The 111,040-nt window shown below is 49.2% G+C and overlaps 2 long non-coding RNA genes across 3 annotated transcripts; one reads left to right on the top strand and one right to left on the bottom strand.

Annotated features, from left to right (window-relative positions):
• The first annotated feature begins 1,818 nt into the window (after positions 1-1,818).
• On the top strand, positions 1,819-24,252 carry LOC109455182 (uncharacterized). 2 transcript variants are annotated; one of them, XR_016021296.1, is made up of 3 exons: positions 1,819-3,494; positions 4,029-4,140; positions 23,944-24,252. It is a non-coding gene; the product is annotated as an uncharacterized LOC109455182 (long non-coding RNA). The 2 variants fall into 2 exon arrangements; XR_016021295.1 differs by lacking the exon at positions 23,944-24,252 and adding an exon at positions 5,162-5,825.
• On the bottom strand, positions 7,574-62,200 carry LOC109455175 (uncharacterized). Its single transcript, XR_016021294.1, has 5 exons — positions 62,082-62,200; positions 55,466-55,715; positions 54,719-54,778; positions 11,578-16,286; positions 7,574-8,351 (listed from the first exon to the last, which is right to left on the bottom strand). It is a non-coding gene; the product is annotated as an uncharacterized LOC109455175 (long non-coding RNA).
• Positions 62,201-111,040: the final 48,840 nt, after the last annotated feature.

Genomic DNA, 111,040 nt, shown 5'->3' with positions numbered 1-111,040 from the left:
AATCATGTCAGAGCCGAGAGGAGCTTTGAGGTGAAATCATTTTCCATGTGGGGAAACTGAGGCACAGAGCGAGTCCGGGACGTGCCCATGATCACCCAGCAGAGGTGGGATGAGGGTTCAGGCCTCCTGCCCTCTGGGTGGCATTGCTAGCAAGCTCACACCATCAGCGGGTGGGAATTTCTTAAGCTCTCTCTCTAAAGTGAACACACATAGAATCAGCATCTTCTTGGTCAGAAAAACGAGAGGCTGCAGCCCGTTTTGCCCTGCCACTTGCTGTAATCATAGTTATAACAACACAAACAAGTAAGAGGAAGAGGTTGGTACCTACCCTGTACCAGGCACCATTCTAGGCATATATAAATATGAACTAATTCATATTTCATAACAGCCTATAGCAAGGGCTTTTATCCCCATTTTATAGATGAGAAGAGAAATTAATGCCGGGAACTTGATAGCTGGTTGTCACCAGAGCCCTGCCCAGAGGATGATAACCCCCATTTTTATAGAGGGGGTTTGATTTGCCCAAGGCCATACAGTGAGGAGAACACCTGTGTCCTAGGCCGTACACCAGCGGGTTGAGGAGGCAAGCTGAAGAACAGGAAATGCGGGCCCTCTGAGGGTGCAGGCCAGGGAGGGGCCTCAGCCTGCGGAAATCCCCAGACTAGGCCCAGCCACAGCCCTCCAAGGACTGGAAGCTTCATGGAGGCGGAGAGAGACGGGGGAGAAACGAGGCACACCTGTGGCATCCACGTCCCCACCACCTCTTCCTGGATGTCCAGTGTGTTCTCCCTTGAGTGTATTCTTCACCAGAGTCCTTGGTCCTCTGCACCTGGCCCCTCCTGCAAACCTAGGGTTTAGCTGCTGTTTCAAGGTTCTGCTGCCATTTTGAGGGTTTAGCTGTTGTGGGTGCTGGAGAGGAAGAGAAGGGTCCCTGCCTCAAAGGTTCTAAAGATGGCTAACTCCTGAGTCAGGGGGGTGGGAGGCACGTGCTGAGTGATCCTGGGTAAGACACAGAGGCCCTAGTTGTCCTGGTTGTTGGACAAGGTGGTCCCTGAGATGTTTTCAGCTGGATAGTCTCTGTGTTTGGGATGCTAGAATGCCTGGGTGGCAAAGAGCCATTAATGTGTACCTTGTTCATCTCAGAGATAAAGAAAGACAGACAGAGACCCACACAGAGAGTAGGTACCACACAGGCAGAGACAGAGAACAAAGTAGGGGGGGAGAGAGAGAGAGAGAGAGAGAGAGAGAGGTACAGCCAGGGACAAAAGCGGAGTAAGCATAGAGGGCATACAGGTAGAGAAGAGACATGGGGGTAAGGGTGAGCTAAATCAGAGTGTGGGGTGGGCAGCACAAGGGAGCCCAGCCAGGCCAGCCTCTCCCTCTCCCTCACCTCGAACTCAGGGGCAGCTGGAAACAGCAGCTAAAGCAGCCCCCACCTGCCAGGCCTCTTCCCTGCCCACCATATCCAGTTTAGGCCGAGCAGGCCCCTAGATTTGGGAAAGGGGAACAGAGGGATAATGTCCGCTGTGAACCACCCCATTTTCCCCAAATCTGCCTGAGAAATCAGAATTCAGCAAATGTTCCCTGCTTGCTGCCCCCTTCCTGCCCATATCCTCTATCCTTAATGGACTTCCCACTGTCCCAAAGCCACATCCCACCTCTGGACCAATGCAACGATTGTTTTCACTGCCTAGAATGCCGTGAACCCCTGTTTCTCCTCACGTAAGATGCTATGATGGTTAATTTTATGTGTCCACTTGGCTGGGCCATAGTGCCAAACTATATGGTCAAACATTATTCTAAATGTTTCTGTCAGAGTGTTTTTGGATGAGAGTAACATTTAAATTGGTGGACTTTGAGTAAAGCAGATCGCTCTCCCTATTGTAGGAGGGCCTCATCCAATCAGTTGAAGGCCTGAACAGAACAAAAAGACCAGCCACGTCTGAGCAAGAGGAAATTCTGCAGCAAATGTTTTTCAGACTTGAACTTCAATATCAGTTGAAGTTCAAATTTCAGACTTGCCAGTTTTCATAATCATGTGAGCCAATTACTTGAAATAAATCTCTTTCTGTCTATATACTTTCTTTGGTTCTGTTTCTTTGGAGATCCCTGACTAATAGAGGAGCCCTTCAAAGGAAGTCTTCTTTGATCCTTAAGAAGAGTCCTCCTCTTTCTCTGGCGTATTGTCGTCCCTCCAGCTGCCTCAGTTACAAAGCATTTGTCACATTATATCTTATTGAATTGTAAGCCTGTCTCCTTTACTGGGGACTGAGTCCTGAATATTAGGGACTGGAGACAATTCACACAAATCCTCAGCCCAGCCCAGCACAAGGCCTAGCACAGAAGAGGTGTTGGCTGGCTCGCTGGTTGGCTGGACAGATGGATGGAAGGATGGATGAAGGAAGAAAGGAAGGAAGGAAGAATAGATGGATAAAGAGATGGGTGAATGGATGGAAGCATGGAGTGATGGGTAAATGGATGGATTTGTGAATGGATGGAAAGATGGAAGGATGGATGAATGGATAGGTGATGGATGGATGTGTGGGTGCATGGGTGAATAGGTGGATGGAGGATGGGTAGATAGATGGATAGATAGGGGGGTGGGTGTTTAGATGGAAGGATGGATGGATGATGATGAATAAGTGGATGGTAAATGGGTGGGTGGGTAGGTGGATAGATGAATGAGAAGCTCCCAGGTAGGTAAGAGAGTTATCTTTGCTCACAATTCACTTCCACCCCAGGCAAAAAGGCTCAGGGGCCCCAAAAGGGAACCTGCAGATTCCCAGGGACAGTGAGTGATCTCCTCTTAGTCAGCAGGAGCCCCATTCAAGCCGCTCCACAGAAGATCTGCAATGTGCCTGGTCCTGTGCTCGGCACAGGATAAGTATGGGGTTTGGCACGATCCTACCTTGGATTCAGTTCTGCTGTGTCCTAGCTACGTGCACTTGGACAAGTCACTTTTCCTCTCCGGGTCTCAGTGTCTTCTTCTGAAATGGGTATATTTAGAGATTATATCACCAAGTGGCTAAGTACATACGTTCTGGCGCAGACTATGCAGCTCTGTCATTTGTTAGGGTATGACCTTGGGCTGGTCGCTTCACCATCCTGGGCCTTAGTTTCCCCATACGTAAAATGGGGGTAATGCCAGCCCTTCTCCTACAGCATTGTTTTGAGGATTAAATGAGTGAACACACATTAAGCGTTTGGCGCAGTCATTGCTCATAAACGTTAGCCTAGTTAGGAAGAGAAAATGAAATCCTGCTGGGAAATGCTTGGCTGGATTCCAGGAGCACTGAAACCTTTCAATAAGTTATGTTACCCTCAATCTCCACATGACCCTGTTTTCCAGAAAGGGAAACTGAAGCTCTGAGAGGAAAGGTGACTTGGCCCAGATCAGGCAGCAAATAAGTGATGGAAGCCGTGATTCAAACACAGGCCTGGCCGACCCTGAGCACCAGCTCTGTCCAGGAAGGTGGCAAGCTGCAGGCCTTGAGGTATGAGTAAGATTTCAGCAGGGGATGTGACGGGGCTGGCTCAAGGGGCCTCTAGGCTGGAGGCCCTGCCAGGGAAGCATGACGCATAACTGGGAAATCACACCTCTCCGGGGCCTGACCAGAGAACCAGCGGGGGGCAGCAGGAGAGTGCCAGGAGTGAGTGAGGGTAGCCATCAGAGGCTTCGAGCCGGTGATGGGCTGGTTGGACACGGGGTCTGGAAGCCAGGCGCTGGCTGTGGTGGAGGTGGAGTGAATGGTCCCTGGAGAGGGGCAGGTGAGAGGTACCGGCCACCCTGCAGGGTAGCTGCATGTGGAGAGCGCTGGCTGAGGCGCGTTTCTCCATACATGCTAAGACCAAGCACAGTGCTAGAAACCACGCTATTGGAGGCAGGTTTTCCTCCCATTTCAGTCTCAAACGGATCATAAAATACCAGTGGACACAGCCATGGCAGGCTGACCGTGAACCAGGCACACAGCTTATGAAATTACCACGATCACCGTATGAGGCAGCTACTGTTACTGTCCCCTCTATAGGTGCAGAAACTGAGGCACAGAGAGTCCAGTGGACTTCCTAGGCCATTTAGTAACCCAGGTCTGACTGGCTTCTGCTCTGCTTCCTTGCCTCAGCTGACCCACCAGGTGGCAGGTAAGGCCCTTGGTTCCTGTACTGTGGGATGCTCAGAGGAGTGGGGAAGAGGGGTGGATAGCAAAGGATGGGAAGAACATTCTGGGTGAGGGTCCCAGTTGAGGAAGAAGCGAGAGGTGGGAGCAAGCAGGGGATGGTGCAGAGCACAGTGGAATCTTTTGGGGACCTGCAGTCAAGTGTTTGAGCCAGCTAGTGAACAACACTAACACCTGGGATGGCAACAGCTCCATTTCTCATCACAGCTGATGAAGTAAGAGCAGCGTTATGCCCATATCATGGGTGAGAGGTAGGTACCCTTGCCCATTTCATGGATGAGGAAACTGAGGCACAGGTCAGGGCCAGACTTGGGCCTGGAACTTGGGACTTTTGGAGTCAGAGTGGTGGGCAGTGCTGGTGGGAAGAGGGCACAGGATCTGAGAAGTGCTCCAAGTAACAGGACAAAGCTGGGAAACCTGATCACATGTTTACCAGCTTGGAGATTAAGGCCATGCTGTCGGGGGCTTACCAAGAGGCAGGCAGGTAGCAGCAGGCCTTGGGGAGCGAAGTGGAGCGGGTGGCCTGGGCTACAGTTTCCCAGGCCATGATGTCTGACAGTCACTAGGTTTACTTAACACATTTGCTCTGTGTCGACCCACTTTTTAAAACGTCTTCATAGCAGAAGGTAACCTAGACTATGCTATGGGTCCAGGTCTAAGCTCTTTGCACGTATCAACCCTTATAACAGCCCTCAGGCCAGACCAGGGTCCCAGTGCCATCCTTACACTGTACAAATAGGGAAACTGAGGCAAGGAGAACTGCCTGAGAGCATATGGTGAGGAAGAGGTGGAGCTGGAATTTGAACCTGGACCACGTGACCCCAGAGTCCCTGGGTTTAACCTGGCTGCTACCTGACACTACTGCTTAGGCCAGCATATTTAAAAAGGAAAAGCCATCTCACATCTGAGAAACGGCTGCTCTAAGCAGAAGGTACTAGAAAAACAAATATAATAAAGACAGAACACGATTTTATCATTTTCTTTAGATGCTGTTACCTGGGAGAATTCAGAGCCAGAGACCCGCTTTTGATTTGCTAACGGGATAGGACAGCAAGCGGTGGAGAGGCATCCAGCATACCTAGCCCTGTGCTGAGCCCTCTCAACTCAGTCAGGACTGAACAGAAATCCAAATCCGCAGAGTGCGGCCCCTTCAGTGCCACACCACACTGTCTGCAGTACCTCGGAGAAGCAACTTTCCCTGTGGGCCTGCCTGAGAGGCAGCGGGAATTGGCCACTTTTGACAGGTGAGGAAACTGAGGCTTACTGTGGGACAGTCAGCCCAGTCAGGACAGAGCAGAGCCAGGCTTTAGATGCCAATCTGTACGGCTCCTTGTTCCTGCGCTTTTCTCAGCACTCTCCCACCCCTTCAGGCAGACAGCGTCAAAGATCCATTTTCCTTTCAAGGCTAGAGAGCCTCAGGTGGCCTCTACTCATTACTTCATTCTCTCATCCATTCATCTGCCCAGGACTCCCCTTCCCTACTGTGGCTGGCACTCTCCAGTGCCAGGGACACAGCAACAGGTCATCTCCAAGAGAGCTGTCTGGTAGGGGGACAGACTCCAAACCCAACCATCTCCTGAGAGGGGACTCTGAGGAGGCCTGCGGAGGCAGGTAACGGGCTGGGTCAAGAAAGGCTTCCTGGGGAGGTGGAGTCTGAGCTGAGTGTGGAAGGAGGAGGAGGAGCCGGCTTGGTACCAAGAGGCCAAGCTTTGCAGAGCACAGAGAGAGAGCACAACTCACTCTTGGAACTTACAGCCTGCTATGACATAGGAAGGACATGTACAGGGCAAACCTACTAACCAGCAAGACCCAGTTAGTCCTCCAAGAGACTGGGTGGCCAGGAGTCCCAAGTCCCTTTCAGATTTGATGTTAAGCACCTGGGCCTGTGTTGGGTCTGCGGCAGGTACTCCCCCACCCGACCCTCCAAAAAAAGTCCAGTCACAGAGCGGCAGAGCCAGTAGGGCCTTCATGCATGTTGGTATATGAACAAGGGGGAGATGGAGGTCCAGAGTGGGCACTGGACTTACTCAAGGTCACACAGCAAGGTGTTGGCTGACATGAGCACATACCTCAGCCCTCTTGTACCACCTCAGACAGGTTGCCTATCACTCTGTCTCTCGACCGATTTACTGAGCGCCTGCTCAGGTCCATATGGACCTTGCAGACGCAGGGATGAACAATATGACAATGACAGTGGTAATGGCCAACCTTCCTGAGCGCCTACTGTGCTGAATACGCCAATGTATTACCACTCACAATATTTACAAAACCCTTAGATGGTGAATACTATCGCGATTCCCTTTTTACCTGGAAAGAGCCCAGAGAAGTAAAGTAACTGGCCCAAGTCCTCACAGCAGGTAAGTGGCAGAGCCAGGATCTGAGTGCAGGCTGTCTTGCTCTGGACCCCCCTGTGGCATTGTGAGCCTCTTCGTCCTCCTAAGTCACAGTGTGCTCTCGGAGACCACTGTACATCAGGACAGACACACCAATTCTCTAATTATGTGGAAGATGCCCCAACGGAGGAGACTGTGGCCCAGGTGGCAATGGCCAGCCCTCCCACCTGGAAATTGGTGTCATCTCCAGGCATTATGGCATTGTGTGCTCAGTTGTACCTTTTCCTTAGTAGCTCTTGGCCCTGAACTTTTAGGTATGTCTGAGGAGAGAAGAGACTGACACACCTGGCCAGGCTCAGCTGCCAGCCCCCGGGCCAGGAAGGGCCAGCTTCCAGCCACACCTGGCTCACAAAACTGATGCACGTACCCCTCCACGCCACCTTGCCTGGTGATGGCCCAGGGGTTGGCAAGCAGTGTTCTCAGCCTCCAGGGGTGCTCCGCTCACACCTGCCTCTACCAGCCTGTTGGAATGTAGAGCCCTGGCTGGGCCAGGAAGCCCAGGTGTGGTAGGTGAGGCCTAAGCAGGATGGGGAGCGGGGTCTCCAGTAGGAAGGTGGGGTGGCGTTGGAATAAGTGACTGCTGTGTTTGAATCCTGGTGCCGAACTTCCTAACTGGGAAATTCTGGGTGAGTCTCTGGACCTTTCAGAGCCTCTGTTTCCTAATCTGTGAAGTGGGGATGCTGCTGCCAACCCCACGGTTTGAGTTGTGAATATTGAAATGAGAGAATTTGAAAAACAACTATATGTCAATTATATCTCCATAAAGCAGGAAGTTAATTAAAAGTTGTAATAAGTAAATGAAAAGCAAAGCAACTAGTTAGTGCCAGGCACATGATAGTACCCACAAATAATGTTTCCATCTCTGTGTGAGCCTCGACTGCTTTCAACCTCATTCAGTATTCAGTCTTGATGAACAGGAAGGACAGCTTATAGGTTTGGGATGAGGGGGATTCTTTCTTTTTTTTTCTTAATTAAAGTTTATTGGGATGACAATTGTTAGTAAAGTTACATAGGTTTCAAGTGTACAGTTCTCTAATACATCATCTAGATATCATGTTGTGTGTTCATCACCCAGAGTCAGTTCCATCACCGTCTATTTGAACCCTTTTATCCTCATCTCCCACCCCCCTCCCTGGGTTGAGGAGAAGTCTGAGAATCAATCTAGCATCAATGGGAAAAGGTCCCAGCTAATGTTGTCTGTCATGGACCCAGGAGAGAACAGAGAGGTGTGTGTACCATGGATTGCCATTCTCTTTTTCCCGCTCTCTTCTGTCTTCCCCTCTCTTCCTCGTCAATCTTTTCTCTCTTCCTCCAGTTTCTATTGGCTCTACTTTCAAAACATATCTGGAAACTACTCACTTCTTGCCATATCCAGCCATCATACTCTTTCTTGCTTCCACCCTTGCCTGCCCTTTTAGCCTTTTTCTCACAGGGTCCAGAGGGACCCTGTTAAACCCTAAGTCAATCTTCATCTCTCCTCTGTTCAGCAGCCCCTCCATAGCCCCCACTCACTTGGGGTAAAAGCCAAAGTCCTCATAGTGACCCACAAAACGTTTACAGTCTCACCCCCACGACCTCTGAGACCTCATTTTCCACTCCCTTTCCTCTTCTCACTCTGCTCCACTCGCACTGGCTTCCTGGCTGTTCCAATCACAGGTCTCTGCCTCAGGACCTTTGCACTTGCTTCCCCAGCCTGGAATGTTCTTTCCCCAAATACTCACATGACTCTCTTTCATTTCTTTGGCCTCTTCTCAAACGTCCTTTTGTCTGTGTGGTCTTCCCCCTGGTTAAAATGGCAACAATTTCAACACCCTCTCAGTCCCTTTCCTGCTTTATTATTCTGTTTACTGCTTACCACTTCCTAATGTGCTGAGTATTTTGGTTTTTCGTATCATTTTTCCCCTCTAGTTCTGCCTCTGTGCTCAAACTCCATGCTCCAGACACCCCTGGGCCCTCGCATTTTCCCCTCTATCAGGAAAGCAACCCCTCCCACTCCACCTGGCTAATTCTTTTTCATCTTTCAGGTCTCTGCTTAGACATCTCCCATTTCTGGAACAGTCCAGCTAGTGAGCCTTCTAGGGCAGGCATTGTGTCCACGGTGCTGCCTGAGGCCTAGCCTGTAGTAGGCACTCCATAAATGCTGGGAACGGTTCATTCACACCTGGAAGCAAAAGAGCTCACGTCATGCTTTCTGATCCTAATCTGCTTTCCCTTTCCACACCCTTGCTGTAACTTGGGGAAAGGTGTCATTATTATTAACACTGAATGAATCCTATATAACCCGTTACAGTTCCTCTGTGAAGCACTTTGCGTTGTGATTCCCTATCTGCCCCATGGGACTAGCAGCTAAGAGTTTGCTATTCTGAGTGGCTCAGGGAGGTGAGGGGACATTCTCCAGGTCCTACATCTTGGCTTTTCTTGGCCAAGGAGACAGAGCAGGCATCGACCCTGGAGGCCGGGGAAGATCCTCATGGCACAACTGAAGTCCTGACAGTCAGTGGGGGTCCCCACAGATATAATAGCTAATATAGGGGATCAAGGGCTAAACCATGGGGTCTGCAGGGTTCCTCACAATCTGGAAATCTTAATTATTTGGAGGCAACTGGTAAGAGGACAGAGGAAGCTGGGCCCAGGGTAAGAAAAGGAAGATGGGAAATCTGGGTTAGTTCTGCCCACACCAGCACTCTCGTCCTGACCCTGCAGTTCTGCTCCGTAGACTCTGCATGGAATGTGCACACGCCAGATCCCATCAGAACATCTCCCCAGAACATTCCAGACCTTTCCCATGGTTGGAAGGGTGGATGCCAGGCAGGTCCTTTTCTACCTGGAAAATCTCCTCATCTTTCCTGCCCCAAACCTCTTTGAAATCATCTGTGGCCCATCTCACTTTGTCAGCGCCACAGGGGAATTTTCAAGATCATTAATGTTTCAAGCTTTAAAATTCAAAACCTGTTCAATTGTAAATGTTCCAAATACAGACAGAAATCTTCCCCTAATGCTTCACGTATTTTACAAACAAGACTGACATAGCTGAGCTTTCCTACTTAGGCCATACTGTCTCCCAAAGCACTAGCTATAAGCAGGGAGGGTCACGGACAGCGGCACCCATGCTGAGTGTCCCCAGCCTCTGTGCTCCTGTAGTTCTTACATTGACCTGCCCCTTCCGTGGCATTTTGTTTTCTAAGAATGGCCACATCTCCCATTGTGTGGGCTCATCTTATGACGTGACTTGGACACTCCTCTCTTTGAAAAGGAAGGTACACATTTTCTCTCCCCTTGAGTCTAGGTGGGCCTGGGACAAAGACAGAACGATGCTGTGTGACTTCCGGTGCTAGGTCATAAAGGTACTGCATCTTCCATCTAGTTCTTTTGAGACGATCACTCTTGGAATCCAGCCACCATGCTGTGAAGCAGCAGAAGGGATCTCTGGAGACCCACATAGAAACAATCCAAGGCCCCAGACACTTGAGCTGAAGGCTGAACAGGAGCTGGTCAGCAGAGAGGGAAAGAGTATCCCAACAGAAATAGCATGTGCAAACGCTCAGAAGCGAGAGCATGGCACATCCGGGCAGCGCCAAGAGGTAGAGGGTGGGTGGAACATATAGTGGAGACCCGGGGTGATGAAAAGGATGGCTGTGGCCAGGAGGCTGGCTGAGATGGAGGGATTAGGGAGCCATAGAAGTTTGTGGCCAGATGATCACAGTGTTTTAAAATGATCTACGTGGCTTCAGCTGGGTGGAGAATTCATTTGAGGGGCTGAGCTTGGCTGCAGGATGGGAGTGAGGAAATGTGTACCAGTGGGGGTCTAGATGAAGCTAGGGGCAGTGGGGGTGAAGTGAGAGAACTTTAGAGGTGGGCATGAGGGGTGGTAGCAGTCAGGGCTCAGGCTCATTTTATTAATTGTTAAAGCCAGTGTGGATGTTGGCCTGGGCGGAGGGGAGCTGGGGCGTGCACCAGTAGGTGTGCCAGCCTCTGACCCATATCAGTCTCTGACAGCAGGACAATGACTTGGGGTCAGAGATGTGGGCCATATAGAGTGTGAATCCCAGAGGCCTGCAGTGCAGGCTGTGGGACTCTGGGCTACTCACTATCCCTTCCTTAATTACAATCCAGGTAATAATAACAACGGTCACTACTGAGTGTCTCCTGCCTGCCAGTCTCTCACTAAATCTCGGTGGCCTTTGTATGACTATGCAGTATGTACCTATTTTACAGATGAGGAAAGTGAGACTCAGAGAAGTTAAGTGACAAGCCTAAGGCCATTCAGTTTGGAAGTGGCAGAGCCAGGATTAGAAACCATTATCTTTTCAGGGCTGTGGAATCCGCCATCCTCTGGGAAGGTGGATGAGCAAACAGGACTGGCATTTGTGGATCTGAGAGGAGCTTTTGGAGGGAGGATGCAGGCTCAGAGACATTTCACTGGAATGTCACAATGATTGGGTCTGAGCCAAAGTCCGGACAAACTGAATTCCCAAGAAGCAATGATCCCACTGCTAATAAAAGGTCTAAAAGCTGGGTTTACGCTGAGCTGTGAGAGGAGGCAGGGGCCCAGGTCAGAAGGGGGGCAAATCAGCGATGGTCTGGAGCCAGGAGGGACTCCTAGAAAAAATTCTGCCTGAAGACCTGCTGCCTCCTTGCTGACTCCTTGTGGAGTTGCAGCTTTCTGGAGGTTCCGAGCCTGATTTTGGCTGGGGTCTGGTCTTTAATGATTAAATTGTCCCTGGGGAGCTGGGGGGGAGTTGGCTCAGCAAGGCACAGATGGTCACTCCATCCTTGTGGGGGGCAAGGATTAGAGCTGCATGGATTACATCTCTGTCGTGGAATGTGTCTCCCCTGGGCGTGCTCCTCTGTCCCCTGGACTTGTCCTACCAACCTGGCTGCCTGGCAGGTCTCCTGGGGAGCGTTATAAAATCTGACACCCAGGCCCACACCAGAATCAACATTTTCAAAGCACTTCAGTTGATTCCAACATGTAGCTAACACTGAGAAACAGGTGGTAAAAGCACTACCTTGGAGTCACACAGGTGGGGTCAACTCCTGATTGCTTCCACACTGGGTGACCGTGGGCTTGTTGGGCAATCTCTCTGAGCCTCAGTCTCCTTCCACTGGGAATGACATTCTCGTCACTCTGCAAAAGGGATTAAATCATATAATTTGGGCAAATTGCCTAGTACTTAGAGCTCAAAACCAAAACAAAACAAAAAACAACAACAAAAAAAACCCCAGCAACTAAAACAGTCATGCTGACAGCAATATTCCTCTTGCCGAGTGGAAGGGAACACTTTTACTTGGTACTTAAAAGGAGCGTGTTGAAAAGGTGCTTCTGGAGCAGAGCTCAGAGGCTGAACCCACTTCAGTTGAAGTCTCCACGCAGTGTGACTTGCTTTATATTGTCCTCCTCCATGGAAGGCACTGAAACAAAGGCCGTTATTGTTGCAGTGGGCCGTTAATTCGATGTCTGTGTGGGAGAACAGGGGCTCCTGTGGTGTTTGGCCCACTGCTGTTTCCGCAGAGAGAGGTCATAACCATGACAGCTCATCAGAAGCTCCTCTGCCCCTGGGCGTGTGTTATGCAGGGGACCCTGCTCACTGCCCCACTTGTCGTGCGGGGCGGCCTACAGGGTCTCTGGTCCCGCTCCCCACACAAGAACACAGGACATGGTGAGGCCAAAAAGAAACACCCACGGAACCATAGGAAGGGGAGTCATACTAGTATATTCTCGCTGGTGGCACTATAGTCTCACTGGAGGCTGGATCCACACTGTCTGCAACCCGCCATCCTAACTGCAATCCACGCTTGCCAGCCCAGCCACCATCTTCTTGCTAGCCCCCATTTTTTTCCGCTAGCGTAGCCACAGCAGTTATATAGTGGCCAATGGCTCACTGGTTACAGCTGACGCCCAACTAGCCACAGCTGATGGCCATCCAATCACAGTTGATGGCCATTTACTACCTGAGCCAGCAGCTTTCTATGTGAGGCTGAGAGCCTGGAAACTGCTTTCTGGGGCTCTGTCCCCACAGCGTGTCTCTGCAGCACCCTCCCGGGGCCCCAGGATGGAGGTAGAGGAGGTGGGAGAGCAGGATGCTGTGCAAACACACACCATGTGTTAGGCCCTTTATGTAAACTTCATGAAACACGTGTGTATCTGGTGCTTACTAGTTGCTACATTGTGTTCTAAGCATGTTATATGCATTTTCTTATTTGATCCTTAAAATCACCCTATGATGTCAGCACTATTAGCCTCCATTTTACAGGTGGGGAAACTGAGGCACAGAGCCGTCAAGTAATTTGTCCAAACTCACACAGCTGGCAGGGTCATGATTTGAACCCAGGCCAGCTGGCTTCACCAAGCTCACGCTCAAGCACTCCACGGTGCTCTGTTTGTTATCAGTGTGTTACCAAACTTGCTCTTCAGGCCGCACGCTAAGGATGATTGCCAACACTCTATAGAGGAGGAAACTGAGGTTGTGGGGGCTGAAGACCCTAGCCACCCAGCTGGCAAGAGGCAGACCTGGAATTTGGCCTTGGTCTGTCAGGCTTTAAAACCTATCTTTGACTGTGTGTTCTGGGGTTGTGAGCGTTAGTCATTCCTTGATTCGCTTGTTTCTTCATTCATCTCCCTTCCTAATCAGCAGTTATTGAATATCTGCTGTGTGCCTGGCCTTGTTCTGAGTGCTGGGGAAGCAAAGAGGAGACAGGCCCTCTGACCCCTAGGCCCTTCCAGGTGGTGGGGCGGACAAACAAGCAGCCACGCCAGGGTTTGGAGAAGAGAGAGACTGTTTCTGTCTGCAGCAGTCTGTCAGGGCAACCCTGAGAAAGTGGTTTTCAGTTGGGTATCAGGGGATAAATAGCAGTCCACCGGAAGTGTGAACTAGGCAGAGAGAATGGCAAATACAAAGTTATGGCCGTGTGAAAGTGTGTGCTCTATTTGGGGACATCAAACAGTTTGGGGTCACAAAGATGGTAGCGTGCATAGGGGTGGATGTGATGGGGCGAAAGCTGCTCAGTCCTGTAGGTGAGAAATGAAGGGGCCTAAACAAAGAAGGACAGTGGCAGGAGCTGGAGAGGGAAGGGTGTTTAGGTTGGATGAAAGCAGGAAAGGAGGTTGATCCCTGAACTTCCTGAAATGGGCCCCATCCTTTTGTGGAGGGGGAGAAAAAGACTATGCAGGGGAGTGGGGCTTATCGCAGGGCTGGTAGGAATGAGGGCCTTGGGAGAGAGAATGGGCGTGAAAACATGCCGTTTCTGACCAGGGCCCTGGCCGGGGCTGTGAATCACCTCAGAAATCCCAGCTACAGGTGTCAAAGGCAGTGAACTCTACTGAGAGGGCTGCAGTAGAGAGAAATGGCCCTGGATTTGGAGTCCGTGGTGCTGCTCCATCAGTCCCTAGACAAGTGACCTTGGGCAAGTCACTTCTTTCTAAGCCTCAGCTTCCTCTAGTGTAAAATGGGGGCCCTAATATCCACATCTGTCAGCCTCACAACCAACCAATCCATTACCTGGCCCTGTCTTTTTTTCTTTTGGAAGTGCTTAGCTGGTCCCGTCCTCAGTATCACATTTGGCCCAGGCCCTCACTCCAGCTTACTCCTTCATCTCCTGACATTCACACTCTTACCTGTCTAGTGCATTGCTCACTGATGCCCCGCCCCCTTCCTGAGGGAGCCTTCAGGGACACATTTCTGACCCTGGTGCTCTCCTGCTCAACTGCCATGGCTCCCTATAGCTTCAAGGAAAACAGGTCCTGAGTACTCTGGGCATTTGTCAGGTTAGCCCATGCCTACCCTTCTGTCTCATCACCCACCCCTTGCTGGGCAGGAGCCTTGCGCTTTAGCCACAGAGCACACAGGCCCTTCTCCAAAGAGGCCACACTGTCGTCATGCCTCTGGGCTGAAATGCTTGTCCTCACTCTGTCTGGGAAAATTCCCACGACCCAGGTTAACATCTGTGGAGACGAGATGTATGCGGAGGGAACAGGGGAGCCTGGAGGGAGGGGAAAGGAGAAGTGATGGGATGTGACGAGCACCTTTGGCCACAAGCGGGGTTCTCATCCAAGTTGGTAGCCGGACCCCAGGGCTTAGGGGTGGGCAGCCAGCCATGAGGAAGAGGTGAAGTGACCGGGCAGGACCCAAAGTACAGTTTCCCAAGCTGCCAGGAGTCTGGAATGTACAGTCCCGTCCGCGTCTCGTCTGCGGTTGGGGAAATATTTAGCTGAAAACAAACACTCTCATTCCTGATTAAGGATGATGTCAAGGACCCTCTGACCCACATTGGAGGGCTTTGCCCTGAGGATGGAGCCTGGCCATATCCCTTCTACAGGAGGCCCACCTGGACCATGCTGTGTGATACCCTGTCAGTCGCTCCCCCTCTCTGTGCTACTGTGTCTGTTGCCTCCTAGTCAGGAGAGAGACAGGACCCTCCAGAGAGGTCTCTGCACACTAAGAACTTTTTCTTCAGGTTGTTTGGAGGCTGTTTTCAAGGTGCTAGAAACATCTGAAGAGGGAAATGCTCTGGAAGCAAACAGATCCCTCGGGTAGGCCTTGCCTCCTCTACGAGCTTCATTTGCTGACACTTCTCAATTGCCAATGGCCTAGAATGGCATTTTGCAGAAGTGGGCACTCCTGAGAACTCAGATGTACAGATTTGGGAGGAACCCAATCCAGGAATGCCTTTCCCTGACTCCTGTCTCTCTCCTGCCTACACACCTCCCAGGAGGGGATGCTCACTTCCTGTCCAAGAAACGCCTAATTCAGCTAGAACTGGCTTCCCTGTAATTCTCCCTCCCCTGCCACCATGTCTTGCCCTCCTCTGCCCCCAACACCCCTCTGTTCCTCACCCTGAAGACAGCAGTGCAGAGGCTGCTGTCTCCAGGTCAGAACCTGGCTCCCCGCTGCTGCCCTGCTCCTGGGTGAGTGGTCCCATCTCTCCTCCTCCTTCTTGGAGATCCTGATAGTCCCGCATCCTGTTGGGCAAGTTGGGGATGAGGGGAAGGTAAAGCAGAAAAGAAGCATGTTTAAGGGAGCAGCTTTGAGCCCAACATATGTGTGTTCTAATCGCAGCTGTGCCATTTTCTGGCTGTGTTGCTTTTGGCAGATGTCTCAAATTCTCTGAGCCTCAGTTTACTCACCTGTCAAGTGGGAACAATGAAAGCATCTAGCTCATGGGGCCATTGTGGGGATTAAAAGAGATAAGTGATGGGAGACCTTCCTGTGGCTATCCTGGCATATGGGGCTCTTCACCACCCCACCTCAACCTCCTCTATCAACCCTGCCTTTGCACTGGCACTCAGCCCAATGGGATGGCCCCTTCCTCCCATCATGCTGTGGTCTTCCCAGCACGTGCCTTTGTATGTGCTGTTTCCTCTGTCTGGTATGTTCTTCCTCTTCTTGGCCTGGCCAGCCCGCACTCTTCCTTAGAGGGCCCCACTCCAGAGCCTTCCTTTCCTCTGTCTCAGGCAGAAGGACTGGCCCCCTCCCTAGCTGCCCACAGTCTCCACCCTGCAGAGGTTTTGAGGCAGAATAACTGGGATCCAGGGCTTGATGGTAGTCCTATATCCAGATCTTGTCCTCTGAATGAGATGCTTTTGCTCCCTGAGCCTCATTTTGCCCCATCTGAGAAATGGGGACAAGAACCAAGTTCTTGTTCTGTGCTCTTTCACACCCTATATGACCCACAGAGGTGACTCTGGTGTGCAGGTACAGCTTCGCAATATGTGCATTTCCTGGGGAAAAGAAAAAACAAAAAACAATTAGGGCCTAACCCTTGGGGCTCAAGCAGTGGGGTTACGTAAGTTCCGAAACGTATTTTTCCCTGTTATTATGACAAACTCCTGGAGCCTTGAGTGAATGGGCCCTGGAACCAGTTCTTGCTTCTGTGCTTGTTGGGACATACACCAGAATGAATTTAATTACCATCTCAGGCCTCCTTCCAGGTGGGCCCTGCCAGGGCGCCTCCCTCTGGATTTCATTAAGTCTCCTGTCAACATCTCCTGCTCAGCGCTGCTGCTGGTGGAGCCACAAGAGAACCGGGTGCCTGCCCCAGCCCCTCATGCTAGGTTTTGTTTACCCTCTTCTTCCCACAGATTCCTCCTTAATAACCCTGGAGACAGGAGTCTCCCCGGCAGGGAGGTGGGAGACAGGATCTGAGTGGAGGCACTGAGGCAGCTCCCCTGGCGACGTGGGCAGTAGTCGGATGGCACCTGCTAGAAACAAGCTAGGTTTGTAAAGGAATAGAAGGAACATCAGTCAGCTCCAAGGGGTCCAAGTTAGTGGAGAAATCTAAGGTTCTGGAAGCCATGTGTTCACTGTTTTGTGTCATTAGGGATCCATGGAGGAGCTTCTGAACACAGATAGAGGCTGAGCCCTGATCGTGGTCTCAGACTGACTCCTCATCCCACTCATAGCCTGGTTGTCAACAGCCTCAAATATAAACTGAGCCCTGGTCCTGATGATAGCCTGGGCCCTGAGCTCTGGCTCTGGCTCCAAACTGAGCCCTGCTCCTGATTATAGCCCAAGGCCTGAATTTGTCCCCAAAGCCCTAGTTCTGCTTATAGACCTACCTCTGCTTTGGGCCGTAGACGGAGCCCTGACTCTAGTCATAGCCCAGGCTGTAACCCTGAAAACAGGCTGAGCCCTGATCCTGGTCATAACCTGGGCCTTCACTCTGGTCACAGATGGAACTGGGTTTCAGGCTGACACCTGATCTTGGTCACAGGCTGAGTCCTAGTTTGGGCCATAGACTTAGGCTTCATCCTGCTCTTAGATAGAGCCCTGGCGCTAACCACAGACAACTCCACAGTCCTGCTTCATGGAAGGAACTAAGGCCTGACACGACTGTATACTCAGAACTGTTCTTAGCCCTTCTCTGAGCCCAAACGTTAACCCAGATGAATTGTAACCCAAGTTCTAGACTGAGATCTCAGCTCTGACCCTGATCTCTAGATGACCTCCAACCAGAGACTCTGATCAGACTGAGCCCTGATCCTGCTTAAAGACTGAGCACTAATTTGATCCCTGGATGACCCATAGTCCTGGCTCCAGGCTGAGCCCTGACCTGGTTACAGACTGAGCCCTAACTCCAACCCCAGGCTTAGCCCCAATCCTAAATGCTGCCAAATCACACACCAGGTTCTCAGATTCTATTTTCTCAAAACTACCCCTTTCAAAGTATAAACCTGTCCCCTGAAAAGGAACAAAGACAGACCATTAGTACTCATTCCTGTCAAGATGTCCTTGAAGGAATGAATCAGGAAACTAGCCTTGAGAGGCAGGAGACAGAGGGAAGCAGAGATAATTGCTTCCAAGCAAGAAACTGAGCTGGGTCGGTGGTTCCCCTGAAGGAACAGGAAGAGGGAAAGAGAAAAGATGGTGTTGGGGGCAGGGGAGCACACTGTTCCAGACTTCCCTGTAATGATGGGGGTGGGAGCCTTTTACTGTGCCCTCCTGAGAGCCATTCATCCATTCATTTACTCAATAAACACGACAGAGCACCACCGCCAGCTTGCATCCATTCCACCATGCATTCAGTAGGCATATATTATGTGTGGGAGAGCCCTGCTGGGTGGGCTTCTCAGTGGGTGTCTCCAGGATTATAAACTACCCTCTCCCCTCTCTTAAATTACTACCTCGATTGTAGGTTCTGAGGGCATTGGGAGAGGAGTCTTAGAGTCAGGAAGAGGTGGCAAGTCACCTTCTCTCTTAGAGTCTCAGTTTCCCCTTCTACTAATGGGCATTTGTGCAGGGTGAAGGGAACGACAGTTAAGAATATACCAACGCAGTACTAGGCATAAAGTCAGAGCTTAATCAATGCTGCCCCTTCCTTGACTGCTAGTGTGGATGGGAGGAAGTCCTCACCATTGGTACATATAACAACACAAACTAATGGTGACAGAGATTGCCCCTTGGAAGGTCAATGGCTGCTGGCTGGAAGGCTGGGCCTCAGTTTCCCCATCTGTAAACAGTAGGGTTGGACTTGATAATCCTTCCATTCTAGCTACCCTTGGACGCCCCATAGCTGGATTTCAGGGTAAAAGGGGATGATGGAAAACCCCTGAACTTGGATGTCGTTTCAGCTGCACTGGATGTTAATCTGTTGCATGGCAGAATCCAGGACAGTTATAAAACCTGGCCAGCAAACTCTCCCCACCCCGAGGGACCCACAGGCAGTGTCTGGCCACAGCATAGCACACCAGCCGGGAAGTCCCCAAGATCACACTGGCCTTGACCCAGGTTCAGCAGATTTGGGTATGTCCTCAGGAAGTCAATTCTCCCCCATTGAGAAACTCTGGACCTCAGTTTCTCCACGCCTCACGTGGAGCAGTAGAAGGAGCATAGCCTTTGAGGGGCTGATGGGCTCAGTGTGACTATTGGTCTGTCCCTTATGAGCTGGGGGAGCTCGGCTAACTTAGTCTCTCTCAGCCTTAGTCTTCTCGCCTGGATAATGGGATGACAAGAGGTTGATTTTCGGACTGTGATTGAGAAGTGGAGGGGATGGAGACAGCTGGCTTAGGCAGCGCAGAGTATACAGCAGGCACACTATCATTGCAGGCCGGTGTTACCACTCCTGGGCTTGAGCTGGGATTTACACGCTGTGGTTCCTGGGGTGTGTCCATGGTGGCTGGAGACAGGGGGAGAAGGACCAAGCTGACTGGACTCAGGACCTTGAGTTGTTTTTATCCGATGGGCTGCTTTGTAAGAATTCACTTGGAGAAAAAAGGCTGAAGCTAAAAGATACTACCACAAGAAAGTTCAAGATCTCTGAGTTAGGGCTGAAACGCTGTGATTGACAAAGGACCTGCTGTGTGCAGGGCTCTGGGCAGGCTTTGGGGAGGGCAAAGTGAGGCTCTCCCGATTTTTGGACTGTGCCCATGATCCTTGCGGTGTATGAAAGGGCTGTGCAGAATGGGGGTGCTTTCAGTCCATGGCAGTGTTCATTTCCCCCGTGGTTTCCCACACAATGGTTCGCCAACAGCTGCCTCTTAAGAAGCTCCGCTGTGCCTCACAGCACGATAGGTGCTCTCCCTTCAGCAGAACGTGTGATGAGCAAACAAGAGGATAACCAGACAGGTGGGCACTGCTACTTCTCTCCACGTTTCACAGATGGGGAAACTGAGATACCGAGCTGTGCCACAACTTTCCGAAGGTCATGCAGACACTGAAAGGTAGCGCCGGGATTCACAGGCAGGGCTGGTGGTTTCAGAGCCCTGGGTTGGCCTCCAGCCCTCTCCACCCCGATGGTCAGAGTGAGGCTGGGTGGCCCCTGGGTGGTTATTTTTGCCCATTTGTTCCCCACCTCGTGTGTTGTTAGAGGCACTTGGAATGGAAGAAGTGCTTGTTTGTTCTGAGTACTTTTTCCTTGCAGGCATTTTGTTCTGTTTTGTGGCCAACTCCAATGTGCCTTTGTTAAGCCAAAGGGGAAAGAAATTTGTGGCCGGCGTGTGACCAAAAAAATGAGATGAGCAGATGTGAATAAGGGGGAAGGGAGACCAAGATGAGGTGGACGGAGTCGACGAGGCAGGGGAACTCAAGTTCGCTGAGCATTCGCTATGTGCCAGGCACTAAGCACCATGCTTTCAGGTGGGCATTACTATCCCCATTGCATGGATGAGGAAATTGAGGCAAAGTGGCTGGTTAGCTGTAGAGCCAATACCGGCAGCCAGGGGTGTGTCACTCCCTGTGCTCTTTGCAAGGCCAGTGAGTCCCTGTGGTCCTGGCACCATTTCCTCCAGCCCTCCTCAAGTGTTCCTCAGAGACCCTGCCCAGGAGCACAGCCTTCCCAGAAGGGCTCTCCAGGGCAGCATCTCAAGACTGAGATTAGCCTCACACAGGACCGCAGCACACAGCACAGGCTCCCAAGACCCTCCTGCACAGCGGCAGTTGGTGTGGTTGTCAGCAGTACTGGGACTGAGCCAGACAGACCTGAGTATGAGTCCTGGCTTCACCCCCACTCCCTGTCATGAATTTGATCATGTTCTTTATCCCTTCCGTTTCATATTCTGTGAAATGGGGACGAGAAACCTGTTGGGGAGACAGGAAGAACTAGGAAGAGGAAACTAGTAAAAATGAAAAGTGGACTAAGGGTCTGTCCCGCTTTCTGACTATCCCCTACAGACTCCAGGCATGAGACAGGACACTGGAAACAGAGGCTCCATCTGACAGACCCTCAGGGCCAGGTCTTGTGTTGGGTGTGGGGCCATAGGGATGGACGAGGTGGGCGCCCTGCCCTCAAGGAGCTCCCAGTCCAAAAGGGGAGGTGGGTTAACTCTATCCGGTCTAAGGGAAGAGGTGGACACTCCACCTAATCTAAGGGGGGAGGCAGACAGACCACTCATTCCAAGGGGAGATTCAGATGTTATCTAACCTGGGAGGGGGGAATAGACACCCAAGTCAGTCCAAGAAGGAGATGAACACTCCATCCATTCTAGGGAGAAGGACGCACTCTGTAGTGTTTCCATAGTGGCTCAGAGTACAAGGTGGGGACATGAAGACACATGCATCCTTGATCATTTAACAACTATTTAGAAAGCACTTTCCGTGTGCCTGGCCTCATGCCAGGTGCTGGATGAATGGGTGAGCTGACAGCCTTCGATGGTAGTTGGGCGTTATGGAAAGAGGCAGTGAGGGTGGAAGGCTAGGATCATTTTGGGGGTTCAGAATTCAAAGTGGGGTGTGAACCTCTGATACTTCCTCACAGGGCTGCAGATGTCAGCAAACCAGAGCCTCAGAATTTTCCCTTTCAGTCTTTTCTTCCCATGATGCTCCTCAGGATAGGACAGCATACAGTTAGTTATCTGCTGTGTAACATTGCACAATATCGCCCGTCTCTTTCGATTTAGGCACCAGACACTTGGAGGTTTGTCTCAATGATCTATTGATGCATCAAATACATCCCAAAACAGTGGCTTAAAATAGCAACCATTTTCTTAGCCCTGTCATCTGGTCTGGGTTAAGCTGGACACTTCTGCTGGTTTTATTGGGGCTCACTGAGGCAGCTGCACACACCTTGGGGTCACATAGTGGAAGATGGCACCCCTTAGGTCTGGGCTAGTGTCTGTTGGCTAAGCCACACGTCTCCAGCAGGCTAGCTCGGGCTTCTCCATCAGATGCAGCTTTCCAGAACAAACTCCAGTATGCAAGCACTTTCTAAACCTCTGCTTATTTCACATTTGCTGATGTCCCATTGGCTAAAGCAAATCACATGGCTAAGCCCAGAGTCAGTGTGGGAGGGGGCTACACAAGGGCAAAATACAGGGAGGTGTGATTCATGGGGAGCCATTACTGTGCCAGCCTGCCACCGCCTCCCCAGGCTTTCCTGCCTCTGCACCTATGTCCAAACTGTTCCTTTGCTTGCTATGCCCTGCTTGGCAAATTCCTACTTGGGTAAGTTAGGTGGCTTCTCTGTGCCTCAGTTTCCTCATCTGTAAAATAGGGCTAAGGAGAGTGACTTCATTCAAGAGTTATTTTGAGGATTAAATGAGTTAATACGTAAAAAGCTCTCAGAAGAGTGCCTGGCACAGAGTATGTCCTCAAGAAATGCCTGCCATTACTATCATTATAATAATTCTTAGTATGATTATTCCCACACTCATTCTTCAAAGCTCTGCTCACGGGGTCTCCTCCTCCCTGAAGCCTTCTTGGATTCTCCCCAGCCAAGCCTCACCCCCGGGCCTGGCCCTTTCCGGTCCGCCTTCCCCTTATGCATGGGATTCCTGAGGGAAGGGAGACCCACCCAGCACAGGGCCTCTGCGAAGACAGTCCCCAGTGACCCCATTTGACAGAGGTGGAAACTGAGGCTCTTAGAGATGAGGTGATTTGCCCAGGTCACAGGCTGGTAGGTGGGTGATCTGGGAGTTAAATCCAAGCGTGACTCTAGCATCTGTGTTTGCCCACCTCACTATCCAGCGCCCCACTCGGTGTCTACATGGGCCGATGTTGGGTACTTAAAGGGAAGCCTCTCAGTTTGAGGGAGGGAGGTCCGGATGCAGCTAAGGTGAGTGTGGAACCCAGAGGGGCCCCTGGCCTGCTGGTGTCGGCGCAGGCTGCCTAGAAGACATGAAATGAAATAAGGAGAAAGAAGTGCAGAGAGGCAGAGGCGATGTCCCCGAGGCCACAACCAGGTTGTGGCAGGTCACCCTGACCATGTCACCACAGCCTTTTCCATCCTGGCCACATCCCCGTGGGTCTCAGGGATGTGACTTTAGCCCCATCCACCGGGGCTACTTCCTGGGCTTCCAGGTACTAAGCAGCTCCCCCGTCCAGAGAATGGGACGGTGCAGCCCACCTTCCAGGCTTTCAGGCCAGTGCATGTGTCACTTAGACACATTTCCCTGGCTTCCGTGGGGTCAGTGTCTGCCTGGAGCCTCCAGGCTAAGGGAAGAAACCCCACAGGCCTGAAGGATAACACCTGCCTTAAGCCTCTGAGAGCTGGACAAAGGTAGGTTGTAAAGGAATTTACCTCCTCTGAAAGGTTGGGCACTGCCCCAGAGAACTAATGACTCCACGGAAACACGACCTGCCCACCTGCCCCTGTGTCAATAGCACCTTTCACTGGGACCCTGGAATGGTCACTGAGTGACTGGGCAAGTCACATCCCCTCCCTGAGTCTTGGAAACCCCACCTGTAAAATGAGAGTGAAAATCACCACCTCATGGGGTGTGAAAATCACTGCCCCGCTGCCTGTCATTCCACCATTATTGCACATTTAGTCTGGCACGTAATAAGTATTACCCTGGGCTAGAGAAGCTGGTCCCCCCGCCCCCCCCAGTTTTTAAAATTGTGGTAAAATACACATAACATAAAATTTGCCATTTTAACTGTTTTGTTTTGTTTTAAGCTTATAAGAGTTTATTTGAGCCAAACGGACTACAATTTCCGGGAAGCAAAGTTTCAGTGGAATGAGAAAACGCTCCCTATCTTTACTGTTTTTAAGTATACTGTTCAGTGGAACGAAACACATTCGTAATGTGCACCCATCACCACCATCCATACGCATAATCCTTTTCATCTTGTAAAATGGAAACTGGCCCTATTAAATACTAATTCCCCATTTCCTCCGCCCCCAGACCCTGGCAAACACCACTTACTTTCTGCTTTCCCTGGAGAAGCTTTTAACACTTCTAGAATCTCCTGGAGGAAGGAGGGGCTCACCCCCAATGATCAGTTAATACATGAGGTAGCAGCCATGACCTCAGTTAGCACTTAGTTACTGCATTTATGGGGGGCTAGCTAAGACCAGGGCAGACTGCTGGGACACACCAGCCCCAAGGAGTTACGTGCAATCCAGTTATCACCTAACCTTGCTTGTTTTTAAATTGTTCTTTGTTTTATTTTATATAAGTATGATTTATAGACAGTGAAATGTGCCCTGTATTCGTTTTCCAGGGCTGCCATAACGAGGACCACCAACCGGGTGACTGAAACAACAGAAATTTATTGTCTCACAGTTCCGGAGGCTGGAGTCCAAGATCAGGGTTCCAGCAGGGTTTCTTCTGAGGCCTCTCTGCTTGGCTTGCATAGCGGCCATCTTCTCCCTGTGTCCGCACATGCTCATTGCTCTGTGTGTGTGTCTGTGTCCTAATCTCTTATAAGGTCATCAGTCCTACTGGATTAGGGCCCATCCGTATGACCTCATTTTGATTCTCCCCCCGTCTTTATTTAGGTATAATTGACAAATAAAATTGTATAAACTTAAGGCGCACAATGTCATGATTTGATACATGTATATATTGTGTAATGATAACCACAATAAAGTTAGTTACCGCATCTATCACCTCACATAGATACCTTTTTATTTTTTTGTGGGGAGAACACTTAAGATCTACTCTCTTAGCAAATTTCAAGGCTCTAACTATAGTCATCATGCTGTATGGGAGATCCTCAGACTTATTCATCTCCTGTGGAAAGTTTGTATGTGTGATCAACATTTCCACATACTCTCCCCACCCCCCAGCCCCTGGCAACCGCTGTTCTCTCTGGTTCTACGAGTCCAACTTTTAAAAATTCCACATCTAAGTGAGATCATACAGTGTTTGTCTTTCTCTGTCTGACTTGTTACATTTAGCCTAATACTCTCAAGGTCCAAGCAGGTTGTCACAAACAGCAGGATTTCCTTCTTTTTTTTATGTCTGAATAATATTCCACATATTTATACCATATTTTCTTTATCCATCCTAAGCAGACACTTTGGTTGTTTCTACATCTTGGCTATTGTGAATAATGCTGCAGTGAACTTGTGGGTACAGTTGTCTTTTTAAGATAGTGATTTCATTTCCTTTGGATATATGTCCTGAAGCAGCATTGCTGAATCATATGGTAGTTCTATTTTTAATTTTTTGAGGAACCATCACAGTTTTCCACAGTGGCTGCACCAATTTACATTCCCACCGACGGTGCACACGGGTTCCCCTTTCTCCACATCCTTGCTGACATTTATTTCTTGTGTTTTTGATAAGAGCCATCCTAACAGGGGTAAGTTGGTATCTCATTATGGTTTTGATTTGCATTTCCCTGATGATTCGTGATGCTGAGCACCTTTCATGTACCTGTTGGCTGTCTGCATGTCTTCTTTGGAAGAATGTCTATTCAGGCTTCCCTTTAACTTAATCACCTCTTTTAAGGCCCTACCTCCAAATACCGTCACACTCTGAGGTACTGAGGGTTAGGACTGCGACATATGAACTTGGGGGAGGGACACAATTCAGCCCCTAACAGATCCCTTTTCAGTTTATACTCTGATGAGTTTTGACCAATGCGTATTCCCATGTAGTAAATGCCACCATCAAGATGCAAAACCTATTAGTATAAAATAATATTGATCGTCAACTATAATTTAAAACATATATTGTCACAGGATGTAAGGTACACTATAGGGAATATAGATAATGGTATTGTAATAGCTATATACAGTGTCAGATGGGTAGTAGACTTGGTGGGGTTATCCCGCTCTGAGGGGTGTAAATGTTTAATCACTATGCTGTTTTGTACACCTGAAACTAATAATAAAAAAAAAAAAAGAAAAATCCATGATCCCAAAGTCATTACCCTTGTGTTCCTCTGTAGACAGCTGCCACTTCCCACCCTCGTGCCACTATGGATTCCACTTTTTTTCTAGAGTTTAACATAAATGGGATCACATGCTGTGTACTATTTGGAGCCTGGCTTCTCCCCCTCAGCAGAATGATGCTGGGGTTCACCTATGTTGTGCACATCAGTAGTTTGTTCCTTTTTTATTCCTCAGTAGTTCCTTTGTATGGAGAGAACCCTGTTTGAGGGACATTTGGGTGGTTTCCAAACTGGAGTTCTTAAGAGTAAAGCTTCTTAAGCATTTGGGTCCAGGTCTTTGTGTGGCCACATATTTTCATTTCTCTTGGGTATCCCCACCTAGCAGCTGAATCACTGGATTGAATGGTAAGTGGATGTTTAACTTTGTAACTGTTCTCCTGCGTGACTCTACCACTTCACACTTCCACTAGCAGTGTTCGAGAGTTTCCGTTGCTTTGTCTCCTCATCAATATTTGATGTGTACAGTCTTTTTTATTAATACTTTAGTCCCAAAGGGTATGTACTGGTATTTCATTGTGGCTTAATTTGCATTTCCCTGATGGCTAGTGATGTTGAGCATCTTTCCGTTTGCTTACCAGCCATCATATATCTTTTGTTTTGTCCATTTTTAATTACGTTGTCATTTTTTTATGGTAGTAAGAGATACATAACATAAAATTTACTGTTGTAACCATTTTTAGGTATGTAGTTCAGTTTAGGCGGCATTCAGTACATTCACACTATTGTACAACCATCACCACCATCCACCTCCAGAACTTTGTATCCATTAAACACAACTCCCCATTTCTCTTCCCCCAGCTCCTGGCAACCACCGTTCTACATTCTGTCTCTATGATTTGACTACTTTAGGGACCTCATATAACTAGAATCACACAGTATTTGTCTTTTTGAGACTGGCTTATTTCATGTAGCATAATGTCCTCAAGGTTCATCCATGTTGCAGCATGTGTCAGAATTTCCTTTTCTTAAGGTTACTTAATATTCCATTGTATGAATATACCACATTTTGTTTATCCATTCATTTCTCAATGGACACATTTTAGCTATTGTGAATAATGCTGAGATGAATATGGCTGTACAAATATCTCTTAGAGTTTCTGCTTCAATAATTGGGTAGCCATTTCATTATTGAGTTGTTGAAATCATACTTTTGAATTAACATCATACTTATCAACTTTGGCCATCTGTTAACTGTTTAGGGTTTCAGCCGACATCTTACTTATCAGCTAACACTTTAGTTATTTGCCAAGCCTAACTTTTAGCCAAGATCTTAAAGAGGAGCTCACACCTTGGTAATCAGGCAACTCCCTGTTTTATTAAAACTAACATCTTTGTTTTCAGCTAAATACCTTCGTTTTCAGTTAACACTTTGATTATCAGCTACCATCTTCTTTTTCAGCGAACACTTGGGGACATTAATATCCTTACTAATGGACATTAATGGATAAGACTTGGCTGAACTGGGAAAGGAAAATGGGGGACTTAGTAAGGAAATGTGAAGACATTAAAGGCAGTACCTCTTTGTTGATGAGGGGGTCCCCAGGGTGTTCTTTCCTCATTTGAACTATAAATTGGGGAGGAGAATGAGCCCACCTTGTTCTCATGACTCCATTAGTGGGCACTGAGCCCCTCGCAGGCCTAGCCCCGTGTTCAGTGCGTACTTAATGACCCAGGTATAGGCACGCTCCCAGCCCCTGCTGCCCCCCCAGCTTTGCTGGGGGCAGGACAGGCAAGTGGAGCTCTGAGAACAGGGGCCTCCATGTTTCCTTCCAGCAAATGGGTCGCTCCAGGCCAAACCCGTGTGAAGTTACATCCCTGTAGTGAAAAAATAACTGAGGAATGAGCAGAGTTGATTTATGGGATGGGCTATGGGAAGGCCAGAGGGTGAGGCAGAAGTGGCAAAGATGCAGAAGGGAGAGAGGGGCCCAGGGCCCAGGAGCCAGCTCAGCCATGGGCCGGACATGGGGGCCGGTGATACGAGGCCCAGGGTCCATGGCACCAAATCCCTCATCCCTGCTCACAGAACTGTCTTCCTCTCCTATTCCTCCACAACTCCCTGTACCCCGTGATGCAATCATGCCCCCAAAGTGGCCCTGTCCCCTGCCATTAAAACCATGAGAGTTCACTGCTCTGTGCCTTTGCAGTCATACCCAAAATCTGGAATGCATTTTCCTTTTCTCCAGCAGAACTTCTGCAGCCTTAGTGCAAATATTCTCACCTCTGGGAACCCTTTCCCAAGGCCAAGTCCTTTTTGAGATTTTTTTTTTTTAATTTTATTTTTATTGGTAAGTGTCTTGATGGATCTGAAGCTATAGCTAGGATCTGACTCAGAGACTGGCTTTCCATTCAAGTTTTTTGAATGAATGAATGAATGAATGAATGAGTAAATGAATGAGCGAGTGGTGTATGGCTATATGTCTTCTCCAGGGAAAGCAGAAGCTCCAGTGGCTGTGAACTTTATTCTCATATCTTGCTGACATGCCATGTGTTACCCAGAAACCCCTGGAACCCAGTCCCCAGGACTCAAAGTGCAGGCCCGGGATCTGGGATCTGATCCCTGCTCAGGCTGCATCTGGGTCAGACTTGGGTGCCTCGCCCGAGCTGAGCAGGGCGTGCAGTGTCACACCTTGGACTCTGGCATCCTCTGGCTGTGGTCACCAGAAAAACGTCGTCCTCTGCTGGGCACAGGCTGCAGGGCTCTGAGGGTGGCCCTGAGGGTGGCCCCGAGGGTGGCTCTGAGGGTGGCCCTGAAGGTGGCCCTGAGGGTGGCCCTGAGCCTCGCATGGTTCCCACCTCAGCCCTCTACTCCTGAACTTACTGTGTGACCTCTCTAGCCCCACCTCTGCCTCACTCACACATTTGTAGGACCTAGCGCACATGAGGCTCCCTCGTCTCCCACCATTCCCCCATCGGCATGGGACATATCCAGCTAGTTCTCAACTCGGGGCCTTTGCACTGGCTGTTCCTTCTTCCTGGAATGCTCTCCCCCAGATCTTGGTCTCTCCCCTTCTTTGTGCCTTAGCCCAAAAGTCACCAGCTCATTGAGGACTTTCCTGACCATCCCAGGAGGCATGAGGTCAGCCCAGCCCTGCTGTACCTCCACTCCCTGGGTGGTCTCAGTGCCTGGGAGGGACAGCTCTCTGTTGGGTCCAGAGTCTCACATCCCAAACATGTGGGGAGCAAAGGGCACTGGACTGCAGGATTCTGGACCCTCCATTTGCTGCGGGCTGCTGGTTGAACCCGGTAATGATATCAGATGTCATTACTGATACCCCTAAAAGAATAGTTCGTAAGGCTGATTTTATGGTTGGGGAAACTGGGTTCAGAGAGGGCAGTGACTTGTCTGAAACCACACAACACTGAGGGGTGAAGACTGCAAATCCATGCTCTGCCTGTCCCCTTGGCTCCGCCTCCTAGCTAAGTCTCTGACCCTCTGGCTTCCTGAAGATTTGCCTCTTGCTCCATAAAACTCCATAAAACAGGCCACAGACTCCATGAAGCAAGGCAGTGGCGGCAGGACAGAGGAGAGAATCTGCGCCTTAGGAGGGAAGCCATGTGACTATGAACCAAGGAGCTGGGACCAAGGTCCACTGAGACTGGCTGGACACTGAATTTCCATTTCATTCTGTGTCTAAGCCCCACTCGATTTGCCCCATTTGTCTGGGCCATTCCCAGCCTGAGCACTGCAAGTCCTACCTTCCAGGAACTCCAGTCCTGGATGAATTGGGACTGTTGGTCACTCTTGAGTAAAGGGAGGTCGAGGCAGGTGGGAGGCCCAGCCCAGCAAAGCTGGAAGGTGGAAATGAAAAGGTGTGAGTGGCAGACGTGGCTGCCTTGGCCTGTGGCAGCCCTGCTGGGCTTGGGAAGCTGAGATGAGACAAAGAGGGGGGTGGCATTCCAGGGACCTCAACGTTACGGGACTTGGGCATCAGGAACCTTGTAAAGTTTTGGTCGCTACGCCCGGGAGGAAGGAGACACTGGGAGAAGAAAACTAAGCCCCTGGAACTCTCTCTACCCGCAGCAACTGGTCCTGGCAGGAGGGGAATGGCTCACTTTCTTGCCCTGCCAGCCTGCAGGCATTGCAGACACAGTGGGTTCTTTCTTGGAGAAGAATTCAGTAACAAAACACTGAACAACACCCCGTGATTCAGCCCCTGCCTGAGGGGCTTTGTAAGGGGTGGGCAGAGAGATAAGCAAACCCTAAACAGCTGCTTCTCTGAGAGGTTCTGTAATTGGAAATATTCTCTGGTCTGTCCCAGAGCCAGAGGCCAGAGGGTCCTGGGGGCCGATTAACCCTGGCCTGCGCCTCCTCAGTGGGGGCGGCACATGCCTGTGGTTTAGGGCGTTGGGGGCTGAATCCAGCTGGAATCTTGGCTGGAGGACCTGCAGCCAACGCAGCTGCCCCAAGGATGCAGGGAGAAGGCCTGACAATAGAAATGCTGACTGCATTCCCCATGGTTACAGCTTCACGCCGGCTTACTCTCTACGACCCATCCACAGCCCAGGAAATGGAGGCCCAGAGAGGGCACGCAGCTGGCTTACCCTAGGTCACCTTGTCAGCTGCAAACCACATCTGGACCCTGTTGATATCCCCAGTGCCTGACTCAGGGCTGCTGAGTGGGTGCTCGCAGAGTGAAGGAGGAAGATACAAGCAGCAGCAGTTAACACTCAGACCAAGTGGGCAATGGTATCGTGCTCTCCACCTCACCCCTGCTTGTCTCTTCCAGAGCTCCGGGTAGGGTTTCCTGAGGACAGGTTACGTGGGTAATACAAGGTTTGAAAACCCATACATGAGTCTAGTGGTTCTCAAAGTGGGGTTCCCGGACTGCCACCAGCAGCATCTTGAACTCGGTAGAAATGCGTTTTCTTGGCCCCTCCTCTGGCCCACAGGGTGGGGACGAGCGATCAGTGTGTTAACAAGCCTCCAGAGGATTCTGATGTTCCATCAAGGCTGAAAGCCCCTGCTCCAGTCCAATGCAAGAGAGGAAACTGAGGCCCAGGTGGTGTCACCTTCTCATGGCAGAGCCCAGAACATACCCTGGGCATTTCCCAGCAACCAGCTCCCCCTCCCTAACAATATGTACTTCTCTCTGGAGAGAATGACCTCCTTTGCCGGAAAGTAATTCACTGAGGTCTTTCTCCTCCACAAGACTGGAAGCTCCTTGAGGGCAGAGAAGACACATGCCTGGCCGTTCTAAAGCATGTGCTTATTAAACTGTCAACGAATTTAACAAATTCTCTTTTATACACTTCCATGTAAGAGGGACTACCTCACCCTTCCATCAAGATCTGGCAGGTTACTCCTCCTTTCTTTCTGGGTGCCCACTGGTCAGGGAGGACAGTGTGGTTAGCTGTGCCCCTTAGTTGGCACCATGATGGTCGGACGCATGGCCTCCAGTCTAGCCTGGTATTTCTCCCTTGGTCAGAGTTGATTCCCAATCCAGTAAGTCACTTGGATAAACTCAGAGATCTCTGGTCATCATCCATGGCCGTCTCCTGGCATTCACACCCATTCTATTGGCCCTTTCCCCTCCCCCAACATCTCCGCCCACCTAGGATGTCTCTGTTCTAAGGGCAACGCTTCAAACTGAGACAGGACCCTGAACCTCAGATGCTTCTGGAATTATCATCTATTCTCCTTGTTTGACACTGTTCCTCTCTCTCCACATACCCTTTGCCAGAGGCCAACAAGATCTCTACTGTTCTCATTCTAGCAGTGGGGTGTCAAACTCAGAGCTAAGTCAGGTGAGAAAACTCCATGGCAGCAATGGGATTCAGAGGTGGCTGCACTTTGGTGTATGTCCCTGCTGTCCTCAGTGCCCAAGAAGTACGTGAGCGTACAATAATCCCATAGCATGGGGCTCAGCTGCCATGTGACATTTAAGCCCCTCATTCTAACCTGTGCCAGAGAAAGGACTAGGCTGCACAGCACACAGCACAGGGGCCGCCACTAAACACTCTTCTCACCTTCCTCCCTCACTGCCCCTGGTCTGGACAATCGTACCGGCCTTCCCCAGGCTCCCTGCCTCCAGTCACACCCTGTCCAATCTGCTCATGGCACTGCAGTGGCCACAGCACACCACAGCTAGGCTCCAGGACACTGTCTGACTCCTCAGCCTGGCATTTGAGGCTCCGAATGGTCTGACCCTAACTTGACATTGTGGCCTCTCCCGTGAGCCCTTCACAGGCCCTCCAATCCAGGGCTCCATTCCACCAAACATACCAGACCAATCACTTCCAAGCCTTTGCCCTGCTGTCCCTACCCTGCTGTCCCCACCACCTGGGTCACACATCCTCCCCTCCCTCTCCCTGGCCATTCATTCAGGTAATAACTCATTCCACACTGACTGATCCCTTCTGCAAAAGCCAGGCTCCTCTCTTTTTATTTTTTTTCCCCTCTTCTTCCACCCGACCCCCTCAAGCCTTTGTTTCTCAGTCTAGTTGTGTAGGTGGGACACAACTCTCTGGCCCATGCTGGTATTATGAGCCTTGTGCTCCCCCCGGCAGAGGCAGTCGCCCGTCATCAGTGGGCCACTCACAGCAGCTCTTGTCGGCTGTCGGCCACTCATGCTGGCCGAGGGCCGCTCACGGCAGCCCACAGCAGCCCACAACAGCCCAGCTCCAGGGAGAGCCGTTGTTCACAATCTTAGCTGTAGAGGGCGCAGCTCACTGGCCCATGTGGGAATCGAACCCACAACCTCTGCGTTAGGAGCAGGGTGCTCCAACCACCTGAGCCACCAGGCAGGCTGGCTCCTGCTCTCTTAGGCCTCCAGTCTGGAGGGGAGGAAATAATGCAGGCTTCCCAAGGAAGTTAAGCCTGAGCAAGAACTGGGGAAAGAAGGGAAGGAAGAGCATTCCAAGAGCAGGGAATAGCCTGCAAAGACCATGAAGCAGGAGGGAGCAGGATAAGGCTGCCTTCAGCGTGTGCCCAGAGCCATTGCTAAGAAGAGCCCCTAGCTCAAGCTTTAAAGCTCCTGGTTGCTGCCTTGAAATTCATAATAATTTTATCTTTGAATGTGCATTGCTCACGTCTGATGGGACCACGGAGCCTGCACCGGGGACTCGGACCCTGGCTGTATGTGGTCCTGCCTCCTGCCACTTCTCCATGACATTAAAGGTCCCGTGCATGACCCCTCTTCCTGGTACCCCAGGCTCTGCCTGGTAACCCCTGCTGCCTTCTGCCAGGAGCCTGGAAGCAGGCACAGAAAGGGTCAGGGTCACACGCCCCGCAGCACCTCAGAGAACAAGGCAGCGGGTGTCCCCACCCCAAGCTGGCAGCACGAGGCACGTGGTGGGCTATTCCAGCAGAGAGATCAAAATACCTCATACGGAGGAACGCCATCCCAGAGGAAGGGCACAATACCCTGTGCGTTCCTGTCACTGTGGGTTGGGGCAGCCAGCCAGGGAAGGCAGATGCCTGCCTTGGTCTACCACCCTTGTCTGGGGCATGGCATCGCTCAGGCAGCCCATGGGAGGGGGAACCCGGGTGCATGAGTGCTAAGGTGTACAGCGAGCCCTAGGTGCTGGCGTAGGGCCCCCATGAGTGCCCCTGCACCCAAAGGAATGTGACATTAAAGAGCAAATACAAAACAGCATGGCAGGTTGAGAGAGAGACAGAGAGAGAGAGAGACGCAGTCAGCGAAAGAATGGAAAACGTTTATATCTTAGTCCCTTTACTGACACTTTAGTCCTGCCTTTCGAATGGGGTCCCGGGCAGTGTGGCTGGACAGAGGGAAGTGGACAGGGAACAGATCACTGCACTCCAGACCTGTGCTGGGGGGCTTAGAAAACCCTCTCCCCAGTGGGCGTGGTCAGAGGAATTAATCCTATTTCCAGGGGAGGGAAAGCAGGGCCCAGAGGGAGGAGGGCCTGTTCCCGATGGAGTGCTCTGGGGCCCAGGTCAAGCTGCCACTAGGTCAGGGACATTGTGTTTCCTGGGAGGTGGGGCCATTCTGAAACCCAGAGTTCCGGTGGTAGGGGGGAGTGGCAAGCAGGAGAGGGCTGGCACAGATCATTTAGGGTCTGGAGCCTGCCAAGGCCCAGGGGCTGCCTGCCCCACCCACCAGCATCCTGGCCCCAAACACCTAAACAGCCATTCTGAGCGTGCCCATCAGATACAGGCTAGCCTTACATCACACCTCTCCCAGCCTCCAGCGCTGATGGAGCCGGTGCTGGACCAAGGGCAGGAGTGAGTTTCAAAACAACAAGAGCAGAACCAGGGAGGAGGCTGGGGGTGGGGGGAGTGTTTTCCCTCTGACTTTCCTGCCTCCACCCAGGAAGTCTCTGGTTTCCTGAGCCCATATTTTTCCAGTGAAGAGAGCCCATGACCAGTGTCTTGCAGGCAAGACACTCAACCTCCCCAACTAAGGCTGCTGGATCAAACATGGGACGGCCAGTTACATGGAAATTTCAGATAAACAAGTAAAATGTTTTTAGTATAAGTATGTTCCAAATATTGCACAGGCCATACTTATACTAAAAAAGGCTGATTTGAAATTGAAATTTAAGTGGATATCCTTTATGTCTATTTGAGAAATCTGGCAACCACACTCCCACTCAGCCCACACGCTCCACCTCCAGACAGTAACCCTGAAACTATCCAAGAACTGTCACAGTTCAAGTCCAGGTGAACATTTTCAGGAAACCCCAGGTGAGAGAGACTTAGAAATCACATTTCACCATTGGGAACCTGAGGTCCAGAAAGCCAAAGGCTTTGCCTGACGTCGCCTAGCAGAGCACGTCTGTCCTGGACGCTTGGATGGCGCCTGGCACTTCTGGGTCAACAGTGAGGTGAGTTCAGTGCTGCTGTGTCCACTTTGCAGAGAAGGAAACTGAGATCCAGGGAGAGAGAGGGGCTTCCTGGGGCTCACGGGAGGTCTACCCCCAGTGTACCACAAAATTAATTAACCCTGACCCTAACTCAAGGCTCCAGCCTCCAAAGCCACCACCCTCCCCCCTGGTTTGGGGGCTAAGGATGTGTGGTTCAGGGAGAGGGATGTTGGGTTTGAACCTCATCACCCTGGCTGGGTGATCTTGGCCAAGCGCTTCCTTTCCCAGAGCCTCAGTTTTCTCATCTGTAAAATGGGGATAATGATACGCCTACTTCAGAGAGGCAGTGATGACAGAGTGAGGGAAATCTGTGAAGCCGCTACCTCCTGATTGCCTGGACCCTTAGCACTGGCATCCAGTTCCATTTCCAGCTACTCTCTACCCATTTGTACTGGCTCTTTCTCCCTGGGCTGGCTCTAGAGGCCTCCCCTGACTTTGAGGTCACCACACCCCAAAGCAGACACAGGACCAGTGCAGAGAGAACCAGGGGTCCACAGAACCCCTCCCATCTCTCATCCTTGCCATTATCTCTTCTGTGCATTCAGCCCCTTAGTCACTGTGCTCCAGGCCTCTGCCCAAGCTGTCCCTTCTACTTGTCATGCCCTTTGCTCACCTATTACCTGACTAGCTCAGGGTCTCTTTCAGGCTGCAACCCACAGCCTCGTTGCTTCCCCCAGACCGATCACATCTGGCACAACTATAACGATGGGGATAAAGCTGAGCCTTACCTGGGCCAAGCATGTCACATATATTGTCAGTTAATTTTCACAGTAGCTCTCAAATGTGGATTCTATTTTCATCCCCACTTTACAGAGAGGGTCATGCAGCTGTCAGGGGCAGAGCCTGGCCCGGAACCCAGGCTGCGCAGCTGCAGTCTGTGCACCCAAGTCACGGCTATGCTGCTTCTCTCACACCGTGAATTCCCCAGCCCCTGACACAGGCCTGGTGTGTAGTAGAGACTCGGTGAATACTCATCATATACATGACCAGATGTATCATATCAGATCATTCTTTGCTCTTTCTGGGTCTATTTCCCCGACAAAATGCTCCTCCTTGAGGGCAGCGACCGGACCGTATTTGTCTCATGACCAGCACAGAAACTGCTACACAGTAGGTGCTCAATAAATGCTCGAATAAACAAAAGAATGAATGAAGCAGAAGTGATGGTTTGGGGGCCTAAAAAGACAAACAATGAGGAAGTCAGCCCAGAATTTCCCCTGCAAATGGGGCCACAGTGAGCACAGCCGGATGCCAAATTCATTGCAGGACCGTTTGTTATGCGTTCAAAACAGTTGGCAGCACAGGATGGCAAGGGGCAGGTTGCCCAGCTGAAGAGGCAGGCTGTGGGGTGAGGCAGTGCCGAGCTTGCAGAAAGCCCTCACAGGCGGCCCTCTCCAGCATGCTCCATGTTTAGCCACACACTTTCAGTTTTTAAAAAAACACTTTATTGAGATATAATCATAGGCCACAAAATTCATCCATTTAAAATGTGCAGTTCAGCATTTCTTAGCGTAGTTATGGAGTTGTGCAACCATCACCACCATCTAATTTTAGAACATTTTCATCTCCCCAAAAGAAACCCTGCATCCATTAGCAGTCACTCTCCATCCCTACCTCCTGGCCCCAGCCCTAGGCAACCACTCATCTACTTTCTGTCTTTATGAATTCACCAGTTCTGCATATTTCATGTAAATGGAATCATACAATATGTGGCCTTTTGTGACTGGCTTCTTTCACTGAGCATAACGTGTTCAGGGTTTATCCATGCTGTGACATGTGTACCATATTCCTTTTTATTGCTAATAATGTTCCATTGTACGGATACTGCATTGTGTTTATACATTCCTCAGTTGATGGGCATTGGTTTTTAACCGCTGTTTAGCTGCTATGGTAATATTGCTACAAACTCTCGTGTACAAGTTCAGTGTGGACATATGTTTTCATTTCTCTTGTGTATATGCCTAGGAGTAGAATTGCTGCGTCATATAGGAACTCTATATAGTAACTCATATAATTAACGTTTGGTTCCCTCTTAATTTGGGGGAGAAAAGAGCAATAATCTTTCTTGAACAATTTAAAAATACATTCTAACACCAAAACAGTCCTGTAGCTTCTGCAAAGCCAAGCCCCAAATAGAGGGTCCTGGGAAGGATTAGGCACCTCAGTGAGTCACGTGAGTTCAAATCCTGGCTTTGCCACCCAGGGTGTGACTTTGCCAAAGTGTGTCCACCTCCCTGGATCTCAGTGTCCTTGGCTACTTTTCATAGATATTTTCATATACAGCTTGAAGGGCTTTTGTGAGGATTAAGTGAGACGATAGGCGAAGACTACCTGGCACCCTGTAGGGCCTCGGTACAAGATTGGGAAAGTCATTTAATGCAGCAAACACAGGTCTGACACTGTCTTTTTACAGCTGGGAACACTAAGGCCTGGGAAGGACTAGGATTTTCTCAGAATCAGGACAATGGGTGTAGCTCCTCCACCTCCACCATCTCTCAGGCACATTTTAGGTGAAGGAGAAGTCAGGTCAGAACACCCCTACGTCACACTATGGGTTTTCGCCTTCACCCCTTCGCCTCCTGCCAACTGAAATGATCGGCCGGGCACGGGGAGGGGTTTATAAAATGACGCTTCTCTCATCAGTGGCTGCGAGGATTTAAATGGGATAATAGATGCAAAATTAAGCTCTCAGGCCTGGCATTTCTAAAGTGTTTAGAGCAAATGGGGGCTGTTGCTTCCAGCTATTCAGGGAGACGCAGGGGCAGCAGGTGGGGGAAGAAATAAGAAGAGAACTGGGAGACAACATCATTTACAAAAACCACCACTCCAGGTACATCCATCATAACAGCTGTGATGAGAAAGACAGACGGCACCAAGCTGGCAAGGACGCCGGAACACCACCGGTGGGCGTGTAGAACGGCACAGGCACTTTGGAAAGCTCTGGCAGAATCTCCCAGAGCTGAGCACACATGTACACCGGGACCCAGTAATCCCCCGCTAGCTGTTTACGCAACCGAGATATGTACTATGATCACCAACAATCCCGTTCAAGAATGCGAGCGCTGTCTGTAACAGCTCCAAGCTGGAAACACCCCACATATCCCACAACAGGACAATGGGCACAGGCTGTGCCCAGGCGAGGGAATTCCAGACGGCAAAGAGAACGGATGACCTGGAGCAGTTTCCACACCAACCTGGATGAGTCTCACAGATGTGCTGTGGAGCCAAAGAAGCCAGACACAGAGGAGCACGCAGTGCACGGCCCGTTTGTGTAAAAGCCCCACACAGCCCAATGGGCTCTATGGTGACAGGAGTCAGGAGCCTGGCCCCCTGGGGGGAGGAATGCGGGGGCTTATGTGATGCCTGCTGGTTCTATTCCGCTCCCTGATCTGGGTGACACCGTGTGTTCAGGTTGTGAAAACTCATAAAGCTCTTCACGTGCAGGTTCTGTCCTTTTGGGTATGGACGTCTTACTTTAAACAAGTTTCCTGACAAATAGGAGCATACTCACTTGATAAGAACGCACACAAAGGGGCAGGCATTCCACATTTGAGCAGGGTCCCCTACATTGGGGAAGGTGGCAGAGGGGAGCCGAGAGGAGAAGATAATGAAACAAGCCTGGTGGGTGCAGCGGGCACGGGCCAGTGACGGCCACGTGCCTGGCTCAGGTGGGGAGTGGGAGTATTAATTTAGTGCTCAGCACTGGGGCCCAAAGGAAAACACTGTTTCCTTATGATTGTTATTATTTTAGGTCAAATGGTCTTCAAACTTAAAAAGCACACAGCCCCCATAGATTATATTTACAAAGTATAGACATGATACCGAACTAGCATATTATGTAGATTATAAAACACATACTCAAGGTGGAATTTTGGAAAGGATCACGAGTGGACACAAGCATTCCGATCTCTTCTTTGCTCCCCCAGTAACTGCTGCTCAGGACACCCCGGCCCAGCTCAGAGTTCACATTCCCCCAGAGAGATGGCTGAGGGGGCAGGGCCTGGGAACAACGTTCCAGACCCCCCATCCCATGGGCTTTGTGGCTGCCCCATGAACCCTCTAGGAAGGAAGACATTAAGCCTCCGGCAGGATACTGATCAGGGCAAGGAGCGTAAGGCAGGCTTTTGTATTTTGTTTAACCTATAAGCCTTGTACCAGCTCCTGTTCCAAGCACTTCACAAATATTAACTCATTTCATCTTCAACAAGGAAAGTTTCTATGTTAACTGTATTTTAGTAGGTGGGGAATTGAGGTGCAGAGGGATTAAGTAACTTTCCGAAAGTCACACAGGCTTTGAACCAGGACAGTCTGGCTCCAGAGCCCACGCTCTCTCCCACACTGGCCACGGCCAGTCTCACCTCCGGCTTCCCAGAAGGAGGAGTATCTATTACCAGACAAGGCCCAGAGGAAGCAAGTGAATGTCAAACCCCTAGCTTTTCCTGAGGGCCAGCTGCAAGAAACACCCGAACAAAAATATAATTACCATTGTCAGTCACAGATGCAGAGACTGAGGTTCAGCCAGAAGAAATGACCTGCCTCAAGCCCCACAGGCTGGTATTCAAGCTCAGGGATTCAAGCTCAGGTCTGTCAAACTTCCAAGGCGTGCTCTTCCCCAGCAGCCGAGCTGCCCCTAGAAAGCCCTGTTTTGAGATGAGCACTAGAGGAGTCCTGAGGCCCTAGTTCTAGCACCAGTTCTGCCATTGGCTCACAGCGCTCTCTCAGGCCAGTCCCCAGAAAGGTCTCAGTTCCCCTGGGCAACATATGACGGGAGGGTTTAAACTCAATGGTCACTTCTAGCCTTTCAGCCCTGATGTTTCCCAGTGTTGGCGAAGGCAGGCTGGACACCAGCAGGGAGAAGCCATTTGGGATTTGGGATGCAGACATCCAGGAGGGCTTCCTGGAGGAGGTGACATTAGTTTACCCCAGGAGGGGCCCTCACAGCCACACCCTGTAAGGACTGAGTTGTCAGCCCATTTTACAGAATGGGAAGCAACTGCTTGATGTTACAGAGTGAGCAAGTGGCAGTATCTGAATTTGAACCCAGAGCTGCCAGAGCCCTTGTCTCTAACACAGCAGATTGGAGGAGAGGAGGCCACCCTTAGCCCAGGAGTTTTAAGAGATGGAACTAAGATATGAACACCAAAAGTTAGGCCCCAAGGCAGAGTGTGCCTAGCAAACACTAGGTGCTCAATAAAAGTCTAAGAGAGAAGAGAAGGAAGGAAGGGGCCCACAGCTGACTCCAGCCTGGCAGGCACCAGGCTTCCCACCAAGCAGCCAGGCCTAGCTGGGCCCCTGTGGGGACAGGAACCTGCAATATTTGGGGGCCGTGCCAGATGCACACTACACAGAGCGCACTTATTAGACTCATTAGAGCAATGTTTTCTGCTTTGCTGGCTGCCAGGCAGCTCCTTGCTGTACCCAGTCCTGGCTCAGGTGAGGTCACTACCTTCCGAGGGTGAGCGCAGGGCAGGACCGGACCCTGTGGAGCCTCCAGAATTCAGGGCTCAGCCCAACTGGAGGAGCCGAATCCCTGATACATCCTGTGACAAACCTCTCTCTGTGCCCTGGCTGGTACCCAGTGACTCACCTAGACTGCAAAAACCACCAGCTGAGGGACAGACTGGTTAGGAACATGGAATCTTCCCCTCGGAGAGCACGGACAGCAAGGGGCACAGGCCATCCTGGGCCTCATCCCACAGCATCCTTGACCTTCTCCGTCTGCACACAGCCTGAGACGGGAGGCTCGCCACCTCTGAAGTGGCCTCCGTGCTGCCCTCCAGGGCAGCAGAACGAGTCTGAGTTGGTTGCCTTGGAGCATGTGGAGCTGTGCCGCTTAGCTGGCAATTACAGCCCAGGCTCAGGAGTCAGATAGGCCTGAGCTCAAGGACTTAACCTCTCTCTTCCTCAGTTTCCTGATTTGTACAATGGGGAGAAAAATAGAATATATTTGGTGGCTGTGAGAATTAAATAGGTTAATATACTCAAAGCATTTAGGACAGTGCAGGGTACAGAGTAAGCACTATGTAAGTGTTAGCTGTCACTACTGCTACCACTACTATTACTACAGATGTTATTATCATTCTGATTCAACTAGTTACCACCTGTTTCTTAACCTCTCTGACTCTCAGACTTCTCTTCTGAAAAATTAAGATAACTATTCTACCTGCCTCACAGGGTTGTCATGAGGATGAGATGTGCTAACACCTGTACATGCAAATTACCACACAGTGCCTGGCATGCAACTGGCGCTCTGGATCATGATTCTGAGGCCTGATGTCACAAGAGCTGGGCTTAAGTTTCCATATTTGTTGCTGGGTGACCCTGAGCAACTCACTTAACCTCTCTGAATTCTGGTTTCCTCATGGCTTGGATACATTGGGTGCTCCATAAATATGATCCCTTCACTGCGTTCGCAGGCATGTTCCCGCACACAGCCCCCAGAGGTGGTCCCCAGAGGTCACTGAGTCTGCAAAGGGGTCACCTGATCCACTGGAGACTTCACAGGGGATGGGCACTCCCAGGAAAGCTCACAGGAGTGGCAGCAGCTCAGGCTCATAGTGGAAGCCCCTCCAGTATCTAAAGGAGGGCATTTTAATTAAGTCCTAGTGGTGGCAGAGGGGACACAATGAAGCCTGTGTGAGGCCTGGGTGCCCTGGCTACTTCCTGTGTCTTAGCCCTACCTCCTCCCCCCTCACCTGCTTACCCAGCTCTACTTACTCCCTTGCATCTGCCAGGAAGACACCCCTTACCCCTAACCCTACCGTGTCCCCAGACTGCACTCTGACCTCCTGGCCTTGCATCACCTGCAAGAATCACCGCTAAAGGCATCAGATCCATGATCAATTGCTCTCACTCACACGATGCTGCTGATTCTCCCTGACTCCAGGAGTGAGCGTGAGGGTGGTGGGGCGTCCATCCCTCATCCACACTGAGACTTCCCAAGGTCACACAACCTGGAGTCTAACCTTTCGTCCTGTGCTCATAGCCTTAAGTTGTTTCTGCTCTGCGAGACTTTGATCTCACCTCTAGCTCTATCCAGGGAAGAAAATGAAATACTTAACAATTGTCATGGCACACAGGAACCAACTGGAACAGATGCCAGCTGCAAACAGCCAACCCAGCTGTACCAGGATAACTCAACTGCATCCCTGCGCGTGTACGACATTTCCTGCCTTATACTGTGGATGATTCAGCCTCCTCTCCTAGGTCCTGGATCCCTGAGGCCTGGGCCACACTTACCACTGTTTCGCGCCACCACAGCCCCTAGCACAGGGTGCTGTACGTGGTAGGGGCTTCATACACACCCATTCATTCAAAAGCTACTTACATGCCAGGCCCCACCCCTGGGGCTGAGGACATGGGGATGCCAGGACCCTGTCCCTCAGGGAGCTGACCCCATGGTAGGGAGGTAATCAGCAATATGAACACACACATGTAAGCCGATTGCAGCCGGTGTTGTACAAAGAATGACTTCCGCAGGGGGCTGTGAGCAAAAGCACCGGGGAGAGTGAGTTGCTGTTTAGATAAGTGGTCAGGGGAGGCCTTTCTGGGAAGGTAACATTTATGCCAAATCTGGAATCCAAGAAGAAACCAGCCATGGAAAGATCAGAGGGAAGGGAGACCCAGGCAGATGGAACAGCATGTGCAAACACCCTGAGTCGAGACCAAGTCTGGAGAGCTGGATAGGTTGGAAGGGAAGGAGAGTCTGTGGCAAAGATGCAACAAAGGGCCCTTGGTCAAGAGTTTGGACTGTCTCTGTGGATGATGGAGATGGATAGAAGGGTTCCGGCAAGGGAAGTGACATCATCTGATTTCTATTTTGAAAGAAACAAGTTACAGGAGGTCCCAGGGATGAAGGAGGGAGTGATTTCCTCCTGTAGCTTGAAATGAGTAAGGTCGAACTGCACAGCAGATGACAGTAGCACTTCATGACCCTCGTTCCTCTGAGTCAACAGGCCTACTGGAAAACTAAGCTTTCTGAGTAATGAAGCAGAAGGAAAATGCTGGACTCCTCCAGTAAGGAATGACAATTTATAGAGCACATAAGCACAAAAGCCACAGAGAGCTGTGGTCACTTGCCAAAGTTCCAGGAAGCTCCAACAGCTATAAATTCAATTGCATTGAATTTTAATGAAATAAATCCAGTAGGAGAGTTTGGGCTTGGCCCACAAATGCACTCGGTACAATACAGCGTGTTAAACAAATCTGAAATCATTGCTGACATTCCAAAATCAGATTTTATGTAAAAATCTGGCTTTGTGGGTTCTTTGGAACACTGCAGAACTCTGGCAGCCCTGGGTCTGCATTCTCTCCCAACCACAGTCGGGGAGCCAAGCCAAGGCCACCTACTTCAGACAGGAGGCATGTGTTCCATTTGCCACAGTCCCCACCTCTCCCTGCCATCCCCCAGTCCAATCACTCGTTACTTTCATGAACTCCAAGGCGTCTGAGTTTGTGATTCCTATCTTTGTTTTCAAACTTTTACAAGTCCAATAACTCCAAGGTTTGGTGAGGGTGTGAAGCAACCGGAATGTCCATCCTCTGCTGTGGCAGTGCAAATTGCAGAGTTGTCCAGGGTCACTTTGAAAACTAGCCAGTAATTTCTAAAAGAGTTGGGATTATTTTGTAAATTGAAGACATGCATTTGCCATCACCCAACAATTCCTGCTACATCCTGGAGGAACTTACATCCATGTGCACCAGAAGATATGCACAAACATCATTTGCGCTGACCTAGAAATAACCCAATGTCCATCAATAGGAGAATGACAAACCAATTGTCCTATATATAGCTCCACACTAAAATACTATGCAGTAATGACAATGAACGGGTTATAGGTACACACAACATGAATGAATGTCAGACACACAATGTGAGGGAAAAAAAGCAAGTCTCAGAAGAATACAGGCATTTACATAGCGTGCCCAAACAGACACACTAAACAGTAAACTATTTAAGGAAATGGGCAGAGGTGGTGCAATTAAGAGGAAAATCAAAGGAATAATAAACACAACTTTCCAGCTAGTGCTTACCTCTGAGGGAGGGAGGAAAATGCGAAGGTCCTAAGATAGTGGTTATTGCTCTAATTCTTAAGCTGGGTGGTAGAAATACACAGTTTGCTATATTATTATTATTTTAAGTTATTAACTATATGAATTATTTTAGATTTTTTAATTTTTAAGATATATTTTTGTGGAAGGCAAATATAATTAGAATAGAAAACATTGCACACATCCTAAGTGTTCACCTCAATGCTTCTTTTATTTATATTCACCGTTGTAATTATCACTTGAACAAGATGTGGAACATTTCCAGCGCCCCAACAAGTTGCCTTGCACCCCTTTGTAGTCACTCCTTGTCCCCAGAGACAACTGCTGCTCTGATTTCTTTCACCATATGTCAGCTTTGCCTGTCCTAAGTTTCACACAGATGGATTCGTACAGGATGTACTCTTTGGGGTCTGGCTTCTTCCCCTCAGCATACTATTTTGGAGATTCACCCATGTTGTTATCAGCAGCTGACACGTCTTGATTGCTGAGTAGTATTCCATTGTGAGAATGTTCCACAGTTTATTTATCCACTCCCCTGGTGATAGACATTTGGGTTGCTTCCAGTTTGGGCTGACATGAAGAAAGCTGCTATGAACATTTTCACACAAGTCTTGGTATATGCGTATGTTTTGATTGCTCTGGGGTAAAGAGTTACTAGTGGACTGATTGCGACATTCTGTAGATATATGCTTACTTTAAGGTAACTTTGAAATCTTCTTAGCTGCTTACCTTCAGAGGAAACTTCCAGACTCTTTTCCGTTGTATCTATATAGTTTATATTTCCTCCAGCAGAGTATGAGATCTCAGTTGCTCCACATCTTCATAGCACTTGGTGGTGGAAGCTTTTAAAAATGTTCGCCATTCTGGTGGGTATGAGATGGTATCTTATTATAATTTTAATTGTAATATTTTGTATTTCCTTTGTGTGAGCACCGTTTTCTGTGTATATCGGCCATTAGTATATCTTCTTTTGTAGTGTCTGTTCAAGTCTTCCAGTATTTTTTACAATCAGATTTTTTTTTTTTTTTACTGTGGATTTGTAATTCTTTATATGTTCTGGGAATAAGTCCTTTGTCAGATACACACACGCGTGAGCGCGCGTGCGCACACACACACACAGACACACACACACACACAGTGAACATTTTCTCCCAGTCTTTGTCTCACTTATCAATTTTGTTAATGGTGTCTTTTAATGAGCAGAAAATTTGAATTTGGATGAAGTCCAATTTTTCAGTATTTTTTTTTCAGGGTTAGTACTTTTTGTGTCCTGACCAAGAAACCTTTGCCTCTCTAATGTAGCAAAGATATTCGTCTCTGTGTCCTCCGGGATCTGGGTTCTGCTTTTTACATTTATGTCCATGATCCATTATTAATTGATTTTTTTGACATGTAAAAAGCTATACATGTTTGATGTATACAACTTAATGAGTTTGGAGATAAGTATATACCCATGAAACCATCACCACCATTAAGGCCATGAACGTGTGCATCACCTCTCGAAGTTTCCTCCTTCTATTATTATTATTATTATTATTATTATTATTTATTCTCCAATTGATTATTGTGTATGGAGTGAGGTGGTTGTTGAGATTGTTTGCTTTTTCCCCTGATAGCCCATCTTTCTATTTGTTTCCATATATATTTTTTACTTTTAGAAAAGGGCCTCCATCTCAGTGCCTCTGTGAAGGCATTGTGGTCCCTGCTGGGAGATGCTACTGATCTGACAGCCACCCCCAACCCCATTGGAGCTGACAGTCCAGTGCTAAGACTGCAGTTTCTGACTCGTGCTGAGGGGGATGTGGTTTCTCCTATTGGGAAAGACCCCAGTGGAGGAGGAATTGATTGAAACCGATGGCCCAAATGCAGGCTGGAGGGGGCCTTCCTGGGGAGCATTTTCACGTGAACAAGATTGAATGGTCTTCCTGGGCCACAGGCTCCACCCAAGTCAACAGTTTAAGGTCACTTAAGATCTCCTTCAGTGCCTCCACAGTAACACAGTTATACTGTGTTCAGAAGAGAGGAAGGGATCTTCCCCCTGTACATCGCACACAATGTCTCCCCTGTTCGTTCCTCATCTCTGGGAGAGGGACAGAGCAGACAGGGAACATCTGGAGGGGGCTACAGAGCAGGGAGAGGGATGGGGGTCCTGTCTTGTGAAGGGAAGGAGACAGGTGGGTCTGAGGCCCAAAGGGAAGAGCCAGGCCACTTCCATCAACTCGGGAGGCACAGGGAGGCAGGCCCTACGCCCCAGCAGGAAAGTCTTATCCTAGGAATGAATTGTCCAACATGTTGATAGGATTCCCAGGGAGAGGGTTTTGCCCTGAAACTCAACAAGGCCACTCTCTTCTCCACTGTGGTACACCATTCAAAGGTTCCCCCAGCGTCCCACCCTCCACACCGAGCTCCCCTGACATTAGAGGGCACCTTTGTCCTTGAGCTCTTTGGCTGCTGGTCAAGGCCCCAAGACAGGGACCCAGCCCTTCCAGGCTATTTACTGGAAGGACGTTTGATTCCCCTTCAGGCCCTGCTGCTGAGCTAAAGGGCCCAAGGAAGCTCTGTGGAATGTGCCACCAGCCCCCTGGCTCTGCCTGGAATTTCACGAGGACATTTTGCAGTCACTAAACTTAGCACCAGGGCCTGTGGCCTCACAGTAGGTCCAGGCATGCCAGGGGCCAAGAATGAATCATGGAGTGAGTCGGCAGGAAAAAATTCAATGGGCTGGGCTCTGGGGACACATCTCACCCTGGGAGGGGGCCAGGGTCCTGAGAAGCAGTCCCTGGGACCCCAGGTCTGTCCTGTCCTGTTCCCTTTGGTCCAGAGATATAGTCCCTACCCCCCAGAAAAGAGTCTGTACTCTTTGAGGAATGAGACTGGTCAGAGTTATTTATTCCACATATTCTATATATGTTTATTGAGGGCCTACTATGAGCCAGGCACCTTGCTACACCTTGAAGATATTGTGGAGGATGTGACAGAAATAGTCTTGTCCTCTGGAGTTTGGATTGTCCCGAGGCAGACTATGGGTTTAGATAAGTGGGGCTGGGGGAGCTGAGAGGAGGAACCCCAACCTGGGGAAAGCATGGGGGGCTTCCCAGAGGAAGTGGCGTATAAACAGAGACCTAGAAGTACAGGGCGTGCTCAGCTAGGGAGAGGAAGGAAAGGGGGTTCAAGCAGACAGCCAGGACTTTGGGGAACGAGGGGCAGTTCTCTGATGTCCTGATGCTATTTTGACTTCTGGCCTGCTCCCTGGAGACTGTCACGCAGGAGAAAGAGGCCACTCTTTGGGGCTGGACAGACTTGGTCTGGAATCTCACTTCCTGTGTGGCCCTGGGCAAACCAGCTCATGTGTCTGAGCCTCAGTTTCCTTTTCTGTGAAATGGGGATACTAACAGGTCCTGTTTCCTAGGGCCATGGTACGTGATAACGACATGTACATAATAAGTGTGTGTGTCTAAGTACCTGACGCTTGGCAGATCCCGATAAAGGGAGCTATTCTGAGTTGGCCTGTACTTTCTCTCCCCCATAGTCACTCTGAGCACAGAGTGAGCCTTCTCTGAAGCCCTGGCCTAGGGCCTGGCCCTGGAAGATGGTGGTACACACCTGCCATGGGCAGGGAGCTTGTTTTCCACACAAACCCTGGCCTGCAGCTAAGGAAGTGCTGCGAAGTGTGTGGGGAACACCTGAACACCTGAATTGTAGCTGCTGTCCACCCACGCAGCCCTGCCCAGCCCCGCGGAAGGGAGACAAAGAGAAGGTCAGTCTCCCTTCCAAGGCCAGCAGCTGTCATTGACAGGACCCACGTGTTGCCCTTGGTTTCTCTCTCCTACGTAGATGTGGCCCTGGTGCTTGCCAGCCCTCAGATGGACAGGGACAGCTTTCTTCTGCCCTCAGCCTGAGGATTGGCATGTACCACTGACCCACATCTGCCAACCAATCCCATGAGCTTACACAGGCTCACAGCAGGGGTCTGGGAGACCCTTTGCTTGTCATGCTCCAGCAGAATCTCTGGGCTGGACCTCACCCAGTGCCCAACCTCTTCCTGGGCAGCTGGCCTCAGGAAACTCTGCCCAGGGCTTGTCATACATTCCCTTGAGGCTGTTTCAGTTTTATTTTTAGGATTTATTGAGCACTTCCTGTGTGGCCCAGAGTTATTTCATGAATCTCCTTACCTTAACAACCTAAGAGGGCAAGATTCTCCCCTTGGTTTATAGATGGCGGATCATGCACAGAGAAGTGAGGCAGCAGCCCTGAGGTCACACAGCCAGGAAGGGGCTGGGGACAGGGGACAGAATCTTGTGTGCTGACTCCGAAGCTCACTGAAGCCAAGAGAGTCCCCACCTGCTATGGATGAGGAAACTGAGCTACCATGGGAAACAGTCAGTCACTGGCCAGTAAACGGCAGAGCCCAGGTTTGAACCCCAGCCTGGAGACTGAGTCCAGTGGCTATGTGGACTTAGGCTTCCCTTGGGGTCTAGTGGCAGAAATGGGCCAGATCATAGATCCAGTTCAAATCCTGCCCTGCTCCAGCACCATGCAGCACACACAGTGAATGCATAATAAGCATGGTGGAATGAATGCGAGCTAGAGGGGGTGAATGGAGATGAGCCGATCAGTGCCCTTGGCTGGGTGACCAGAACAGGCACTGATAAGTCAGGCTGCTCAGAGGCTTTCTTACTGTCATGTTCAAATGGTACCCCTCCCATACCTGTGCTGGCCATAGCTCATTGGTCTCCGGGTTGGCACTCCCTGGACCAATCATAGCCTGCCCTCTCTGCCACTGCTGATTGGACCAGGTATAAGCAATCTCAACTGGGCCAATGAGTCCCAGTCCAGGAATGTTTTTTTGAGCTTGGGATTCAGAAAGTTGAGTTCAGGGACCAGGGACCAGGGCAATTATGTTTCCATTTACACAGCTGCAGTGAAAATGACAGCGATTGTCTCCATTAGGATAGCGTTTTCCTGCAAGTCAAAACAAATCTGGCCATCAATGGCTTAATAAATAAAATTATATTTTTCTCAAATGATAAGAAATCTAGAGGCAGGTGACCATGGACAACGGTTTAGTCATTCAGTGAGATCAGAGCTAGCATTTTTTGATTTTCTTGTCTTTTTCTCATGGCTATAAGATGGCTGCTCCTGCTCCAGCCATCATATTTGCATTCAAGGAAGAATGAAGGGGAGAAGGGTTAGGCCAGCTGTGTTGGACACATTTTATTAAAAAAAAAAAACACAAAAACACACACACACACACACACACACACACACACACACACACACAAGAAAACTTTCCAGAACACAGAGCAGATGTCTGTTTACATCGTATTGTCCAAAACTATATCTCATGGCTGCAGCAAAGGAACCTGGCAGAGAGTATTTAGCTGAGCATATTGAACAAAATCAGGGCTATTTTAAATGAGAAGTGATGCTGGGTGGGTAACATCCACCTCTGCCTCGTGGCAGTCCTCAAAAAGCAGAGATGTGAGATACAAAGAAGGCTGTAGTGGCATCTGGGTGCCTGAGTCTAGGTTTTGGCTCAACCCTCCCTTGGATTCTGTGATGCCTTAAACACTACTTTTGGACTAAGTTGGTTGAAATGGGTTTTCAAACTAGCTTAGGAACGGCTCTGGATGCCAGGCCTAAGCCCCCTTCTGAGGACAGTGGCTGCCTGGGAATCAGTGCCCATCAGGGGTCATGGTTTGGGGTTCATGTGATCTCTGTACCATGCCAACAGTGGTTGGACCAGTAATCTAGACCCTAAGATCTAGCACAGTGAAAATTCCCTCCAGGGGAGGGAAATGAAAAATGTTGTCCTGGCCCTAGGCCTCCTGAAGACAAAGGAAGAGGATGTGCCAATGTGCTGGGCAGCAAAAGGCAGCCACTACCCAACTGAGAGGAGCAAGAACTATGAGGGACTGAAGGAGCCAAGGGACCGGGCCATGCTCAGCTCTGGGAGACTGTCAATGTCGTGCTCAGGGCAGGGTTGGCTCCATGCCTGGGATGATGGACTCTGGAGTTTGCTGACCTGGGTTCAAGGCCTGCCTTACATGACCTCTCGGAGCCTCAGTTTCCCCACTTGTCAAATGGGGCCACTAATAGTTTTCATCTCTGTTGATTAAAGATTAAATGAAGTCATGTAGTAAAGTGCTTGGCGTAGGGTCTGGAACATGGGAAGTGCTCAATAAATTGTAATTTTAACATTACTATTATAGTAGGTACTCAGGAAATATTTGTTGAAAGGGGAAAAAAAGGAATAGACTATGTCCCAACACTAGCCTGGCTACCTAGAGCTTGGGGTCCAAAGTCTGGACATGGTGGAAGGTGTGCTGGTCTGGGAGGGAACAGCCAGTATTCCCGACCACATGGATAGGTTCTGGCCAAGGGCAGCATGATGGCTCCAGAGACAGACACTCCTTGTATTCTCTCCCTCATGAATGACAGCTGGCCTTGACCACCAAGAAGTGCTCCCACGAGGAGCTGCCAGACTATCTTGGGCTGCAAGGCTGAGAGAAGAGCTTCTTGACATCACTCTGGTGTCTTAGACACACCAACCTTAAGGTCTCCACCTGAGGGTCTCCCCACAGTAAAAGGCACCTCCGTTCAGTAAGACACTTGGGCAGTAAGACAGGAGGCCTCCAACGCCTCCTCATCCCTCATTCCATATCGAATTGATCACAAATCCCATGACTTTACCGCCAGAGAGCTCTCAGCTCTACACACCTGTCTCTGCTTTCCTCCCCACTATATCTGTCAGCTCGGCTGCTATAACAAACAGCCCCAGGTTTCGTTGCTTAACACAGTGAAGCTTTGTTCCTCTCAGCACAGTCCAGTGCAGGGAGATGGTGGGGCTCTGCTCTATTCAGTTACTCCTTCCAGGTAGTGGCTCTGCCATCTCCTAGGCCTGGGAGTTCTCCACTGGCTCCTGGTGTGAGGTGTGTGAAGGATATAACCTGGAGGATTGTAAGGGAGGTTTTTATGGCCAAGCCTGGAAGTGGCTTACATCACCTCCTCCCATATTCAGTGGGCTGGACCTAAATCACATGGTCCTCCTAACTGCTGAGGAGGCTGGGAAATGTAGTCCAGCTGAGTGCTCAGGAGGAAAAGGAAGTAAGGTGAACACATGGTCTTCTCTCTCCAGAAACATGCTTATCCACACTCATTCTCTTTTGCCTGATATCCGTGCATCCATGCTGGCCCCCTCCAGGCTCTTCACAGAACAGTGGGAAGGACCTTTTCCAAGACCAGAATCTAATCATATAATTTGTTTGCTTCAAACCCTCCAATGATTTCCCACTGCTATCAGGGTAAAGGCCAACAAACATCCTTTCCTGCAAAATCATGAATGAACTGGCTGCTGCCACCCTCTCACACAGGCCCCACCCCCACCCCATTTCTCCCAATTGAAAAATCTCCTGAGTTTTCACTTGATAAATTAAGTGCTTTTCTAATTCAAGGGTTTGCTTATTCAATAGAAATAAATGGTTTTTAAGAAAGAAAAAAAAGATTTAAGCTGAAGATCATTTTTTGAGTTATGTAACTATATTAGGGTGATATGTTTGGGATTTTTTAGAACTCCAATTCTGGGCTTCTTTAGTTCTAAAAAAACACATCTTTCTCAGGTCAGGTAGGTTCAAACTGTCTTTCTGAAGTCCTACAACAAACAGAGTGAACAGAAGGACCTCACCAGGCGCTACTGTCCAAGGCCTCTTGAAATCTAACCCTCACCTGCCCACAGGAGATGGTGCGCTGGTCAACTGGCTCACTGGAGGGAAAAAAGAAAAGCTCTGACCTGTAGTGTTTGCCAGTTTCCACAGCGCAAAGACTTCCCCAGTGGTGGAGTCCAAGCTACTGAGGTAACATCCGTGAATGCAGAGTTGGAAAGAGATGTGCGCCATCGGCCCTCAGAAGCCAGTAAGACGAGGCTGTGCCACAGATTCAGGAGTGGACATGAGTCACCAAACACGCTGTGCTTGGTCTCATTGCCAGACCTCGCTTTATGCCATCCCCTCTGACTGGGACATCTATTCATTTATTCAACAAACACCTATAGAGCATCTTCTGTTCACCAGGCACCAGGCCTGTCCTGAGAAATGTTCTCACTGATGGCTGAGCTCATCAAGTAGGTGCTAGAGAAACTCCTGTTACGCTGATGCTGTAACTGAGGCTTGGGGACGTGATATAATTTGCCCTGGATCACAGAGCTGCAGAGTGGAGAAGCCAGGATCCCAGCCCTTGGACTTAAGCATGCTGGTCTCCTGTTTCTTCCTCCCTGCTACCCGACAAACTCCTGTTCACCCCCTCAAAGCCACGTTCGAGTGTTACCACCTTTCTGAGGCCCTCCCTGACCCCTGATGGACTTCTCCTGCCAAAGTATATTTAGATATGATGTAATCGAGAAATAAGAGGGGGTAAGAGGGGGATTGGCTGGGGACTGAAGAGAGACAGGGTAGAGGGAAAGAACAGAAGATGATGGAGCAAGAAAGCAGGGAAGAAGACAGCAAGGAAAATGAGAAGAAGAAAATGAGATGTAACATGGTTGCCGAAGATATGTTAAGTCGAATGGCAATGGAATAGTGGGTCCTCACCAGCCTTGTGAAGCATGCTGCCCCAGAGTGGCAAACACAAATTGTTACAAGGGCCTTGCAGACGATAAAAATGAATAAGGCCGACCAGATTTCTAAGGCAGCTAGGAATAGTGGAGAAGGGGCCCTGTTCTAAAGGGGGCAGCCCTTGCTCAAGTGCAGCTGACAGTGGCCAGAAGACCCCACTCCAGTCCTCCCCACCCCCAGGGCACTGACCTCAGCCGGTCTGTTTATTTGTTTATTTCCTGAATCAGGTTACAGGGTGATGGCAGCCAGAGCCTGAGGGGGCTAAGGATGAGAAAAGCGAGGTACCTAGGGCACAAAATTTAAAGAGGCACCCACCACTCACTCGCTGATTCTGGGTGAAATTCAGAGAAATTCAGAGAGTTTTAGGGTGCAAGTAGAACCAGAGAACCAGAAGGCAACACCTTCCAACCACACACACACACACACACACACACACACACACACACGCACGCACGCACATGCGAGTACATATTTGACAGATGAGGAAAGTAAGGTCCAGAGAGAGAAAGGCCTTTTTCTTTGCTGTTCCCTCTGTCCGGAATGTTCCCCACCATCACCACCACCACCACTCATTGCCTCACTTGCTTCCTCTCATCACTCAGCGTCACCCCTCAGAAGCCCTCCATTCTTGCCCTGCCCACACTAATGCTCAGTACCAGGCCCCAACCTCAGGCAGTGAGGGAGAGCTCGGGACGGGGATTGTACTGGCCCTATGCTGTCTGGCTGTGCGGCATTATGCAGGCCGCGTTAGCTGCTCTGGACCTCAGTTTCTTTGTCCACACAACGGGGATGAGACCTTCTTTAAAAACACTCATCAAGGAAAAACAAGATGATACTTGCACTGCACTTAACACCCAGTGCCTGGCCCAGACTTGATGCTGCAAACATGTTGGTTAAAATAAAACACTAAGAAATAGTGGGCATTAAGATTAGCCAGGTAATGAGGCCAGATGCTTGTCAGCTTGGACAACCAAGCAGAGAGTGAGTGGGCAATGGGGAGTCATTGAAGGTTCTGGAGCAGAGGAATGGCTGGCTGGCAGGGGAGTGTCATTAAGCGTATTCTGGCACCAGCTGTGTTGTTTATCAGTGTCAGGATGAAGACTTTGGCTCCAGTTGAGACATGAGGGAGCTGCCAACAAACGGGCCCCGTTAAACCCTGGAACAATGGCTTTTTAGCAGCCTTTGTGGAGCCAGATTCCTGCTGTCCAAACCACCCAAATTCCTGCTACCAACCTGCTGGGAGCCACAGGAGGTGTCTTTATCCACCGGTAATGAGCCAGGGGCAGAAATGCTAATTCGTCTGTAATCCCTGGTCCACTCCCAAACCCCATCTCCTCCCAAAACCTCTGCCAAAAGTACCTGCACAGGCTAATAACATTGGCTCTGAGTTCATCTGGCAAACAAGGTCCCTAAAGGTCCCGTTTAGATGGCAAAATATGACATTAACCCTTTGTTTGCACTTCAAGTTCAAACAAGGTTTAGACATTTAAATCTGACAATAACCCCTCGTCTGAGGCTGGGGCTGCACATCAAAACAGAGGACTGCCTGTCAGCCGGTGGACAGAGGAGCTATCAAAGTACAGAGATTAGCTTGACCTAGAAGCCTAAAATCCTAGAGTCTTAGTCTTATCTAACCTCTCCTTGTTAAGCAAACCACCACCTAGTGAAGATAAGGAATGTTCTCAAGGTCACTGAGCTAATTTAGTGTCAGGGGTGGGAGAGAGTTGACCTCATCAGATTCTCAACTTTGAAGGCACACGGCACAATAAAATTGATTTGTCGAAAAACCTTTGTTCAGCTAGAAAACAGCGGGCGCAGTCAATGAGGTTTGTTTTCAAAGTCTGTCTTTGAGTCAGCAAATGAAGAAAGAAAAAAAAAGAAAGACTTCCTATGCCATGATAACAAGTTAATAATTCGGAACGATTCATTTTGTTAATCTGGCTGGTTTTAAATTCACAGACTACCAATTTCTTGAAAGTTACTGTGTTTGAAGAGAATAATTGAGCTTGTGCTTAATGTTTATGGAAATGGATTGGCCAAGAATCTAGATCTGTGTGGGTTGTAACATCCACACAAGGTCACCAACTGGCTGGTGAATTAGCAGTTTAGTCCAGCCTATATCCCCCGGCCTTTTGAGGTTCAAAACAGGTTCAAGGGAGGAAATGGGCCAGGGCAAGCTCCACTCTTCTTGCCACTGGGCACATATCTGTGCTATACACAGGGGCCACGAAGACAGCTCCCAAATCAAGAAACTCAGGGCCCTGTTCTTATTCAAACCAGAAAAGCTCATATTCTATGTCCCAGCAAGTCCACCTCTGGGCCTTCTGCTCTACACACCCACCCCAGAATCTTTGCATGGGTACACAAGCATGTTCAGGGTGGCATATTTGCAGTGACCCAAGATTAGGAGGAGCCTAGATGCCCTTCAAATGGTTCAATAAACAAGGGCATATTCAAGCAGTGCAGCGAGGCAGTCACTGACAGAATGAAGTCTAGCCCTAGACAAGGAAGCAGAAGCATCCAGGGGTATTGATATGTGAGACGCACAGGGGAATGGAACAATCGGGTGCTGGCACTTTTGCTGAAGAAAAGAAACATTCACTTACCTGAGTGTGCGTATGCAGAGAACGTTTCTGGAAGGACAGGAACGAAACAAGTAGTGGTCTCTGAGGAGGGAGGAGAAAGAGTCTGGCTTTAGATGCATAGACTTTTCTACCACTGGCACTTTTGTTTATCTTTAATGTTATCTTTCCATGAAAAAGAGTTACTTTCTTATTCAAGAGCATCGAAAGCATCTGCCCATGCAAAAACTTACACGTGAATGTTCACAGCAGCATTATTCGCAAGAACCAAATATTGGAAATAATCTAAATGTTCGTTAACTGATGAACGGGTAAATAACATGTGTTCTATCCATGTGGACTATTATTGGGTCATAGAAAGTAGTGAAGCACGGATACATGCTACCACCTGGGTGAACCCTGAAAACAGGATGCTAAGTGACAGAAGCCAGTCACAAAAGGCCATGTGTTGCATGAAATGTGCAGAATAGGTAAATCCATAGAGACAGAAAGTAGATTAGTGGTTGCCTGAAGGACAAAGGAGAATGGGGAGTGACTGCTAATGGATATTGGGTTTCTTTTTGGGGGTGACGAAATGTTCTAAAATTGGGTAGTGCTGATGGTTGCACAACTCTGCGAATATAGTAAAATCCGTACCATTGTACCACTTAAAAGTGTAAAGTTTATAGTATGTGAATTGTATCTCAACAAAGCAGTTCTTTAAGAGTAGTTACTATATTTATTAGTTTCCTAAGTCTGCTGTAATAAAGTACCAACAACAGGATGGCTTACATCAACAGCAACTTGTGTCTCACAGTTCTGGAGGCTGGACGTCCCAGGTCAAGGAGTCAGCAGGGCCCTGCTCTCTCTGGTGGCCCCAGGGGAGAATCCTTCCTGGCCTCTTCCCAGCTTCTGGTGTTTGTCGACAATCCTTGGCACTCCTTGACTTGTAGATGCATCACTTCAGTCACACGGCCATCTTCTTGGGTTTCTTCTCATCGTCTTCCCTCTGTGCGTGTCTGTCTCTGTGTCCAAATGTCCCCTTTTTATAAGGACACAGTCATATCAGATTAGGGCCCACCTGAATGACCTCAAGACTGGGCTAAATGTACAAAGACTCTATTTCCAAATAAGGTCACATTCACAGGTAACCAGACTTAAGAGTTCAATATATGTTTTTTTGGGGGACACAATCTAAGTCATGACACTATATTTGTAAATGCTTTTAATAAAGGGATTGTATCTGCCTAGCCTAGGAGAGGCTACATGCTGAGGAAATTGTCCCCCACAGTGTGATACACTCAGAAAAAGGATTTGGGATTATGCAAGTTCAGGATAAAGGAGACCTTTCCTCTGGGAATCAGGGGTGGCTTCCTGGAGGAGGCGTTTGAGCTGGGCCTAATGTCAGGTGAGTATGGAATTTGTTGTCTAAACCAGGATATTTCTGAGAGTAAAAGGGGGCATTATTAATAATCACCCCAGGATAACAGGTGTTAACCAGAACAGAGGCAGATCAGTCAGATTCTGGAGTCATCTTGCTCTTGAGAGATGGTGTGAATTCAGTATGCATTTGGGAGGAGTGGCAGTAAGAGTATATCAGATGGAGGGAATAGCACCCAGTACCGCAAAGGCTCAGAGGTGGGAAACCACTAGATGCATGCTGGGAAGTACTGACCCTGAAAAAAGGGAGTTTGAGAGGCTGGGAAGAGCGTTGCATGCCTGCCCAAGGAGTGAGGAATCCTCAGCCATAGTCCCCTGAGGCTGGCCCCGGTGGTCAAACCAGGGGTCTCCTGGAGGAGGGTCTGGCCACTGTGGGGAGAAGCATAGACAGTCCAAACCCAAACCAGGAGACCACCTAGCAGAGAGTCACTTTGCCCGTCAGCCTGGGAGCAGGAAGCCAGTTCGGGAGGCACAGACAGGACCAGACTCCCCAGTGGTGAATGTGCGGACATGGGCCTGTACCCCGGGGAAAATACGCCTGTCTCTGCTCCATTGCTAGGCTCTGATTAGAGTCTGGAAGCCAAGGGGGGTGTCGGTTTGGTTGTTAAAACCTTAGACAAATATTCTTTTAATTTTTCTGGAAACCTTCCTACTTTGGTGTCTAATAGACCCTGTTTGTGTTGGGTGTCATTTTTTATTGTTGTTAGTTTTGGAAAGAGATGTGTTGAACATATCAACTTCTGAATCAAGTAAAAGTTGGTTTTTAGTTACTTAATCCCTTGGATAGATATCAATCATCATTTGTTTTTCTGGGGGGAAAAATGAAGGAAAGTTTACATTTGTGGAGGAGGGATGGGAGAAGCATTTTGTGGCAAAATGGTGAGGTCTGTGTACCAACATGAGGAATCTGCTAGTTAAGTCTCTGCAATCCACAGGGGGCATGCGCTCTTCCTGGAGGGCACCCACCTACTTCGCAGCCCCCTGTCCTTGGCTCTCCCTGCTGCCTGCCGCCTGGAGCAGCTGAGACCCTCCCCGCTATTCCATCGAGCTCTGTGCCCACTTCTCTCAGCTCTTTCTCTGGTGTCTTCTCTGCTCTCCAGCTTTTGGGAGCGCCTGGGGCTCAGTCCTCAGCCCGTTTCTCTTCTCTGTCTGTATGCCCTCCTTGGTGGCCTCCTCAGTCTACATGCCGTTCACCCCAAATGTGCATCTCCTGTCCAGATCCCCCCACCCCCTCTCCAGACTCCAGACCCGTGCGTCCAGCTGCCTGCTCATCTCAAACCTCACTTGGCTCCGGCTACCTTCAGGATTCCCCACCCCCAAGCCTGCTCTTCTTTCCGTTGCTCAGGTAAAAATTTTGGAGTCTCCTTTGACCTCTCTGTTTTCCTCCTTCACACAGCCCATTCATATCCAGAATCTGACCATGTCTCACCACTTTCATGGTGACAACTGTGTCTGAGCTACCACCAACTCTCACCTGGATTATTCCAACAATCTCCTAAGCGGTATGGGACTGAGATTCAGAACATTTGGGATCAAGTTCTACCCCTGAGTGTCCATGGAATCATGTCAATGTCACTAGGCCCCTACTTCCTTGTCATTGAGATGAGACAGGTACCTACTCTGGACAACCTCTACCCAAATAAACTTTGTAGACCATGAAACACTGTATAAACACAGACTAGATTCAAATGAAAGAAAGAGAGGTGGAGCAGAGGAAGGAAGGGAAGGAAGAGATGGAGGAAGGGAGGGAGGGAGAGAGTGGGGAGGAAGGAAGGAAGGAAGGAAGGAAGGAAGGAAGGAAGGAAGGAAGGAAGGAAGGAAGGAAGGAAGGAAGGAAGGAAAGGGGAGGGAGAAGACAGGAGGGAGGAGAGAGGAGGGAGGGAAGGGTGAGGAAAGGAGGGAGGGAGGGAGGAAGGAAGAAAGCGAGGTGGTGAAACTCAGCCAAAGTCAGTTGTTAGAACACTAATAAGTGCCCCCCAAATCACTGCATTTCTATCACCGTCTCTAGCGTTGGTACACAACACAGAGTCTTTTCATTTGCTTATGCACCAGAGGGCTATGAGAGACAGTGGCTGTCCTACCTTTAAGAGCTGAGGAAGAGCCCACTTCCTGTCCTCAGTTCTGCCGCTCTGGCTCTGGATTAGAGCATGCCTGTGTCCCTGTGGCCACAGACTGCACGACCAGGAAGGTGAGGGATCCAATTCAGCTACACGGACTCCAGGGAGACCATCCCAGGCACCCCTATGTGAGAAGGTCACCCCTGGACACTGTCAGGCCAAAATCTGAACCGTGATGGATCATGTCACACCCCTGCTCACAGCTCTCACATGGCTCCCTAGTGCCCTCGTGAGAAAACCTGAATTCCTCAGTCTGGCTCAGCCTGCCTCCCGAGAACAATCTGAACCTAACCCTGGCCCACCCCTGTGGCTTTGCCTGACCAAATTCAGGGTTCTCCAGAGCCTGAGATGCATAAAGGGATGCTGGATCACACAGCAGCCCCAGGTCACGCAGTCTGACTCCTCCAGACTGCCAGACTGCAGCAGGTGGAAGTTTCCATCTGGTGCTGGTGTGTCGTTAACACCTCTCAGATAATTGCAGAACTATTTCAGTGAAAGAGAGAGCAGGACTCCTGCTCAGAGCCTAGCTGGGCAACAGCTTTCAGCTAGAACTTAGCAGTATCTTTACATTCAGTCACTTCCCTTTTTCTAGCAAAGTGATATTCATTTTCTAGTTGAGGTAATAATATGAAGTTTCCTTTTGAAATAGATGTATTTAAGGTAAAAAACAACAACACCACACACAAATAAATCAGTACTTCAGAGAACACCATTAGGTCAAAAACAGTCCAGATGGCTTGTGAATGAAGTTGTGGGAATTCTGGGTGAAACTGGCGCTCGCTGTGCTTTGAACCAGGCAACATCCCGCCTCCCTAACTTGGCTCTTGCTGGGCCTCCCACACGAATCACCTTTCCACCTCTTTACTTGATTAATGGCTCCTCACTCTCTATGCCATCCTTGACCCCATCCTCCTGCCCCATGTAAGCTGACCCCTGCTCATGTCCCCTGACCCCAGCCCCTCTTCCTTGAAGAGCAATGGGGGAGGCGCGGCGGCAACCCTTTCCCTGTCATTTATTGGTCTCAGGAGCTCCTAATGGTCCCGTTAGAAGTGTGCCTTTCTTGCTAGACCAGGAGTTCCTTGGGGCAAGGCCTGGTTGGGCTTTTCGGTGCCACCTCCCAACCCCCAGCCTTACCCATGCCCAGTGCAGGGCTTAGAGGAAAAGCTGGCCCAGATGCTACACTGACCTGAGCTGGAGGTGTTTCCAGCTCTCGGCCAGGTCCCAGAGGCACCACTCACTGTGGTGGCAAATCCCAGAGAGGAGCAGCCTTGGCTGATGGTGGGCGTGATCTTGGATATTCTTCTCTCAGGGCTTGGTCCTCCCTACCTCCTGCTTAAATGGGATTTGTGTCCTATGGCTGGCCTGCTGCTGTGTCTCCTCCTAGGCAGGCTGCCTTCAGGATGTTGCTGTGCCCTAGAATGGACATCTTGTTAGGCAGCCCCAACCCCTGACTGTGGGTGCGGCAATGTGCCAGCCCAGAAACCGTGCCTCCAGTGGAGGCAGCTTGCAGTGTGACTTACTCTCCAGAGCTCCCAGGGGAGCAGGCTGGAGCCACGCTCTGCCATCCTCGCTGGGCTCCCTCCCCTTTCAGATCCTGCTTCCCCTGCGCCTTTACCACTTTCTCCTGGGAGTTCTGCCAATGGCATCCCTTGCACATGAATCTTTGACACAGAGAATCCAACCTGAGATGGCTGTTTGGAATTCTGGGGGCCCAAGTGGAAGCATATGGCAGATGGTAGGATCCAGGGGTCTGGAGATCAGGAGAGAGATCTGGGGGTCAGCAATTTCACAGATTGCAGCGGAGGAAGCGAAGCCAAGGAGAAGTGAGGCTGAGCACAGAGCCACCCAGAGCCCAGGCATCCAAGGCTCACTGGTCAGACGAGGAGTCAGCCCAGGAGAGGCTACAGGAGCCAGAACAGGTGGTGCTGCTGGGTCCGAGGGAGGACACACCTCCAGAAGTCAGGAGTCAAGGGCACCCACTTGGGTTCCCAGGCTGACCGGAGAGGGCCAGGCCTTTTGACAGGAGGAGGGATGGAGAGCAGGCCAGCATCGGGGCAGGACAGAGGGAAACAGAGGGGCTTGGGCCCGGGGAGGCTTATGCTGTCAGCATCTAGGGTGGTCTCAGAGTGGAGAAGCTTCTGCCACATCCTTCTGGCAATAGGACCAGGAGAGAGAAATGACGCCCCACTGGGTCTGTGGATCAGGGTGAGAGCTGACGGGGCCGCTGTCCATGCTCCCCACCAAGTCTCTGGCCAGCAGCTGGGGAGATGGAGGGTGGAAGGGTGTGGTGAGAGGTGTCGGCCAGAAATGGTCACTGCAGACAACAGGAGACAGGGCACTAGTGACAGCCTCATTCATTAATGTCACAATGGACTGAGTCTTGACGAGAATCCAGCATGGCTGACAGTCAGCTCAGGGCTGGGGCTGGGCCCTGAATTAGAGATAGTTATAGAAACTCTACCAGGGCCGGCATTAGGGTGAGAAGAGGGAGGCACCTAGGAATGCAAAAATTAAAGGAGCCATTCATCTCAGGGTCTGCCTCGTCCCGGTCCTGGCCTTGCTCTGTAGCCTGGCATTCGACATTGGTCACACTCTGGCCGCACCCACCCCCACTGAATCCCCACTCCTCAGCCCCATACACAAACATGGCCAACACATCCTTCCTCCACCATCTGTGCAAGTGCTTGCTCACCTTATGCCTTTGGCTCAGAGCACCCTTCCCTCCTCCTCTGCTTGGCAAACACCCGATCACTCTTCAAGACTTTGGGCAAATGTCTTGTAGATGCCCTCCAGCCGCAGACCACCTGGACCCACCTGTGGTTAAACAAGGTGGGTTTGCTACTCACCTCGAGAAGGAGATCACACCCACAGTGGACAGGGGGTGCGAGAAGAGGGTGCCAGCAAGAACCTATTATATAGGGTTTAAGCTTCGTTGGGTGATTGGGAGGAGGGCCTAAGGCAGTAGGGGTTCACTAGATTGGGCGCTGCTGAAAGTGGGGGCAGGTCTATAATTGGGGATCTCAATAAATCTCATCCACAGAGAGGGGAGACTAAAAACATGATAAAGCTGTAATTGGTAAAGACGTAGCAGTTATTCATTTTAGCCAAAAGAGGGGCCTGAGAGGTGTGCTTGGTATTTCATGGGAAGCATGGGGACCTTGTTTCATCTGGGTAAAGACACAACTGTGCAGTGGCCTTGCTGTGTCTCACTGTCTCATGGCCCCAAAGAGACCCTGTCGAGGCTGGTGTTCTGGGAGTATGCTTGCAACCCACAGGACAACGGTGGGGCCCAGCTGGCAGCAGCTTCCGGATGGGCAGCAGGGCTGCCCCTTTTTCTCTTTCAGTCTCCCTCTCTGCAAAGCCGCTGCGCAGCTTCCCCAGCAAACACCTCTGTTTGCATCTTTTCCTCCTTCACACTCCAACACATTCTTTTAAGGTAGTGTATCGCATGCAAACAGTTCAGTGTGCTCATCTGATGGCAGAGCTCATAGGTTTATTTTTCACTTGCACACACCTGTGGAGCCACCACCCAGGTCAAAATACAGAACCTTTCCACACCCTAGAAGCCTCCCTCGTACCTCCTCCCAGACACCAGCCGGCCCCGGGGTGTCCATGAAAGCCCGCTGTCACTGCACAGGCCTCTCTGGAATGTGTTCCTGTGTGTCTGGCTTCTCTTATTTACCATAAAATCTATAGACTTCAGCCTTGCTGTTTCATGAGGAAGCAGCTTCTTGTGTGCATTGCTCTGTAGCATTTTATACCCAGAAGCCCCACTGTAGTTCAGTGGGGACAGGAATAATTTTCAACACGTTGTGCCGGCGTGACTGGATATCAGGTGGAAAACCACAAACCTTGACTCTGCCCCACTCCGTGCACAAGGATGATTCGAGACGGATGATGGCCTTGAGTGCGGAGCGCTGGAGGCAGTCGTCATAGTGAGACCAGGATTTCTGAAACAGGAGACGAGGTGCTAGAAAAGAACAAATGGAACTATCGTAATTGATCCAAATGAACAACTTTTCTCCATCAAAAGACACCCTTAAGAAAGTCAAAGGGCAAGCCGCAGGCTGGCGGGAAATGTTTTGTCCAAGACCCCACTGTTGGCATATCATTACCTTGATGATTTCCTACAGGCTTCGGCATGTTTTCTTTTTCTTTTAAATCACCCCCCAGCTTTATTGAGATATATAATTGACACAAAACATTGTGTAAGTTTAAGGTATCCAGCGTGTTGGTTTGATATACTTATATAGTGTGAAACGATTTTCATCATAGAACCAGCTAACACCTCATTCTGTCTGTCACATTTACCACTGCTTTTTTGTGGTGAGAATATTTAAGATCTACTCTCTTAGAAACATTCAGGCATATGATACAGTATTACTAAATAATTATTATCTATATCTATAACCATATAGACACATTGTTGTACATTAGATCCTCAGAATTTATTAATCTTATAGCTGGAAGTTTGTACCCTTTGACCAATAGCTCCCCATTTTCCCCACCCTCCACCCCTGGTAACCAACAATCTACTCTGTTCCTCTGAGTTTGACTTTTTTAGACTCCACATGTAAGTGCTATTATACCATTTTTATATTTCTGTGTCTGACTTACTTCATAATACCCTCAAAGGCCATCCAAGTTGTTGCAAATGGCATGATTTCCTCCTTTCTCGCGGCTGAATGATATTCCATTGTATCTATAGACCACAGCTTCTTTATTCCTTCATCTATCCATGGATGCTTACGTTGTTTTCAAGTCTTGGCTATTTTGAATAATCAGCATGAGTTCCTTTTCTTCTTCTTTTTGCTTTCCCATATATATTTTTTAAATTAACTTTATTGGGGTGACTCTGGTTAATAACTCCCATATGTATTTTATTCCAAAGACATGTGGACGTTAGTTCCAACTCCATCCAGTTTCTGACATTAAATTAATAAAAATCTCCTAAGATTTGGAAGATCCAAATGATTTAATTTGCACAAACCTACAGGCTTCTGTTCCTGAACAGGGTTTGGCAGTTGGCACGAGGCTTTGGCATTCACCTAATCCATACCTACAGGATTGTGAAGCAGTACTCTTATTTCTGGAAAGCTGTGGCAACCAAGACTCCGGGAGGGTAAGGGGCTTGCCAAGGTCACACACAGCACCCCCAGTCAATGCAGTGGCCAGTGTGCGCCTTGCATAGAGTAGGTGCTGAATAAGTGCTTCAGAAGCTGCTTTGGGGTCCCCAAACCTGAGTGTGTGTGTGTGTGTGTGTGTGTGTGTGTGTGTGTGTGTGTGTGTGTGTGTCGCAGGGGAGGGGTGGGTAACTCTGTGCCCAGGTAGTATTCCCAGGCAGAAACCACGATTTTTGGTGTTGGTTGTATATACTGGCAAAATGCTGCAGGATCCCCACGTCCTACCTCCTGGTGCCCAGAAACCATGAAACCCTACGACTGACCAACCGTGTCCCTGCCCTCACAGCCATATCAGGGTCCCAAAGCCTGGGGACAGCAAAGGTAGATGACAGGATGCTGAGAGGGAAGTTATTTTTCTCTCCCAGGACTCCAGCCACTTTCCATTTGCAAACAGTGCCGAGAGTGACACCCTAGCTCCACGGTCAACACGTGACCACACCACCACAGAGGGGAGGCTGCGCCTTCCCTCCCAGGTCTCCAAGCAACAATACAATACAGACTAGAGCGTAGGCATGGAGGTGCTGACCAATTCCGGGATCCCACCTTCCATTCAGTGCTGGGCATTTCCTGCTTGTCCTGCTCTTCCCCGCACACTTGCCGTTCCAAAAGCGGCATCCAAAGTCCCCAGGAGTGGGAAAAAGGCCCAAAGGAAAATGAGAGGGAAAGGAAAAACTCTTCTCTATTATCAACCAGCAAGTGTCTGGAAATATGTGAGGAGCACAGAGATGGTCCCCAGACTTGGGGCAGTTCCTGCCTCTGCCCCTTACTGGCTGTGCCTTTGTTTTTTTGGCTGTAAAATGGGCATGATATTGCTCACCTGACGGTGTCATGGTGAGGACAGGAATGAACAAAGATTTTGAGCTCGGGACCTGGAATCTGCAGGCCTGGGTTAAGGGCTGGTCTTAAGTGGGTCTGACAACCTCTCTAAAAGTCTGGTAGGGGTCTTTTCAAAGCTGATGACCAAGCCCCACCCCACTCAGTCTTCTTGGCTCAGCAACCCAAGTTTGCACACATGCAATGAGTGGATGCTGGTAAGAATTTTTGTGAGGACAGAACACAACAAAGTTTGTGCAAGCGTAAACCACAAAGTACAGAATCTTTGTACATTTTTGTAAATATTTGCTGAGAAAAGATCCAGAGGTAACTTCAGCACCTCAGGGAGCTCAAAGCCCAGGGGAAGAGATGGCACAGGTGCACACCATCCACTTTCTGCTCCCACCCTGTGCTCCGCGTACCACTGTATCCCAGGCTACGGATGAGGAAGCTGAGGGCCAGACAGATGTCACACGGTGCACACATCTAGCTGATTCTTGAATCTGGTGCGCTTTCTGCTGTCCCAAGCAAAACAAGCTCTAGTTGGGCTTTGATGGAGAAGACAGGCTAAGAAGATGGCAGCGCTCCCTGTCCCCCCTCCCCCCGACACACACCCTATATTTCTATTTCTATTTCTATATATTTATACTTATATGGTGTGTGTCGGGGGAGGGGGACAGGGAGCGCTAGGTCAGCTTAGCGGGCAGCAAGCAGGTCAGGGAGTCAGACACTAAACTGCCCCAGGTTAGGGGGTCAAGCAAGGGGGACAAGGGCCAAAGGGAGTATGAGGAGCCACAGGCCTAAGCCCAAAGCCACAGGAGTGTCATCTGCACACCTGGCCATAGCCTGAGTGCCTAGGCACGTCGCGGAGGAAGTAGGTATTCCCCTGGTCCTGGGAGCTCACGACCCTGTTGGAGAGTCAGACACACACAGGGGAAACTCAGGCAACTGAGGGAGCCCAGGGCGCCCCAACCCAGCCTGAGGCACCAGAGAAGGCTTCAGGGGGATGCAGGGCCTGCCTAGACCTGCAAAGATGCACAGCCAGGTGAAAAGGGGTGGGGACGACTTGGAGGCAGAGGGACAAAGTGTGCCAGGCTCTGAGGGGTGAGGGGAAGAGGGGAACCCAGAATCTGGGGAAAGGGATCATCCTTGGATAAGAGGAGCGGGCAGAAGAAACGAGGATTCAGAGGTTGGCTTGTAGATGGCAGGGGTTGGGTGTTGAGGATTGGAGAAAGGAATGGAACGGCAGGAAATACCTTTGTTCTCATTCTCACCACTCCCCATAGTCTTCGTTCACTCTGCTTCAGCCACACCTGCCTCCGCCTGTTCCTCCAGTATTTCTGCACATTCACCCCTGCCTGCTGGCCTTGTACTCTAGCCTCTGCTTAGAATGCCTGCTCCCCTGTCTGCAGGGCTCACTCCTTATTATCGCCCGAGGGTCCGCTCACACATCCCTCCCCAATGGACCTTCCTTGGACATCCCCTGCCCACCATCACCCCTGTCTCTTTATCCTGCTTTTTCCCCCGGTTTTTGCTGACCACTTACCACGTCCTGACATAGTACATACTCATAGGCTTATACACTTATTTTCTGTCTCATCCATTTATCATGTAACTTGCAGAGAATGTATCAGTTTGCACATGGCTATGTCCCTGGAACTTAGAATAGTGCCTGGCATGTAGTAAGCGCTAAAAAGCGTATATGTGACTGAAAGGTCACGTAGAGCAGGTGGGAGGTGGTGGGGACAGTCTCTGGTGACCATCTTATATCAGCTCCAAATGAGGACACGGAAGCTATTAGAAAGGCTGAAACAGAAGGACATTTATGTGCAAAATAAAAAAGGACGTGTATGTGAGTGTGTGTGTGTGTGTGTGTGTGTGTGTGTGTGTCAGAGAGAGAGAGAGAATCTCTGAAAGTGCTGACATTCCATAGTTAAGCATGCCTCTCTCTCCTAGTCATAAGTCCCAGCCGAACCATAGGCTGATGCTAGAAACCTTACCACCAAAACCTCAGTCTGGTCCCGCAGACACTTGATCCCTGGGAAGGGTGTAACTCTAAGCCATAGATGGAAAGGTGTTTTTTTTCCTTTGCTGCATGGAGGATAGTGTTGAGAAGGATTATGAGGTAGTATTTAGGCTCAGCGTGGAGAAATGCTGTAATTGATTAGCCATGTCTGCTGAGGGCAAGGGGAGAAGAAGCATCTGCAGGCCCAGAGCAAACGAGAGGGGGCTGGGAAGCCTGTGTGAGAAAGTGGAGAAGGGAGGCCTCTTTCTCAACCTTCTCTTCTCTTGCAATGTGTCGTTTATTTTTGCCCTAGTCTTTTTTTTTTAATCCTTGTTTTTGAATTTTAATTAAATTTTACTTGTAGATTTTTTGGAAAAGGTAATAATACATAAATATAAAAAGCTCAGTATTGCTCAAAGTAGAGAGTCTAAAATAGGAGACCCTCCCCACAAAAAGCTGGGGCCTCCCTCAACACTAACGGCTATACCCTAAGGGCGAGTTTAAATGGGCAGGGGACCAGTCCTGCTGAAAATCTGCAGCCTGGATGCCATCCCCAGCAAGGGGCTGCCCAGGTTAACATGTTGTGGGAGACCATGGTGGGAACCTATCGGGTACGTAGGAGGTCTGTGGCCCACCGCATGGGCAGGGCGTGCTTCCAGCCAACACCCCCGGCCAGGTTTCCATGTGAGGGCTCAGCCTCCAGTCCCTGAGGGATAGGATGGCAGGCAGGTGACCTGGGGTTGATCCCAGCTCTGCCACCAACTTTATCACTGTACAAACAGGGAAATCAAAATGTTCTATTTTTGAAACAAAATGAAAGCATCATGAAAGGACATACAATAAAGTAAAAGAGAAGAACCCAATTCCCCACCCATATTGATTCTACTTCCTGAAGTGACTACTGTTTCATATTATTTCACAGCTTGCTTATGTGATTTATTCTATGTGGTTGGTTGAAAAGAATGGCCACAATCCTTCCCATCTCCCTGTCTCGGTGTCCTTTCTAATGTGACTTTGCAGCTTTCTCCCTGCCTTGAATCTGGACTTGGTCCTATGCCTTGCTTTGGCCAATAGAATGTGGAAGAAGTGATGGTGTATCGGTTCCCAACCGTAGGCCTCAAGAAACCGTGCTGCCCCTGTGAACAAACTGGACGAGTCTGCTGAAGGCTGAGAAACACTTGGAGCAGGAAGAGTCAGCCCAGCTGCTCTAGCCCAGGTCCCAGAGAGCAGGGAGCCCAGCCAGAACCAGCAAAGCCTTCTCCCCAGCCCACAGCTGGCTGTAGGTATGTACAGGGGACCAGCAGAGACCAGAGAACTGTCCAGATGAGCCCCACCTAATTGCTGACCCTCAGAATCTCAGACTCATTCACTAAATAGGTAGCTTTCTAAGCCACTATGTTTCGGACGGTCTGTTACACAACTTTGTCAAGGTGATAGGTCACTGATATAGTGCATCTCAGAGATATTTCCTGAACAGACATCTGGATCAAAGCCATCCTTTCTCATAGCTACAAAGGATACCATCTATGTGGGGGTACCATGATTTATTTTTCCAGGGCCTTCTTGATGGACTTTTGGTTTGTTTTTTGTTTCTGTGCCTCTGTCTCCTCATTGCAAAATGGGACTGATAACTCTGCTTTGAGATTAATTTGTGAGAATTAGCATAGGCCAGTCAGTTATAATGGCTGACACTTAGAAAGTACCTGGCATATGTTTTTTCTCTTCCTCCTTCCTGTCGGTCAATTCCCATTCAGACAGGAACTGCAAATACGTTTGTCTCCATACCCATTTGTCTGGTAGGTGCTCCCGAGAGCTTGCACTGAGCAGAATTCTGAGGCCATATCTAGATCCGAGGGAAACACTGCCATGATTGATTAGTGATGCCTGCCACGTGCATGGAGGAGGAGTGGTGAGAGAGGGACGTGTGCCCTCCTTCATTCATATCTCCATCTGAGCCTAAGTGGATCTCCATCCTGTCCACTCAGTGGACTCTGAGAGAACAAATGACCTTCAAGATCTAAGAGGAGCATTCTGGGAGGATTTGGACCCAGCTTGCTCTGTGATCCTAGACAATTGCCATTCATTCCTGGGGAGAAGGCTTTGCTGGTTCCGGCTGGGCTCCCTGCTCTCTGGGGCCTTGGCTAGAGCAGCTGGGCTGACTCTTCCTGCTCCAAGTGTTTCTCAGCCTTCAGCAGACTCACCCAGTTTGTTCACAGTGGCAGCACGGTTTCTTGAGGCCTACGGTTGGGAACCGATACACCATCACTTCTGCCACATTCTATTGGCCAAAGCAAGGCATAGGACCAAGTCCAGATTCAAGGCAGGGAGGAAGCGGCACAGTCACATTAGAAAGGACACCGAGAAAGGGAGATGGGAAGGATTGTGGCCATTCTTTTCAACCAACCACACAGAATAAATCACATAAGCAAGCTGTGAAATAATATGAAACAGTAGTCACTTCAGGAAGTAGAATCAATATGGGTGGGGAATTGGGTTCTTCTCTTTTACTTTATCGTATGTCCTTTCATGATGCTTTCATTTTGTTTCAAGAATAGAATATTTTGATTTAAAAGAAAAAATGTATCCTTCCGGTGTTACTTTGAGACTAGTGAAATGAACCATGTGCAAGGGAATTCATGGAGCACCGGTTTGCTCTAGCGAGTGATGAGAAGCATCCAAAGTGAACGAACACCAGTGGGGGCCGGGGCTTCCACGTAGTGGAATTCTGTTCAGAGCAAAGCAAAGAACCAGATAGCCTGAAATGTTCGGATATGTTGAAGGGCATACAAAGTGAAAACAGCAAAGTGTGGACAGCATTGGATACGTCCGTATGTGAGGAAGGTGTGAAGCCGATCTCTGGAAGGGTAAATGGGACAGCAGCAGCCGGGGCTGCCTGGGGTCAGGGGTGAGGGGGAGCGGCTTTCTCTTTGTGTCCTTCTGTACCCTTAAGATTTTGCATCACGTGAATATGGCTCCTCTTCAAAAACAGATAGAAAGAAAGAAGTTTGAACATGGTTTGTTTTTAAAGTAAATCGTTTTAGAAAGAAAGAAGAATTCTTTTTGAAGTGCTTGGCAGGGGGAAGGGAGATAAAGGATGACACAGATTTTCTTCCAACTATTGACTAACTCCGTGAGCCGTGGGGACGTCACAGGCTGCTTCTGAGCATCAGTTTCCACCAAGATAAAATGGGCCAAGTCTCCCTGGCTCACTCCCAGGTCACTGTGAGCAGGGCCACTGTGTTAGACCATTCCGGGGGGTGCCGTTCACACCGTGACTGGGGCCCCTTGTAGTTCTGCGGTGCACAGCCTAGACGAGAGGAGGCAGCCCCGATGTGAGGCCAAGATGAGATAATGGACCAGAGAGAGCTTTGAACGTCCTGAGAGTAAGGGTGTGCATGTGTGAGTGTGTACAGTGTGACAATGCATTCCTCTGAGTGGGTGTATGCTTTCTGCTGACACGTCCTCTGGACATTAAATGGGGACAAAGGATGGTCACTCCCTTTTTCCCCTTCCCCCAGGCTCCGGCTCCTGGGTCTTCTAGTAGCCATGCCGGAGAAGGGAAGGGGCCACACTGCAGGCTGCTAAGGCCTCTCTCTCCACCAGGCAAGCTGTTTCCACAGGCCCTTCCCATGCTGACTCAGAGGCTCCATCCCCAGGGTCATGACGCAAAAGAGGAATTCCTCACACAAGGGCAGAGATGTTAGCGCAGTCAGAGAGACCTGGGCTCAAATCCCAGCTTTGACACTTACTGTCCCTGGGCCCTCTGAGCCTTAGTCTTGTCAGCTGTGAAAGGGAGATACATCCTGACCTCCTCATGGGGAGCTGTGAGGATTAAAGCTCAGGCCCACAATAGGCACTCAGTGCCAGCTCCTGCCATTGGTTCCTGTGTGATCGATCCTTATACTCACGGGCAGGGTACGTTTATGAAGACATAAAGCCCAGAAAAGGAAACACACATCTGCACTCCTAGCAGTGGTTATCCCAGGAATGGGAGGGTGACATTTAGAAGGGATTCCCACGCATGATTTTTAAATTGGCAAAAATCCCAGTAAAGACATTTCCATTCTAAAAATGGAGAAATACAGTTAAAAGGAAAAGGCAGAGCACAGAGGATGTTTAGGGCAGTGAAAATACTCTGTATGATACTGTGATAGTAGATACATGTCATGACACATTTATCTAAACTCATAGACTGTCCAATCCCAAGAGTGAGCCCTCATGTAAACTACTCTGCGTGGTGATGATGGGTCAGGTTTATCAATTGTAACACATGCACCACTCTGGTGGGAGCTATGTGAAGCCGGGGATTTATGTGAAATATCTGCAACTTCCTCTCAATTTTGCTGTGAACCTAAAACTGCTATAAAAAAATAAAGTTTATTAAAAAAAAAAAGTTGATACCCACATAGGGCACGTGTGCCCATTATGCAGAGGGAGCATCCAAGGTCTGGGAAATACTGTCCTTGTGTGGGACAGACAATGCGTGGACAGCACTGCAGCAGAAGGCAGACGCCTGAGTTTGAGTTCCAGGTCTTTCTGCCCCTCGCCAGCTGGGCGCCTGGCAAATGACCAGTGTGGATAAAAATTTAGGTGCCTTTTTTGCCTGGCCCAGGCTCTCTACCCAGCTACACAGCTTCCTCCACATCCAGGGGTTCATGGAACAACCCCTCATATGAAGAAGATGCCACCATCTTATACTCTCAGCAAGGAAAGGGGTCTCTCAGGTCGAGGCTATGGAGGCAGGAGGAAGACATCCATATGCAGGGCACCCCAGCCAGCCAGCCCTGGGCTGAGGCCCCAGGGGCCCGCTCCCCAGGCTGATCTTCCACTCATGTCCCAGCAGCCCAGCAGGTGAGTCAGGGAGAGCCACACAGTTGCCACCAGGCACACAGAACCTGGGCAATACTGCAGGGCCTCACAGCTCTCTTCAGGAGTGGGGAGGCCAGGAGCCCCACACCCACCTCCTTCCAGGTGGCACACAGGAGCTTCAGCTTCTTGCTTGCTGTGTAAACTGTCGTGGTCCTCACCCTACCTGCCCCATCAGATTCTGATGATCCAGGTTTCTGATGAGCTCCAGCGGCTCTCTAGGTTGGGGTCTGCATGGCATGGGAGTGAAGCAGGGGTTGTCAAGGTGCGCTGGGGCCAAGACTGGGAGACTTCTGGACAAGTGGGCAAGGTGCCTACCCCTCAGAAGTGCTCCAGGCCTCCCTAGGTGCCTCCAGAGTTCTGGGGGACAGGGCTGGCAGGGCGATGGCAAGACCACCAGGCACCTGGTAGCAAACGAAGACAGGTGTCTTCTGGCAAGCTGGCCAGACTGAAATCCACAAAAGGAGAAAATTGACAAGAAGTGGCTTTTCTGGGCTCCTTCACCTTTGCCCAGATGCAGGAAGCAGCCTCAGGCCAGTGTGTGATAAGTGGGTGGGTCCCAAGCTCAACTTTCCATTCAGTGCCTGAGTGACCTTGGATGAAGCAGCCACTTCCCTGACAGACCACTGGAGCACCCTGCGGTCACAGACCATTACTGCTCTACATGACTTAGGGACAGGGATGGAGGAGATGCTGAATCATAGGCCAGAGACCCAGTCAGGAAAGGCTGGTAGTGATCGTGGCTGAGAGTTTGTTCAGCTAGTCCTGGGTTCGAGTCCTGGCTCTGCCACTTGACCAACTGACTTCATGGGCAGGTGACTTCATTTCCCTGAGACTCAATCTTCATCAGTTCAATGGGGACAGTATAAGTGCCCCTCACTGGAGGGATGGAGGATTACATCCTGTGTGTCCATCAGCTGTATAAGGAAGCCCTCCCTAACCACAGCTCCATCAGTGTCACTACTGTTGACAATAGCCATTGTTTTATCATTATTAGCAGTAATAACAATCATCATATAAACACCTCCCTCTGCCTTAATTTCATCATTCGTAAAATGGGGACAATAAAAGGGCTGACATCATGGGGCTTCTGGGCGGATTATATGAGTACAGTGCTTGGAACAGTTCCTGGCACGGAGGAAGCACTCAGTAAATGTTTCTCACGATTGTTATTACTGTTTTATTATCACTGTTGTTGTCATCTTCTTAGCCCTGGAAAAGCTCAACAAGCCAGCACAGGCTTCTGCAGGAAGGACGCATTCATATGCCTGAACCGGGAAAGGGAGGGAGGTTCAAGGAAGCGCAGCCATTCGCCCAGGTCACAGAGGCGGCTGTGCTGCAAAGGTGGGAACTGGACCCCGCGCTCCCCCCTCCTGCACTCCGATTTCACGCCACCCGCCAACCCCTGCCCCCATCTGCAGGCATCTGCTCCGCCTTGGAGCTGGCAGCAGCCCCAGCAGCCGGCTGTGGGCCAAGGAGGCAGGGGCTGGGACGCACTCGGGGCTGCACGTGGGGTGCACACGGGAGAAGCCGCACGTGTCCGTCAGCCCCGGGCCGCCTGCGCTTGGAAGGGTCGGGCAGGCTGCGGCGGGTCTCTGGCGCGCAGCCTCGGGCGCGCTTCCTGGGCGTCCTCCACTCCTGCGCGGGTGTCAGCGCTGGGGGAGCACGGGTGCTGCGAATGCCAGCCAGCCAGCGGGTGAGCGGCCTTTCTCCCTGCCGCCCACGGTAACCTTCCAGAATCGTGACTCCCCAGCTCACAGCCTCCCAAGGAAAACCAGAGTGGCAGCCGCAATCATCCTCGATGTCCACCTTTCTTTCGCTCACCCGCCCCCCACATTGCCAGCAACTCCTGTTGACTCTCTTTAGAATTCAGTCCAAATCCAGCCGCTTCTCCACACCCCGATGGCCCCCGGGGGTCCGGCCACCATCCTCTCCCCGCCCACCCCGCTCAATTGCAATCGCATCCTCACCCCCACACGTATCCTGCTACACAGCCGGCACAGCCGCAGCTGTATTTCCATATGATTGTGGTAAGCGACCTTTTGAGTTAAGAGGGAAGAAAAAGAACAGGATTATACGAGCCTGTGTTTGCATGAGGAAGCCACACTGTCCTAGTAGCTACAACAGACAGTTTAGAGGTGTAGTCCAAAGCCCGCAGAGTTGGAATAGAAAATTAGGTACAAAAGGTAAGATTTAGAATGAGAAAAGCAGTCATAGAAAATGAGAAATTTTAGAAAGCTAAGAAATGCCACAAACATAAAAAAATCCAGAAAAATACCAATGTTTTTATTAATCGACTGTCTGACACAGCCTTTCACGTGTCCTTCATAATCCTTTCCCCCGACATTTCATTGATCACCTTCATACGACGACAATTTCATCCTTTTGTTTACGGGGAATTAAAAGATAATTCAGTCTGTCCTCTAACATGGCCAGTTGAATAAAATTTTTACTTACTACTGCAGACTGTTTAGGAAAGTTTCAGTTTCATACGATGCACTTGGAAATGCTTTATATAAACACACACACATTTCAGCACCATTGTTAAACTTAGAACAATCTCCACCAGGTTTTTTTCATATATGGTCTGTTACAGACACCTTTGTTGCTTTTAGTACAACTATAAGTTTGTGCCCTATAAACATAGACATCTGATAATTGTGTTTTGCACGATCTTCCCCAGAGAAGAAAAAAAAAGTATTGTGGTTTTGATTGTATCCTCTGCATTATTCTCTCTATTCCTGCAGGAGAGAACTTTGGTTTGGACTAGGCGTCAGTGACAGCAACGAGAAGCCAATTCACATTCACAACTTCACATGTCTTATGGTAGGAAGAACTTTCTGCAGAAGAGCTTCTGGCTCCCTACATTTCAGGTGTGATTTCCCTTCACTTGCTGCACACTTTCTGTGCTGGGGGCCACAGAGCATATTCATATGGCGCTACACGAACTCTGGACCAGTATCTCTGAATCACAATCCAGGTGAAAGGGCAAGTGACCTGAAGGGAAGCCGTCTTCTACACCAAGATGGCTGACTTAGAACCACATTCATCGATCTCAGTGAACTCAAATTAAATGTATCCCCAACTTAACTTCCCCTAAACTGGATCCCCTTAGTTACTAGCAGGTGAAATATGTTACTTTTGAGAATTTTGCACACGATCGATGAACGTTGGGCTGGGGCTCCCCCTGAGGAAAAGGAAGGAGGAGCCTGTGCACACAAGAAACTCTGAACACTTAAGTTTTCTGAGTGCTATGGTCTGAATGTGTGTACCATATGTTGAATCCTAATGCCCAAAGGTGATGAGATTAGAAGGTAGGTCCTTTGGGAGGTGATTCAGTCACGAGGGTGGAACATAAATGGAATTAGTGCTCTTATAAAAGAGGCTCCAAGGAGCTCTCTAGCCTCCACCACATGAGCATACAAGAAGTCTGCAACCAGGAAGAGGGCCCTCACCTGACCATGCTGATACTCTGATCTTGAACTTCCAGCCTCCACATTGTAAGCAATACATTTCTGCTGTTTATAAGCCACCCACTCTGTGGTATTTTGTTTTAGCAGCCTAAACAGACTGTGGGGGCGGAGCCCCAGAGAGTAGTTTCCAGGCTCTCGGCCTCACATAGACAGGTGCTGGCTCAGGTAGTAAATGGCCAACTGTGATTGCATGGCCATCAGCTGTGGCTAGTTGGCCGTCAGCTGTAACCAGTGAGCCATTGGCCACAATATAACTGCTGTGGCTACGGAGAGGAGAGAAGGGAGGAAAGAGAAGAATGGGGGCTAGCAAGAAGATGGTGGCTGGGCTGGCAAGCGTGGATGGCGGTTTGCGGACAGTGTGAATCCAGCCTCCAGTGAGAGTATAGTGCCGCCAGAGAGAATAAAGTGGTATGACTCCCCTACCTATGGCTCCGTGGGTGTTCCTTTTTGGCCTCACCATATCCTGCGTTCTTGTGTGGGGAGCGGGAGCAGAGACCCCGCAGGTCTCCCCGCATGACAAATGGCGCAGCGAGCAGGGTCTCCCGCACGACACATGGCGTAGTCGGCAGGATATGGTGCCAGGCAAAGCTCTCCAAAGGACGGTGGAGCAGTTTGTGCGTGTGAACACCCAGTCTCAGGAAAACCAGGAGGAGCAGCTGCCGGAGAGCTGGACCCCCGTGGAGGGGTGGGAAGATGTGGACGGTTCTCCCACCAGCACAGGAAAAGCCATGCAGCTGCTGCAGAGATGGAGCCCCGCGGAGAGGTGGAAAGATGTGGACGGTTCCCCAACCAGCACAGGCCGGAGAAAGCGAAGGTCGTTGCAGCCCTGTGGGCCGGGGAAGTTCCTGCTCAGGCAGCCCGGATGCAGGACTTATAGTCCCAGGAGGTAACGCTTGCTGAGTCCTCCGTGGGAGATGAGGGTGAGGTCAAGGTCATCCCTCACCCCCAGGACAGCCCTGGTGAATGACTATGGACTATGGGGAATTGCCTTCCATCCCTAATTTAATGGACCGCTTGACTGTTTGTTTGGGAATTGTTGTTAGTGGAACTGGGGGATATTTGCTTTTGTTTCTTGACTGGCCGCCATTGAGAATATGTAAGCACCTTGATTGTGAGTCGCTGTTGTTCCAGCAGGGTACCCTGAGAGGCACAGAGAGAGTGGCAGTGCGCTGAGAGGTCTGGCTGAGCCCTGAAGATACCCTGGCTGTGCCCAGGAAGTCGGGCTGTTCCCAGAGAGAGTAGTAGAGCCCTGAAGGTACCCTGGCTGTGCCCAGGAAGTCGGGCTGTTCCCAGAGAGAGTAGTAGAGCCCTGAAGGTACCCTGGCTGTGCCCAGGAAGTCGGGCTGTTCCCAGAGAGAGTAGTAGAGCCCTGAAGGTACCCTGGCTGTGCCCAGGAAGTCGGGCTGTTCCCAGAGAGAGTGGCGGTGCCCTGAGAGCCCTGGCTGTGTCCAGGAAGTGTGGCTGTGCCCACAGAGAGTGGCAGTGCCCTGAAAGCCCTGGCTGTGTCCAGGAAGTGTGGCTGTTCCCAGAGAAAGTGGCAGTGCCCTGAGAAATCCTAGCTGTGCCCGGGGAAACTAGTGGTACCCTAAGAAGTCCAGGAAGCACTGGTGGTGCCCTGAGAAACCCTGGCTGTGCCCAGAGAGCCTGGCTGTGTCCAGGATGTTGCGTTCACCCCCAGGCTCCTCGCACAGGTCCCCTCGCGGAAGACGCTTGTCGCGTAGATTGTGAGGCGAGAGCCTGTAGGGGTGGAGTGTGGGGGCGGAGCCCCAGAGAGTAGTTTCCAGGCTCTCGGCCTCACATAGACAGGTGCTGGCTCAGGTAGTAAATGGCCAACTGTGATTGCATGGCCATCAGCTGTGGCTAGTTGGCCGTCAGCTGTAACCAGTGAGCCATTGGCCACAATATAACTGCTGTGGCTACGGAGAGGAGAGAAGGGAGGAAAGAGAAGAATGGGGGCTAGCAAGAAGATGGTGGCTGGGCTGGCAAGCGTGGATGGCGGTTTGCGGACAGTGTGAATCCAGCCTCCAGTGAGAGTATAGTGCCGCCAGAGAGAATAAAGTGGTATGACTCCCCTACCTATGGCTCCGTGGGTGTTCCTTTTTGGCCTCACCATATCCTGCGTTCTTGTATGGGGAGCGGGACCAGAGACCCCGCAGGCCGCCCCGCAGGCTTCCCCGCATGACAAATGGCGCAGCGAGCAGGGTCTCCCGCACGACAAATGGCGCAGCGAGCAGGGTCCCCCGCATGACACAGACTAAGACACTGAGCTTTATAGTAAACCCAACTCTGGACCACAACTTCCTCACCTGTAAAATGGGATAATGAAAATTATAGTACCGGCCTTATGAATAAATCATTATATGAAAAGCAATTGGAACCATTTCTGGCACATAGTAAGTGCTTATTGAAGATTAGCTGCCTGAATGACTGATGAAATAGACTTGTAAACTGCAAAGTAAGTGCCATTCAAATTCTTTTAATCCAGTTAACAGTTGGCATAAGCCAAACCAATTCACTGAATCCCTTGCATAGCAGATTGTAAAATCTGGTTTTAAGAAGAGAAGCAAATTTGTCCGCAGCAGCAGCTGGAGCTGGTCTGTCCCCAAAGGGTGGAACTGGGAGCATCTCAAGGAAATGTTTCTTCAGCCTCCACTCACTGCCTCAGGGATGAGGATCTTACTATCTCTGGAGGTAGCAGACTCCTTATGCATCTAAAACCTCCCACCCATGTCTCCAACACGGGCTCTATATGGCGCCCATTCCTGAAGAGAAGGAGACACAAGCTGACATGCAGAGATTCCGAGTGACAAGAATGCTGCAATAGAAGGAGAACGGATGGAAAGTCACCCTAACCTTGAAAACAGAAGAACAAGATGGTTTAAGGTCTCCGTAGGACAAGCAAGGGAATCAAGAAAGAACCATGGAAGTCATCTAGTGGAAGAGGAGAGAAATGTGGACAGAGAGAAGCCAGCCTATGCAGAGATCGGGAGAAAGAGCAAGAGGCAAGGCAGGATGACATGGAGAGGGGCCTGGTGAACTTGGAAGGCGCTGATCCCACTTCATTCTCCTCACCAACATTGTTGAGGAGAATGTTGGGGGTACAGTTTGGGGTACAGTAGTGAGCAAGGCCCAAAAATCTGCTCTCGGGCAGTTTAGATTTTGGTGGTGGAGACAAAAATAAATAAGTGAACAAAGAAATAAAGCATGAGAAAGCAGTAAAGGACAATGCAGAAAATTAAGATGGGGTGAGATGGTAGGAAGCGCCAGGGGCTACTTTACATTGTGGAAGTGACATTTGTGCTGAGACCTGATGAGCGTGAAGGAGCACAGTCATGGGAAGATGAGGGAAGTGCGTTCCAGGACGAGAAATAGCAAGTGAAAAGGCCCTGAGGTGGGCACAAGCCTGGCATACTCAGGGAACAGCACGGAGTGGAGTGAGCTGCGGAAGTGTGGTAGGGGACAAGTTTAGACTGGTGGGCAGGGAGTCAGACATGCAGGAATTTTTTTCAGCCGGCATATTGAACTTGACTTTTTTTCTAAGTACACAGATTTCAAAGAAAATACTGCATTCTAGTGTTCAAATGGCCTGGGCACTTTTTAAAGTAGTGTTGAGAGAGAAATCAAGCATTTATAGAGCACGCACTATGAGCTAGGCTCTAGGACAAGGCCTTTCATAGCCATTTTTCCATTTGATTCTTCAATGGTGATGGGCCACCTGATTTCCGTTTTACAGCTGATCCAAAAAGGCGAAGTGATTCATCATCCCATGTTACAAAACTAGAAATTGGTTGAGCCCAAGTCTGGCTCGTGTTCTACTATGACACAACTTCATAGCACTTCCTAAAATGGGTGTGGATTCTTTATAGTTATAAGGTGCTTTTACCTGCACCTTATCTCATGTGCTATTACTGAGTGTTATCACCTCTTTGCAATAGCCTGAGAAATGTTTCTGAGACCTTGACTCACTAGTCACAGCTCTGCAGCTGCTCGTTATCCACAGTTTTCAGCACCTTCTCTCTGAGCAGGATCATTGTGACTGAAACTCCGAGTTGGATCCAGCCGGCACCAGTGGAAGTTAGAGGCAGGCTGCTGCTAGCACGTGCAGTGTCTTTGTGCAAATCAGAAAAAGGCTCCCTTTGCTCAAGACACTTGACTTCCAGCTTCCAGGAAAGTGTTGCAATCACAATTCTGTTAGAGCACCTTGTGAGGCCATCTGTTAAAAAATGATCTCCATACATATGTGAATCTATGCTGTCTTTGCTGTGAGAGGTGCTCCCTTAGATGCAGTACCATTGTGCAGTGCACAGCCCGAGTCATTAGGCATTTCCCAGGACCCTGTGTAAAATGTTTAGAAGAGGAAAACTGTGAGTCCCAGCAGAGAGGAGATCCATTTGGAAGGGACCACACGAGACCACACGGGAACACTGGCTGTGCCCCAGAGGTGAGCGTGACTGTCCAGGTTTTTCTAGAACTCTCCAGCCCACCAGGACATTGGCTTCTAGTTCAACCCATCATCACCTTGCTGTCCACGCCCAGTGCCACTGCTCCCCACACCCCGATGGCACATGCACCTGCTCCGAGGTGTGAAATGTCCTGGGCTGCACTGGCTGCACTCACAAGTTCTCCTGGCACTGTGAGATGAGACCCCTGAACTGCCCCCTGCAGAGACCCCCCACCCCCCGACTGTGGGTACCATGGGTTCCAGCATCACCAGGCCATGTTCCCCGTGTGCCCTGTACCACCTCCAAATGCCAGGGGCTCATCTTTGCAGTCTTTCAGCTCCTAAATTTAGAAGCGTGGATTAAATCCAAATAAATGGGGAGTTATATAACTTCATGTCCCTCTTTACTGTCCCTCCCCTTGGAATAATCAGCCTTAATCAGCTAATGATGAGGCCCTGAATGCAGCCCCAATCCTCAGAGAAGCTATTAGGCTTACATAAGGAGTGACATTGGCCTGGTGTATTATGAGGCTTTAAGATATGTTCTCACTCTCTCTTTCCTCTCTCTCCGAATCCCTCTCCCTCGCCCACACATTCACACACACACCCTCATACACTCCCCCAAATATGTCCATCAAATCCTGAAGCTGCTTGACGAGTCTGGGATCAAATACATGCAAGCTGAGAGAAGGTTTTAATCATCAGTGGTTCAAATTTATCACCTAAAAATAAATCACCTCAATCTGTAATGACAGCTAACCCAGGAAAGAAGGGAGCCCTTTGCCATGGAATTATAGACTGAGGGGGAAAGGGAGATGCGGAGGGAGATTTGAGAACTCCCTAATCATCAGAACTGTCCAGCAACAGAACGGCTAGCCTGAGGAGGTAGTGAGCTCCCTGTCACTAGAGGTGAGTCAGCAGAAGCTGGGGATAACGGATAAGGATTGCTGCACCAAGCAGAGACTGAATGGTAACTGACATTTATACAGGGTCAGCTATGTGCCTGGAATTGTGCTTTATAGGCATTATAACAGCGATGGCAAAAAGGTGTCATCTCAAATGCCAAATCTTAGCTATTGGGAGTGACTGCCTGAGCTCTGGACACAGAACAATTCTGAGGCTCAGGGAGAAAGAATATCTTCATCAATTTGCAATGTTTTCCGTGGTACAAAAGGAGAAAACAGATGACTTGATCGATTAGCAATGTCTGCCATGGATGCAGCAGAAGAATACAGCAGATGTGCTATATGCCAATGATGTATCTTGTCATTTATTAATCCCTTTATAGATGAGGAGACTGAGATTCAGAGGTTCACGGTTGGTAAGTGGCAAAACCAAGATTTGGACCCAGATATGGCTCCAAAGTCTGTGCTCATGGCCTCTATACTATTCTGCCTCTGCGATGCAAGGAATGGTCCGGGGGTTGAATATGCAACCACGGGCCAGGAGTGAGCCCTCATGTTCAAATGCCATAGGTATCTGGGTTTGCAACCTCTGAGATGTAGCTTCAAAGAGGTTATCTACTAGGTCTGCAGGATGCCCCAAGGAGGAGGCATGTGGTCCACTCCCTGACGCTGGACAGACCCTCCACTCCTATCACCCATCTCTGACTCCCAGCATCAGTGGAGATGATTATCTCCATGGCACAGATGAAGAAACAGGCAACTGAGTATGGGCCCATCTGTCCTCCTCAGGTCCTGTGCTTGGTGGCACACCAGAGCCCAACAGTCCTGGCCAGAGAGCATGTTCTACAGCAAATACAGTGCTGGAAAGCCGGGAGAGTAAGGGGGCTGTGGCAGGGACCCAGAAGGCACGGCACACCTTGTAGCCCAGCTTGACACAGGAGCTGGCTTCCACCTGCACCGGGTCAGCTCCCCGAGGCCATTAGCACTATGTCACAAGCTTTGTGATTGGCATTTGTAGCAGTCTCCAGTTGCAGGTGGAAACTGCTCTTTCCCAACCACATGACACCCCCTATCGGCACTCATTCCTCCCGTCCTCAAATTGCCAGTACCACGGGCTACCGTCGAGCCTTCTGTTCCTCTCCATTTCACATGGGCTGTGCCTAGACCTATGCACACAAAGTCCTAGAACACGAAGGAGAGCATGTGTGGAGCTGGTCCGGTCCCAAGGATCAACTCTCTCCTTTTGTGTAGATGGGGGAACCGGGATGACAAAGGCAAGGCACACACATTAAGGCCACTCAGGACTTTGGCCAGGACCTCAGAGTTGCATAAGCCAGAGGGTGTGGCTGCTTTATATTCTGTGCAGATGGTGTCCTGGGATTGTGCAGGCAGCGTAGGGCCCAGGGTTGTGGCGGCTAAGAATGAAGCCTGTTTCTCCTCCCCTGCTGACATTTCACCTTGGATCCTCTTCAAAGTGGTCAGAGTTTTACTGACTCTACAGACGTGTCCCCGCCTTTAGATAAACCCCAAGGCTGACCTTCCCAAAGAGATAACTCAGGGGGTGAGGTTTCTGGTTGCAAAAGGTGGACCCTGAACCACTGCTTCTGGAGTGGACTTGAACCTTTCTTCACGGCTCATAAACTGGGAGCTGTCTGAAAAAATCACCAAGACCAGTTGTTTCCAAATTCTTGGCATCAGGTTGCTTTTTGCAAACAAACTCTTTCTTAGAACCCGTCCATGAGATGGATAAAAAAAACATGAGATGTTGAGGTGGGATGGCCCCATGGCCCCTTCAATTGCATGCAAAATTATGTGTGTGCATGAGTTTTCCCGGAACAGGGGTCCCTAGTTATCTTGATTCTTCAAGGGCTCCTTGCCCTAGGAATGGTTAAGAGGGCCTGGAAGCACCTACTGACAGTCTAGGATACTGTGATTGTCACATCTATTTTTGTCACCTGTTTGCCTTTCTAGCTGAGTGTTGCTCCAGCTGACATTTAAATGAGTTTGCATTTGCAGAGCCCACACCAACTGGCGCTGTGGGTGCAATGGGGTTGGGGGGTAGGCCCAAACCCAACAGATGGAAGGGGAGTGGCTGCCGGAGATTAAAATTTGGTCCCAGATCACCAGAAGCTGCCTGAGAGTATCTGAAGTGCTTTAAAGAGAAAAAGCAAGGTGCCACAGAAAGAGCTAGAATGTGGGTGGGATGGCTCTGCTCCGTCTTTCTTCCTTGGATGTGCTACGTGGCCATGGATAAGACCCTGTCTCTCTCTGTTTTCACCTGCACTGTGAGGACCAATGTTTCCTGAAATGTGAAGCATGTGGCACACGACATGGCCTGAAAGGACATCAGCTCACGCAGAGAGGATGTGATTCTTTTCGGATTCCCTTTGAACCCTTCTTTCTGGTCACATGCAGCAGGGAGGCTGAGTGTGGGGCTGGGCATCTTTAACACCTTGTTAGCCCCTGCGGACCTCCCTGGCTGCCCTGGCGTTCAGGGCTCACTGCGGTGTCTAGTTAGACGGTGATATATGTGGTTTTCTGGCCACTGATGTAGTCTATTTATGCACAGTCCCCTTTCCATCAGTGACATGAAGGAAGGCTTCTAAAGTAAAGAATGGATAGATGGCAACTTAACACAAATATTAAGAAAATGATAGTACAGGAGGGATGTGAATGTGACAAAAGTGTGGAGTTGGGTGAGAATACTTCAACCTGGGGAGACTTGGCAAGCTCATCTACTGGGTTCTATGAAGCACTGTCCTGCTGGACTCCCATCCACCCGGCCTACCGGAGAGGGTCCCCTGGTCCCAGGCTCTGCCCACAACCCCCGAGCAGTGGGAGGTTCTGAGCAAAGGCCCGCGGTGGCAACAAGGAGCCAAGTGTCCTTCAGGTGAGTATCTCAAACTGGGGTACATATATCTCTTGGGGTACCAGGATCTGGTCTTTGGAGTTTGTGAAGCCTCGAAGACTGAGGACAATGAAAACCATCTTGTGCATATCTTAAGACGTTAATTATCCTTTTACAAAAACAGTGCAGACATATTGTGGGAGAGAGTGCAAATGTCACAGCCATTTTGGGCAATGTCCCTGGGCCCTAGGAAGTATTTGTTCCTTCTTTCACCTGAGAGGTGCCACTCCTAAGGCTCAGCTGGACGCTGGCATCAGGCCATCTGGATTTGAGTCCTGTGTCACCTGTGTGAACTTCCGGAGCTCCGTTTTATTTGCTAGGACTCTGGCTCACAGGCAACAGAAGCAGGCTCAGCTAACTGCAGCCAAACATGTGGGGCCTTATTGGAAGGATGGGAGGTCACTCTTGGAATCGGAATCTCAGAATCAGCAGCGCTCAGATGAAGGGCCTGGAGCAAGGACAGCAGACAGTCTTCAAGGTGAAGATGTGTCTCTGGATTCAAGAGTCAGCGTTCCAGGAGAGGGCGTCAAGCCTGGAGCCTGTGCCTACCCTGTACTCACAGAAGTTTTGACCAGACTGCCAACACTGAGGGGAAGGAGGTTCCCAAAGGGAAATTGGGGTGTCCCTCCTATAAAAATGGGTGCGGAATGCTAGGCAGGCAAGGACAGCAAATGTCTGCGATGTCACTTCACCTCAGTTTTCCCTGCAAACAGGGATGAAAAATGGTCTGGTACTTTGAGGGCGATTGAGGGGATTAGATGATGTCAGCCATGGAAGGGCCTGGCTCTCAGTAACTGACACCCCATAAATGTCAGTGATTGGTGTTTTTTTTTATTGTTTGTTATAAAGGGACATTAAAAACAAGCCACCGTAGGCCAGATGTGAGCTTAATGAATGCCACATGCTCCTTTCGGCTACAGCCACAGAGGCCTTGGGGTTGGCAGACGTGGGTTCAAATCCTGGCTCCACCACCGAGTCGCCGTGAGGCCCCGGGCAAGTGACCTCAGCCTCAGAGCCCCAGTGGTCACATCCAGCTGCCAACAGCTGCCTGGGCACAAAGCCCAAAGCCCAGTGTCTAGACGGCAGACGGCAGACAGCTAGGCCCAGGGACTTAGGGACAAGTGGGCAGCCCAGACAGCCTTCCTTTAAGTGTTCCATCCTTGTCACTCTGGGAGCCCCACCTTAAAGGGAAGGCCAAGAGCTCTTGGGTAACCGACTGATCCTGGACTGGGGTACAGATGGTTTCCTTTTCCAGGAACCTCAGGGTTGGGGAAAACTCCCAGATGCTCTGGGGCCAGTGTTTCCCATGGGAATTCCCTGAGGCACTGGTTAAAACGCAGATTCCCAGGCCTCCCCCAGACCAAATAAGCCAGCATCTCTGGAGGGGGACCCAGGAATCTGCATTTTAACCAGCGCCCCAGGTGTTGTGCAGCAGACTGATCGAGCTCAGAACACTGCTCCACAACCACCTCTGTAGGACCTTCGCCCACTCCCACATTCCCTCCCAGGCACTCAGCCCATCTCGGAACGTCTCGGACAGGAACAGGCCCTCCGCTCCTAGAGCTGCCCTTCCCTAGGGCCTTCTCACCCCTGCGGGCCTTTTCGGGTGCCCTGCCCCAGCACAGCTCTCAGGGCCTAGGAGACAGGCTGTCTGTCTGCTTTTCTCCCAGCTCGGCCACTTAAATGTGGCCAAAGCTCAATGGATGTGGGCGTGGGGGCATATGAGAGGCAGGGGCCTGCGATGCCAGAAGGAGGACATGGGCCATGTTTCCTGAGCCCAGATTGAGGAAAGCAGAGTCAGGAGGGGAAGAGATAGGGTGTGGATCACGGGAGGGAACGAGGGGACTGGAGTTCATGGATCAGGGAGATCGCATGCCCAGGTCCCAGGCAGCTCTTACAAGCCCTGACCCTCACTGCTTCAGTCAACAAACATTCACTGAGCTAGTTCTGCTCCTTCACCACCTCACTCCTCAGGAGGGGGTGGGGCTGCTGCAACATCCATGCCCAGCACTCCAGCCTCATCTCCTCAAAGACTGGGGGACCTCAGTTGGTTCTGCCTGCCCAGGACCAACCCCCCCTCTTTTGGCTACAGTTCCTCCCACTCACCCATTTTCCTCCCAGGAATCAGCCCCTCTCTCACGCCACTGTGATTTAATAGCACACTTCACCCCCAGCTTCAAGGGGGCACTGAGACTCAGGCCTAGCTAGTCAGAACATCACCTCCTCCGAGCCACAGTGATTGGTTCAGAGATGGGCATGTGACCTAAGCCTGGCCAATGAGAGCCTTACCAGGCCATTTGCTGGATCCAGGGATGCTGAGAAGACTTGCCCAAGTTGTGCACTGGGCAGGTGCACTCTGCTGAGGTGAGTGAGAGGCAGAACTCAGGCTATATTCTGCTTAAGCCCCTTGCCTGGTATAGAACTGTGTTTACCCATTTTTTTCTAGTTTGCTCCCAGGTGCTGTATGGGCTGAGCTTTCAGAAAAGGGCTGTCAGTTTCTCTCTAATGGTTGCACAGGGTGGGCTGTCAGCCTGCTGCTGTTGGTTTGCCACCTCAGGAGAGAGCTTAACAGGAAGCCATTCCCTAGGAAAGACGAGCTGAGAATGGGAGAGAGATACCTGGTGACATTTTTTAACCACCTGAAACCAGCTGTACTTGAAACCCAAAGTATCTCTGGATTTTTTTTCAATTACAGGACTCAATAAATTCCTTTGTTACAGCTGAAACCAGTTTAAGTTAGTTTTCTCTCCCTTAAATCCAAGGAGACACAGGCATACCTCGTTTTATTGCACATGACTTTACTGAACTGCGCAGACGTTGCATTTTTCACAAGTTGAAGGTGAGACCTTCCACCAGCAAAAAGATTAGACTCACTTTATTATGAGTATCTGGAACCAAACCAGCAATATCTCTGAGGTATGCCTGTACATGCAGAGACCATTCTTGTCCAGCAACTCATTTTACAGAAAAGGAAACTGAGAAGTAGGGACTTGTCCAAGGTCACCCAGCAAGTTCATGACAGAGACCAAAAATCTAAATCTTTTTTTCAATTTTATGGAAATATAATTGACATACAGTGTTGTATAAGGGGTATATCAAAATGACTTAACTTACATATATTGTGAAATGATTATTACAATAGGTTTAGTTAATATCCATCACCTCCTATAGTTATAAAAAGAAAAATAAGGAAAAAATGGTTTTTCCTTGTGATAAGAACTTTTACGATTTACTCTCTCAGCAACTTTCAAATACACCACACAGCAGCGTTAACTGCAGTTATCCTGTTGCACATTCCATCCCCAGTACTCATCTTACAACTGGAAGTTTGTACCTTTTGACCATCTACATGCAATTCCCCCTCCCCCGGCCCCTACCTCTGGTAACTACAAATCTGACCTCTTTTCCTATGAGTTTGGTTTTGTTTGTTTAGATTTCACATATAAGTGAGATCATACAATATTTGTCTTTCTCTGTCTGACTCATTTCACTTAGTATAATGCCCTCAAGCTCCATCCATGTTGTAACAAATGACAAGATTTTCTTCTTTTTATGCCTGAACAATATTCCTGTGTGTGTGTGTGTGTGTGTGTGTGTGTGTGTGTGTGTGTGTGTGTGACATTTTCTTTATTCATTCATCTGTCGATGGACACTCAGGTTGCTTCCATGTCTTGGTCATTTCAAATAAGGCTGCGATGAACATAGGGTGTGTATATCTATGTGGCATAATGATTTCATTTTCTTCAGATATATAAATCCTCACTCTTCTGACTGGGACTCTCTGATGTGTCCACAATCTTCAGCTTGTCCCCTAGAGCCCCTTGGGAGCAGCCACAGCAGAAAGCAGGGGAGGGGCAGAGGTGGAGCGGGGGGCAGGCATCCTCTCACTGTCAACCAGAGTAGTTCTGCTTTTGTTTAAGCAAACACACCCTTGCTTTAGTATATGTGCTGCCAAAGTGAGCACAGCACACCCCTGCTTTAACACACACACACACACACACACACACACACGTGTGCAAACCACTGAGATGTACCATAGTGCTTCTCAGGGTTGGGGTCTTGTGCAAATCAAGTGTGAGGCAGTCTAGGCCATGAGATGTACTGGGAGGGGGGCAGCCGGGCAGAGTCAGGAGCCTGAGGCTGCACTTCCTGGGGGGCCACTAGGTCCCTGTGGCCTGGTCAAGTCACTTCCCCGCTTGGGGTCTCAGTGCTTTCCTCCTCTAGGAAATGCTGATAATCACGCCCCCTCCAGCGGCTGTGTAAGGCTTGTGGGTAGTCCCTGATACTGTCAAGCACTGTGGGGCTGTTGGGAATGGCCACCGTTCTCATGGCCAGAGCCTGTGTGCTCTGAGGACGATTCAGGCAGCACCTAGTAGGGTCTGTCCTTGTCAGGCCAGGCCATTTACCCACCAATTGGGCCTCCATCAGCCACACTTCCCATTGGGGAATAAGGGCAGGGCCAACGTCCCTCTAATCACTCATCAATGATTAATTTGTTAGAAGAGTGGCCACTCCGGTGCCTTGGGTTCATTCCAGTGCTTGCACCCCGTCCAGCTCCTCAGAAGCCCGGTGTTTAGAGTGGGAGGGGATTCCAGACCCTCGTAGACAAGCGCACGGTTTCAGCACATAGCCCTCTGCCCCCTCAATCCCTCCCCTGGGACTGAGTTAAATGGACTTCTCCGGCGCCACATGGCCGCTGCCTCTCCAAGCCTGGTCCTCCCGGAGTCGTGCTACTCTGGTTGATGGCTCTGTCATTTTTCCTACTGCTCAGGACACACATCTCGGAGTCATCCTTGCTCCTCTCACAATCCACATTCGATCTGTCAGCAAATCCTATTGGCTCTACCTTCAAAATGTGTCCAGAGATCAACCACATCTTTACCATTCTCACTGCCAGCGTCATGTCCCAGCCCCATCAGCTCCCGCATGGATGAATCAGTCGTTCCCTCACTAGGGCCCCGTTTGTTTCCTTGGTCTGTTAGTCGGGACAGGCGAGGTTGTGCTGTGATAACAAACAATCCTCATAGCTCAGGGATGTAAACACAAAGGTTTATTTCTCGTCCCTGTTTCATGTGCCTCTCGCTAGCTATAGTCATGTGCCACTCCTGGCTCTCAAGGGGCGGGGGAAGGGCTCTGCTGCAGAACTGGAAACGCTCAGTGACTACGACCCAGTCAATGACAGCCACACCCCTCTTCAGTCCCCCCCCCCCCCCACACACACACAGTGGCAAGAGGGATTCTGTTAAAACATAAGGCAGGTCACATACCTCCTCTGCTCAGAGCCCTCTGTGGCTCCTGCCTCCCTCAGGGTAAACACCAAAGTCCCACGCTCGACCTGCTGCCTGGAGCCCCTGAACTTCACTCCTCCTCTGTCTGCCTGACTCCCCACTCTGCTCTGGTCTCCTTGCTGTTTCTCACACCTATCAGGCATGTTCCTACTTCATAGTCTTTGCTTCCGGAATGTTCCTCCTAAAGGTATCCATGGGCCTCACCTCCATGTTCACTGAAGCCTCCCTGTTATGGGATGAATGGTGTCCCTCCTCCCCCCCAAAAAAAAAATTCATGTTGAAGTCCTAACCCTTGGGACCTGAGCATGTGGCGGTAATTGAAGATAGTGTCTTTACAAAGGTGATTAAGTGACAATGAGGTCACTATTATGACCCTGATCCAACAGGACTGATGTCCTTATAGGAAGAGATTGGGATACAGACACCACAAAGGGAAGACAGATGTGAGGACACAGGAGAAGAGCCACCTGCAAGCCAAAGAGAGAGGCCTCAGAAGAAACCAACCTTGACAACACCTTGATCTTGGATGTCTGGCCTCCAGAACTGTGAGAAAATTAATTCCTGCTGTTTCAGCAAACCAGTCTGTGGTGCTTTGTTACAACCCTAGCAAACTAATATATTTCCCTTGCCATATTTTTAAAGATTACAACCCCTCCTTCCACCTGTACTTCAATGGTCTCTGTCCCTTTTCCCTGCCTATTTTTCTCTGTAGCATTATCACCTTCTAATATCCTAATTTTTTTATTTGTGTGTGTGTGTGTGTGTGTGTGTGTGTGTGTGTGTGTGTAATCTATTATCTCTCATAGAATATAAGCTTAATCGAGGCAGGGATTTTTGTCTATTGTACTCATTGCTCTGTCCCCAGGGCCCAGAACAACACCTGGCACATAGCAGGTATTCAATAATGATTTATTGGATAAATTAATGAGTGAATAGATGGATAGGTGCTATAAACACTCAGAAACCCTCATCCTTTGCACAGCACTTCCAACTGACCCCCAAAACCACAAGTGTTTTTGTGCCCTTTTCTTTGATGGATTCAACACTGAAGGGTGGCTGGGGATTTTTGAAAGTCTAGTCTTTCAGATTAAGTGGTATCTATCAAACCTTGAACTTGATCCTCAAGCTCATGGTGAGGAATTTCTCTCCCAGAGGTCCTTATTTATGTGCTCTAAGATGAATGCACAAGGATCGCAATGCAGAGACGTTTCTTACACTGAAAATACAGTAAGGACCCAAATGCCCATCAATAAAGGACTGGACATAAGTTGGTAGGGCCACAGAGATGGAGATTATGCTAATATTAAAAGGAATAAAAGGGGCTTGTGTGTGCCAAGGGGAGGATGACTACAATGGTATCAAGTGGAAGATGGATCGGCAGCCAGGATAGTATAGGAGTTATGCTCTCACATGTGCAAAAACCAACAACCAAAAAGATATCTGAGGGAGCAGAGGGAGGTTGCTACATCCATTACCTACTGCCGCAATGAAGCTATGTAAGAAGCAGCCCTAAAACTGCCAGTGGCACACAACTGATTGCTCGCCAGCCTGGGGGCAGCTACTCTAGGTCTAGGCTGCTCTGCTGATCTTGGCTGGCCTTGCTCAGATGTCGGGGGTTGGTTGGCTAGTGGCCTCAGCTAGGACAACTGGAGTGGCTCAGCTTGGTGCCATTTGTCTCATCCTCTAGCTCATTAGCCTGGACATGACATCATGGCAATGGCAGAGGCACAAGAGCAAGCAAGCTAGATTGCACAACACGTTTTCAAGCCTCCCTTGCATCTTGATTGCTCGTGTCCCTTTGGTCACAGTAAGTCACATGGTCAGGCCTATCGTCTAGGTGGGTGGGGGCTGCCAAGTGATGAGCCAAGAACATGGTTCCAGAGAGGGGTGAAGAATCGGGACTGTTTTTGCAACTTGCTGTGATTGTCTTTCACAAAAGCCAGCCCTGGGACCAGGATGTGTGTATGAGTGACTTGTTAGGGCAGTGCTGGGGGACTGGTGGGGAGCAGCGGAAACAGGAAAAGGGACGAAGAGAAACCAGGTCATGGTGTGACCAGGTAAAACAGTAGCCTGAGGCTGATGCTGTGAAGGGTTCCAGGGTAAATCACACCTCAGAGTTTGTTCTGCGCCCTGAGTCAGCCCCTCACTGGCTAACAGCCACCTGGGGTCAGAGTGGGAGTCATAAACCCCAGGCACTCTGGGCTCTCTTACTCATGGGCCCAAGGACCATCCTGTGGAGAAAGTCACAGGTACTAGAAGCAAGGCCCCCAGAAGCCCAGGGAGGGGGCTGAGCACGACTGAGTGGATCTGGGCTGGGTACCAGTAGTGTTTGCTATGGGCCAGAGAGGTGGGAAACTTTGATTTTCCATTTTCTTCGGTACTGCTTTAATATTTTACCGAGAGCATTTATTGGTTCTATAATTAAAACAAAACAAAAAACAATAGGCATACATTTTCAATCAAAGTCTCTCAAGGTATTTCCAGAGCTGCAGTGGCAGTGGGCAAGCTGAACCTACAGTTTACTCCCGGGGGAGGGGTGCCATGGAGGCGAGTCATGGAGTCCTGGGTTTGGGACGCACTTTGTCATTTCCCTGCTGTGTGCCCTGGGGCAAGCTGCTTTCCTTCTCTGAGCCTCAGCTTCCCCCAACAATGTGAATAATTACCTATCCCCTTATGGGTCTCTACTGAGCCTTTGGCATGCCAAGTGGGTGAGGGTTCCGAGGCACAGAATGGACACTCAATTAGTGACCGTGGCATCTCTGAGGGCCACTCGCTGGGGAAGGCTGGACCCTCCCCACCCCATCCAGACTGAGGTGGGGATCTGGAAATCCCACGAATGCAAGCCCCTGGGTCCTGGGCCTCTATGTCCATCGGCTTTCTTGTCCTAGCAATAAGCTCCTGCCACTGGCCTGCTCTGGCCGGCAGGTTCTAAGGCCCAGGGACTCTCGCCCAGTCCCTCCCTCTGCTCAGCACCAACTTCTCCCTCCACTCTCTATGTTTTACCCAGAAACCCCAGCAGCTTCTAGCTCCCCACACCTTTCACGGAGTTTCACATCTCTAGGCCTTTACTCACGCTATAATATAGTATTAAACACAGGTAGACATAGAGCTAACACTTCTGTATCACTTCCTGTGCCAGGCACTGTTCTAGTGCATAGTTACTCAAAAGTTTCTCTCAACATTCCTATGTGTAGGTGCTATTCTCATCCCCATTTCATAGATAGGTACACTGAGCCCACACGGGGGAAGAGACTTGTGGCAGCAGGTCAGGTCGCAGCCCCATCAGCGAGTGAAGACTGGCCTGGGAGGAAGTCCCTGGTCCCATGGCCCACCCCATTCAGAAAATGAAGGGTGGGCTCTTTCATCAATCAGGCCAAGAGCCTAGCAGGAAAGCAAGCCCAGGAGAAGAGCTGAACATTCACAGGAAAAGAAAACACAGGGAGCGCTTGAAGAGAGCACTAAACTAAAACCACATGGAGAAATCAAGCTTCCCTTCTCAAATTGGAAAAGACCAAAAACAATCCGATAAAATCTTGTGTTGTTAAGAGGTGGGGGGAATAGTAATCGCTCAGACCTCACAGTGGGAGGTCCCTGGAAGATAGTATCGATATTACAAATGCTTGAACCCTTTGACTAGCAACCGCACTTCTGGGAATTTCTCCCACAGGCATGTTGAAGCCACAGTGTGAGAACAATGTATGCTCAAGCTTATTTATTGCAGCACTGTTTGTAGTAGCACAAGTTTAAACAGTTAGGTCCCCCAACAGGGAACTGCTTAAATCAATTATGCTTTATTTGTACGTTGGCATACTTGCAGCCACAAAAACATAATAAGGAAGCTCTTTACATGCTGATAGGGAACTATCTACAAGATATAATAAAGTACAAGGGAAGGTGTCTGGACCTGACACGAAAGGCACGATCCATGAAAAGGAAAAATGAATGAACTGGACCTCATTGACGATAAAAAATGTTTGCTGTGCAAAAGACTCTGTTAAGAGGCTGAAAAGACAAGCTGCAGACTGGGAGAAAGTGGTATTTGTAAACCCCAAGAAGGACTTATATCTAGAATATATGAGTATAAAGAATACTCTAAACTCAATAGTAAGAAAACAAAAAATTAAATTTGCAAATGGGCAAAAGATGTGAACAAACGGTTCACCCAGAATGGATATCTGGATAGCAAATAAGTACAAGAAAAGATGTTCAACATCATTAGCCACTGGGGACATGCAAAATAAAGTTCTGACAAAACAGTAATACAAACCTATCAAAATGACTAAAATAAGAAAAATACTAATAAAATCAAGGGCTGGCAAGGACACAGCAACGAGAATTCTCAAACACAGCTGGTGGCAATGTAAAATGGTACTGCCACTCTGGATAACGCTGTGGCAGTTTCCTACCTTGTTAAGCATACACTTACCACACAACTCAGCGATTGTACTTCGGGTATTCATCCTAGAAAAATGAAGGCTTAGCTTCATGCACAGACCTGTATATGGACATTCATAGTAGCCTGATTCGTCCCCAAACTGGAACCAACCCAAATGTCCTTCAACAAGTGAATGGATAAACAAACTGTGGTGCAGCCATTAAATGGAGCACTACGAAGCAATAAAAAGCAATGAATTGTCAATAAACACAACACACTGAATTGATCTCAAGGGCACTACGCTGAGCAAAAAAATGCCAATCTCCAAAGGTTATGTACTGTATGGTTCCATTTATATAACACTGTCAAAGTGCCATAATTATGGTGATGAGATGGGATCAGGGGTTGCTAGGGATAGGTCTGGGGAAGGGTGTGATTATAAAGTGTTAACAGGAGGGAGTTTCTTTGTGGTGACTGGAACAGTTCTGTATCCTGATGGTTACAAAATGTATCCATGTGGTAAAATTTCATAGAACTATGCACCGGAAAACAAAATAAAACAAAACAATTATTGCATGTAAAAACTGGTGAAATCCAAATAAGGTTTGATTCTGAGTTAATAATATTGTACCAATGTCAATTTCCTGGTTTTGACAATGCACTATGATTATGTAAGATGTTATCACTGGCGGGAGCTGGGGGAAGCTGGGTAAAAGGTCCATGGGAACTCTGTACTATTTTTGCAACTACTTGTGAATCTTCAACTATTTCAAAATAAATTTTAAAAATGTTTAAGCAGCAATGGTTTGGGGCTGCTTTGCTCAATTTGATTTTTTTGTTGTAAAAAACAATAATAGCAAGGTGAAGAATGTGTGGAGAGAGTCCTATTTGTGTGAAAAGTAAATGCAGGAGTAATTCCGGTCTAAAACAGAATATTTCTGGGAACATACACAAGGGACTGGGAATATTGCAGCCGTGGGAGGGGATGAGACAGCCAGGGCACGGGAATGGGAGAGACAAGAAGCCCGTTTTTTCAGTTTTTCTCTTGAGACTCACATTTTATACTGTGGACATCTAGCACCTTTTGATTTTTTTGCTTTAACTGGCTGTGGGGGAAGAGAGGAGCCATCTGTTTGGCTCAGGGATCCTCCAAGGGCCAGTCCAGAAAGGAGACGGTAGTGTCCTAGGCACGAAGATGTTATTGGGAGGGCAACATTTTACTAAGCTCAAGGGAGGCGAGAAACACAAAAGAATAACTGACGGGGCAGGGAAGGCACCCTGCTCCAGTTGGCAGGGCCTGGGAATTGATACCTCCCTTGTCTCCATGACAACAATAAAGAACAGGGGTAATAATCACAGCCAACAGGACAGTGGACAGTTATCGACCAGTCAGCTAAGTACTTCTCATGGACCATGTCACATAACTCTCTAAACAACATCATCGCACAAAGGAGGAAACTGAGGCACAGAAGTGAAGTGACTTGCCTAAGGTCCCACACAGAGTTTGCAGTACTATAACACCTGGGAACTCCTGCCCAAATTAGGCTGGTCTCCACCTGGAATCCCCTGAGCAGAATCCCACGGAGTAGACACTGGGCAGGGCCCTGGGCATGGGAAGGGAAGGCCCAGCGCCCGCCAACCCTGCCCAGGCTGGTGGAGGGAAGGTGGCATGGAGTCTGGCAGGCAGCACACCTGGGCACTGGACTTACTCATGGAGCTTACTGGGGAAGGGCAGGCAGATGACAAACAAGCCACCTGAGCTGGGGAAATCATGAAAGAGGGTGTAAGCAGGTCTGAGCTGCGGCAGGGGAGGCCTCTGGGGCAGGCAGGTCAGACAGTGGTGGGCAGAGCCCCAGCTCTGGTGCTGGTAGGTTCTAGTCTCTCCTCAGATTCTCCCTTTCCTTCTCACATGGGGAGCATAATAGTGCCCTCCTCCTACAGCAACCCACTGTCAACAGCAGCTTCAGAAATTCAGCATCGTCAGCACCTGGGGATAGTCCAGATGTCCATCAACAGGTGGAAGGGTGATGCGTGGCAGACCCATTCATGGAATATTACATAGCAATAAACAAGACCAAATTACAATTACATGCAATGATGAATCTCCAAAAGCGATGAGCAAAAGAAGCCAGGAATAAGAGTTCGTACTGTGATATTCCACTTACATAGAGTTTTAAAATAGGCAAAGCTAACTTATGGTGGTAGAGTCAGGATACTGGTGACCTCTAGGGATGAGAGAATGGGCAGTGAGGATGAAGGGGAGGGACTTTCGGTCACAAAGGTGTGCTCACTTTGTGACAACACATCAAGCTGTATCCTTGTGTTCCATGCATTTTCCTCTATGTATTATACCTTAATAAAGAGGCTTATTTTTGAAACTAAGGGAAGGCAATCTATAGAATGGGAGAAATCATTTGCAAATCACTTATATGACAAGGGGTTAATATCCAAAATATATTTAAAAAAACTCCTACAACTCAACAACAACAAAAAAACCAAACAACTGGATGAAAAAGTGGGTGAATAAGTGGGAAAGAAAAAAAAGTGGACTTGAATAGATGATTCTCCAAAGATGGCATGCAAATGGTCAAGAAGCACATGAAAAGATGCTCCGTATCACTAATCATTAGGGAAACGCATACCAAAACCACAATGAGATATCACCTCACACCCATGAGGGGGCCTGTTATCAGCAAAATAGAAAATAAGTGTTGGTGGAGAAATTGGAACCCTTGTGCACTGTTGATGGGAATGTAAAATGGTGCAGCTGCTGTGGAAAACAGGAGGAAAAAATTAAAAATAGAATTGCCATATGATCCAGCAATTCCGCTGGTAGGTACATATACTCAAAAGAATTAACAGTAGGGTCTTGAAGAGATATTTGTACACCCATTTCCAGAGCAGCATTATTCACAATAACCAAGAGGTAGAAGCAACCCAAGTGTCCATTGACCTTTTTCCTGGTGATGGATGGATAAACAAAATGTGGTCTATACATACAATGGAATATCATTTGGTCTTAAAAAGAAAGGAAATTCTGACACATGCGACAACATGGATGAACTTTGAGGACATTATGCTGAGTGAAATAAGCCAGTTACAAAAGAAACAAATCCTGTATAATTCCACTTATATGAGGTACTTACAGTTGTCAAATTTATAGAGACAGAAAGTAGAATGGTGGTTGCCAGGGGCAGGAGGGGAGGGGGAAGGGAGAGCTGTGATTAATGAGTCCAGTTTCACTTTGGAAAAATGAAAAAGAGCTCCGGAGGTGGGTAGTGGTGATGGCTGCAAAACAACGTGAATGTATTTAATGCCACTGAACTGTGCACTTACAAACGGTTAAGGTGATAAATTGTATGTTATGTATATTTCCCACCATTAAAAACAAACAAACAAAAGAAAGGAACGCAGCCTGGCCTCTCACTGGATAAGTGGTAACCTGAGACGGGACCTCTCCGGGCCTGAGTTTCCTCACCCAGCAACTGGATGAAACCAGGGGCCATGTCTGCTGAGGGGGTGACGACAGGCGGGCCATCTCCTGGCTATGAAGATGTCAGTGTTCTCATGACTTCAGGGAGGCCACTGTGGGGATGTGTGGGCTATGAATTTCTCAGGCATGGACCCCTGGGAAGGGCGTCAATGGGGAAGCCCCAGCCTGAGAACCACTCCCCGGGTTAGGGGAAGCCTGGTGTTCCCAGGGGATCAGCGATGCCTGGCAAGGAGCTGAAGGGGGACTTGGTGGGCGGCGGCGAGCTGAAGCAATTCTACTGTTCTCAGATGATGAGGTCTGTCTAAGGTGACGCCCTACCCAGTAGCCCTCGTGGTCTTTCCGGTCACTTCCGGGCATCCTTAGAGGTCTTGTTGTAGGTATTGGGAAGTCCAGCCTAGTCCAAATTAAATCAACATTTGGATTTTGTGTCTAAATTGAGACCTGCCCCGCCAGCCAGCTGAGGCCTAATCGTGAGTACATAGGCCAGTCCTAGTTCCTCCTGGGCGGGGAGTGCACAGGGGGGCGGAGAGGGCCCCCTGGGCAGTGCTATCATCACCTGTCATCCAGCCCTCTCTGTGGCAGCTGCCTACACATAGGTGCTCACTCTCAGAGGTGCTTTGTGTGTCCCCCCACCCCACCCCGGCATGGGCACTCCTGGGCCCCTTGACACCTTCCCTTACAGGACACCTCATACAATCCACTTCTACCAGGTCACCTCACGCCACATGCTATTCTCGGTGGACAAGTCCCTGAGGACAGGACCAGCCTGGCCATGTTCCCAGCCCCCTCTTAGTCCACCTTTAGATGGGTCCAGGCAGGACTGGGCCCCAGCCCTGTGCCCTCACACTGCAGCAGGAACTGGTCAGATTCTCCCGGGGATCTCCACCCATGTACTTGCCCTGGTTCCCTGGAGATCCTGCATCTGTAAACATGACTGGTTTTTGCTTGTTCTCAATCTTTATATCAATGGGACTACACTGTACATGTCACTTGCAACTTGCTTTTTTGATTCAACATCAGTTAGTGAGGTTGCTCTACATTGTTCCACAGAGCTCTAATCCATTCACTGGCAAGCTATAAAGAAACCACGATTCAGTAAAGCTTTCTCCCGCTGATGGGTGGCGAGGCTGTGTCTCATTGCTTGCCCTCACAATTCAGCTGTCCTGGGTGCAAACGTTGATCAAGGGGTGCGAAGACTAGGGCTCAGGGTCTGAGCTTTGGCTTCCCTAGATGGTGCCTGACTGCTTTCCAAGGTCGTGATGCCACTTCTTAGTCCTATTGCTGCCCATCAGATACTGCGTCATCCACATTTGCACTAATGTTTGATGACAGACCAAACCCTTCTTAAATGAGGAAACTGAGTTCCAGGGAGGAAAAGGACCCGAGATCCTAGAGTCAGTGACTAAGTGAGCCAGGACTCGAACCCAGGTCCCTCCATATCCAGTTACTTATTGTTGTGAAACAAACAATCCCAACACTTAGTAGCTTTTAAATATGTCAGGTATTTCTCTTGCTCCTTAATCTGCAGTGCAGGCAGGGCTTAGAAGGCAAAGCTGATCTCTGCTCCATGCAGTGTCAGTAGGGGCTGCTGGATGGGGAGCCTGGAAAATCCATTTCCAAGATGACACACAGATGACAAGTTGGTGCTGCTGTTGAGAAGCACCCAGCTGGGGATGAGGGTGGGGTCTTGGTTCTTCTCTACAGGACACTTCAGGAGCTGCTCGGGCTTCCTCAGGGCAGAGTGACTGGGTTCCAGAGCCAATGTCCAGAAACTGGCAGTGTTACTTCCGCTCTACTCTATAGGCCAAGCAACCACAGGGTCCAAATTCAAGGGGAAGGAGGAGTCTAGGTTGTATCCTACGTTTTGATGGAAGGAGTGTCAAAGAATCTGGGAATCTTGTTTTAAAACTGACACACTTGACTTCTGCAGCAAGCCTTCAATAATGTAGGGTTCAAGATGCTCTAACAGGCAGTGAGCGGATAAATAAATGGTAAGGGCAGCCATTAAGGCTGCCAAAACCACCGTGTCATCTGTGACCATACGAACCCCAACACCCAACACACTCAAATCAACAAGGGCCTGAAGCAGAGGCCTCAAAGTATTGGCTCAAGGGCCAGATCTGTCCATGTGCTTTACTTGGCCTGAAAGGAGCGGTTTTTATGTAAAAATAATTATCAATATTTTAAATTGGTAGATTTTACTTCAAACGTCCAGATTTCCAGAAAAACCAAAAGATTTGGCAACATTGGGCCCTCATTCCCAGAAGAACTCTCTGGCTCAGGTGAGGAGTGACCACTCCAGTAAATCCTTTGGTTTTCTGCAAGCCACAGCATTTTGAACTGCTCCCTGTGTTGGCAAAGTCTGGGTCACTAATTCTAACACATTAGAAGGACACTGAGGGAATAATCATCCCACAGAGATTATTAGTGAACACAATTTGGAGCATACAGCTAGGAGACAAATGAGGCGTACTGATATGAGGCCCTTGGAAGATGTTCAGTTCTGGGGGGGGGGGGTAATCCCGGAAGGCTCCCTAGAGGTGGTGACACCTGCGTCATGGAAGATGGGAAGGATTTCTAAACATTCAGTACTTGAGAAGCTAATGAGTTTGATCTTCAGTTAGACATCTGAACATTGAGATTAGGAAGGACACAACAGCAAGGAGTTTTCCCTGGGTGTCCAATCTCTACAATCCCAAATCTAATCTCCTCATTCTCAGGTGGGAAAGAAGAGCAAAACTTGAGGCTCTACATAGGTGGTGATTTGAAGGACACCCAAGATGCCAGACGCTCACATTTTACCATCAGTATCACCCTGTGTCCATTGACCTTCTGCAGCATTCTGTAGGAGGCACATGTCATTTGCGAGGGAGGACATGTGTTTATATAAATCACTCATTTGCCAATTAATATGCGGCATATGGATTAATTAACCCCTCAGATTTGCCAGCATAGAGAAGAAGCTCCTGTGAAGGAGACAGGATGAGTAAGTGTTGATAAAGAGAAAAGAAAGGGCTGGTATGAGGCTGCTTGGTGGGCCACAGCTGGAAGCCCTGAGCATCGTGAAGCAGAGGGAGAGCTAAGGTCACCAGGGAAAGGTGAGACAGAAGGCGGGAGTAAGAAGGTAAGAGCGTCAGGGCCACCGTTCAGCAGGGCTTCCTGCAAGTCATTCAGTCTCCCTTTTTGGACTTAATTTCCTCCTCTGCCAAAGAAGGGATCTGAAGCAGACCTGTCACACCATATTTCTGAAAATGCAGCCAAAGATACAATGTTTCAAAGACTACACTGGGGCTCCAAGAGTTTAAGATTATTCTCCATGATCTAAGTTTTTATATTCAGTCATTCTAAGATTTTATGAATCCATCACACTTTCTCATCTAGACCCACTGTTAGAAGACCATGATTTGCAATGAAGCCAATGATTTATCTGTGATATACAGTTTTTCTTTAAATTTCAAATTTTAAAACTTTTTCTTTTAACCTCATTCTAAATAAAAATAGTATCTGTGAAGTCATGGATTTGAAGAACAAACATTTTTCTTAAAACAAAAAACAAATAAGCTTTGTAATGTAGGTCCTGGCACCCCCTCAAACCATCTCCAGCACCATCAGCAATTTGGATACCACATTTCAGAAGCCACTGCCCAAGGGGCCAACCCCTCATCCCTGCAGGGAAGCGTGGAAACATCCATTGCAACTGGGTAGCAAGTCATCACTAGAGTAGGAGTTCTTTGGGCACCGAGAATATGAGGTCCCCCCACCACAGGTCTCGGAGGAAGGCTGTCCTCTTCTGTTTTGGGTGGAGGTCAGAGTTGGGAGGTTGGGTGCCCTTCTCCTCAGTTCCCAGGGCTGAGACTGGAGTGGGTTGGAACCACTGGGGGATACTATGCAACACCACCATCTAGTGGCCAAAATACAAGATGCCAAGGAAAGGAGCAGAAAGAGATTGCTGTTCCTGGATTAGGAAATTATAGATGAGATAATGGGACAAATAACTGAGAAACAAAGCAATCTGGTGACTAATCAAGTACTAAATGGGCAGTACAGAAACAACTTAAGTGTTCCTGTGGGAGATTGGTTAAAAAATTATAGCACATCATATGGAATAATACGCAGGCGTTGCCAAGGATGTTATGAAGATTTATTATTATTATTATTTTTTATTAGTTTCAGATGCACAAGACAAAGTAATACTTAGACATGTATCATTTATATCCCTCACACTGTGTGAACCCCCCTCCCCCCATCCACTAGCCCTCTGACATCGCACACAGCCATTACATTTCCACTGTCTCTATTCCTAATGCTGTACTCCGCTTCTTGTAAGCATACATACACACACACACACACACACACACACACACACACACACACACACACATAAACTTGTAGTTGACATTCATTATTGTTCAGCTTCAGCTGCAAGTGTACAGTGCAGTGATCAGGCATCTACATCATCCCTGAGGTGGTCTCCCTAATGAGACAAGTGTCCATCGGATACCCTACAAAATCTTTACAACATTATTGATTACATTCCCCAAGTTATTTTTCAAAACCCCGTGGCCATCTTGTGGTTACTGACTATTTTCTAATCCCCTCACCTTCCCCCTTATCCCCCCCCCACACACATCTAGCAACCCTCAGTTTATTACTGATATTGAAAAATGATCAGTTTAATGGGGGTAAAAAGCACTCATCAAAACGATTCTATGCTTACGTAAAATGTGAGTATAAACTCATTTTTGGTGTCCATCTAAAGAGAATGTCTGCAACCCTCTGTCATCCCCGTGGCAGAATATATACCCCATCCACACATCTACTCAAGCCAGAAGACTAGAAATCACTTCACTCCTCTCCCCGACCCCACAACCTCCACACCATAGCCCTGCTTCTCTGCTTCCCAGGACCACCACCTTGGGCAGAACCAGCATTTTCTTTAGCCTGGATGAGCGTGATGGCCTCCCGAGTTTCAGCCTTGCCTCTCTGCCTTCTCCACGCCACAGCCGGATGGCTTTCCCAAATGCCAACCAGAACACATTGCCTTCCTGATTAAGGTCCTCCAATGGCTTCCTGTCTCATGTAGAATAAAAGCCAATCTCCTCACCACGGCCCTCAAGCCTCTGCCCACCTCCTCCATACCTCTGACCCTCTCTCACTCCATTCCTGCTCACTGAACTCCTGTCACTTCTTCAGACCCCCTGAGTCTTCTCATGTCACTGGTTCCCTACCCTGAAACACTCCTGGCCCTGCTCCTCTCCTGTTTTATTTCTACTCACACTTTAGGCCTGGGCACAGTATCACCTCCCCCAGAGGAGCCTCTGTGGGTAATGGGATTTCATCTTTGTATTTTCTGATTTGTCTGAGGAACAAGCATTATCTTGATGTGATCAGAAGAAGGCAATCCAGTTACATTACTTTAAAATCAAATCAAATGTGTAGGCCATTGGCACATGGTAAGTTCAAAGCAGGAGGAGGTGTGTGTGAGCTGGAAGGCCAGGGAAGGCTTTCCAGGGGAGGGGAGGATTGAAGGAAGTGAAGCATTAAGCCTGGGAACGAGAACAACATTCCACAAAGGGAAACATTTGAACAAAGGCCTGATGGTGGGCAGAGGCAGCTGCAGGAGGTGGCACCCGGTGGCTTTGCCTGCCTGGCACACTTAATTCTGGTTGCAACACCCTTTTTCCCTCTCAGGATGCACTCTTCTCACATTCTCAGACCAGATGCTTCCAATGGGGCTCATTCTCAATATGGGAGTGTGAATTGAGCCTGGCCAATGAGAGCCTTTCCTGGGAGTTTTGCCTCATCTATTGAAAAGCTGTATTGTCTTACCACTGGAGTTACCAACTTGTGAGGACATATGCCTAGATATTCTTTGCCACTGCAAGAGAAGAGCTTGCCTCAGAATGAAGTCCTTACAGAAGAAACCAGAGCCAAAGACAGAGAGAGTCACATTCTTGATGACAATTGTTGAGCACCTGGATTCAGCCACACCTGAAGCCATCTCTCCCTAGACTTTTTAGATCTGTGAACCAATAAATCCCTCGTATTTGAGGGTTGGGCTAGTTTGCCATCCGTTTTCTGTCACCTGTAACCCAAACTTTCCTAACTTCCACACTAGTCTGGCTGGAACAGAGACTTTCCTTGGAAAACAGTGATGGAGCCCAAGCAGAGGCAGCAGAAGCAGCAAATGCTCTGGCCATTCTTTGGAGGCACAGCCTTTACTCCCAGTGGACTGAGGTATCTAGTGCGGAAATGGGAGAATTTGAATATTTGAGCCACGCCAGAAATCTGAAATGATAGGCCCTCTCCCGTGACAGCCCACAAGCCACAATCTCTCTCATCTACCCAGAAATCCTTTGGAAGGGGACCCAGGGACAGAAATAGCCTGAGGCAGCTCCTGTTCTTGGCTTCCTGGGGCTCTGGAAGAAAACTTTCTAAGTCTTCCCAGACCACATTGGGAAGGCCAAGAATCCACAAGACAACTAGGCAGGGGATGAAATGGATGAGGATGGAAATCGTTTGATCATTTTCCACTGCTCTTTCCCTGTTTGTACATGATGCAACTACTCCCAAGGGCCTTTGTTCCCTGGCAGGGAGATACTATGGGGGTTGAGGAAAGAGATACAGGCCCACTGGTTCTAGCCCAAATCTGGTTCCTCCTAAAGGCTATAGGATGACATGACATTTGGGGACACCTCAGAGCCCTGAAGGGTCAGTACTTGTGCCGTGTGTCCCCCCATGATGCCTAGCATTGGCACAGGATTGTATAAAAGATAATGGTTTCCACTCAGAAAACAGATCCCAAGTCCTTCCTGGGAGTGAGCAGAGCAGGAATGCACACGGACTCCTGAGATGGGTGAGCACATGTCACTGCCTCATTTCTCCAGGGGTACCCAACACGCCTGCCCTCCTGCAGCCATGTCATCTGGCCCCCACCAGGGCACAACTCCCTCTGAAATCTCTGGCCTGAGACCAGCCACAAACCACCTCCCAGCTTTTGAGAGCTGCATCTGTAGATGTGAGCTAAAATCAATAGATAAAGAAAAATGTTACAATTCACCACCCATCCATGATAAAAACTCTCAGAAAAAATAGAGTATCAAAGGGAACTTTCTTAATCGTCAGATAAAGGGTCTCTCTCTCTCTCTCTCTCTCTCTCTCTCTCTCTCACCTAACATCATCATTACTGATGAAATATTGAATGCTTTTCTCCTAAGGATAGGAATAAGAAAGGAATATCCACCACTATCATTTCTATTCAACATTGGACCTAGTCATTTTGACAAGGCAAGAAATAAAGAGAAAAAACATTGGAAAGGAAACATACTGTCATTATTTCAGATAATAATACTGTGCATGGAAAAACCCCAAATAATCTATAAACTATTAGAATGAATGAATAAATTTAGCAAAGTTGCTGGATATAATCAATATAACAAAAATCAACTGAATTTCTATATACTAGCAAAAGTTAGAAAATTAAAAAAATTAAATGTTATTTATAATAATCAAGTACTTATGAATAAATCTGACTAAAGACGTATAAGACCTCTATGCTAAAAACTACAAAACATAGCAGAAAAATTAAGGAAGACTTAAAAAAAATTGAGGATTAAACCATGTTCATTGATTGATTGGCCAACACAATAATATTGAAATGTCAATTCTCCCCAAATTGATTTGTATATTCAATGCAGACCCAATCAATATCCCAGGAAGTATTTCTGGGGGAATTGGCATGCTGATTATAAAATTTACGTGGGCATTCAAAGGACATGAAATAGGCAAGGCAATCTTAAAAAAAGAACAAAACTGGAGGACTTAAACTTCCAGATGTCAAGAGTTTTCATAAATCTGCAGTAAGTAAGACAGTGTGGTACAGCATAATCGTAGTCAAATCAAGCAGAACAGGGAGCCCAGGAGACCGGTACATATCCAACCTCCTGAATTACAATAATGAGGCACTGCAATTCAATGGGGAAAGTGGTCTTTTAGCAAATGGTATTAGCTCAACAGGATAGCTATAAGGGGGAAAAGATAAACCTACCTCATACCATAGACAAAGATTAATTTGAGGTGGATCATAGACCTAACGTGTAAATCTTCTAGAAAAGGACCCTGGGGTAGGCGAATTTTTCCTAAATAAAACAGGTTGAGAGAAGATGTGTGCAGCACACCTGTGAAAAAGAACTCATGTCCAGAATATATAAAGAACTTTTATAAATGAATAGGAAAAAGATAAACATCCCAATCTTAAAGCTGGGCAAAAGACTTGCACAGGCATTACACAAACAAGGACACTCAAATGGCCCACGAGCACAAAAGCATCTTGAGTCATCACAGAAACGCCGACGAAAATCTCAGTAGGATACCACCCCAGCCCTGCTCAACGGCTAGTGTGATGTGGTGGACTGAGAGATGCCCCTTCAAGGGGAGTGCCTCAGCAGGCAGCTACGAGCTCCTTCAACACCTGCCTCTGCTACTGAAAGCTGCCCTGCCCGAGCCCATGGCCCCCCCAGGACAGTCCACATCCGGTGACCGAGTGAGGCAGGGTTTGGAGGTAGGCCGGTTCCTCCCCAGGGGGTCACTGTGATGGGCTCCCTCCCTGCTAGGTTGACTGGGGCTCCCTTGGCCTGTGTCACAGATCAAATTCTCTTTCTGCCTAGTCCTGCTTCTTTCCTTTCTCTTCACAGGGGCTGGTCCCTAACAGGTGTCTTGTAACCCAAACTCCACCAGATAATCTGCTTCTGGAGAAACCAACCTGTGACAGCGAGGATGTGGATATGGAGCAACTAGAACTCTCAGCGATCGCTGTTTGGATCATAACTTTAAACTACTTCAGAGACCTGTTTGGCAGCATCTATTAAAGCCAAAGACAGGTACACCCTCTGACCCAGCAAATTCTCTTCTGGGCTGATACCCAACTGAAATCAGTGCTTATGTCCACAGAAGCCTTGTTCACAGAAGCTTTCTGCATGATAGCCCAAACTGGCCGCCTCCCAAATGCCCATCGACAGGAGAATGGATAAGTACATGGCGGTGAGTTCATACAGAGCAGTACTACGCAGTGGTTAAAAGAATAAAGTTGCTGCTAAACACAGCAACATGGGTTAACCTCACAGGCAATCTATGGAATTGAAGAAACCAAACACAGAAGACTATACACTGTATGATTCCATTTATGTGAAGTCTGAAACGAGGCGCAACCAATCCATAAAGACAGAAGTCAGAAGAGTGAGAAGCTGAGATTAGAGAGAACCTGCTAGGGAGCTGGCAGTGCCCAATATCTTGATCTGGGTGGTGGTTACATGTAGGTATACTCATGTGAAAATGGTCAAACTCTACAGTGAACATCTGTGTGCTTTACTGAATGTTGGGTCTTGATAAGAAAAATAAGGTTAAAAAAAAAGAAGTCCTAAGCCTTTATAATAACCCACATTTATTGAGAACTTACTATATTTCTGGCCCAGGGCTCTATACGCAGTAGTATATTCACTCGACACACACAGACACAAAAAGACACACACATACCAACGTACAACACAAAACACAAGCACACCAACGCACACCCACACACCAAACATACCAACACACACATACCCCAATACACACATACACAACAGACATACAAACATAAACCCACACACCAAACACACAACAACACACACCAATACACACAGACACACCAACATACACCAAACACACATACACACACCAACACACACCCAAACACAAACACACCTACCAATATGCCCACATACACCAAACACACACATGAACCAACAAACACATACACAACACAGACAACCCAACACACACACCTGTACACACACACCAGCTTACCGCGGCACAGCTGAGAGCTGAGCTGGGGGGGAGGAATAAGAACCACGGCCAGAGCTGTTGTGTAAACTCTCTGTGCTTCAGTCTCCCCATCTTTGAAGTGGAGGTGATCACAGAGCTGTGCTCACACACAGGCACCAGTTAGCACAGGGCCAGGTGCACCTAACGCTCTCTGAATGGAAAGACTGGTCACTACAGCCAGGCCTGTCGAGGGAGGACACACCCAAAGAGCAGAGTGTTGTGGGGGAAACAGGCAAACAGAAGATACAATACAGAGGGTGACACCTGGGAGAGGATTGGGGCAGATGTTGGTGTAAATATTTGCATCACCCATTTCAGTTTGCAAATCCCTTTCAAGCTTGACCCACATGTCTTCCTCTCTACAGCCCAGGAGGAACCATCATGCTAACTCCACCTACAGAGAAACCGGGGCTCATGTTGAGGAGGGGAGATCGCATATCCGTCTCTGTCCTTTGTTTTTGAAAAGCAAGGAAAATTGTGACGCCTTTCCTGGGACTGGCAGGTTTGGAGTACAGAGAAGGCTTGAAATGCTAAGTCAGAAGAGGCACAGCTGGGTGAGGAATCTGAAGCATAGAGATGGCAAGTGAGTGGTGTCAGGTCACACAGTGAGTGAGCAGCAGAACCAGAACCTGCTCAAAAATAAGATTTTAACTACACCCAACAGAGGCTGGCAATGCCATGGCATGAAACGAAGGTAGGGGTGGCAGAAGAAGTAAAACCCAGCTCTGCTTCCGCCCCGTTCTTCAAAGACCCACTTCCCTGTCACTAGAATCCCCATGCCGAGAAGAGACAGCAAAAACAGACAACAAGTCCTGACCTCTTTTCTTGCTGGAGAGTCGTCAAGGATGCAAACGAGAACCATGCTCACGACTTCCTCCACCCACACTCAGAACCACATTCCAGCCAGAGGGAATGGAAGAGAACTCAGACCTCAATAGTGGCAACCTGGCACCCAGGGAAAACATTCCTAAAGGTCTAGGGCTCCAGACAAGGCTGTCTGGGAACAAAAAGATGGAAAAGTCCCGGCTCTCAGGGATGAGCTCGCAGGCCAACATCAGGCCCTGGAAGGGGCTGCAGGTCCAGCCATCCTGCACAACCCCCCGGGGGCAAGGCCAACATGTGGTCAGGGCTGTCCTCAAAGGAAACTGTCTTGGCAACGGATGAGAGAACTTCTAGCACAATCCAGACGTGGTGCCATCCCTCAAGTCTTAAACTGGGCTTCTTACGTGATCCACTCAGCTGAGACCCTGGGCCTTCAGCCTGCTGGGAAGGAAGATGGAGGCAGCAGGATCTTGGTTTTGGTCACTCAGCCCAAGTTCAATGACCACTGGGAAGTTGTGCAACAGACACACACCATGCCCGCCCACGGGTCTCACAGCACACCAGCCCCGAGGGGTCCTCCCACACCTTTGCGCTATTCACAGACTTAGCCCTGCACCTCTTGTCCAAGAGCTTCACTGTCCAAATGTCTCTGGGCCCACGGTGTGAACAGTCTTCCCAAAGACCCATGGGCTTTGGCCAGCACACAGGGTACCCTCCGTCACTTCCTGACCTGGGCTTCTCGATTTCAGCTCCCCTTCTGTCCTGTTTAACAGCACAGCTCCTCAACAGGAGTGGACAGTGCTGCCACAGCTTTCTCAACAGACCACAACCAGGAGGACGGGGATTCCAGAGGCTGGGGCCATTGTCCCAAACACAAACGAAGGGTGTGAGCACACTGTCATGCCCTTGAACACTTCCTGGTAGGAAAAATGAAGTAAAGAATCAACTCACCCAATTGACCCATGCCTGCTGGGGACAGGTGTGGGAGACTGGAGGGTGAGCCTGTCGACAGCAGGTTCCTGCTCTCCAAATGCTCCCAGTCCTTGGTGTGAGGCTGACACACAAAGAAGGAATAACCACATAGCGTTGGGGACACTTTTAGGATTGCACAAGGAAGTCAGCACAAGGGAAGCAGGTCTTCATTGGAAGCAGGCACAGCTGAAGGTCAGGGAGCTTCAAGGACAAGTGTGGCATCTAGGTCGTCCTCACAGGGATGTAGATGTGAGTGCTGAAAATCCAGTAAAAGGCAAAATGGCTACCTCAGTGGGGTCCCATGCAGTGATCTGTCTCGGTGTGTTCCTTTCCTTATCTCAGTCTCTCTGTCTCCCTCCCCTTGGCTCATCCAATCAGCAAATATTTATAGAGCCAGCTCTGTGCCAAACACCGAGCTATAGGTGGGGAAACAATGGGTGAGCAAGATCTGTCTGTGCCCTCATGGAATGTACCATCTAGTGGGAGATGGAAAGATGGACATGAAATCCCACCAATAGCTATATATGAGCGAGGAGCTCTAAGGGAGAAGAGGGATTCTGGAGGAGAAACTGGATAGATGTCAGTGACTGTCAAATGTGGGGCAATAGCATAGGGCCACAAAGGTTTCTGTTGCTTTTAGCTCTGTGTGTTTCTCTGTGAAGTCTCCCTGCTGCTGCCCAGATGAAATCTTCCAGATGTTAGATGTCCACACAGGGGCTGTTTGTTTGCCTCTGCTCACAGACTTGTTTATGAAGCAAGGCTTGGGGAAAACATTCCTTATTCAAATAGATGATTAAAACCCTCCAGGAGAATTCTGTGTCCTTGAGGTTGGGGAACTCAATGTTCCACATCAGCGTTGGTCTCTCTTTAAGGATCTTCCATTCAGGCATATGCTGGTGGAATGGATTGTTTACTGGCCAGATTAAATGTGTCCTCCAGCTATAAAACTGGTGCCGGGGTGCTGGGCGACACTTCCACGGAGCGACCAATTTGTCTCCCGAGGGAAAAGCTCTAAGGATTGTGGCCTCTCTCTCCTCCCATATCATTTCAGGACAGAGAGATTCCAGACTGTGCATGCATAGTCTGCCCCACAGAATTTCAGTCAAGGGAATTCTTTCATTTTACAACTATTTTGTTCATGCTCTGTACATACCAGGAATTGTGCCAAGCTCTGGGGTATAGTAATGAACAATACAGACGAGCAGAGCTCACAGGCTGGTGGCGGATACCCATTGAAGCATCACCCATCTATTACATAGGTAAGTCTTGTGGGGACAGAGCCAGCAGTGCAGTTTCCAGACTCTCGGCCTCACGTGGAAAGGTGCTGGCTCTGGTAGTAAATGGCCATCAGCTGATTGGATGGCCATCAGCTGTGATTAGTTGGACATCAGCTGTAACCAGTGAGCCATTGGCCACTAATATAACTGCCAAGGCTACGCTAGCAGAAATCGGGGGCTAGCAAGAAGATGGTGGCTAGCAAGTGCGGATTGCGAGTTGTGGATGGCAGGAAAGTGGACAACGGATTGCAGTCGTGTGGCTCCTGCTTCCTGTGTCTTGCCCAGCCACCAGCAAGAATACAAGAATATAGTGGTGTGACTCCCCTATCGATAGGTCCGTGGGTGTTCCTTTTTGGCCTCACCATATCCTGTGTTCTCATGTAGGGAGCAGGAGCAGAGACCCCGCATGACACCCAGCATGACACCCTGGATGACAGTCTAAACCACGGTAACTGCCACAAAAGAAAATCTCAGGGTTTTTCAGGTGGGTATATCAGGGTGATCTGGTTTAGACTAAGGATTTAGTGACACCTGAGTTACAGAGATCTGAAAAATGAGCACAAGTGACATAGGAAAGGAGGGAAGGCAACATAACAGCATGTCTAAAGGTACTGAGGGAAGACAAACCAGGGTATGCCGAAGAAACGAAGAGAAGCCAGTGTGGCTGGGGCAGAGTGAGAACAAAGGAGAACCATTCAACAGGGTGAAGGGCAAGTCACACCAAGCCCTGTGGGGTCTGAGTAGTCTGGAGCGTATTCCAAGAGCCATGGAAGCTATGGGAGGTCTAAGGAGAAGACTGACACCATCATTCTCCCTCCCTCAGGCCATCTGATCCTTCCTACTAACTGCAGGATCTTTCTAACAGCTCTTACCCCACCACTTCCAGCTTAGAACCTATCAGTGGCTCTTCAAGGTGGACATGAAATCAAATCTCCTTAGTAGAGGCTTAAGGTCTTCATAATTGGTCAAGACTTTGAAGAATAAATAAATGACTGGGCGTTCATTGGAAGTAATTATTTGCTGCCTTTCTTTTCCTGTGAATAATGTCGCGGCACAAGTTCCTTTAGGGCAGAGATTGTGAAAACCACCTTTTCTTATATTCCCAACAGTGACCTGAGCATGGACGGTCCCTGTCATCATCATCATCATCATCATGGCTTTCATTAATTAAGCTGTGATTACTGTGCTAAACATTTTACATGGTGTGTAAGTTAGTTGTTGCTGTGTAACAAAACAGCCTGAAATTAGTGACTTTAAGAAATATTTTAAACCGTTTTCTTCATTTTTTACCTCCTTCATCCATTTCTCCCACCACCTACCCTCTACCTCTGGCAACCACCAACCTGTTCTCTGTATCTTTGAGCTTGGCTCTTTGTTTTTCTGGGTGTTTATGATTTTTAGACTCCACATATAGGAGAGATCATATGGTATTTGTCTTTCTCTGTCTGACTTATTTCACTTACCATAAATGCCCTCAAGGTCCACCCATGTAATTGCAAGATTTTCTTTTTATGGCTGAATAATATTCATATATATACACACACACACACACACACACACATATATATGAATATATACAGGGTATGCCAAAAAAATGTATACACATGACTTGTATTCATCTTTTGTTATTGGTATATAGTGAGTATTACAATTTTAATACAGTTGTTTCCTTTCTTAAAATGTGTATACCTTTTTCTGGCACCCTCTGTATATGGCACCCTCTATATATGACTATTATATTGGAGTGTTATTGTGATATATACAAGGTGCAATCAAACAATATGGTGAATGTTTAAATTTTAAAAAATTGTTAAGACACATTACCATTAATACCCCTCAAAATAACCCCCCTTGCTTCAAACATACTTATTATCCCATCGTTCTTGCCACTTTCTGAAGCAGTTCTGGAAGTCCTCTTTCATGAGTGTCTTTAGTTGCACTGTCGTGGCTGCCTCAATGTCCTGAATTGATTCAAAATGTTTACCTTTCATGGTCATTTTGACTTTGGGGAAGAGCCAGAAGTCACACGGTGCCAGATCCGGTGAATAAGGTAGATGAGGAAACACCGTTGACAGAAATTGCTGTACCAGAAGCAATGAGTGACACGGAGTCTTTCCATTGTGATCAA

Source organism: Rhinolophus sinicus, chromosome 5, assembly GCF_057876585.1.
Source record: "Rhinolophus sinicus isolate RSI-liver-muscle chromosome 5, RSI-T2T, whole genome shotgun sequence".
Classification (NCBI taxonomy): domain Eukaryota; kingdom Metazoa; phylum Chordata; class Mammalia; order Chiroptera; family Rhinolophidae; genus Rhinolophus; species Rhinolophus sinicus.
The sequence above is the reverse complement of the archived record's forward strand: the minus strand, read 5'-3'. Positions and strand labels throughout refer to the sequence as shown.